The sequence below is a fragment of the Anolis carolinensis genome, unplaced genomic scaffold, assembly GCF_035594765.1.
Source record: "Anolis carolinensis isolate JA03-04 unplaced genomic scaffold, rAnoCar3.1.pri scaffold_13, whole genome shotgun sequence".
Lineage (NCBI taxonomy): Eukaryota > Metazoa > Chordata > Lepidosauria > Squamata > Dactyloidae > Anolis > Anolis carolinensis.
The window spans coordinates 5,235,040-5,379,218 of NW_026943824.1; the positions used below are offsets into that span (position 1 = coordinate 5,235,040).

At 40.9% G+C, this 144,179-nt stretch overlaps 4 protein-coding genes and 1 long non-coding RNA gene across 9 annotated transcripts in view; 3 read left to right on the forward strand and 2 right to left on the reverse strand.

Annotated features, from left to right (window-relative positions):
• Positions 1 to 13,272: 13,272 nt before the first annotated feature.
• med9 (mediator complex subunit 9) lies at positions 13,273 to 17,612 on the forward strand. Its single transcript, XM_003227582.4, has 2 exons — positions 13,273 to 13,749; positions 16,222 to 17,612. The coding sequence occupies exons 1-2, from the start codon at positions 13,442 to 13,444 to the stop codon at positions 16,436 to 16,438; spliced, it is 525 nt and encodes a 174-aa protein (XP_003227630.1). The 5' UTR covers positions 13,273 to 13,441; the 3' UTR covers positions 16,439 to 17,612.
• Positions 17,613 to 24,343: 6,731 nt separating this feature from the next.
• Positions 24,344 to 27,776, reverse strand: rasd1 (ras related dexamethasone induced 1). Its single transcript, XM_003227580.4, has 2 exons — positions 27,476 to 27,776; positions 24,344 to 25,688 (listed from the first exon to the last, which is right to left on the reverse strand). The coding sequence occupies exons 1-2, from the start codon at positions 27,759 to 27,761 to the stop codon at positions 25,141 to 25,143; spliced, it is 834 nt and encodes a 277-aa protein (XP_003227628.1). The 5' UTR covers positions 27,762 to 27,776; the 3' UTR covers positions 24,344 to 25,140.
• A 21,928-nt stretch (positions 27,777 to 49,704) lies between these two features.
• On the reverse strand, positions 49,705 to 108,673 carry pemt (phosphatidylethanolamine N-methyltransferase). 4 transcript variants are annotated; one of them, XM_062964167.1, is made up of 8 exons: positions 106,119 to 106,315; positions 95,759 to 95,866; positions 95,390 to 95,623; positions 78,824 to 78,939; positions 68,866 to 69,011; positions 64,648 to 64,759; positions 54,888 to 54,962; positions 49,705 to 51,661 (listed from the first exon to the last, which is right to left on the reverse strand). In XM_062964167.1, exons 3-8 carry the CDS (start codon positions 95,477 to 95,479, stop codon positions 51,613 to 51,615), a joined length of 588 nt encoding a protein of 195 aa, XP_062820237.1. In that variant the 5' UTR covers positions 95,480 to 95,623; positions 95,759 to 95,866; positions 106,119 to 106,315; the 3' UTR covers positions 49,705 to 51,612. The 4 variants fall into 4 exon arrangements, with proteins under 4 accessions (XP_062820237.1, XP_062820236.1, XP_062820234.1 ...); XM_062964166.1 differs by lacking the exons at positions 95,390 to 95,623; positions 106,119 to 106,315 and adding an exon at positions 108,595 to 108,673; XM_062964164.1 differs by lacking the exon at positions 95,390 to 95,623 and having other exon boundaries at positions 106,119 to 106,316.
• LOC134294148 (uncharacterized) lies at positions 65,194 to 71,638 on the forward strand. The gene is made up of 2 exons (XR_010001119.1): positions 65,194 to 65,794; positions 68,861 to 71,638. It is a non-coding gene; the product is annotated as an uncharacterized LOC134294148 (long non-coding RNA).
• A 21,458-nt stretch (positions 108,674 to 130,131) lies between the features above and the next one.
• The window catches only part of rai1 (retinoic acid induced 1), a 169,541-nt gene continuing 155,493 nt past the window's right edge, over positions 130,132 to 144,179 (forward strand). For both annotated transcript variants that reach the window (XR_010001210.1, XM_062964699.1), the window contains exon 1: positions 130,132 to 130,474. The gene's annotated coding sequence lies outside the window, so the exon portion shown is untranslated. The remainder of the gene's footprint in view (positions 130,475 to 144,179) is intronic.

Sequence of the window (144,179 nt, forward strand, 5' to 3'; positions counted from 1 at the left end):
GTGATATGAAATCCAGCACATCTATCTTGTTTGCTGTGTCATAATAAAACAACAACAACAACAACAACAATAATAATAATAATAATAATAATAACAACTTTATTTTCATATCCCGCCCCATCTCCCCGGAGGGACTCGGAGCGGCTTACATGGGGCCATGCCCGACAACAATACAATAACAGCAATAAAACAATAAAACAAGATCAGCAATAAAACAATGTCCTATCAATAAAAACATAACATCAATGAACAGTTATAAAAGTCAGCGCACGGCATAAAATGGTTAAAAACAGGGCTAAAAACACGGAGTTGGGCCCAGAGGAAAAACTTCAGTGTGGTAGAGGTAGTTACACAATTTAAAATCAATAAAGTGCTAAAATCAATAAAGTTGTAGTTTAGCAAGAGCAATCCATGGCAGAGAACTTTATTAAAATCAATAAAGTTGTAGTTTAGCAAGAGCAATCCATGGCAGAGAAGGCTTAAGACAGTGGTTTTTAACCTATGGGTCCATAGGTGTTTTGGCCTACAACTCCCAAAAACAATTGGCAATCCCAGCCAGTTTACAACTCCCAGGACCCCATAGCATTCAGCCATGACATTTAAACTGATACCAAATTTCATTCATGTTACAATGCAGCTTTCGAAATCCATCTTTCTCCATTTAGCACAACAAATATGGGCAAATGTGTGGGCATGTTGTAATATTTATTACTGTAGTAATTGGATTTTTTTTAAAGTATTCCGGTGACGTTTCTGTTGTCCTGAACTATTTATTCCCTGTTTAAAAAAACACAACTATTTACTCCCTGATTTTTTAAAGTATTACAGCTACTCAAGATGGTACAAATGTATCACGGAAGTGGCAGTATTTGTAGCGATAGTTCTTCTTCCTCCCCAAATATTTATCCACATGACGTGTTCGTTGTCCCCAACTGTGTTCTGGCAATTACTCAGCCAAAGCACTTGATGCTCACTTTGAGATTTCTTTTAAATTCCAGCATACAGCGGAACAATACGTTTTCTTCTCTTGGCTTCTTTTACATAATAAAAAAGGGAATTATAGTGCGAAATCTTTCCTGCCACATATTGGGTGTATCTACACTGTAGAATATAGCTTGACACCACTTTCACTGCAATCAAATGTTGTAGTTTGCACTCTTTGGTAACAAAGGTTATAGATATTATTATTATTATTTATCATGTCAGAAGTGACTTGAGAACATGCTGCAAGTCACTTCTGGTGTGAGAGAATTGGCCATCCACAGAGACGTTGCCCAAGAGACTGCGGGATGTGTTAGCTGGAAGGCTTCTCCCATGTCCCCACAAGCTAGAGCTGACAGACGGGAGCTCACCCCATCTTGTGGATTCTAATTGCCAACCTTCAGGTCAGCAGTTTGGCCGGCGCAAGGATTTAACCTTGAGTCCCCTATGGGTGAGAAGGGTGGGATATAAGTATTGTAATAAATAAATTAATTATTTATAATAAATTATAAATTATTTATAATAAATGATAAATTAATTATTTATAATAAATTAATGCGCCACCACGGCTCTGAGATCTTATGAAACTACAGGATTCTACAGCAAGGAGCCATGGCAGTGAAAGTGGTATCAAACTGCATTAATTCTACGACATAGATGCATCCAATGTTCCATCGAAATGAAACCAACTGGTAACAGCGGCCCCATCTACATTGCCACATAATGCAGTTTCAGAATGCTGTTTAATGCCATAAAATGCAGCACAACTGCATTACTCAGCAGTGTAGACTGGGCCTTAGAAGACCAATTTAATACCTAGTTTTAAATTGATTTTCAGACTCGGTTTGGGTTTTATCGGATTGGCATCATGTGCCCTCTTTCTGCATTTATGTCCATTCCCCCCTCGAGCCCAGTTTGTTGGGCAGCAACCCAAGAAATGAGTAAATAAATAAATCAACACAGTACAACACCCCTTTGGCTTGGTTCCCATCTGGTTTCTGCAGCGAGCTTTGTTCCGGCCGTGAGCTGGCAGCACAAAATGATGTCCAGCGCTACAGACTCACAGAGGCCCCTCTTTCTGGCCTAAAACGGAAATCAAAAGCCGCGGGCGCTGAAAGACGTCATCCCAGTTCTTTGGCCCCAAATGCCAAGCCTGACCTGACGTACCCAAGTTGTCTTGTTGTCCGCATTCTTCCAGCCCCAGGAGAGTTAAAGGGGAGGACAACAAAAACCTTCTTTCCGAACCAAGACTCTTGGCAAAGCCATCTTTTCCAGCTCCTTATATGGACCACTTCCTTGGAGTTTTCCTTTCCTCCCCTCCAAAAAAGCAAAAGCCAGGACTCTGGGATCATAAAAGGAGCCGTTCAAAGCCAGGAAATGCAAAATAGACATCGTGTGCCGGGACAAACTGGACTCAATGGAACAAGACTGGACCTATGCTGGTATATAATGCATTGGAGACCCATATGTGGCAGTACAATGGAGTTAAATGGCATCATATGGGTCTGCACTGACCATATAACACATTATATGGCAATGTATTATCGAAGGTTTTCATGGCCAGAATCACTAGGTTGCTGTGAGTTTTCCAGGATGTATGGCCATGTTCCAGAAGCATTCTCATTAGGGCCCGGGCTGTGGCGCAGGCTGGTGAGCAGCCAACCAGCTGCAACAAATCACTCTGACCAAGAAGTCATGAGTTCGAGGCCAGCTTGGAGCCTATGTTTGTCTTGTCTTTGTTCTATGTTAAAGGCATTGAATGTTTGCCTGATACGTGTAATGTGATCCGCCCTGAGTCCCCTTCGGGGTGAGAAGGGCAGAATATAAATACTGTAAATAAATAAATAAAATAATTAATTCTCTCCTGACGTTTCGCCCACATCTATGGCAGTGCAGATCCAGCCTAAGAGGAGGAAGTGGAGAGGCTCAAATTGCCATTCCTATGGACTTATGGTGACCACATACATTTACAAGGTTTTCTTCAGCAACGTTTTGAAAGATCCTTCCTCGTAAATAGAGCCATGGACTGCCACTCCCAGCATCCTGGCTGGGAGATGCTAGGAGTGACAGTCCAAATAAGTCTCCTTTCCCCATCCTCTGAAAGTTCTAGCTGCCATCATTTGGGGAAAGCAGACTGAGGTCAGATCTTGTGCATTTATGTGCCTTCAAATCCCCTATTGACTTATGGAGACCCTGCAAGTTTATGGGTTCTCTTTGGCAAGACAGACCCAGTGCTTGCTTTGTCAGATCCTTATTCCAAAATCGAAACTTAAAACACTTGCTATTCGTGGGTAGTCTCCCATCTAAGTGCTAACCAGGGTTGATCCTGCTTAGCTTCCAAGATCATTTCTGGGAGTTGAAGTCCAAAACACCTGATGGACCAAAGTTTGCCCATACCTAATGTAGATGTCCCCTGTGGCACCTTTGGAAAAAAGTTGAGGAAGGAGACATAGTTCATATAAAGTCCATATGAAATCCCAGAGGGAATTCTAGGCCCAGATAGTTTGGTTCTTGATCTGCCTCTTGTCCATCTTCTTTTAAAACAAAGTAAATGAGAATTAATTTTTTTCTGAGTTTTTTGGTTTTGTTTTTTTTGTGCTCCTCATCAAATGACTGTTTTGATGGCTTCGTTTCTCCTTGAGGAGCACCAGTTCGGGCCACTTTTGCCTAACCTGGAGCCGGAGGACTGAAAATAGCAACTTAGCAATGCTTCTGTCAAGCCAAAGAGGCTCATTATCCAGAAGGAACAATTAGACAGAAGCAATTACCTTGCAGAGAGAGACAGCGCCGGAACGGACCAGCTAGTGCCTAGGCATAATCCGGCCGAGCGCAATGTTCCCGGCTTTGCCATGATCTGTGTTTATCATTTAAAAAGTACCTTTTGACCATGATGAAGCCTTTATTTGTCCCAGCAATGCTGAATTTGGAGATGGAAAAAATGTGTTTTCATCCTTCCATTTGCATGTTCCATTATCCTTCCTTATATGTAACCCAAAACTAGGCTTATTCATTGCTTACGGATTGTATAATATTATGATGTAATGGTTTGAGTGTTGAATACTTTTTGGCACCACTTTTGCTCAATGTCATAGGATCCTGGGTGTTGTAGTTTAACGAGGTCTTTCGCCTTTCCGGTGCTTCACTAAACTACAAGTCCTGGGATTCCATAACACTGAGCCATGGCGGTTAAAGTTGTATCAAACTGAATTAATTCAATGGTACGGATGATCCCTAGGACTCAAGGAGATCAGGGTTCGAATCCCTGATCAACCATGGCAATAAAAGTGATCTACATTGTACATTCTACAATGTAGATGCACCTTGAAAAGCATCCCAAAACAAAATCACGTTAATTATTATATCCATAGTCACAAGATAGTATTGTTACTCCATTCAAGAAGGAAAGAAACAATTGGAAAGCGTCATTCTGAGAGCTGAAGGAATTCCAAGAAAAGCCTGACTCAGGAATGCATCGCAAGTCAGCCCCAGGGGTCGAAGCACAGCCGAGTTTTCCCTCTCCAAAGCATGTTTTCTTGGTAGGCTGCTAATTATTAATCTCCTTTAAGAAAAAAACATGATCATATGTGGCTTATGGGGGCATTTTATGGTTTCTCAACGGCTCAAGTGCACGAGACTTTGTGTTTCTTGTGCATTGTTGGCAAAAATGCCATGTGTGAATTCTGCAGAGAGCGGACCCCAAATGGCAGAAGGTCTTCAAAACCTTGCAAAAACTTTTCATCAGTGGGAAAAATGGCTGAAAATGGGTTCTTGTGAGAATGAAATTAGCCAAGAATCCCATCTGTAGTACTTGCTGAGTCTGAGTTGAGCAACTGCATTCCATATATCTTATTTATTGGGTTCTGCTAACCATAGATACAGTAGAGTCTCACTTATCCAACACTTGCTTATCCAACGTTCTGGATTATCCAATACATTTTTGAAGTCAATGTTTTCAATATATTGTAATATTATGGTGCTACATTCGTAAATACAGTAATTACTACATAGCATTACTGCATATTGAACTACTTTTTCTGTCAAATTTGTTGTATAACATGATGTTTTGGTGCTTAATTTGTAAAATCATAACCTATTTTGATGTTTAATATGCTTTTTCTTAATCTCTCCTTATTATCCAACATGTTCGCTTATCCAACGTTCAGCCGGCCCATTTATGATGGATAAGTGAGACTCTACTGTACCTATATTCACCTATTGACTATTTCCCTTAATTGGGTCAATAAGAGATATGGAACAGTTTGCACATAAAAATACATAAGGAAGGGAGAAATAAAAAATGCAATGCCTTCCTCTGAGACTGCGAGAGTGACTTCTCCAATGTTATCCAGTGTGTTTTTTGGCCAAGGAAGGATTCGAATCCTGGGCTTCAGAGTGAAAGAGATAGACTCGGATCAAAGAAGCCACAGATCTGAGATGACATGCTCAGAGCATCTACATTGTAAAATTAATGCAGTTTGGCGCAACTTGAACAGCTATGGGGCAATGATATGGGATCCTGGGAGTTGTAGTTTGACAAGGTATTGAGCTTTCTTTGCTAGAAAGGTTTCTTTACCAAGCCTAGAATAAAAACTATGTCTGCACTTTGAACTCAGTTTACAGCAATGGAAACAAGATTGAAGACAAGAGAAAGTGGGGCAAGCAGGAAGAAATTAGGACATTTCCAAAACAACTAAAAGAAGGGACAGATTATGATTTATTGGGACGTTCTTTGTCAAACTGGGACACTTGGAAGGTATTCCATTGCCCTCGTTTTTGCTGCAGACAGCAAACAAGTGGCCCAAACTAGATCCTTGACCCTCTGCTCTCCCTGTGTTTGGACGTCATGGCTCTCCATCAGTTTGAGTGTTTTCTTGAGGTAGTTTGCCTGCCGCGCTTGCAAAGAAAAAGAGAGCTAATGCATGCATGGTCACGCTCCCATTCCTATATTTCTGTCCCACTTTCAAAAATACACACAAGAGCATCTCTTGAAAATAAAGAACTGCTTCTTTCTCCTTTTCCACTTTTCCCAAATGCCATGGTTTAACATTTGTACATTGGATATATAATGAGAGAGCCATCTTTACTTCTAGGTCAGTTGTGTAGATGTTTATTGGGTCAAAATGCCTCTTTTTATGTGTCTTTGGGAATCACAAACTGCCCAAAGTTGGCACCAAGAACTGGCAAATTGGAGATTTCCTAGTTGAATAATAATAATAATAATAATAATAATAATAATAATAATTATTATTATTATTATTATTATTATTTACCTGCAAAAGTTTTGGAAAATGAGCACGCAAAGATACTGTGGGACTTCCGAATCCAGACTGACAAAGTTCTGGAACACAACACACCAGACATCACAGTTGTGGAAAAGAAAAAGGTTTGGATCATTGACGTCGCCATCCCAGGTGACAGTCGCATTGACGAAAAACAACAGTAAAAACTCAGCCGCTCTCAGGACCTCAAGATTGAACTTCAAAGACTCTGACCAGTGCAGGTGGTCCCGGTGGTGATCGGCACATTGGGTGCCATGCCAAAAGATCTCAGCCGGCATTTAGAAACAATAGACATTGACAAAATCACGATCTGCCAACTGCAAAAGGCCACCCTACTGGGATCTGCACGCATCATCCGAAAATACATCACACAGTCCTAGACACTTGGGAAGTGTTCGACTTGTGATTTTGTGATATGAAATACAGCATATTTATCTTGTTTGCCATGTCATAATAAAATAAAATAATAATAATAATAATAATAATAATAATAATAATAATAATAATAATAAAACTTTATTTATACCCCGCCACCATCTCCCCAACGGGGACTCAGGGCGGCTTACATGGGGCCATGCCCAGAACAATACAATATAACAAAATATAAAAACAACACATCATAACACAATTAAACAATACAATAGATAATAATATACATTACAACACAAAATCAGAAAAGCAATAAAAACCAGGGCGGGCCACATGAACACTAAGTTAAAACTCGGGGTGAGAAAGAAATAAGAATAAAAACCATGGGGAACAGGGACATAAGATAGTGGTACAGTCTCGAGGATAGATATTGGAGGGGAGCAACAAAAAGAAGTATATGACAGTTACTCTCCAAAAGCACAACGAAAGAGCCATGTTTTAAAGTCTAACTTCCTAAACCACAACTCTATACAATCAGTATTCTTTCCAATATTTTGCAGAAGAAAACTGGGATACATGTGGCCAAGCAACATCAGGGTTCAATAAATAAAACCAAAGTTGTTAATGTGGGAAGAAAACACAAATTGGGAGCGGATGCAGCAGTTTGCTTTCGCCTGAGCCGATTTGGAAATACAGCACTTCCAAGCATAACAAGATCTTTGCGGACTGAAATTCACAAACGCTCGTGCCATAATAAACTATTGAATCTCAAAAGTTCTGCTAGGCACAGTATAACTGAGTAAGAGAAAGTCAACCCTCTTGTTTCGTCTCAGACAAGGCAAAAACCTTTGGCTATCGGGACTCTGTGTGCCTCTGAATGGTGTATATTCAGATTGGAGGTTGCATGACAAGGCTCTTTGCTTTGAGAGCCAAGGAGAGGAATAAATAAGAGGGTTCTTAATCTTTCCTAGGCTGTTCGGATGTGCTGAAGCCTCACTAAATATTGAAAGAGGAAGCTGGAACACTATTATCTCTTCTCAAGGTCCACAGGAAGACCAGAAAAGGTTATCTGACCAGAGAGGTGTCTGGGGCAAGAGGTGTCAAGGATTCCTCGCAGTGTTTAGTCTCAACATCACAACATGCAAAGGGCAATTTCTCTTGTTAGAGATGGATGGCTCCTTGAAATGTGTCAAATTTGTCAGTCCCAATTAATCGTCTGAATTTTGCCCAATAGGCTAAGGCAAAAGCACACCACTGCAGCATCTCCCATCTTATGTCTACTCCTTCTTCGTTAATCACCATACGCTGATGTTGTTTGGCCACATGTTGCAATATTATTATTATTATTATTATTATTATTTTATTATGACACAGCAAACAAGGTAGGTATGCTGGATTTCGTATCACAAAATCACAAGTCAAACACTTCCCAAGTGTCTAGGACTGTGTGATGTATTTCCGGATGATGCGTGCAGATTTTGTCAATTTTGTCAATGCCTATTGTTTCCAAATGCCGGCTGAGATCTTTTGGCACGGCACCCAATGTGCCCATCACCACCGGGACCACCTGCACTGGTTTCTGCCAGTCTTTGAAGTTCAATCTTGAGGTCCTGATAGCGGTTGAGTTTTTCCTGTTGTTTTTCGTCAATGCGACTGTCACCTGGGATGGCAACATCAATGATCCAAACCTTTTTCTTTTCCACAACTGTGATGTCTGGTGTGTTGTGTTCCAGAACTTTGTCAGTCTGGATTCGGAAGTCCCACAGTATCTTTGCGTGCTCATTTTCCAATACTTTTGCAGGTTTGTGATCCCACCAGTTCTTTGCTGCTGGGAGGTGGGACTTGAGGCATAAGTTCCAATGAATCATTTGGGCCACATAGTTGTGCCTCTATTTGTAGTCTGTCTGTGCAGCAGCTGAGGATGTGATCAATGGTTTCATCGGTTTCCTTGCACAGTCTGCATTTTGGGTCATCAGCTGATTTTTCGATCTTGGCCTTAATTGCATTTCTTCTGATGTCTTACTCCTGGGCTGCAAGGATCAGACCTTCTGTCTCCTTCTTCAGGGTCCCATTCGTGAGCCAGAGCCAGGTCTTCTCCTTATCAGCTTTTCCTTCAATTTTGTCAAGGAACAACTTCTTCTTCTTCTTCTTCTTCTTCTTCTTATTATTATTATTATTATTATTATTTACTACATTTATATCCCGCTCTTCTCACCCCGAAGGGGACTCAGAGCGACTTACAAATCAAATGTATATACAATATATTATTAGCATAGCACAATATAAGCATTAAATTACTATATTGCACTATATCATTATATGGTAATATTATTAGTAATACAGTAGAGTCTCACTTATCCAAGCTAAACGGGCCAGCAGAACCTTGGATAAGCGAATATCTGGATAATGAGAGATCAAGGAAAAGCCTATTAAACATCAAATTATGTTATGATTTTACAAATTAAGCACCAAAACATCATGTTATACAACAAATTTGACAGAAAAAGTAGTTCAATACGCAGTCATGTTATGTTGTAATTACTGTATTTACGAATTTAGCACCAAAATATCATGATATATTGAAAACATTGACTGCAAAAATGGCTTCGATAATCTAGAAACTTGGATAAGCAAGGCTTGGATAAGTGAGACTCTACAGTATTACATTTAATATATAATATATAATTAATATTATTATATTGTATTATTAGTATAGTATTGTATAACATTATATTATTATCAATATTATATGTATATACAATATATTAGATATTGATAAATTATATATACACACACACACACACACACACACATATATATATATGTGTGTGTGTGTGTGTGTATAAAATTAGCATAGCATATTGCTATGGCACAGGAGACAAGATGGAACTATCTTCCTGGCTCACCTATGAGAAAGTGTTGCCACTCAGGTTTTGGCCTCTCTGATCCTGCTAGAATTGAATATGATTTTCAAAAAGTTTTTAAAGAGGTTTCACAAGGACTACCAATGCAGTGTATAATTCCAAAGTATGGGGAGGAGATTTTTCAATTTTTGTGGCACTTTAAAAGACTCACAGCTTTATTGTAGCTGAGTTTATTTTCTAAAAAACACTCAAGAACTGGGCCCAAATAGCTTTAGCATCCTGTTTCCCACAGCGATTAGTCATCAAGACCGCTGGGAATTGTGCAAATAGAACACAACAGGACAGCGACTGGCCTCTTTCAAGCTCACTCCACAGCCGGCAGGATTCATATTCTCTTAAATTTGGATCCTCTTGCACAGGGTTTCCTGTACATTTAAAGATTGTGCAGAAGAGCAAAGGCCAGCAAGTATTCTTCTCTCTTGATCTGTGTGGTTTTGTACCTTTGGTTTCAGACCTCAATTCCTGCATGAATAACCATTTGTTAATCTGAGCCTCAGTTGGCATCATTTCCCACTAATTGGAGGCAGCAGTTGATTATCTTTGTTATTTTTAGCCTGTTGATACACTAAATGCAGCCGATTTTCATAACAGAGTTTTTCGTTTGGGGTATAAATAGCACCCTGGGCTTGTTAAGACTGATTTAATACACAAACACACATATGTGAATAGGAGGGAGGGAGGGAGAAGGAAGAGCAGAAGGGAAGGGTAGGGAAGGATGAAAGAGGATGAAAGAGGATGGATGGATGGATGGATGGATGGATGGATAGATGGAAGGAAGAAGAGGAAAGGGAACAAAAGGAAACTAGAGGAAAGGATGGAAGGAAGGTAGAAAGGAAAAAGAAGGGAGGGATGAAAGAGAAAGGAAAGAGAAAGAAGGAAGGATTGAGTTGTTGAAAGCTTTCATGGCTGGAATCACTGGGTTGCTGTGAGTTTTCCAGGCTGTATGGCCATGTTCCAGAAGCATTCTCTCCTGACATTTCACCCACATTGATGTCAGGCATGCTCAGAGGTTGGAAGGTCTGTTGGAAACTAGGCAAGTGGGGTTTATATATCTGTAGAAGATCCAGGGTGGGAGAAAGAACTCTTGTCTGTTGGAGGCAAGTGTGAATGTTTCAATTAATCACATTGATTAGCATCGAAAAGCCTTGCAGTTTCAAAGCCTGGCTGAACCACAACAAATCTTCTCAGCTAGGAAAATAGGTGCTTGCTAAAATTTCAAAGCTTAATTAATTTGTTGGTAAAAATTCTTTGAGAGAGAAATCTGAGTATTTGTTTCTTCCGTTCCTTGCAGCCATTGTGGCACCAGGGCTCACCCTCCACTCTATTTAGTCTAGATTTCTTTGGCTAGAAGCAAGAAAGGCTGGACTGAGATGTTCCTTATCTCCTTAAGTGATCAGGGGGGAAAAACCCTCATTTCACTCTGATGTGGGGAGGTTTCTGCCTTTATTTCCTATGTGTTCTATGTGTATACAAGTCTGGATGACAAACCGTGAGCCACTGTGGTTGGTATTCAAACCACAGCACTTAGTAACATCACCAGAGCTTGCCTCTAAAACTTCCACATCTGCGGCGATCCTGAAATGGCAACCTCAATTTAGTTTTAACTCACCACCTTTGGGACTGAATTTGAGATGAAATCATTTTGAAGAGAATAAAAAAGAATAGAGGAACCCAGCTGTGGTTGATCTGAAATGCATCCCCCCCAACCTTTCTACTGCTGGAAATAAATCCAATTTACTTTGTTTCATTAAACATGAGTCTGACAAATGCTGAGATCAGCCGCAGTGTCATTTCTCCTCGGAGCAAAGTTATTTTTCCTTTGCTCATTTCCATCTTGCTGGTGGCAAAGAAGTCGTGAGGCTCATAATGGAGTTAAGAGAACTATTATTCATACACTGCCAGCCACACACTGTTTTGCGGAAGAGGAGAAAGCAATGAGCCATTGGCAGGATCCAATCTTGAGTCTCAGGCGTGGAAACCCATTAAGATCAATGGGATTTCCAGAAAGGGTGACTAACCACTCCTGTTCCTTTCAACCTGGGGATCACAACCAGACACAGCGAATACATCTGCCCTTGCGCTTTGCTTTGCGTTCTGCTGCTGAATGTACATGCCCAGTGTGGAAAACATCTCACCATGTTAAAACAGTGGATGTAGCTCTTAATGACACATGCCGCATTATCACAGGATGTCTATGCCCAACATCACTGGAGAAATTGTACTGCTTAGCCAGTATTGCACCACCTGACATCCGTCGGGATGTATTTTTTATTTATTTATCTTATTTATTTCCTGCCATTCTCTACCTGAGGGGGACTCAAGGTGGCTTGCAAACGGCACTTATACACTGCCTTGAACATTAAAAAAAACCTTAAGATAAAATTAGGTTAAAATTGATACATATATAAAAGCATAGTTAAAACACATTCAATGATAAGACATGTCATCCAAAAACAAGGTCTAAGCCGTTCCATAGCAATTTCACAATTTCTGGTAAAAATTATTGCACTGTGCTATTTTTCAAAGGCCTGCTCCCAAAGCCAGGTCTTCACACTTCTTCTAAAGGCTAGAAAGGAGGGGGTCGATCTAATATCGCTAATATCCTTCCAACAGACTGTCCTCTGGCACCACGAGATGTAGACTGGACAGCTTCACTGGAATACTTACGTGAAGTGTTGTCAAATTATACATCTTTATGTTAGGAGCTATATAAATCCATTTGAATAACAACAATATATCTATATGATACCAACACTAGAATATATGTTGTTTTTTTGAACAATTACTGCAAATAGATTACTATTATTTGTTGGTTATACAACAGGAATGGGGCTATGGTCTAACACCGACTTTAGTTAAATCCGGTTCAGACCTAAGTAGGTGCGACACCACAATTCCTTTACTATACAGTCTGGAAAATATTTGTTGTTACATTTTGTATATATTTAAGACTATATATTATAATAATATATAATAATATTATATTAGTATAGTATAATATTATTATAGTAGAGTCTCACTTATCCATTATAAACGGGCCTGCAGAATGTTGGATAAGGGAATATGTTGGATAATAAGGAGGCATTAAGGAAAAGCCTATTAAACATCTAATTAGGTTATGATTTTACAAATTAAGCACCCAAACATCAGGTTATACAACAAATTTGGCAGAAAAAGTAGTTCAATACGAAGTAATGTTATGTTGTAATTACTGTATTTACGAGTTTAGCACCAAAACATCACGATGTTTTGAAAACATTGACTACAAAAATGCGTTGGATAATCCAGAACGCTGGATAAGCGAGTGTTGGATAAGTGAGACTCTACTGTATATATTATTATATCATTAAATTTATACAGTAGACATGGTGGAAAGACCTTATTATATTATACCATATTATATACCATACTTTTTCCTTTTTTACGTTCTACCATGAGATGTAGAGCCAACCTGAATAAATGGGGCCTCAAAGTGGAGTCCAGGCCCTGTGGAGAAGAGCAGGCCCCTCACACAGGGCAGCCTGGGCCTTGCCACATGCACAAGTGACAGCAGAGGCGCTCCAAGTGGCCAGCTTCTAGTCAAATGGACACTTAGTATAATGCCAAGTATTTTTTAACTTTGTGTTTTTAAATTTATTACAACTTTACCCTCGGTTTCGCTTCCAGCAGAGCAGGCCCATCCTCCTGACGCCTAAACCCCGCGACAGCTCCTACGGTAGAGGAGAGCGAGATGCCGCGGCGTGACGTCATGTCCCCGCGACTCCTGAGAGACAGAGAGAGAAAGAGAGGCCTCCCTGCCTAGCAACGCGAAGAAAGGGGTCCTTAGCAACCAAACGCGGCCTAGTCAGGGAGGCTTCAGAGAGAGAGGAAGGAAGGAAGGGGCGGTGAATGGCGGCGCCGGGCCCGGCCCCGAGGCCCGAGGAGCCTGCCCAGGCCTCGCTGCCTCCGCAGGGGCCTTCTCAAGGCGAGCCGGCGGGGCCTCCTCCGCTCCCGGCGCCTCCACAGCAACAGCAGGCCCAGCAGCCGACTTCCCAGCCTCCGCAGCAGCAGCAGCAGCCTTCCCCGGCCGAGGCCAAGTTCCAGGCGCCGGCCCAGCCTCCGGCCCAGTCCTCGGCCCCGCAGGCCTCGCCCACCGCGGCGCCCCCGAGCCACGAGCAGGCCTCCTTCCTGCCCCTCGTCCACGACGTCATCAAATGGTAAGCAATCATTTCTATATTTCTATATTTTTGTACAGGTCTTAATAATAATAACTTTATTTTTATACCCCGCCTCTATCTCCCCAAAGGGGACTCAGGGCGGCTTACAATGAGCCAAGCCCGAATAAAAACAATCTCTATATATAAAAGAGTGATGGCATCACGGCGACCCACAAAACAACAAAACTACAGGCCCCCCAACCTCGAAATTTGACGACACAACCCATCATCCACAGCTCTAGGTTGATACAACAAAAAGAAAAGAAAAATAAAGTCCTAATTAGAGAGGGAGGAATAATTGCTTTTATCCAATTGCTGCCAGTTAGAAGGCTAAGCTTGGTCTCCTAGCAACCCAATAAAAAATAATAAAAAAACACTAAAAAATAATAATAAAAACACTAAAAAATTAATACAATAAAATACCATAATAACAAAAAATAACTAAAAATTATACAAGAAAATAATAAAATATAATAAATAAAAAGATAACTTACAATAAAATTAATTTAAAAATACAAATAACGTCAAATAAAATTTACACAACAATTTTTAACCAATACCATCACCACTTTGCCACAGCAATGCGTGGCCGGGCACAGCTAGTAGCAATATAAAACACAACAATAGACAAAAGACATGAACTATTATAAAAATTTAAACATTAGCCAATAAAAACAAATGACAAGAACTAATAAAAACATGGATTAAAACGGAGAGGTTGTAAAAGTAGACTAGGTAAGGTGCACCATATAAATACAGTAGAGTCTCACTTATCCAGCACTCGCTTATCCAACGTTCTGGATTATCCAATGCATTTTTGTAGTCAATGTTTTCAATACATTGTGATATTTTGGTGGTAATTCATAAATACAGTAATTACTACATAGCATTATTTCTTATTGAACTACTTTTTCTGTCAAATTTGTTGTATAACATGATGTTTTCGTGCTTAATTTGTAAAATCATAACCTACTGTGATGTTTAATAGGCTTTTCCTTAATCCCTCCTTATTATCCAACATATTCGCTTATCCAACATTCTGCCGGCCCGTTTATGTTGTATAAGTGAGACTCTACTGTACCAATACACAATAAACATACTTTGATAAAATCCTGAGATGGCTCCTAAAAGGGGAAGTGGGCCAGAAAAGTGCGAATAGTTTTGTACGATGCAATTAGGAGAGAGGGACTATTATCCCATTAAACTGCTGGAGAAGGCATACACCAAAAGACTATGTATGGCTGAGGAGTAAAAATACTATAAAAGTAGAATAAACAACAGGGCGATCCCAAACTAAGGGGATCAGTCGCCAAAAGCCTGTTGGAAGAGCCAAGTTTTCAGGCCACCTGGAGGGCCGAAGTTGGCCCATTTTTCTTCTAGAAGCATTCCCTCCTGACGTTTCGCCCACAACTATGGCAGGCATCCATATGGTGGCGCAGTGTGTTAAAGCGCTTAGCTGCTGAACTTGCAGGCCGAAAGGTCCCAGGTTCAAATCCCGAGAGCGGAATGAGCGCCCAATGTTAGCCCCAGCTCCTGCCAACCTAGCAGTTCAAAAACATGCAAATGTGAGTAAATCAATAGGTACCGCTCTGGCGGGAAGGTAACGGCGCTCCATGCAGTCATGCCGGCCACATGACCTTGGAGGTGTCTACGGACAACGCCGGCTCCTCGGCTTAGAAATGGAGATGAGCACCAACCCCCAGAGTTGGTCACGACTGGACTTAACGTCAGGGGAAACCTTTACCTTAGACTTAATTTCAGGGGAAATCCTAAGGATTCCAGGCAATCCTAAGGTAACGGCGATTCCACTTGAACTGCCATGGCTCCATGCAATGGGATCGTGGAAATTGTGCCAGACTGCATTCATTCTACAGTGTAGGTGTACTATGGGACTTATATTGTTTTTTTCAATGTTATGAGCTGCTTTGCATCTTAGTCAAGAGGCTTTTTTATCATGTCAGAAGCGACTTGAGAACATACTTCAAGTTGCTTCTGGTGTGAGAGAATTGGCCCTTTACAGAGATGTTGCCTGGATGTGTTATCATCCTGCTGGGTGGCTTCTCTCATGTCCCTGCAAGAGTCAAGAGGTAAAGGCAGGATATAAATATAACAACAACAATAATAGTCACTATCAGAGATTTGTTAACCAAGGAATTTGGTTTCTTACACTCCGTACAAGTGCTGAGTTTTTCAGAAAGGAGCTAGGCTACCAAAATGTTAGCTGGAAAAACAGACAAGGAACGATAAGCCAAAAAATGAGAGGCAGCTGTTTAAGAAATCATCCTATAAACACCACAAGGAATTTAAAAGTCCCCAGGGTATTGTGCTTTCCCAGGGAAACTGTCCTATGGAGCAGCTTCCTCTTAAGTCTCAGTCCAGTTCCCACTGAGAACCTTTTAGGCATTTTGCCAGCGTTTGTGGTCAATAAGTGCAACGATGGCTTCTTTCTCTTTCCTCCTTTTGTGTTCCCAGTATGGACAAAGACAGCCAGGATGTCCACCAGATGCTGAACGAACTGAGGACCAAATTTGTGGAGATGCGGAAGCTGATCAAGTCCATGCAGGGCATTGGCATGAGCCCCGAACAGCAGCAGGTGCAGCTCCAAAACCTCCGGGAGCAAGTGAAAACCAAGAGCGAGTTGCTGCAGAAGTACAAGAGCCTTTGCATGTTTGAGATCCCCAAGGAATAAGAAAGGAAGTGAATCTGCCCCTTCTTTTCTAGGGCACAGAATGAGGATGTGTCTACGCTGTAATGTAGTTCGACACCACTTTAATTGCCGTGGCTAATGCTATGGGATCATGGGAGATGTAGTTTGACAAAATGTTGGTGCCTCACCAAATTATGACTCTCTAAGATTCCATTGCACTGAATCATGGCAATTCAAGTGGCATCAAGCTGCATCAGTTCTGCACTCTGGGCCATGTACAGTTCTTAATAGGGTCTTTGCCTGGTATATCACTTATTCCTGGGACTCTTGTGTTTTGATGGACTCTCATCGGTGGAACCCACGGTTGGTTTTATATTTTGCAATGTTCTTCAGGACCATTTTTTGGGTACTCTTCCTATATAATGTGTAATTTATACGTGAAAAGTCAGTGCTGCAAACATGTTCATAAACAAATAGAAATGGATGGGGGAACTACATGTTAGAACACAACCAAATTCAGGAAAATAATATGCACTCCTTGCCTGACCTTTCTCTTGAGATACTATATTTTAGATGCATTTTTTGCAATGCTCCTCAGGGTCAGTTTTTGGGGGGTTCCGCCTATGATTTCATATTAAATGCTGGTGTGGGATAGAGTTCCATACTTGAAAAACTACCTATACTTTTTTTAAATCCTTGCTCCTAAAAAGCGATAGTGTCAGGGAGCCTGACTTTCCTCTTGAGAGGTTATATCGCTAGCTGCAAAGAGTGCAGTATTTTTCAGAAGGTGTTTTTGTTCTGACTGCCACCTTTTTCATTTGTAGTGTGAACATCTGATTGTAGCAATGATTTTTCCTGTAGAAAAATCAATGAGAAGCAGAAAGGAGGGCGGGAAACATTTTTTCTAATACATCCCACTCTCAGCTCCATTAGAAAACAATTATCCTGTTCCTTCTGTGAAGGACACCAGCGGGAGGAAGCAGCAGGGATGCCGAGGTTATGTTTATTCGAAATCTGCAGAACTAGAACAGAGAGTGATTCATGGAAGCTTATGGGATAGTTGGGATCGGGTCAATGTTGTGTCCTGATTTTTATGGGATTCTGTCAAAATTTGTAACCAGGGCCTCAGCATACACATATGTTGTCTGTGTGTACATATCTTTTTCAAATATTATTTTTTGTGTTGTTTATTTTGAATAAATGCTTGTTTCTTTAATTGCTTCTTTAAGAGTTTTGTTCAAGGGGAGGGAAATCTGGAAAGATTAGGGCTGCAAAATATATAACTGCTGTTCCACCAAGTCAGATTATGGAATAGTGTCTTATCTAAGTATTACTGCTTTTTTTCTTTTTATTCATTCTATAAGATTTATTTCCTTCTTCTTTTTTCTTCTTCTTTCCCCCCCCGAAATATCCCCCTTTACCTATTTTTGGATTTGTTTGGTTACCACATTTATTGATTTTAGTCACCATTATTATTATTATTAGATTTTTTCTCTTTTATCATCTTTTTTTTCTTTATCTTGCATATACACACATACATATTACTACTTTTTATTTTTACTATCTTCATTTACCTATTTTTGGAAGGAAATACCCTCGTTTCACTCTCTCTATATATATATTCTGTTCATATGTATGTATGCATGTATGCATGTATGGATACAGAAACAAATTCAAACATTTATAGCAATAAGTGTATATTTAGAAATACAGTAGTTTCACTTATCCAACATAAACGGGCCGGCAGAATGTTGGATAAGCGAATATGCTGGATAATAAGGAGGGATTAATGAAAAGCCTATTAAACATCAAATTAGGTTATGATTTTACAAATTAAGCACCAAAACATCACGTTATACAACAAATTTGACAGAAAAAGTAGTTCAATATGCAGTAATGCTATGTAGTAATTACTGTATTTACGAATTTAGCACCAAAATATCACGATGTATTGAAAACATTTTTTTTACAATTTTTTTTTAAAACACAAAAAATACATACCGTAGACATACAAAACATTTACAGTTCCCACCACCAACACGAGGATTGTTTTCTTTTTACATATTCGTTTCTTTGTGAGACAATCTTTATATCTTTATCCATTTTACGATGTATTGAAAACATTGACTACAAAAATGTGTTGCATAATCCAGAACGTTGGATAAGCGGGTGTTGGATAAGTGAGACTCTACTGTAGTATGAAATAGACCATTTAAAACCTTTGACTGAAAGATTTAAATAATCTGGACTAGTTTGAAGGGAATTGAAACCACGTTCAAGGGAGGGTTCTGGCAAAAACATGTTGGCCTTAAAAATGGCCATATACAGTAGAGTCTCACTTATCCAACATAAACGGGCCAGCAGAACGTTGGATAAGTGAATATGTTGGATAATGAGAGATTATGGAGAAGCCTATTAAACATCAAATTAGGTTATGATTTTACAAATTAAGCACCAAAACATCATGTTATACAACAAATTTGACAGAAAAAGTAGTTCAATATGCAGTAATGCTATGTAGTAACTACTGTATTTACTAATTTAGCACCAAAATAGCATGATGTATTGAAAACATTGACTACAAAAATGCGTTGGATAATCCAGAACGTTGGATAAGCGAATGTTGGATAAGTGAGACTCTACTGTATCACTATATCTTTACTTAGTGGCCAAACAGCAGTAACGTTGGTGCCAATCAAGCCTCCACGAAAGAGGGATGGCCATCTATTGGGAAGGCTTGAATGGTGTCCAGCATGGTAGAACGGAGGCTGGATGGCCATCTGTCGGGGGTGCTTTGAATGCGATTTCCTGCTTCTTGGCAGGGGGTTGGACTTGATGGCCCATGAGGTCTCTTCCAACTCTATTCTATGATTATGTGGTTGGGCTGGATGATTATGTGGTTTGGGGTCTCTTGCAGCTCAATGATTCTAAGTGGTGTGGCAGAACAAAGGGGTGACTCGGATCCGTTCCCGCCTTCCCGTCAATGATGCAAACGGCATTGTTGCCTCGCAAGGGCTACGTCGGTTGCCCTGCTCTCTGTACGGTTCCAGGTGCCTGAGTACAACGCTTTGGCCCCCGTCCCAAAGTCACAAGGGAAGGGCCCATTGTTGTTTTGTACTCAAACCCGGAGAGTACAATGTGGTGGATTGTCGGAGCGTGGAGGGAAGGTATGTACCTGGATGAGACAAGTAAGGAAGGCGTGGGGTCAGCGAGGTCTGAATTCCCTGCAGTTCACCCTTGGTACATTTCATGAGTGCTGTCAGGCTGCCAAGGCACACCAATGTTTACCTTTTGGGTACCTGCAAATTTTCCAGCGGTAAATGAAAGACACCTGGCCGATTGCAGCAGAAGGTGCGGAAGTGACTAAGGGCAAGAGAAACCAAACACATAACCGTTTATGTACTAAACCAACACCATTTGCAGGTACAGTAGAGCAGAGGTCCCCAAACTAAGGCCCGGGGGCCGGATGCGGCCCATCGAAGCTATTTATCCAGCCCCCACGGCACAAAGGCAGAAGGAGGTTGGGCTAAATGACTCAAATGGTCTCTTCTTCTCTTACAACCCTTATTATTATTATTATTATTATTATTATTATTATTATTATTATTATTAATAACATTGAGGCTGGGTGGCCATCTGTCAGGGGTGCTTTGCTTGTGCTTTTGGTGCATAAAGGCAGAAGGAGTTGGACTCTATGGCCCAAGGGGTCTCTTCCAACCCTCATTATTATTATTATTATTATTATTATTATTATTATTATTATTATTATTATTAACATTGATGCTGGGTGGCCATCTGTCAGGGGTGCTTTGCTTGTGCTTTTGGTGCATAAAGGCAGAAGGAGTTGGACTCTATGGCCCAAGGGGTCTCTTCCAACCCTCGTTATTATTATTATTATTATTATTATTATTATTATTATTATTATTATTATTATTAACATTGATGCTGGGTGGCCATCTGTCAGGGGTGCTTTGCTTGTGCTTTTGGTGCATAAAGGCAGAAGGAGTTGGACTCTATGGCCCAAGGGGTCTCTTCCAACCCTCGTTGAGGCTGGGTCTCTTTCAACCCACTTTTTTATTGTTGTTGTTGTTATTATTATTATTAATTATTATTGCTCAGTGGCCAACTATAGTCCGGCCCTCCAACGGTCCGAAGGATCGTGAACTGGCCCCCTGTTTAAAAAGTTTGAGGACCCCTGCAGTAGAGTCTCACTTATCCAAGCCTCGTTTATCCAAGCTTCTGGATTATCCAAGCCATTTTTGTAGTCAATGTTTTCAATATATCGTGATATTTTGGTGCTAAACCCGTAATTACAGTAATTACAACATAACATTACTGCATATTGAACTACTTTTTCTGTCAAATTTGTTGTATAACATGATGTTTTGGTGCTTAATTTGTAAAATCATAACCTAATTTGATGTTTAATAGGCTTTTCCTTAATCCCTCCTTATTATCCAAGATATTCGCTTATCCAAGCTTCTGCCGGCCCATTTAGCTTGGATAAGTGAGACTCTACTGTATCTGTGAGACCGGTGCCGATGTATTGATGTATCCCACAAAACATACCTACTCTTAAGTATTTTCTTCATCCTCTAAACACCTCTTGGCCCAGAGGTTTTTCATCTCAATATCATCCTCTGTTTTGCATATCCAGATGAAATTTAGGAATGTATCTCATGTATATCTGGAGATTCTGGAGCAGGAAGGTATCTGGAACATAAAGGGTTGAAGGAAAAAACTTCCCAAGAGAGGCAAAACATTGGTCACCTGGAGTTAAATTGCTGATCAGATTTACACACCAGATCCCAGTGGGACTATTCATATGAAAAGACATAGAAGGGAAGGGAAAATTCCCGAATGAAAAAAAAAAATAATTTCAGGGGGAAAGAAGACATATGGCATACAAAGAGCTTTTCACTAAATTTGGCCCTGGCATCCTATAAATGCCAGGAAGTTACTGTCAACAGAGAAAAGGCGATTGAATAGTTCCTTTCTGTATTACTTTCTATCTTTTTCTCAGACGAGGAACTTCAATACTTCCTTGTGCCTGTTTTTCATTTTGAACCATTTATTTGGACTAGGACCAGAGTCCAAATAAATGGCCTTCTCTGGAGATTTTATAACAGAAGCTATACTTGATTGTTTTATCAGGCTAGGCCCCATGTAAGCCGCCCCGAGTCCCTTCGGGGAGATGGGGCGGGGTATAAAAATAAAATAATAATAATAATTATTATTATTATTGACACAACGATGTTGTATGACACAGCAAACAAGATAGACATGCTGGATTTCGTTTCACAAAACCACAAGTCGAACACTTCCCAAGTGTCTAGGACTGTGTGATGTATTTTCAGATGATGCATGCAGATCCCAGCAGGGTGGCCTTTTGCAGTTGGCAGATCGTAATTTTGTCATTGCCTATTGTTTCCAAATGCCGGCTGAGATCTTTTGGCACGGCACCCAGTGTGCCCATCACCACCGGGACCACCTGCACTGGTTTCTGCCAGAGTCTTTGAAGTTCAATCTTGAGGTCCTGATAACGGCTGAGTTTTTCCTGTTGTTTTTCGTCAATGCGACTGTCACCTGGGATGGCAACATCAATGATCCAAACCTTGTTCTTTTCCACAACTGTGATGTCTGGTGTGTTGTGTTCCAGAACTTTGTCAGTCTGGATTCGGAAGTCCCACAGTATCTTTGCGTGTTCATTTTCCACGACCTTTGCTGGTTTGTGATCCCACCAGTTCTTTGCTGCTGGCAGGTGGTACTTGAGGCATAAATTCCAGTGGATCATTTGGGCCACACAGTTGTACCTCTGTTTGTAGTCTGTCTGTACAATTTTCTTACAGCAGCTGAGGATATGATCAATTATTATTATTATTATTATTATTATTATTATTATTATTATTAGAAGCTGGATGGCCATCCATTGGGAGGGCTTGGTTGGTGTTTTGCTGATTGGCAGAAGGAAATTGGACTGGGTGGCCTTTGGGGATATCTCTCAATTTTATGATTCTGTGATATTCAGGAAAGAACTTAGAAATGGTAGTAGTCTTGGATTGCACTTTCCAGAACCTCCGATTGGGATTCTGGAAACCATCCCCACCTGAGCTTTACTTTGGTGCGGCTTTAAGGAGCTTATGCCCACCTTTCCCAACTATTTTTCCAGTTGACATCAAAAGCTTGAAACTACATAAGTTCACTAGGCAGCCACTTTGGATAGATTAATAAAATTTATCAAGAACCAGAGACAGTGCAGCTTTTTGGCTGATGGGAGTCGGGAGTCCAGCTTTCCTCTCGGCGGGAGAAAAGATGCTTTGTTTACCGATGAGGTGTGGTCACTGTTTGGACCTCAGAGATTCGACTTTTCATGATTTGCTCTGGTCAAACAAACATGGGCACAGGGCCAGGGAGGAGAAAACAGAATTACATAACTTAGAAGGAAACTTGTGGGTGTGAGTCGGATGCCAAAACCTCTTTACGATGTTTAATCTTGACAAACTTGTGCAACAGAGACAACTTTCAACTCCCCTTGGATAGATTTCCTCTTTATATGGGGGATATGTGAGGTTGAGGGGCAATGTAACCCCTAAAATGTTAAGTAACGAAGGCAAAGGTAGTCAATATGATGTAGTAGTTTGAGCATTGGACTATGACTCTGAAGACTCTGATTTGAATTCCTGCTTGGCTATGGAAACCCATTGGGTGAGCCACACTCTCTCAGACTCAAGGGCAAACTTCTTTTGGAGAAATATTCCCAAGAAATACTAGTGATGGGATCTCAATAAGTTGGAAATGACTTGTACTGGAGATTCTGGAGGGGGGAATTCTGGACATTGGAGTACACAAACTTTTAAAGTTTTCTCCAACTTTTGATTTTGGAGTGTGGGTGAGTTTTCCATTGACAATCCCACATATTCCCACCATTTTTCATTTGCATGTGTGTGTGTGTGTGTATGTGTGTGTGTGTGTGTGTATATATATATTAGCTGTGCCCGGCCACGCGTTGCTGTGGCGTAGTATGGTGCTATGGGAAATAAAGTACAGTAAAGTCTCACTTATCCAACGTTCTGGATTATCCAACGCATTTTTGTAGTCAGTGTTTTCAATACATCGTGATATTTTGGTGCTAAATTCGTAAATATAGTAATTACTACATAGCATTACTGCGTATTGAACTACTTTTTCTGTCAAATTTGTTGTATAACATGATGTTTTGGATCGTAATTTGTAAAATCATAACCTAATTTGATGTTTAATAGGCTTTTCCTTAATCCCTCCTTATTATCCAACATATTCGCTTATCCAACGTTCTGCCGGCCCGTTTATGTTGGATAAGTGAGACTCTACTGTATTGAGGAATTGGTGGTAGTTAAGGTAAAGGGTCCACCTGGCCGATTGCAGCAGAAGGTGCAGCAGAAGGTTTTCTTCTGACATTAAGTCCATTATAAATGGGTTATATAGCTGTGTGGAAGAGCCTTGAGTCTACACTGCCATATAATCCAGTTAAAATCAGACAATCTGTATTTTATAGGCAGTGTGGAAGAGGCCTAAGTGAGGCCTAACTCTGCCTGTCCCCTGGGCTGAGTGGGTTGCTAGGAGACCAAGTGGGCAGAGTTTAGCCTTCTAACTGGCAGCAATTGGATAAAAACAATTATTCCTCTCCCTCTAATTAGTACTATTTTTCTTTTCTTTTTGTTGTATGAACGTAGAGGCATGGATGAGGGGTTGTGCTACCAAGTTTAGTGTTTCTGGGGTGTGTAGTTTTGTTGTTTTGTCCTAGGTCGAAATTTCATTACCCTTTTATATATATAGATTGCACTCCATGACTTTTGGAGCAGGAAGGTTCTCTGTCTTGATCCCATCCGCTTCCCATAGCCATTCTCCTTTTAACCCTTCCCTCTAAAATATTATTGAGGAACACATCAAGAGCCGGAAACATTCAACTTTCTTTTCAATGTTTTATTTTCTATAAAAAATATAACAAAACGACAGAACCAGTGTGTCACATGTCGTAAAACACTGAGCCAAGACTTTGTTCATCTCGTCTATCTGGACTGAGTAGTTTGACATATAAAGTGCCTGTTTGCTTGAATGCAATATTGTTTTCCCCTTCTTCTTTTTTACAAGAAAAGACACAGAAGGAGATCATGTAAACAGGAAAACATTTTCCCCAAACACACACATGTGCAACATGTGCACATAAACATACACCAGTCACTTGTGTTCCCTGAAGTGGGTCAAGCGGAGGATCGTTTCCTCGCATTATCAGCAGCCAATGTCCGTTTATCTTCTTGGTTTGCGACATTGCAACAGGCACAAACATCACAAGTAGGCACAGCTGAAAAGTTCGTTGAATGCTGTTTTCTTCAACCCGCAACCCTATCCAACACTTGTCCACACACACACAATTATTTTAAGACAACGCACAATGGCGAAAGACTGGCCGGAGATACCTCTCCGTCACAAAGTTCGTTTTCTAAAACTGTCCCTTCTCCGCTCCAAAGTCCTCCCTTTTTGGCTCTTCTCCACGGAGCTCCCCATGGCAATCTCACTCCTCCAAGTATGTATAAAATAACCAAGGGGAGTTTGGTTGGTAAAAAAAAAGTCTCCCCCAATGACTAGGAGGCCATGAGCGATGCCACTTTGGGCATGTGGGCACCGTGCCACCGCAAAAGGCAGAGTTTTGGTAGAAACAATCGCCTCTTCCCCATCTTTGGCTGGGCAAGTGAGAAGGCCATCTTTTAGCTGATCACGCAGCGCTCTTTGTCTTTGGCCTGACCACCTCGGATGGTCTTCTCTCGGATGTACATGAGGTCACTGTGGACGCTGGGCCGGCGGGCAAAGGGCGCCACGATGCCATACGCCTCTCCGCCGCCACCGTCGGCATCCTTCATCAGCTTCTTGTTCTTCAGAGTCTTTTTGTGCAAGAGGTCGCAGTACTGGATGGAGACCTTGCGGTGGAGGTCGGGGCTCATTTCGCTGGGCAGTTTGGCCATGACGAAGAGGGCTTGGAACATCTGGTCCAGGCTGCTGTTCTTCTTGGCAGAGATCTCAAAGTAGGCGCACTTCTTGGGGTCCGGCCCCACCAGCTGCTCGATCTCCCTGGGCTCCACCTCGCGGTAGAAGTCGCGGTCACCCTTGTTGCCACAGATGACCAAAGGGACATCAGTGTTCTCCTTGGTCTTGTTTTTCAGGCAGGACTTGGTCTCCAAGATCTGCTGCTTCAGGCGCTGGACTTCCTCAAAGGAGTCCCGGTTGTCAAGGCTAAATACCAGAATGAACACATCGCCTGCAGGAGAGGGAGAGAAGAGAGAAGGAACACGGTTAGGTATTGCTTGGTGTTAGGCTGCTTGGTGTAGAAGCAAAAACAAGGCATTGACATTTTGTGTAAGACCCTTCTGCCTAAGCTCCATGTTCTAAGCTACATTTTTCCTCAATGTATATATACTTATTTTGGCGGAATGCGAATCTGACAACTATAATTTACTACTAGGAGTATGAGAAGTGGAAATGAAACATAGTACACAAAAAATATTAGGGGAGATTTAGGAAATCTCTCCTGTCATGGAATTCATCTCCTTGCAGTAAAATTCCTTCTGCTTTCTCAAAAATTGCAATCTTTTTGTCTTCTCATTTTTACGGCTTCAGAATCATTATACTGAACAGCCAGCAAGGCAATCCGTGCCAAGAGTTAAAGCAATCAGTGCCAATGCCACTGTTAGAAAAGGGTCATAAAAATCCAGAAAGATTTACAGCCCCGAGTTATATGGCTCCGTTTTCAAGGAAGCCGAAAGCACCGTTTGCCAAAGGAATTTGGAGTCGGTGGCTGGAACAGCCGTAAACTTTGTTGTTGTGTGCCTTCAAATCCTTTCCGACTTATGCGCCCCATAAAATAAATTATGGCAGGTCATTTGAGTGGCTGGTATCTGATAGACCTTCACCCGGAGATAAGTCCTACACTGACAACAGCGGGGCTCTAGATCCTGACATTCAAGCATAACACTTGGGCTCAATCAGTTTCAATTGGGAAAAGAGAGTTTGCTCAGTGCATGCCAAGAAAAAAAATTGGGAATGGGGAAGACAATCAGCAGCCGAGGGGGAAAAGGAAGGGGCCTGAGGCTGTTAGGAATGGTGGGATTTGGAGTCCAAAACACCTAGAGACCCCAAGTTTCCCCAAGTTTGTCCAATGAATACATTTTGTCACCACTTGAGCACAATACTGTGAAATCATAGGAGTTGCAGTTTTGCCAGCTTTTGGCAGGTTTGGAGACTTTTGCTGCCTCTCTCCTGCTTTGGAGTCTTGTAGTTTTACAAGTTCCTTAACCTGCTGCTGCTTCACCACTGCAACTCCCAGGATTTCCTAGCAATAGGGTCAAACTGCATCAGTGAGATTACTCAAGTTTAGCCATGGTTTTTAAAGCTAGCCCCCAAAAGCTACAGGTTGTCATCATAATCGTTTATTTTTTTCCTTTTTATTATTTAAGAATTATATAAACATATTCTATACATTTCCCCCTCTTTTATTTACATTCACCCTGTGCTCCCCTTCCTCTTCTTCTGAAGTCCCACCAAAAGTTCAATTCTTCATTTGGAGGTAAATTCCCATCTTCTTTTTCCAATAATTTTTCTATACATTTTCTCCAAATACTTTCATTTTTTCCATATTCCCTTCTTTACTTTTAAGTTTGACGTTAGCTTGTCATTCGGTGCCATTCGCCAAACTTCTTTATACCATTCATTAATTTGTATTTTCATTTCTCCTTTCCAATATTTTGCAATTAGTAATCTAGCCGCAGTTAATGGCATGTCTATTAAATTTTTTCTCCTCTTATCTTTCTCATTTTCTTTTTTTAATTAAAAGTAATATTTCCACTGGATTCCTTTTCTAATTTTTATATTCATAATGTTTTCTATTTCCCTTATGACCAATTCCCAAAAACCTTTGACATGTTTACAGTCCCACCACATATGCAAGTAGGTCCCAATTTCCTGGCACCCCCGCCAGCATTTTTCATTATTATTCTTATTTATCATATTTAACCTGTCATCATAAGAGTTTATTATTAGGAATCTCACCGGTGAGGATGGAGAGGCGCCTCATGGCTGGGAAAGGGTGGTTGCCCGAGGTGTCGAGGATGTCCAGCCGGTAGACCTCGCCTCGGATGCTGTAAAACTTGCGGTGGAAGTCCTCGATGGTGGGCGTGTATTGGTCCTCGAAGCGGCCGGTGAGGAAGCGGGAGACGATGGCCGTCTTGCCCACCTTGGAGGAGCCCAGGATCACCATCCGGTAGCAGTTCTTGGCCGGGATGTTGAGCTCCGACTCGGAGGGACCCATCTTCTTGATCATCTCCGCCAGGCGCATTTGGAGGAGGAGGAGGAGGAGGCGAGGACTCGGAGAGGCGGCTTGAAACTCGACACGAAGCTCTCTCGGCTTGAGCTGGAAAGATGAGCCTCTGCTGGGGTTTATATAGAGCCTGAGCCCTGCCAGGTCCGCCCCTTCGGGAGGAGGATCGGGAAAAAATGCAAAGAGAGCGGGCGCGCTTTCTTGGCCGGCCGCTTGGTGCGTAAAAGCGCACGGCTTTGGAGACTGGGTTCGCCTTGACTAGTTTCTCCCTTCTCTTGGCTACCTCTCTCGGGCTTATTTTCATGTTTTGTGTTCATTTTTGTGTGTTGTGACCCAGCTCTCTCTAAAGTCAAGAGTGGGCTGCTTACAGATTGAGGTGTAGTGTCAATACGAGCGCGCTTTCTTGGCCAGCCACTTGGTGCGTAAAAGCGCACGGCTTTGGAGAGGCTGGCTGCGTCCTTCTCTTGGTGCGCCTTGGCTAATTTCTTCCTTCTTTTGGTTACCTCTCTCCGGTTTACTTTCACGTTTTGTGTTCATTTTCGTGTGTTGTGACCCAGCTCTCTCTAAAGACAAGAGTGGGCTGCTTACAGATTGAGATGTAGTGTCAATACAAGCGCGCTTTCCTGGCCGGCCGCTTGGTGCGTAAAAGCGCACAGCTTTGGCTGCGCCTTGGCTAGTTTCTCCCTTCTCTTGGCTACCTCTCTCGGGTTTATTTTCATGTTTTGTGTTCATTTTTGTGTGTTGTGACCCAGCTCTTTCTAAAGACAAGAGTGGGCTGCTTACAGATTGAGATGTAGTGTCATTACAAGAGCGCTTTCTTGGCCAGCCGCTTGGTGCGTAAAAGCGCACGGCTTTGGCTGCGCCTTGGCTAGTTTCTCCCTTCTCTTGGCTACCTCTCTCGGGCTTATTTTCATGTTTTGTGTTCATTTTTGTGTGTTGTGACCCAGCTCTTTCTAAAGACAAGAGTGGGCTGCTTACAGATTGAGATGTAGTGTCATTACAAGAGCGCTTTCTTGACCAGCCGCTTGGTGCGTAAAAGCGCACGGCTTTGGCTGCGCCTTGGCTAGTTTCTCCCTTCTCTTGGCTACCTCTCTCGGGCTTATTTTCATGTTTTGTGTTCATTTTTGTGTGTTGTGACCCAGCTCTTTCTAAAGACAAGAGTGGGCTGCTTACAGATTGAGATGTAGTGTCATTACAAGAGCGCTTTCTTGGCCAGCCGCTTGGTGCGTAAAAGCGCACGGCTTTGGCTGCGCCTTGGCTAGTTTCTCCCTTCTCTTGGCTACCTCTCTCGGGCTTATTTTCATGTTTTGTGTTCATTTTTGTGTGTTGTGACCCAGCTCTTTCTAAAGACAAGAGTGGGCTGCTTACAGATTGAGATGTAGTGTCATTACAAGAGCGCTTTCTTGACCAGCCGCTTGGTGCGTAAAAGCGCACGGCTTTGGAGGCTGGGTTCGCCTTGGCTAGTTTCTCCCTTCTCTTGGCTACTTCTCTCGGGTTTATTTTCATGTTTTGTGTTCATTTTCGTGTGTTGTGACCCAGCTCTCTCTAAAGACAAGAGTGGGCTGCTTACAAATTGAAGTGTGGTGTCAATACGAGCGCGCTTTCTTGGCCAGCCGCTTGGTGCGTAAAAGCGCACAGCTTTGGCTGCGCCTTGGCTAGTTTCTCCCTTCTCTTGGCTACATCTCTCCGGTTTATTTTCATGTTTTGTGTTCAGTTTCGTGTGTTGTGACCCAGCTCTCTCTAAAATCAAGAGTGGGCTGCTTACAGATTGAGGTGTAGTGTCAATACGAGCGCGCTTTCTTGGTCAGCCGCTTGGTGCGTAAAAGCGCACAGCTTTGGCTGCGCCTTGGCTAACCTCTTCCTTCTCTTGGCTACTTCTCTCGGGTTTATTTTCATGCTTTGTGTTCATTTTTGTGTGTTGTGACCCAGCTCTTTCTAAAGACAAGAGTGGGCTGCTTACAGATTGAGATGTAGTGTCAATACAAGCGCGCTTTCCTGGCCGGCCGCTTGGTGCGTAAAAGCGCACAGCTTTGGCTGCGCCTTGGCTAGCTTCTCCCTTCTCTTGGCTACTTCTCTCGAGTTTATTTTCATGTTTTGTGTTCATTTTCGTGTGTTGTGACCCAGCTCTCTCTAAAGCCAAGAATGGGCTCCTTAAGGATTGAGGTGTAGTGTCAATAGAGAGAAGACAAGACACAGACCCACTCTCTTCTTGTTTTGGCCAGACCTCAACTGGAATCACTCTGTGTCCAGTTCTGGGCAAAGCAGTCCAAGAAGATGGACCATTTTGGACCTCATCACACTAGAGCTTGGATCCACTTTAAATCCACTTTATGGAGGAGGTTTTAAAGAGCTCAGACAGAAGGGTCCTGAGCCTCACCAAACTGCAAACCCCAGAATTCTGCAGGAGAAAGATGACTGAGAGAAGGAGCCATGAGAGCCATGTTTAAATATTGGAAAAGATGTCACATTGAGGAAGGAGCAAACTTGTTTCCTGCAGCTCCAGAGACAAGGGAATGAAGCCATGGATTCAGAGGACAGGGAAAGAGATTCCACCCAACATTAGGTATAATTAGGTTGTTGTGAGTTTTCTGGGCTGTGTGGCCACGTCCCAGAAGCATTCTCTCCTGACATTTCGCCCACTTCTATGGCAGGCATCCTCAGGGGTTGTGAGGTTTGTTGGAAACTAGGCAAGTGGGGTTTATTTATTTATTTACAGTATTTATATTCCGCCCTTCTCACCCCGAAGGGGACTCAGGGCGGATCACATTATATACATATAGGCAAACATTCAATGCCTTTTAACATAGAACAAAGACAAGACAAACATAGGCTCCGAGCGGGCCTCGAACTCATGACCTCCTGGTCAGAGTGATTCATTGCAGCTGATTGCAGCTGGTTTACTCCTGCCTGCGCCACATGGAATGTCTAGAGTGGGAAACAGAACTCTTGGCTATTTGAGGCAAGTGTGAATGTTGCCATTGGCCACCTTGATTGACACTGAATGGCCTTGCAGCTTCAAAGCCTGGCTGCTTCCTGCCTGGGGGAATCCTTTGTTGGGAGGTGTTAGCTGGCTCTGTCTAGAATTTTCCTGCAGGAAAAGAGATTCCACCTAATTACAACATTCACACTGGCCTCCAACAGACAAAGAGTTCTTTCTCCCACCATGGACCTTCCACAGATATATAAACCCGAGGCATATATCTCTATATATAAAAGAGTGATGGCATCAGGGCAGCGGACAAAACAACAAAACTACAGGCCCCCCAACCTCGAAATTTGACAACACAACCCATCATTCGCGGCTCTAGGTTGATACAACAAAAAGAAAAGAAAAATAAAGTCCTAATTACAGGAAGAGGAATAATAGTTTTTATCCAATTGCTGCCGGTTTGAAGGCTAAGCTCTGCCCACTTGGTCTCCTAGCAACCTACTCAGCCCAGGGGACAGGCACAGTTAGGCCTCACTTAGGCCTCTTCCACAGATTATCAGATTTTAACTGGATTATATGGCAGTGTAGACCCAAGGCCCTTCCATACAGCTATATAACCCATTTAGAATCTTATATTATCTGCTTTGAACTGGATTATCTTGACTCCACACTGCCATATAATCCACTTCAGTGTGCATACTAAACATAAAGACAACCATACAACAGACATTCAATACCACCACTACCTCAACAATTTCTCACCAACACCACCAGAAAATGCCACAGCAACGCCGGGCACAGCTAGTATATATATATATCTGTAGGGGCCTGAGGCTGTTAGGAATGGTGGGAGTTGAAGTCCAAAGCACCCGGAAGGCCGAAGTTTGTCCATGCCTGCCATAGAGGCTTCTCATCACATTTTGCTGCCTAAAATAGAGCAGCCAACGTTACTACCCAGTCGGGCCATTCGTATACATTTTCCCACCCGAGACAATAATTGACTTTATTTCTCCATCGTCCAATACGCTTGATGTGCTTTTATGTTCCTTTTGTGTTTGGATCCCAGCAATAAATCACATGCAGGTAAAGCTCTTAAAAGAGGCTTTTGTACGGCCAGGAAAATTCTAAGAAACCGTCGTTCCTTTTAAAAGGGGAAACTAAATGACCTAGAGAAGCTTTCCATAACCAAGCAATGCTAAACATTGCTCTGGAACCCAGAGCATCATCCTAGCCCAGCCGGCCCTATTATATATATTTATTCTTTGCTGACGCCATGCCCTATTTTTCTGCAGCTGGCCGGCTTAGTCTTCTTCTGGGCAACACAATAACATTTCCTTTGACTTCTATTCTTTGTATTGTGCCTTTGCTTCAATGCTGGAGGGAAACAGGGCTCTTGAACCTGGAACCCAAGGAAAGTGACCAAACTTAGGAGGAAGAAACTATTTTTGGAGTTTGGGATCTGGAAGCTGCATTCCAAAAAAAGCTTTCTTCTACTGTACTAATTCATCAGAAGGGTTAGTCAGAAGATGAGAGGCAGAAGGCATAAGCAAATGCTGGAATACTTTCTGGGAACCTATTTTAACTATCCTTCTGGGAAACCCAAACTGGTTTTGGACACAAATTATCCCAAAAGACACCAGAATCACACCAAATCAAAGTCATAACAAGACACAAAGTCATGGCACCCAGAACTGGACTTCTGATATTTGATCCCAAAACATGACAAGATTCCCTTTTTGGATCACAATATCCCTACATCTACAGACCTGAGGATACTGGGAGTTGTAGTTTCCAAGGTCTGGAGCTCATTGGTAGCCATTGCCGACCATTATCCAAGATATTTCCAACCTAGAGTAAACAACTAGCTATGCATCCTTGTGAATTTCCATTGTTTAGTCCAATTGGATATCAATATTCTAATGCTTCTGGTGCCACAGCGTATTAAAGCGCTGAGCTGCTGAACTTGCAGACCAAAGAGGTCACCGGTTCGAATCCTGGGGATACTGGGAGTTGTAGTTTCCAAGGTCTGGAGCTCATTGGTAACCATTGAAAACCATTAGCCAAGATATTTCCCATCTAGAATAAACAACTAGCTATGCATCCTTGTGAATTTCCATTGTTTAGTCCTATTGGATATCAATATTCTAATGCTTCCGGTGCCGCAGCATGTTAAAGCGCTGAGCTGTTGAACTTGCAGACCAAAGAGGTCACAGGTTCGAATCCGGGGAGTGGAGTGAGCTCCCGCTGTTAGCCCCAGCTTCTGCTAACCAGTTCGAAACATGCCAATGTGAGTAGATGAATAGGTACTGCTCTGGCAGGAAGGTAACGGGGCTCCATGCAGTTATGCCGGCCACACGGCCTTGGAGGTGTCTATGGACAACACCTGCTCCAGAGTCAGACCCAACTTAATGTCAGAGGACATTATCCTTTGCCTTTATCCTAAGATATTTCCCATCTAGAGTAAACAACTAGCCACGCAGCCTTGTGAATTTCCATTGTTTGGATGTAAATATTCTAATATTATGACTGTTAATGTCACAGGGTTATAATATTATGCAAAAGGGGAAAAGGAAAATTTATCTGTTGACAACTTGAGTATTATATGACTCCAATATCTGCATTTTAATTTATATCTTCTAGGCCTTTTCTAGGTATTCTCGAACTGCAAATCCTTCATTTCAATGAAGAAAGAAATGCCCCAAACCTTGGAGACTTCATGGAGTCGTATCAGACCTTTGCTCATTTCGGTTGCCCTTTCCTGCAGATTTAATATATCTGTTTTCCTGCCAAGACATGCAGCTCGGTACACAATATTCCATTTTGAGGCTGCGTTGTACATTTGTGCACGGCAGTGTAATAGAAGAACAATAAGGCGATGCCAGAACGGTGTTTCTTTGCCGGCTGATTGATATATATATATATAAATGCCATAAATTTATCCCTGGCATCTGGTGTGTGCTTTCAAGAGATAATGACTCTTGTTCAGAATAAATAAAGGTCAGCCAGATAGAAATAAAGGACAATTCTGATGTTAATTGAATCAAAGATAGTTGTTGCAATGCATCGCTCCACCACTACGGAGCACTAAAGGGCACATGTCTGAATTTTCCAAGTGTTTTTCTTGCAAAATGTGTATTTGTTTATTTATGGGTATATATTGAGAAGGCAAAACCAAATCTCAAAAGGCCAGAAGTGCAGCAAAGGAAATATTAGGAAGAGCCGCTTTGAATCTCCTTGTGGAGAGAACAAGCAGAATATGTAAAGCAAAGTGAAGAACCTGCTTTGATTGAAGTCAAAAATCAGAAAAACCAGTACAAGAAAACCGCACTACAAACTAGAGCTGACAGCTGGCACAACAAAACATTGCATGGGAAGTTCCTTGACAAAATTGAAGGAAAAGCTGATAAGGAGAAGACCTGGCTCTGGCTCACGAATGGGACCCTGAAGAAGGAGACAGAAGGCCTGATCCTTGCAGCCCAGGAGCAAGACATCAGGACAAAGGCAATTAAGGCCAAGATTGAAAAATCAGCTGATGACCCAAATTGCAGACTGTGCAAGGAAACCAACGAAACCATGGATCATATCCTCAGCTGCTGTAAGAAAATCGCACAGACAGACTACAAACAGAGGCACAACCATGTGGCCCAAATGATTCATTGGAACTTATGCCTCAAGTACCACCTCCCAGCAGCAAAGAACTGGTGGGATCACAAACCTGCAAAAGTATTGGAAAATGAGCACGCAAAGATATTGTGGGACTTCCGAATCCAGACTGACAAAGTTCTGGAACACAACACACCAGACATCACAGTTGCGGAAAAGAAAAAGGTTTGGATCATTGATGTCGCCATCCCAGGTGACAGTCGCATTGACGAAAAACAACAGGAAAAACTCAGCCGCTATCAGGACCTCAAGACTGAACTTCAAAGACTCTGGCAGAAACCAGTACAGGTGGTCCCAGTGGTGATGGGCACATTAGGTCCATGCCAAAAGATCTCAGCCGGCATTTGGAAACAATAGACATTGACAAAATCACGACCTGCCAACTGCAAAAGGCCACTTTGCTGGGATCTCAATCCAAAAATACATCACACAGTCCTAGACACTTGGGAAGTGTTCGACTTGTGATTTTGTGAAACGAAATCCAGCATATCTATCTTGTTTGCTGTGTCATACAACGTCCTTGTGTCAATAATAATAATAATAATAATAATAATAATAATAATAATAATAATACATCACACAGTCCTAAACAAAATCCAGTATGTCTATCTTGTTTGCTGTGTAATAAAATAAAATAATAATAATAATAATAATAATAATAATAATAATAAAAAAATATATTTCTAACCAAGATCAGGAAAAAAGGGAACCAATGTTATCACACGACTCGATAATGCACAGTAATGGTTTGTGAGGAAGGCAGAAGGAAGCCAAATGGGGATCCGAACCCAAGACTCACTCTGACATCGGTTCTTAAGGTAGATAGAAGGAGGCCAAAGGGAAATTCGAACCCATGTTCCAGTCTGATACTGCTATAGAATCATGGGAGAGGTAGTTTTCAAAGGTCTTGAGCCTTCACTGCCACAAGAGTAATGCTGCTTTTCCAAACTGCAACTTCCATTAGTCCATAGTTTTGAGAAATCACAGTTAAAGTGGTGCCAAACTGCATTCATTCTGCAGTGTAGATGCTTGGTGCTTTGGAGCAAGGAAACAACATCCAATTACCAGAATGCTTTGCCATTATTATTATTATTATTATTATTATTATTATTATTATTATTATTATTATTATTGGAGCCCCCAATGGTATAGCGGGTTAAACCACTGAGCTGCTGAACTTGCTGACCGAAAAGTTGGAGGTTCGAATCCTGGGAGACGGTGAGCTCCCGCAGTTAGCCCTAGCTTCTGCCAACCTAACAGTTTGAAAACATGCAAATATGAGTAAATCAATAGGGGGGGTAATGGGACTGACTATTAATTTCTCTCCCAGGCTTAACTAGTATTGAAGGGTGCATCTACACTGTCAAACTAATGCAGTTTGGCACCATTTGTACTGCGCTGGCTCAGTGTTATGGCATCTCAGGAGTTGTAGTATGGCAATGTTTGGAGCCTGCTTTGCCAAACAACAACTCCCAGGAATCAAGGCAGTGTAGATGTTTTCAATCTGCATTAATTCGACAGTGTAGTCTCTTTGGTTATATATCTGGATCAATTCATCTCTTGTTGTTTCAAATGGGAACGATCATCATATGAATTTGGGAACGCCTTGTCTCTTTCATTTACGGCTCCGGGCCTTTATGAAAAACCGTTTGGAGGCGGCAAACATTTTTCATCCAGAGAGAGAGCGAAATTGGCTCAGGAATTCATCACGCCGCCGATCATAAACTTGTCAGAAAGCAATTATCATCTTGTGATTTGAGAGTGTCAGCAGGGAAGCAGGCAGACCGAGCCGCGATGTAATATTATATTATATGATGCATTATTGATCTAGACCAAGTTGGTCTCCAAACACCACTATTTCAGCGCTCCTAATATAAACCGGAATGCATTGCTCACTCTGTGCAGGATCCAAAGGAAATGAAAATAGTAGTGCGTGAAGTGACTCAGGATCGGTCTTTTATGCGGGGGAGATTTGGCCCAAAGTGGAGCCATTTGGCATGCTGGCACCCGAACAGATGTCCATGGCCAACCCACAGATGTGTGCGTGTGATTCATTGTTATCGACCTGCAAGAAGAACCCAAAGGCCTTGAGGGAAAGCCCAGCGGTCAGGGCACCCACTAGGAATGCGGCCCGGTCAAAAGGCTTTCGTGTTTGGTTTGGTGCAACGGCACACGTAATCCGCCCCGATGGCGTCACTCCACGGCTTCCTTTGTGATGGGATTCCAGGGATGGCTCTCGGAAAAGGGAGAGCGTGACCTTTGGGATCCTCTCTTTCAGAGTGGGAGAGCATTTGGCATCACAGCCCCAACCTTGGAAGAAGCACTCCGTGTTTGCAAGCGAGGTCACCGAGGCTTTGGAGCCACAGGTTTAGTTTCACTACCAGGTCTCAGTGTGCGATGGCACAAGGGACAGGGATCATCAGATGTGCCATTTAATAATAATAATAATAATAATAAAACTTTATTTATACCCCGCCACCATCTCCCCAACGGGGACTCGGGGCGGCTTACATGGGGCCATGCCCAGACACCATACAATATAACAAAATAAAACAACATATCATAACACAATATAACAGTGCAAAAATAATCAGATACATTACAGCACAAATCAGAGAAAACAGTAAAAAACAGGGCGGGCCACATGAACACTTAATTAAAAACTCGGGGGAGAGAGGTATACGAATAAAGGGAACAGGGATATAAAATGGTGGAGCAGTCTAAAGGATAGAATCCAAGGGGAATAACCAAAGAGGTATATAACATTTACTCCCCAAAGGCACATCGGAAAAGCCATGTTTTTAGATCCTTCTTAAAGGCTAACAAGGTGGGGGCTTGCCTGATCTCAGTGGGTAGTGAGTTCCACAGTCGGGGGGCCACAGCAGAAAAGGCCCTCTCCCTCGTTCCCACAAGACGGGCCTGGGACAAAGGCAGTGGCGAAAGGAGGGCCTCCCCGGATGAACGAAGGGATCGGGCAGGTTTATGGTAGGAGATACGGTCACGAAGGTAGGCGGGTCCCAAACCGTTTAGGGCTTTATAGATGATGGTCTGCACCTTGAATTGGGACCGGAAAGTGAACGGCAGCCAGTGGAGCTCCTTAAACAGGGGAGTAGATCGTTCCCTGTAGCTCGCCCCTGTTATTAATCTGGCCGCCGAACGCTGAACCAATTGTAGTTTCCGGGCCGTCTTCAAGGGAAGCCCCACGTAGAGCGCATTACAGTAGTCCAGTCTAGAGCATTTGGGAGCATGGAGGGAGGAAGGAAGGAAGGAATAGAAGGAAGATGGAAAGAAGGAAGGAAGGAAAGAAGGGGAGACAGAGGGAAGGAAGGAGGAAAGGAAAGAAGGAAGGAAAGATGGAAGGGAGGGAAGAAAGGAAGGAAGGAAGATGGAAAGAAGGAATAGAAGGAAGGAAGGAAGAATGGAAGGAGAGAATCATAGAATCATAGAATACTAGAGTTGGAAGAGACCTCATGGGCCATCCAGTCCAACCCCCCGCTAAGAAGCAGGAAAAGAAGAAAGGAAAGAAGGGAAGACAGAGAGAAGGAAGGAGGAAAGGAAAGAAGGAAGGAAAGAAGGGAGGAAAGAAGGAAGGAAATAAGGGAGGAAAGAAGGAAGGAAGATGGAAAGAAGGCATAGAAGGAAGGAAGAATGGAAGGAGAGAAGAAAGGAAAGAAGGGGAGACAGAGAGAAGGAAGGAGGAAAAGAAGGAAGGAAGGAAAGATGGAAAGAAGGAATAGAAGGAAGAATGGAAGGAGAGAATAAAGGAAAGAAGGGAGAGACAGAGAGAAGGAAGGAGGAAAGGAAAGAAGAAAAGATGGAAGAGAGAAAAGGAAGGTGAGATTGAGGGAAAGAAGGAAGGAAAGAAAGGAAGACAGAGGGAAGGAAGGAGGAAAGAAAAGGAAGGAAAAATGGAAAGAAGGAATAGAAGGAAGGAAGGAAGAATGGAAGGAGAGAAGGAAGGAAAGAAGGGAGAGACAGATGGAAGGAAGGAAGAAAAGAAAGAAGGAAGGAAATATGGAAGGGGGGAAGAGAGGAAGGTGAGATTGAGGGGAGGAAGTAAGTAAGGAGAAATTGTGTTGTCGAAAGCTTTCATGGCCAGAATCACTGGGTTGCTGTGAGTCTTCTGGGCTGTCTGGCCATGTTCCAGAAGCATTCTCTTCTGACGTTTTGCCTGCATCTATGGCAGTCATCCTCAAAGGTTGTGAGGTCTGCTGGAAAATAGTCAAGTGAGGTTGATATATCTGTGGAGTGATGTCCAGGCTAGGAGAAAGAACTCTTGTCTGCTTGAGGCGAGTGTGAATGTTGCCACTGGCCACCTTGATTGGCACTGAATGGCCTTGCAGCTTCAAGGCCTGGCTGCTTTCTGCATGAGGGAAGCCTTTGTTGCGAGACTACATGTCAGACTACTGAGAGAGGCCAATGAAATCTACAAGCATGTGGACCATTTCGAAAGGGAAAAAAACCCATGGAAATGAACAAAATCTGGCTATAAGTACAGTAGAGTCTCACGTATCCAACACTCGCTTATCCAACATTCTGGATTATCCAACGCATTTTTGTAGTCAATGTTTTCAATACATCGTGATGTTTTGGTGCTAAATTCATAAATACAGAAATTACTATGTAGCATTGCTGTGTATTGAACTACTTTTTCTGTCAAATTTGTTGAATAACCTGATGTTTGGGTGCTTAATTTGTAAAATCATAACCTAATTTGGTGTTTAATAGGCTTCTCCTTAATCTCTCCTTATTATCCAACATATTCATTTATCCAACGTTCTGCCGGCGAGTTTATGTTGGATAAGTGAGATTCTACTGTATTTAAAAACTCTAAAATCAGTACAGTAAATAAAGAACAAACTCTGAAAACAGGGGAAATCCAGACAATCCATGGGAATGATGCACGTTACATTTATATATATATAATATCATTCTGTTATTATTCTATTATTATTGTAGTATACAGTAGAGTCTCACTTATCCAACACTCGCTTATCCAACGTTCTGGATTATCCAACGCATTTTTGTAGTCAATGTTTTCAATACATCATGATATTTTTGTGCTAAATTCATAAATATAGTAATTACTACGTAGCATTACTGTATATTGAACTACTTTTTCTATCAAATTTGTTGTATAACATGATGTTTTGGTGCTTAATTTGTAAAAACATAACCTATTTTGAGGTTTAATAGGCTTTTTCTTAATCTCTTCTTATTATCCAACATATTCGCTTATCCAACATTCTGCCGGCCCGTTTATGTTGGATAAGTGAGACTCTACTGTATTATTATATTATTACTATTATATTATTATTATATTATTCATTATTCATGACTACATTGAAACTAGAATAGAGAGAAATCAGCGTGGAAACTGCAAGAGGTTCCATAGATCGTTGTGCATGGAAATAATGGTAGTAAATAGTTTTTGATTTATTGAATACAGTTATATATTACAATTATATATTTTTGTTATTTAAACTATATATATTGTGAAATTATGGTGACACACCACCCAAGTCATGCTAGGTTTTTTGGTGAATTTTGACACACCAAGCGCAAAAGGTTGCCCATCATTGTTCTAAGAAAAGCTATTTCCAAGTGCCAAAAGGGAACCGGGCTGAAGGAAAGGACATCCGTGTTGATGTTTTGGGCGCTGGGCCTTGTGGTCCTCACGGCACGTGGCTCTGTCTCGGGGCGCACATGTTCTCCGGCTCTTTGTTTTGTAACTCCAGGGTCGTCTGTGGCGCTCCTGGGCCCGGCTGCCGAAGAGATGCACTGGATGTTCTGAGCCCATCCGCGGTTCACATTCTTGTCACCTAGCGAGACGGCGGCTGGGACGCCCGTCGGTTGGGAACATCGTGTGTAGAAACAGGACCCCGGTGGGTTGGGAGACGAGAGGGAAAATGAAAGAGGACGGTTTGGTGTTTGTCCGCTGATGAGGAGAAAGCATTAACATGTCCTGGTGCTGTACCTGGAGAGGCGGCACCTTACTAACACCTTTAAAAGAAGCCGGGATTAGAGGGAAAATGTCAGCGGTAACCAGAGACAGCTTCTGCTTCTGCACATATCGCTGTGAAATGTAGGCCAGAGGTGACCATTGAGACCCAGACACTGTCCTTTGGTGGCCCATTGGCTTCTATGGACCACCAAGGTCTAGGTCAATGATGGGCAACCTTTTGCACTTGGTGTGTCAAAATTCACCAAAAAACCTAGCATGACTCGGGTGGTGTGTCACTTCAAGAGAGAGAAAACCATAATTTCACAATATATATAGTTTAAATAACAAAAATATATAATTGTAATATATAACTTTATTTAATAAATCAAAAACTATTTACTACCCTTATTTCCATGTACAACAATCTATGGCACCTCTTGCAGTTTCCACGCTGATTTCTCTCTATTGTAGTTTCAATGTACAGTAGAGTCTCACTTATCCAACGTTCTGGATTATCCAACGCATTTTTGTAGTCAATGTTTTCAATACATCATGATATTTTTGTGCTAAATTCATAAATATAGTAATTACTACGTAGCATTACTGTATATTGAACTACTTTTTCTATCAAATTTGTTGTATAACATGATGTTTTGGTGCTTAATTTGTAAAAAACATAACCTATTTTGATGTTTAATAGGCTTTTTCTTAATCTCTTCTTATTATCCAACATATTCGCTTATCCAACATTCTGCCGGCCCGTTTATGTTGGATAAGTGAGACTCTACTGTAGTTATGAATCATAGAATCATAGAATAGTAGAGTTGGATGAGACCTCATGGGCCATCCAGTCCAACCCCCTGCTAAGAAGCAGGAAATCGCATTCAAAGCACCCCCGACAGATGGCCATACAACCTCTGCTTAAAAGCCTCTGCTTAAAAAATACAATGTACTCAGGCTGTGGCGCAGGCTGGAGAGCAGCTGCAATGAATCACTGCAATGAATCACTCTGACCAGGAGGTCATGAGTTCGAGGCCTGCTAGGAGCCTATGTTTGTCTGTCTTTGTTCTATGTTAAAAGGCACTGAATGTTTGTCTATATGTGTAATGTGATCCGCCCTGAGTCCCCTTCGGGGTGAGAAGAGCGGAATATAAATGCTGTAAATAAATAAATAAAGAAATAAATAATAGTAATAATATAATAATATACTACAATAATAATAGAATAATAATAGAATGATTATATATATATGTGTGTGTGTGTGTGTGTAATGTGCATAATTCCCATGGACCCACTGGACCAAATCACACTAAATTTGGCCACAAAAGGCATTAGTCATCCAATCAATCTGCATGCGGCAGCGTGTCAGCAAAAATGGCTAGGCGTGTCAGTGCTGACACGCGTGTCATAGGTTGGCCATCACTGCTCTAGATTTTCCAACTAGTGACATCTTTGCGGTTCTAAGCAAACCTCAGTCCCAAGGATGGCTGGATTGTCCTTTGTGATTGGGATTTCTGTCAAGGTAGTGCTTCTTAACCTGGGATCCCCAGATGTTTTGGCCTTCAACTCCCAGAAATCCTAATACAGGGACCATAAGCCAGAAAAATAGTAAACTATTGCCTATGTAGCTTTGCCTGTGCTGTCCTGTGAGCTGGTGCCTTTCTCCAGGAAGTTCCAAAGTGAGAAGAAAGCTCAGAATAAACAAGTTAGGTCATTGGCATCACTTGTGCCAAGTAGGTGTGGAAGGTGAGGAAGACCCTCAGCCATTGGTCAATTGTAGATAAGTCGAGATATAAATTCTTTGTTTGCTATGCACATGTTGTGATGGCCATTTGCATGGTACGGACCCACTGTTTTGCCTTATCATCAACTGTGATAACAATAAAAGGCTTGCTTTATTGCTTTCCTGGAATTCTCTCCTTGACTTCACCTCCGGGCTAGTCTCCAACACTAACATCTGGTAAACTGGCTGGGATTTCTGGGAGTTGTAGGCCAAAACACCTGGGGACCCACAGGTTGAGAACCACTGTGTTAAGGGATGGAGTGCCACCACCAAGAAAGTCATGATACAGACACATCCTGCTGTCCTTCATCTGCTCCTCTTCGTCTTACATGGTCATCATCATCTTCATATTCTTCTCTTCCATCTTCATCATCACCAACTTCATTATCAGCTTCCTCTTCCTCCTCTTCCCTCATAATCATCACTTTCATCGTCATCATCTTCCTCCTTCTTCTCCCCTTCCATCATCATCTTCTTCTTCGTACTCCTTCTCTTCCATGATCATCATCATCACATTCATTATCATCATCATCATCATCAACAACATCACTTTCATGGTCGTCTTCCTCCTTTTCCTCCTCTTTCATCGGTTCTTCTGTTCCATCATAATCACTTTCATGATCAGCTTCTTCCTCCTTTTCTTCTACGACCATCATCATCATCATGTTCATTATCACCATCATGGTCATCATCATCATCATCATCACTTTCATTGTCGCCTTCCTCCTTTTCCTCCTCTTTCATCGGTCCTCCTGTTCCATCATTATCACTTTCATGATCAGCTTCTTCTTCCAAGATCATCATCATCATGTTCATTATCACCATCATGGTGGTCATCATCATCATCAACATCATCATAATTATCAGCTTCTTCTTCCTCTTCCATGATCATTATCATCATGTTCATTGTCACCATTTTCACTGTCTTCCTGTGCCAGCTGAACTGCTGCCAGTTCGAAGCTGCAAGACGGGGTGAGCTCCCATCTGTCAGCCCTAGCTTCCCATGCGGGGACATGAGAGAAACTTGCAGTGGAGGAGAATTTGAACTCGGTTTCCCACTTCCATTGGAGCAATCTTTCCACTCAACTCTCTCTTTTCTCCTCTGTCAACTCAGCTTTGTTTTCACACGTGGTTTTAGTCTATTTGCAGTGTTGGGGGAGGTGGGTTCCTTTCGTTATGGCAGCTCTTGGTTTACATGGAAAAGCAAACACATTTGAGGCCCAAATGCCAATTAGAAGAAAGAGAGAGAAAGGCCAGGAGCAGGTAAACACAAACTATCTGCAGAATATGAACTGCATATTGAATGGTGCGTTCAAAATTCGGACTAAAAAACGGAGCGGATGCATTGGCTTACATTAGAGAAGCCTTAAATATCCGAATGACCATGATTGGTGTCTCCTTTTGCTCACCTTTGCTTTGCACACAAATTATTCCTCAAAGCTGGACTTTATTGCCCAGGAGGCAATAAAATATTTATATCCAAATCTCCAAAAGTGAAATCTCTGGGTGACTCATAACCTTTCTTTATAAACACGCCGAGGAAATAAAGCAGCATTTTAAAGTTCCAGGAAAGGAATACCGGGAATATTGTGGCAGCAATAAATACGACATTGGGTAAACAAAGGCACGGGGCAGAACCATCCTCACGTGCTGCTTGATGCTAACTAACCAAGGCCTGTTTCCAATGGCATGGCCACAAGAAATATTATTATTATTATTATTATTATTATTATTATTATTATTATTATTATTATTATTGGACAATTTGGACAGAAAAACAAGAAAACTTATGACCATTCATCATTCCCTGCACCCTGGCAGTGATGTTGACTGGCTATATCTGCCTAGAAGATCAGGGGGCAGAGGACTCTTGCAAGTCAAACAAGCAGTCAGAGAAGAAGAACATGCCCTGGCAGAATATGTAAAGCAAAGTGAAGAACCTGCTTTGATTGAAGTGAAAAATCAGAAACTCCTCAAAGCACAGCAGACAAAAAACCAGTACAAGAAAACCGCACTACAAACTAGAGCTGACAGCTGGCACAACAAAACATTGCATGGAAAGTTCCTTGACAAAATTGAAGGAAAAGCTGATAAGGAGAAGACTTGGCTATGGTTCACTGAAGAATGGGACACTGAAGAAGGAGACAGAAGGCCTGATGCTTGCAGCCCAGGAGCAAGACATCAGGACAAAGGCCATTCAGGCCAAGATCGAAAAATCAGCTCATGACCCAAAATGCAGACTCTGCAAGGAAACCGACGAAACTATTGATCATATCCCCAGCTGCTGTAAGAAAATTGCACAGACAGACTACAAACAGAAGCACAACTATGTGGCCCAAATGATTCATTGGAACTTATGCCTCAAGTACCACCTCCCAGCAGCAAAGAACTGGTGGGATCACAAACCTGCAAAAGTACTGGAAAACGAGCACGCAAAGATACTGTGGGACTTCCGAATCCAGACTGACAAAGTTCTGGAACACAACACACCAGATATCACAGTTGTGGAAAAGAAAAAGGTTTGGATCATTGATGTCGCCATCCCAGGTGACAGTCGCATTGACGAAAAACAACAGGAAAAACTCAGCCGCTCTCAGGACCTCAAGACTGAACGTCAAAGACTCTGGTCCTGGTGGTGATGGGCACACTGGGTGCCGTGCCAAAAGATCTCAGCCGGCATTTGGAAACAATAGACATTGACAAAATTACGATCTGCCAACTGCAAAAGGCCACCCGACTGGGATCTGCACACATCATCCGAAAATACATCACAGTCCTAGACACTTGGGAAGTGTTCGACTTGTGATTTTGTGATACGAAATCCAGCATATCTGTCTTGTTTGCTGTGTCATACAATGTCATTGTGTCAATAATAATAATAATAATAATAATAATAATAATAATAATAATAATAAACATAACAGTCCTAAATGCTTGGGAAGTGTTCGACTTACGATTTTGTGATACGAAATCCAGCATATCTATCTTGTTTGCTGTGTCATACAATGTCGTTATGTCAATAATAATAATAATAATAATATACATCACACAATCCTAGACACTTGGGAAGTGTTCGACTTGTGGTTTTGTGAAACGAAATCAAGCATGTCTATCCTGTTTGCTGGGTCAATAATAATAATAATAATAATAATAATAATAATAATAATAATAATAATAATAATAATAAATACATCACACAGTCCTAGATACTTGGGAAATGTTCAACTTGTGATTTTGTGATACGAAATCCAGCATATCTATCTTGTTTGCTGTGTCAATAATAATAATAATAATAATAATAATAATAATAATAATAATAATAATACATCACACAGCACTACACTTGGGAAGTGTTCGACTTGTGATTTTGTGATACGAAATCCAGCATGTCTATCTTGTTTGCTGTGTCATACAATGTTGTCGTGTCAATATTGTCCTTTATAGTTTCCATATTTGAAAGATACATTGTGCTTTTTCCTGATGCTCCAGCTCTTGGACATTTTCAAAGCATCCTCCGTTGCTGCCTTCTCCATCTCTCTCGCAGCCGTGAGCTTGTGTTTACTTTTCCTTTTGCTGTTTTCATTCCACAGAACCCTTGGGATGCCCTCTGATATTTGCCAAAGATGGCACTAGATAGCCTTTCCTTTCTGCCCAATTGGGCACCTCCCTAAATAAGGACTCGATGCCCGTTTGGGACGGAGCCACGGATGTGACTTGGGGTTCTTTTGGAGCAAAACAAACGCCAAACACGTGGCCCACGCAAGACACACAGGTGGAAACGTTTCTGAGCACAGGTGAGGGAGGAGCCACCTGGGGATGTTTACGGTCTGGGCTCTCCATGGGAAATATATAAGGGTTGATTCCCTCGAATTTGTACCACGGTCCGAGCCATGTGGCTCTTTCTCGAGAAACTACAGAAAAGCCAATGTGAACAGAAACTGAGCGTAAAGCTAAAGTAGGAGAAAAAAATGAAATGCCTAGATGTGGAAAAAGTGACACTTAGCTTGAAAACAGAGATGTGGGCCGTTTAGTGGAGCATGAGCCAACAGTGTGATGCAGCAGCGAAAAAGGCCAATGTGATTCTAGGTTGCATCGAAACAATATGAGTTTGGTTGGTTCTGGTGAAGGTGGCACAAAATAAGGGGAAGGGAAGAGGGGGAAAAGATATAACAATAATAACGATAACGATAATAATAATAATAATAATAACAATAATAATAATAATAACAAATGCAATTAAGGCCAAGATCGAAAAATCAGCTGTTGACCCAAAATGCAGACTGTGCAAGGAAACCGACGAAACCATTGATCATATCCTCAGCTGCTGTAAGAAAATTGCACAGACAGACTACAAACAGAGGCACAACTATGTGGCCCAAATGATTCATTGGAACTTATGCCTCAAGTACCACCTCCCAGCAGCAAAGCACTGGTGGGATCACAAACCTGCAAAAGTCTTGGAAAATGAGCATGCAAAGATACTGTGGGACTTCCGAATCCAGACTGACAAAGTTCTGGAACACAACACACCAGACATCACAGTCATGGAAAAGAAAAAGGTTTGGATCATTGATGTTGCCATCCCAGGTGACAGTCGCATTGACGAAAAACAACAGGAAAAACTCAGCCGCTATCAGGACCTCAAGATTGAACTTCAAAGACTCTGGCAGAAACCAGTGCAGGTGGTCCCGGTGGTGATGGGCACACTGGGTGCCGTGCCAAAAGATCTCAGCCAGCATTTGGAAACAATAGACATTGACAAAATTACGATCTGCCAACTGCAAAAGGCCACCCTGCTGGGATCTGCACACATCATCCGAAAATACATCACACAGTCCTAGACACTTGGGAAGTGTTCGACTTGTGATTTTGTGATATGAAATCCAGCATATCTATCTTGTTTGCTGTGTCATAATAAAATAATAATAATAATAATAATAATAAATAAAACATGTATAAGTAGATAAAAGGGTGTAGTAGAGAGATATGTAGTAAAGTTGTAATGGATAACTCTAAAACTAATAAGAAATATGCATAAAGATGTTTTGATTCTGATTTTTCTTTTTTGTTGGGTTGCATACAATGTGATATGTCTGGGATACTGTAAAATGAGGAAAGAATGTATTCTTATACATTTTGAATTATAAATTAATAATAGTAATATTGATAATAATAAAACATGTATAGGTAGATGAAGGGTGTGTAGTGGAGAGATGTATAGTGAAGTTGTAATGGAAAAGTTAAAAGACTGATGGGAAATATGCTTGGGGATGTTCTTGATTTTATTTTATTTTATTGCTGTTGGATTGTATGCAACGTGATATGTTTGAGATATTGTAGAATGAGGAAAATGTGAGCTTGTACATTTAGATTGATAAATTAATAAAAACATTTTTTTTAAAAAAAGGAATGGTGGGAGTTGGAGTCCAAAACACCCGGAGAGACCCAACTTTGCCCATACCTGGTTTAACTCATAGCATGGCTCTTCCTTGTGTTTCTCTCTCGCATGATCTCATTGTTTAGCTGGTTGCTCAATCCTTTTTGTTTCCCACTCCTTGCATAATCCATCCATCGGCTAAATTGTGTAAGGAGATGAACAGCAGCGCTGTCAATCATCCAGAGATGCCAAGGTAGAGCCGGGCCGGTCTTGTTCTGGGCAGTTTGCCGCTCGCTCGGCCGCCTCGCGGGCATCTTTCTTCTCTCCGGATTGAAGCCTTTTCCCGGACCTGTGGCTGCCCGAGATTAAATTGCCATCGACCCTTCGCTGTAAAGAAGTCGTCATTAATTACCTGGCCAATTTCTAAGAACACAAACAGGCTCACTCCGCTGCTTTTGCAAGCCATTGCCCGGCTAGAACTGGCGAGAGGCGGTTCGGATCTTGACTTGCCTTCATTCAAAAACAAATTGGGCAAAAGGGAGTTTTTAGGAAGCTCAAAACAACAATTAGAATCTCATTAATAGAGGAAAAATCATAATAATAGAAAAATGGGTAAATAATAATAATAATAATAATAATAATAATACTTTTGGGTGCCGTGCCAAAAGATCTCAGCTGGCATTTGGAAACAATAGACATTGACAAAATCACGATCTGCCAACTGCAAAAGGCCACCCTACTGGGATCTGCAAGCATCATCCAAAAATACATCACACAGTCCTAGACACTTGGGAAGGGTTCGACTTGTGATTTTGTGAAATGAAATCCAGCATATCTATCTTGTTTGCTGTGTCATACAATAATAATAATAATAATAATAATAATAATAATAATAATAATAATATACATCACAGAGTCCTAGACACTTGGGAAGTGTTCAACTTGTGATTTTGTGATACAAAATCCAGCATATCTATCTTGTTTGCTGTGTCATACAATAAAATAATAATAATATCACAAAATCACAAGTCGAACACTTCCCAAGTGTATAGGACTGTGTGATGTATATTATTATTATTATTATTATTATTATTGACACAATGACATTGTATGACACAGCAAACAAGATAGATATGCTGGATTTCGTATCACAAAATCACAAGTCGAACACTTTCCAGGTGTTGAGGACTATGTGATGTATATTATTATTATTATTATTAATTATTATTATTATTTTATGACACAGCAAACAAGATGGATATGCTGGATTTCGTATCACAAAATCACAAGTCGAACAGTTCCCAAGTGTCTAGGACTGTGAGATATATATATATATATATATATATATATATATATATATATATATATATAATATTATTATTATTATTTTTGACACAATGACATTGTATGACACAGCGAACAAGATAGACATGCTGGATTTCGTATCACAAAATCACAAGTCGAACACTTCCCAAGTGTCTAGGACTGTGTGATGTATATTATTATTATTATTATTATTATTATTGATACAATGACATTGTATGACACAGCAAACAAGATAGATATGTTGGATTTCGTTTCACAAAATCACAAGTCGAACACTTCCCAAGTGTTGAGGACTATGTGATGTATATTATTATTACTATTAATTATTATTATTATTATTATTATTATTTTATGACACAGCAAACAAGATGGATATGCTGGATTTCGTATCACAAAATCACAAGTCAAACACTTCCCAAGTTTTCTTGCCACCTGGTACTTTTGTTGAGCCAACGCTGGGTTAATTTGGAAATTTAACTTCTGTCAAGCGAGGCAGTGGAAGGAATTTGGGTCAATTGGGATGAGTTTGGAAACAATGAGCCTGGGGAGGAATTTAAAATATTTTCACGACAGCGGTGTAACCAAACTATTGTTTGCAAAAAGTAAACATAGGAAAGAATTTATAGCACCGCCAGACACAGAAGCAAAAAGGCCTTGGCTTTCTGATAATGGTTCTTCCGTTCTTCCATCATCAAAATGTGTCCACCTTTCGCCCAAAAAACAACGCTATACGAAAAATGCAAGGGCACCTTGCAATGAAACTACATTATTATTATTATTATGTGCCAGTTGTCAGCTCTAGTTTGTAGTGCGGTTTTCTTGTACTGATTATTTGTCTGTTGTACATTATTATTATTGACACGACTACGTTGTATGACACAGCAAACAAGATAGATATGCTTGATTTCGTATCACAAAATCACAAGTCGAACACTTCCCAAGTGTCTAGGACTGTATTATTATTATTATTATTAATTATTATTATTATGTTCATATATACACATTGGTGCAAGAGATCATTCGCATACAAATCATGGATTATTCTTACCCCATTCTCCTTTTTCTTGAGATGCTCAACTATTAGGTTGCTGTGAGTTTTCCGGGCTGTGCGGCCATGTTCCAGAAGCATTCTCTCCTGAAGTTCTGCCCACATCTATCTTCAGAGGTTGTGAGGTCTGTTGGAAACTAGGCAAGTGGGGTTTATATATACAGTAGAGTTTCGCTTATCCAACATAAACGTTGGATAAGCGAATATGTTGGATAATAAGGAGAGATTAAGGAAAAGCCTATGAAACATTAAATTAGGTTATGATTTTACAAATTAAGCACCAAAACATCATGTTATACAACAAATTTGACAGAAAAAGTAGGTCACTACACAGTAATGCTATGTAGTAATTACTGTATTTACGAATTTAGCACCAAAATATCAAGATGTATTGAAAACATTGACTACAAAAATACCTTGGATAATCCAGAACCTTGGATAAGCGATGCTTGGATAAGTGAGACTCTACTGTACATTATTTGTCCATATCTTGGTGCAAGAGATCATTCGCATACAAATCATGTATTATTCTTGCCCCATTCTCCTTTTTCTTGAGACGCTCATGTATTGGGTTGCTGTGAGTTTTCCGGGCTGTATGGCTATGTTCCAGAAGCATTCTCTCCTGACGTTTCGCCCACATCTATCTTCAGAGGTTGTGAGGTCTGTTGGAAACTAGGCAAGTGGGGTTTATATATCTCTGTGGAGTAATATCCAGGGTGGGAGAAAGAACTCTTGTCTGTGAATGTTGCAATTGATCACCTTGGTTAGCATGGAATGGCCTTGCAGATTCAAAGCCTGGCTGCTTCCTGCATGGGGGAATCCTTTTTTGGCAGATGTTAGCTCGCCCTAGGAGCCTCCGGTGGCGCAGTGGGTTAAACCACTGATTTAAGGATGAAGCATGAGGATCTCGGACGAATGGAATTAATTATATATATATATGTTTTTAAGGTTTTTATAATGTATTTTAACCATGTTATTAATGGATTTGTATGTATTGTTTTGCTTTTATGATTGCATTTTTGGGCATGAAATTTTCGACAATTTTTGTAGGCCGCCCTGAGTCCCCTCGGGTGAGAAGGGCGGAGTATAAATGTTGTAAATAACATGCACTTTTAATCTTGTACCCATTACTCTGGCCCGGCCCAGTTCTATTGTGTTTTAGCGTATTGTTATTGCTTGTTGTTTATACTGTTTTAATTGTTTTTAATTTGCTTTTTGTTTTGTATTGTTATATTGTGTGTTGAGGCCTTGGCCTTTGTAAGCCGCATCGAGTCCTTTGGGAGATGCTAACGGGGTACAAATAAAGTTTAATAATAATAATAATAATAATAATAATAATAATAATAATAAACCCTTGTGCCGGCAGGACTGCTGACCTGAAAGCTGGGTTGCTGACCTGAAGGTTGACGGTCTGAATCCAACGCGGGGAGAGGGCGGATGAGCTCCCTCTATCAGCTCCAGCTCCATGCGGGGACATGAGAGAAGCCTTCCACAAGGATGGTAACTTTACAACCTCTGCCATAGATGTGGGTGAAATGTCAGGAGAGAATGCTTCTGGAACAGAATGCTTCGACAACACAAGCTCAAGTATGTTTTCCACCCATTCAGGCTCATGAGGATATAATGGGAGCTGCTGGAAACTGCTGGAAACTGCTGGAAAGAAACTTTGGAAGAGTTTTGGGGAAGCCTAATGAAAGAGTCCGGCTGGATTTTGTTTCTTTCCCCGTTCATTTTGCAGCACGGTTTGCAAAGGCAGGCTGGACGTTTGCTTAGAGTCTCCTCCGCAGAAGAGTTTGATGCTATTTGCTCTTCCTTGCCTTTTGGCGATAGATTTCTTCCGTAAAAGGCCTGGGAAAGAGAAGGAAGGAAAGAATATATTTCTTTTTTCTTACAGCATTTCTACCCCGCCCTTCTCACCCCAGAGCAGGCAAATGGAGAGAAAGACGGTCGGGAGAATCAAGGCACAATGAGTGGATAGATAGGTTGGGTTTCTTCTGTAGACTGCACGAGTCTGTGCATCATGAAGTTTCTAGTCCTCAGTGAGGAGCTAGGCTAGAGACAGGGCTTTCCCCAGATTCTGTCAAACAAAACAGGAACAAATACAGCCTCAATGTTAATAATAATCATCATCATTATCATAATAAAAAATAATAAAGGTTGGAAGAGACCTCTTGGGCCATTTAGACCAACCCCCCCTCTGACTTTGTGCACTGAAAGCACAAGCAAAGCACCCCTGACAGATGGCCACCCGGCCTCAATGTTGATCATATCCTCAGCTGCTGTAAGAAAATTGCACAGACAGAGGCACAACCGTGTGGCCCAAATAATTCATTGGAACTTATGCCTCAAGTACCACCTCCCTGCAGTAAAGAACTGGTGGGATCACAAACCTACAAACGTTGTGGAAAATGAACACGCAAAGATACTGTGGGACTTCCGAATCCAGACTGACAAAGTTCTGGAACACAACACACCAGACATCACAGTTGTAGAAAAGAACAAGGTTTGGATCATTGATGTTGCCATCCCAGGTGACAGTCGCATTGACGAAAAACAACAGGAAAAACTCAGCCGCTATCAGGACCTCAAGATTGAACTGCAAAGACTCTGGCAGAAACCAGTGCAGGTGGTCCCGGTGGTGATGGGCATACTGGGTGCCGTGCCAAAAGATCTCAGCCGGCATTTGGAAACAATAGACATTGACAAAATCACGATCTGCCAACTGCAAAAGGCCACCCAACTGGGATCTGCACGCATCATCCGAAAATACATCACACAGTCCTAGACACTTGGGAAGTGTTCGACTTGTGATTTTGTGAAACGAAATCCAGCATATCTATCTTGTTTGCTGTGTCATACAACGTCATTGTGTCAATAATAATAATAATAATAATAATAATAATAATAATAATAATAATACATCACACAGTCCTAAACATTTTGGAAGTGTTTGACTTGTCATTTTATTATATGAAATCCAGCATATATCTCGTTTGCTGTGTTATACTGTGTCTTTGTATCAGTAATAATAATAATAATAATTATTATTATTATCAGGACCTCAAGATTGAACTTCAAAGACTCTGGCAGAAACCAGTGCAGGTGGTCCCGGTGGTGATCGGCACATGGGTTGCCATGCCAAAAGATCTCAGCCGGCATTTGGAAACAATAGACATTGACAAAATCACGACTACCAACTGCAAAAGGCCACCCAACTGGGATCTGCAGCATCATCCGAAAATACATCACACAGTCCTAGACACTTGGGAACTATTCGACTTGTGATTTTGTGATACGAAATCCAGCATATCTATCTTTTTTGCTGTGTCATACAATATAATAATAATAATAATAATAATAATAATAATAATACATCACACAGTCCTAGCCACTAGCTACTTAGAGAGGAGACCTTTTAAATTTTGTTTTTCTTCTTTCTTCTTGTTTGTTTTTGATGGTAATATATATATGACAGAAGCTGAGATGTTTAAAAGAACAATAACACGTTTATTCTGGCACAAAGCTTAATGGTTACAGTAACTTTCTCTTTAGTTTTCTCTTTAGTTAACTTTGGTTAACAGTTGCAAGGCTAGAATGAGGTGTTTCAAACTTCTTAAAATGTCACTTCTTTCTTTACTGCTCTAAACTGCAGTCACTCTGTGAATTACAATCACAGATGATCTGTTCCTCATCAGGAGACAGACTACCTTAAAATAAGTCACCAAACTTATTTTAACTTGACTCAAAATTAAGCACTTGAGCCTCCCTGATCCCTTCAACTGAGGGTCAGTCTTCACCGTACCTCATCAGGGCACAGACTACCTTAAAATAAGTCACCAAACTTATTTTAAATTGACTCAAAATTAAGCATTTGAGTCTCCCTGATCCCTTCAACTGAAGATCAGTCTTCACTGTACCTCATCAGGGCACAGACTACCTTAAAATAAGTCACCAAACTTATTTTAAATTGACTCAGAAATAATCAGTTGAGTCTTCCTGATCCCTTCAACTGAGGGTCAGTCTTCATTGTACTTCATCAGGGCACAGACTACCTTAAAATAAGTCACCAAACTTATTTTAAATTGACTCAAAAATAATCATTTGACTCTCCCTGATCCCTTCAACTGAGGGTCAGTCTTCACTGTACCTCATCAGGGCACAGACTACCTTAAAATAAGTCACCAAACTTATTTTAAATTGACTCAAAAATAATCATTTGTGTCTCCCTGATCCCTTCAACTGAGGGTCAGTCTTCACTGTACCTCATCAGGGCACAGACTCCCTTAAAATAAGTCACCAAACTTATTTTAAATTGACTCAAAAATAATCATTTGAGTCTCCCTGATCCCTTCAACTGAGGGTCAGTCTTCACTGTACCTCATCAGGGCACAGACTCACTGCTTCTTTTTCAAACCTGCACTTCTCCACCAAAATGGCCACTTCTCCATGGCAACCAACTCATGAGTGCAGAGTAACTGAAATATTGACCCTTTTAAAACGCAATTAAACATCTGTAAACTAAAAAAATCACACTTTGTTACAGGCCCCAACTAAAATGTGCCCTATAGACACACACTTAAAACAGACAGGAAAGAACTTTGCTGACCCTTGTGGCAATACAGCGGGTGGCAGAAGACAGAGGAGTGGGCGCAATCACGGTGGCACAACGTCTCCGCTCTGCAGCCTCCCAGTGGGGTCTTTGCCCGATCTGTGGGTCTCATTTCTCGTTCCCACTTCTTAGAGTGACAGGTCCTTTTAAATCAAAGCCATCAAACCCGAACCGCCCCGGGCTCGGATGAAAAACTCCCCTTTTCCCATTGAACATTGTGCCGAAACGGGGACGATGTGGCGTTGCCAACCTGCCATTAACCCAGTTTGAAGCCGATGTGTGGGCACCGGAGAGCAACACGTACTTTGCAAAAGTAGAACATGTTTCTTTCTTGGAATGAGAGATGGCATTGGGCCTTAGTTGAGTTGCTTCTAAACATTTGGTCTGTGGGTTTAATGTTTCTTTCCTCTAATTCTTTGACACTAAGGAATGATTTCTAATTACTTCCTTGCCCAAGAGACTCACCCTTCATAGAGCAAAGCAATGGCATAGCACAAGGCCACCACCGCCGTCAGGACCAGGCCAGCCGGACTTGCATGTCTAGTTGGGGAAAAAACAAGAAAAATATCATCATCATCATCATCATCATCATCATCATCATCAGAAGCTGAATGTCTATCTGTCGGGCGGGCTTGGGTGGCGTCTTCCTGCTATTATTATTATTATTATTATTATTATTATTATTATTATTATTAGCAGAAGCTGAATGTGTATCTGTCGGGAGGGCTTGGGTGGTGTCTTCCTGCGATGATGATGATGATTATGATTATTATTTTAAGCAGAGGCTGGAATCTATCTGTCAGGAGGGCTTGGATGGTGTTTTCTATTCTTCTTCTTCTTCTTCTTCTTCTTATTATTATTATTATTATTATTATTATTATATTATGACACAGCAAACAAGATAGATATGCTGGTGTCCTCCTGCCATTATTATTATTATTATTATTATTATTATTATTATTATTATTATTATTATTATTTTAAGCAGAGGCTGGATGTCCATCTGACGGGAGGGCTTGGGTGGTGTCTTCCTGCTATTATTATTATTACTATTATTATTATTATTATTATTATTATTATTATTATTATTAGAAGCTGAATGTCTATCTGTCGGGAGGGCTTGGGTGGTGTCTTCTATTCTTCTTCTTCTTCTTCTTCTTCTTCTTATTATTATTATTATATTATGACATAGCAAACAAGATAGATATGCTGGTGTCCTCCTGCTATTATTCTTATTATTCTTATTATTCTTATTATTTTAAGCAGAGACTGGATGTCCATCTGACGGGAGGGCTTGGGTGGTGTCTTTCTGCTATTATTATTATTCTTATTATTCTTATTATTCTTATTATTTTAAGCAGAGACTGGATGTCCATCTGACGGGAGGGTTTGGGTGGTGTCTTTCTGCTATTATTATTATTATTATTATTATTATTATTATTCTTATTAGCAGAAGCTGAATGTCTATCTGTCGGGAGGGCTTGGGTGGTGTCTTCCTGAGATGATGATGATGATTATGATTATTATTTTAAGCAGTGGCTGGAATCTATCTGTCAGGAGGGCTTGGATGGTGTTTTCTATTCTTCTTCTTCTTCTTCTTCTTATTATTATTATTATTATTATTATTATTATTATTATATTATGACACAGCAAACAAGATAGATATGCTGGTGTCCTCCTGCTATTATTATTATTATTATTATTATTATTATTATTATTATTATTATTATTATTATTATTTTAAGCAGAGGCTAGATGTCCATCTGACGGGAGGGCTTGGGTGGTGTCTTTCTGCTATTATTATTATTATTATTAGCAGAAGCTGAATGTCTATCTGTTGGGAGGGCTTGGGTGGTGTCTTCCTGCGATGATGATATTATTATGATTATTATTTTAAGCAGAGGCTGGAATCTATCTGTCAGGAGGGCTTGGATGGTGTTTTCTATTCTTCTTCTTCTTCTTCTTCTTCTTATTATTATTATTATTATTATTATTATTATTATATTATGACACAGCAAACAAGATAGATATGCTGGTGTCCTCCTGCTATTATTATTATTATTATTATTATTATTATTATTATTATTATTATTATTATTAGAGGCTGGATGTCTATCTGTTGGGAGGGCTTGGGTGGTGTCTTCCTGCTATTATTATTATTATTATTATTATTATTATTATTATTATTATTATTATTATTATTATTAGCAGAGGCTGGATGTCTATCTGTCGGGAGGGCTTGGGTGGTATCTTCCTGCTATTATTATTATTATTATTATTATTATTATTATTATTATTATTATTTTAAGCAGAGGCTGGATGTCTATCTGTCGGGAGGGCTTGGATGGTGTCTTCCTGCTGCTATTATTATTATTATTATTATTATTATTATTATTATTATTATTATTATTATTCTCTTAAGGGCCATAGTTATGCAATAAATGCATAAGTTTCATATGAAAATGGCACACTCCAGTTTTATAATAATAATAGCAATAATAATAATAATAATAATAATAATATCGTATTGATTATAGGATAGGAATTTTTGCTTTTTGGGGTGGGCACAAGGGGCCACCCCCGAGAAGACCCCATCTCATGCGTTCCTGCAAGATAAGGGACCCAATCACTTTGGGATGTATAGTTTTCCAGATGGTCAACCTCCAAGCTCTGCATGACGGTAACATCCGTGAGCCTCTGGACCTAACTGGGTCACCGGCCTTTTTCTTTCTTTCCTGAACAATGAGATTTCCCTGCCGAAGAGGGAGATTATGTAGGTGACTTAGGAGCTGAAAAGATGGTTATATAAGACCGGGATGAGAGCGGTGATGAAGCTGCAGAAATGTAGGCCAGGCTGCAAGACGGAGAGGGGATTTGTAGCGTCACCAAGGCTGCCCTGGTTCTCTGGGTCCATCTCTATACAACAGCCATGGGCAAACTTCAGCCCTCCGGGTGTTTTGGACTTCAGCTCCCACCGGCTGTTAGGAATTGTGGGACTTGGAGTCCAAAACACCTGGAGGTTAGCCCATGGCTGCTATAGAGTCTTCCCAGTGTGAACCCCTTCCGATGAAATTATCCAAAGGTACTCCTAATAATTAAGATTATTTAATTATTATACAACCAAGTCTTACCTAGAAATGGCTAATTTATGGACACCAAATAGCCACTTCACCTAGCAACAACCAACCCTCACCTAGAAACGGCCAATTTATTGACACCAGAAGGCAACTTTACCTAGCGACAACCAAGCCTCACCTAGCAATGGCTAATTTACTAACAACGGGGGCCACTTCACCTAGCAACAACCAAGCATCACTTAGAAATGGCTAATATACTAATTCCAGAGGCCACTTCACCTAGCAACAAGCCTCACCTAGAAATGGCTAATATACTAACTCCAGAGGCCACTTCACCTAGCAACAACCAAGTCTCACCTAGTAATAGCTAATTTATTAACATCAGGGGGCACTTCACCTAGCAACAACCAAGTCTCATCTAAAAATGGCTAATTTACTGACACTAGTGGGCCACTTCACCTAGCAACAACCAAGTCTCATCTAGCAATGGCTAATTTACTGATACCAGAGGGCTATTTCACCTAGCAACAAACAAGCCTCACCTAGAAATGACTAATTTACTAACACCAGGGGGCCACTTCACCTAGCAACAACCAAGTCTCACCTAGAAACTACTAATTTATTAACACCAGGGGGCCACTTCACCTAGCAACAACCAAGCTTAATTTAGAAACGGCTTATTTACTGACACCAGGGGCCACTTCACCTAGCAACAACCAATCCTAATCTAGAAACGGCTAATTTACTGACACCAGTGGGCCACTTCACCTAGCAACAGTCCTTGTGGTACAAACAGACAAACAGACATACTTCAACTTGATAGAGATAGATAGATAGATAGATAGATAGATAGATAGATAGATAGATAGATAGATATGGTCAAAAGTGACTAATCAATAAAGAATTGTATTGTATTGATAGATAGAAAGATGATAGATACCCTGTTTCCCCTAAAATAAGACATCCCCAGAAAATAAGACCTAGTAGAGGTTTTGCTGAATTGCTAAATATAAGGCCTCCCCTGAAAGTAAGACCCAGCAAAGTTTTTGTTTGGAAGCATGTCCACCGAACAGAACACCAGAGCATGCAGGATCGGCAAATGTACGTACCATAAAGTGTTGTACATGGAAATATTGGTAGTAACAAGAAATCCTTGATAGGATTCACACTTTGTCTGATTATGCTGGTTTGTGATGACAACTACTGTACAGTATATAATAAATGTTCATTTTTTGTTCAACAATAAATATGAATTCTTCTTCATGGAAAAATAAGACATCCCCTAAAAATAAGACCTAGAGCATCTTTGGGAGCAAAAATTAATATAAGACACTGTCTTATTTTATAGATGGATGGAAGTTAGGAATTGTGGGAGTTGGAGTCCAAAACACCTGGAGGGCTGAAGTTTGTCGGTGCCTGTCATACAAACTGGCAAAAATCAAGGTTTATGCTGTCAATCCCCATTGAAGAATAGGGTGTGTCATATTTAAAAGGTTGTATCTAATAGAGCTTGATTGTTGCCCTTTTACATAAAGGATGCCATTTGATTACGCCATATATGACGAGACCTGGATGTCATATATAATGGGACCCGGTGTAATCTTTCTGGCGAAACCGGCCAATTTGGAGAGGTGACACAACCGTGGAACGAACCGTTCTCCCCATCTGTCTTGTAATATTATTATTATTTTCATTTCGATGCGATCTTGCTCGGATCGAAGGCTGGCCGAGTATTGTTCCGATCGGACAAAAAAGCACTTTGGGAAAGTGGGTCACAAATGGAAACGAGGGCGACTCGGAAGAGGCCGGGGGACCGTCTATATGACTCAAGTGCCGGCATCATGCCAGGCGTGTGTGACAAAACATGTAAACACCGGAGACGAATAATAAGGCCAAGCTGCAGAAGTAAACACTTCAGGCTGGAATTGAGTGCGGACTCCGTGGCGTTACGATGACAAGAGAATCACCCTGCGGACTATTGTGCCAAGGCAAACAAAAGGCAAAAGTAGGCTAAAGACAAATCACTAAAGGCAAATCACAGGGTCACAGCATTGGAAAGGGACCCCAAAAGGCCACCCAGCCCAACCCCTTCCAGCCAGGCCTTTTGAGGTCCAGATGGATTGTGTGTGTGATTGACACCTTCGAATGCATGCCATTTGATAACATTTTCTCATGTAAGGGATGGAAGTTGGGTAATAATAATCATAATACATCATTTTTTCATTTAAGAGATGAAAGTTGTGTAATATTAAGAAAAAGAATAATAATACACAATTTTTTCATTTAAGAGATGGAAGTTGTGTAATAATAATAATAATAAGAAGAAGAAGAATACACATTTTTTTTCATTTAAGAGATGGAAGTTGTGTAATAATAATAGTAGTTGGGCAATAATAATAATAATACACATTTTTTCATTTAAGGGATGGAAGTTGTGTAATAATAATAATAATACACCATTTTTTCATTTGAGATATGGAAGTTGTGTAATCATAGTAGTAGTAGTAGTAGTAGTAGTTGGGCAATATTAATAATAATACAGCATTTTTTCATTTAAGAGTTGGAAGTTGTGTAATAATAATAGTAGTAGTTGAGCAATAATAATAATAATAATAATAATACACCATTTTTTCATTTAAGAGATGGAAGTTGTGTAATAATAATAGTAGTAGTCGGGCAATATTAATAATAATACACATTTTTTCATTTAAGGGATGGAAGTTGTATAATAATAATAGCAATGGTTGGGCAATATTAATAATAATACAGCATTTTTTCATTTAAGAGATGGAAGTTGTGTAATAATAATAATAATAATACACCATTTTTTCATTTAAGTGATGGAAGTTGTGTAATAATAATAATAATACACATTTTTTCATTTAAGATATGGAAGTTGTGTAATAATAGTAGTAGTAGTCAGGCAATAATAATAATAATAATACACCATTTTTTCATTTGAGAGATGGAAGTTGTGTAATAATAAGAATAAGAATGATAATACACATTTTTCATTTAAGAGATGGAAGTTGTGTAATAATAATAGTAGGGCAATAGTAATAATAATAATATTAAGAAGAAGAAGACATCATTTCCTCATTTAAGAGATGAAAGTTGGGTGATAATAATAATAATTTGGTAAGGTGGATAACTATGATAATAATAGTAATAATAATAATAATAATAATAATAATAATAATAATAATAATAATAATAGGAATACAGCTTCACTATTATTATGGACTGCTAAGAGTTTTCCTGGCTGCATAGCATTGTTCCAGAAGCATTCTCTTCTGCTGTTTCACCCACATCTATGGCAGGCACCCTCAGAGGTTGTGAGGTCTGTTGGAAACTAGGCAAGTGGTGTCCAAAACACCTGGAGGGCCGAAGTTTACCCATGCCTGGTGTAGATAGATGCACCCTTGGAGACTTAAAAAAAATATTATTTCCCCGCAAAAATGGACATTATGGTACCCAAAACGGCAGGATGCATTAGAGTCTATAGGTTGTCATTCCGGCTCGTCTTTTCCCCATTTATCCTGCCTTTTCCCTTGCATTTAAAAAGGAAATCGGATACGTTCCCCGAGTGCCTTTGGTGAGGTCACCCAGAACATGTTCTTGTCGGGATGGAAGGAAACAGCCTTGATTTGCGGGCGTCATGGAGACCGTGATGGAGCCGGGTCGCTACGGAGACCGGCCAGAGATGCATTAATTGTCCGGAATGGCACCGACAATTAGGAGAAATGTGCAGAAAATAATGGAGAAAATATGCATTCAATGCAAAAAAATTAAATGCACATCAAGGGTAAAATTTTTTGCACATTATTTTCTTTGTTCGTTGTGCCGAACATAGGATCGCCGGGAAGAATATTTGGAAATAATTTCCAAAATTTGAGAAATTATATAATACTATTTAGAATATATACTGTATATACTCGAGTATAAGCCTAGTTTTTCAGCCCTTTTTTGAAGACCGAAAAAGCCCCCTCGGCTTATACTCGGGTGAGGGTCCTGGTTGGCTTATTTTTGGGTCAGCTTATACTCGAGAATATATGGTACATTTATTATTTTTCTCTATTATTATTGGTATTATTACATTTATTATTTTTCTCTATTATTGTTGCTACTATTACATTTATTTTACTCTATTGTCATTATTATTATTATTAATAATAATAATAATACATTTATTATTTCACTCTGATCTTATTATTATTATTAATAATACATTTATTATTTCACTCTGATCTTATTATTAAAGTAGAGTCTCACTTATGCAAACTAAATGGGCCGGCAGAACGTTGGATAAGCGAATATGTTGGATAATAAGGAGGGATTAAGGAAAAGCCTATTAAACATCAAATTAGGTTATGATTTTACAAATTAAGCACCAAAACATCATGTTAGACAACAAATTTGGCAGAAAAGGTAGTTCAATACGCAGTAATGCTATGTAGTAATTACTGTATTTATGAATTTAGCACCAAAATATCACGATATATTGAAAGCATTGACTACAAAAATGGCTTGGATAATCCAGAAGCTTGGATAAGCGAGGCTTGGATAAGTGGGACTCTACTGTATTATTATTATTATTATTGCATTTATTATTTCATGCTACTATTATTATTGGTATTATTACATTTATTATTTTTCTCTATTGTTGCTACTATTACATTTATTTTACTCTATTTTTATTATTAATAAATTTATTATTTCACTTTGATCTTATTATTATTATTGCATTTATTATTTTACTCTATTTATTATTGCATGTATGATTTTCCTGTATTTATTATTATTATTATTACATGTATTATTTTACTCTATTATTATTAAAAGGATACATAAGCACATTTACATGGAAGAAGATGAGAATAATGTTTTGATCGGAGTTGGACAGTCTTATCTTAAATTTGAGCTTGATGTAAATATTCAAAAATATTTCACCTACGGATGCCTCAATTAATGTAATTTTATTGGTATCTCTTTTTATTTCTGAAATTTCCCACCCTCGGCTTATACTGGAGTCAATGTTTTCCCAGTTTTTTTGTGGTAAAATTAGGTGCCTTGGCTTATATTTGGGTCGGCTTATACTCAAGTATATACAGTATATATATATATATATATATATCCTTGTCCCACACCTGCATCTGCAGAAAAACCACGTCCTCAATCCCGTCTTGGAAACGCGGCGAACGCGACAGAAAGTCCTGTTCCGAACTCAAGTCCGAGAGGATTAAGCGGCTTTCCTTTTCCCCCCCATTATTACATAAGATCCTTCTTCGAAAAGATCAAAGGCAAATCAGTATTAACCAGCTGCCCAAGTAAACTGGAGAAGAGAAGCATCGGGAGGGGAAGAAAGGGCTCACGAGGTCAATGGAAGAAAGAAGGGGATGATGGTGGTGGCATTTATGTTTTGCTCCATTTCCAGGAACTTGGGGTGCATCGACACTGTAGAAATTATGTAGTTTTGATACCACTGAACTCTCCTTAGCAGAGAAGATGACTGAACTAAAGAGATAGATAGATAGATGGATGGATAGGTAGGTAGGTATGTAGGGAAGTGGATGATTGGATGGATGGATAGATGGGTGGATGGATGGATAGATAGATTATTGGATGGATGGGTAGGTAGGTAGATAGGTAGATGGATGCTTGGATGGACTGATGGTTGGATGGATTGATTATTATTGAATGGATGGATGGATGGATGGATGGATAGATAGGTAGATAGGTAGATGGATGATTGGATAGATGGATAGATGGATGGATTATTGGAAAGATAGATAGGTAAGTAGGTAGATGGATGCTTGGATGGATGGATGGATAGTTAGATTATTGGATGGATGGATGAATAGGTAGGTAGGTAGGTGGATTCTTGGATGGATAGGTAGATTATTGGAAGGATGGATGGATGGATTATTATTATTATTATTATTATTATTATTATTATTATTATTGGATGGATGGATAGATGGGTAGATAGATAGGTAGATGGATGACTGGATGGATGGATGGATTATTGGAAGGATAGATAGGTAGGTAGGTAGATGGATGTTTGGATGGATGGATGGATGGATAGGTAGATTATTGGATGGATGGATGGATGGATGGATGGATGGATGAGTAGATAGGTAGGCGGATGGATAGATGGATGGACGGACAGACAGACAGACAGATTATTGGATGGATGGATGGATGAATAGGCAGTTAGGTAGGTAGGTAGGTGGATGCTTGGATGGATTGATAGGTAGATTATTGGATGGATGGATGGATGGATGAGTAGGTAGGTAGGCAGATGGATGGATGGATGGACAGACAGATTAGACAGATTATTGGATGGATGGATGGATAGGTAGGTAGGTAAGTAGCTAGCTAGCTAGCTAGCTAGCTAGATGACTGGATGGATGAATGGATGGATGGATGGACAGACAGACAGATCGATCATTGGATAGATTTTTTTTTCCGTGTCAGGAGCAACTTGAGTCGCTTCTGGAGTGATTGAATTGGCCGTCTGCAAGGACGTTGCCCAGGGGATATTGCCTGGATGTTTTTATGTTTTTACCATCCTTGTGGGAGGCTTCTCTCATGTCTCTGCATGGAGCTGGAGCTGATAGAGGGAGCTCATCCGCACTCTCCCCGGGTGGGATTCGAACCTGGCAACTTTCAGGTCAGCAACCCAACCTTCAAGTCACGAGGCTTTAGTCCACTACGCCATTGGGGGCTCCATTGGATAGATGAATGGATAGACAGATAAATAGAGGATAAGAGGACCAAATATTTAGCTTCCCAAAGCACAGGACAAAATGGTACCCAAGTCCTGGCCTATTATTATTATTATTATTATCATTCCCCATTTTCATCTTAAACAAGACTTGGCAACGCGGAGCTGCTCCCGTATTATAAAGGACACAAGAATGCAATGGACGTGGCACCTTCTGCAATTCTCCTGCATTATTTAGAAGCCCTTGGCGATGGCAAAGAGTCTGAGACGGTTACTCATTCATCCTCAGCAGCTAGGATTTCGATTGGGTCACCTTGGAAATAATGATCCTGCCAGATCTACCAGGATTTGGGATATGTTGTGGTGACATTAACTAATGACATCAGAGAGACAGAGGACGCAAAGTATAACCAAGACTCACATCAGTGACCATCCAAGGTAGACGGTGGTGCTTCCCCAGTACATGGGATTGTCCAAGACGCTGAAGGGGAAGCCGGTCACCTTTGCTTCCATCAGGATGCCAAAATAGTCCCCTAGAAGCCAGAAAGACAAATATTTTAGATAAGGAATTGAAACATCAAATGCCAGAGAAGACCAAAGATCCATCCAGTTGCACTTGAGATTCAACCCCCCAATTTTGTATTTGTAGTTGAACCCCACAATTGAATGCTACCGAACCCCACAACTGAATGAATTGCATATTGACCAAAACAAGAATTTTGCACTTGCACATCCATTTGCAATCTTGGGGTTCAATTTCATGCAACTGTATGAATTGCACATTGGTAAAAACAAGAATTTTGCACTTGCACATCCATTTGCAATCTTGGGGTTGAAATTCATGCAATGAAACCCTGCAATTGAACGAACCCCCCAGTTTTGCCCTTCTAATTGAACCCCAAGATTTTCATTCTCAAATCCCTAATATGTTTCTGCATACTGGAGGAAAAAAAACAAGCCTTGTCATTGTGCGGCAATCTCAAGCCAATGTTCAAACTCCGACATTTGTAAGGCTGACTCAGCAGGTTGTCAACGCCGTCGCCAAGCAACCGGCGAAGAACGATTCCCAAAGTTTTCTGCTGTGTCATTATCCCACTTGGCCGGTTTTCGGGGACAGAAAAACAATGGGATGAGGGCCATTCATTCCGAGAGCTTCATGCTGGGTGGCCTTTTTCTGCCGCCGCGTGGGTCCAAAGCGATTGCCGATCTGGCCCTGGGTAGTAATGCGCGTAAATTATAGCCTGCTGCACTTTGTGCAAATGTCAATCCCGAATCATGTCAACTTCATGCCGATCGAGGCGGGGGTGGCGGAACGTTAAAACAATGGGGGCCGTGCCATAAGCGCCCATTGTAATTTCAGCACAAAGCGCTTCTCCGAATCTAAGGCACTTTGGAACACATTCATTCATTTCGGTCTGAATAGCGCACCGCCTCTTTAATTTGACTTAAAAGGGTTTGATAAGCCGCCCTTTCCCCTCAAAGCAAAGCAGGGAGAAAAAACGAGAAAAACAAGAAGTGGAAACTGATATTTCTAAGCTATGCAACGGAATTTAGGAAGCTCGGAAAAGGTAAGGCCATTGACTGTGCCGAATAAAGGACGCCAATCCAAAACAAGCAAATATAATTGTATTCTATCAATTGACTTCTTAATTGGATATAGAAAGTACTGGGTTAAGGGAATTAATGGATCACTGTCAGAAAACAGAATCGGTTGAAAAGTGGAAGTTAATATTTATATCTTGTAATTACAAGACTCAGCTCTGGATGGCGCTGGGTTGACCGGAGGTAGAATGAATGTACTGTGAGTTTTCCGGGCTGTCTGGCCATGTTCCAGAAGCATTCTCTCCTGATGTTTCGCCCACATCTATGGCAAATGTTGGAGTTTGAACATTGGCTTGAGATTGCTGCACAATGACAAGGCTTGTTTTTTTTTTCTTTCCAGTATGCAGAAACATATTAGGGATTTGAGGTTCTGAGGTCTGTTGGAAACTAAGCAATCCAAAACAAGCAAATACAACTGTATTCTATCCCAATTGACTTTTTAATTGGATATAGGAAGCACCGTGTTAAGAGAATGAATGGATCACTGTCAGAAAACAGAATCGGTTGAAAAGTGGAAGTTAATATTCATATCTTGTAATTACAAGACTGAGCTCTAGATGGTGCTGGGTTGACCAGAGGTAGAATGAATGTACTGTGAGTTTTCCGGGCTGTCTGGCCATTTTCCAGAAGCATTATCTCCTCACGTTTCGCCCACATCTATGGCAAGCATCCTCGGAGGTCAGTTGGAAGCTAAGCAAGCAGGGTTTATGTATCTGTGGAAGGTTCAGGGTGGGAGAAAGAACTCTTGTCTGTTGGAGGCAAGCGTGAATGTTGCCATTGGCCACCTTGATTAGCATTGAATAGCCTTGCAAAATAGCTTCTGGACCATGTATATTGCCCGGAAAAATCACAGCAACCCAATGATAATAATGGTTCTCCAACTTGTTGTCGAAGGCTTTCATGGCCGGGATCACAGGGTTGTTGTATGTTTTCTGGGCTGTATGGCCATGTTCTAGAAGCATTCTCTCCTGACGCTTTGCCCACATCTATGGCAGGCATCCTCAGAAGTTCTGAGGTATGGAGAAACTAAGTAATGAAGGTTTATACATATCTGTGGAAAGTCCAGGGTGAGAGAACTCTTTGTCAGTTGGAGGACTGTGTGAATGTTGTAGTTAATCACCTCAATTAGCATTGAATAGCATCATCTCCTGGCTTCTTCCTGCCTGGGGGAATCCTTTGTTCAGAGTCGTTAGCTGCCCTTAGTTCCCATAGTCTGGAACTGCTCTGTTTTCACACTGTTTTCACATTCACACTAGCCTCCAACTAACAAAGAGTTCTTCTCTCACCCTGGACTTTCCAAAGATATATATAAACCTTCCTTGCTTAGTTTCTCCATACCTCACAACCTCTGAGAATGCCTGCCATAGATGTGGGCGAAACGTCAGGAGAGAATGCTTCTGGAACATGGCCATACAGCCCGGAAAACATACAACAACCCTGTTCTCCAACTTGATGGTAACTTCCAAGGGAAACATTTGGAGGACCTAGAAAATTGCTATCGAGACTATAAGCCGCCCCGAGTCCCCACGGGGAGATGGTGGCGGGGTATAAATAAAGTTTTTAAATTATTATTATTATAAGAAAGTATGGATATGGGTTACATGGTTGTGGGAGTCTTATTGTACTTTCAAGTTGCCTCTTGACTTATGACAATCCCATCATATGGTCTTCAGATCCTCCCAATAATTCATTTCCTTGAATTGGAACTGGGATGGGAGCTTGCATGGTTTAGCATTCCCGTTAAGGAAAAACAGCCGCAAAGAAGGCCCGGGCATCCTTCTTTTCTCCAAAACCCTTCTGACGCCAAACCAGCCCATCATTCGAGGCAACCTTTGCAGTCCAAGACCTTTCGTTCTCGGCGGAGGTATCATTATTCCATCTCTCGGCAAGAAAATTGCCTGTCTCTCTCTGAAATATTACCTTCCTCCTCCTGCTTTTTCTGCAAAATTGTGTATCAGGCGCCTCTTACGAATTCCTATACCCTCGCTTGGATGTCAGATGGGGGAGATAACGGGGCAAATGCATCTGGCCTTGGGAAGTTTTGTCATTTCCAAAAATGGCAGAAAACGGTGAGGATTTGGAGCCCAAATTGGGAGCAAGAACAGAAAGACCCAAGCAAGCTTTCGGACTGCTCTAATTCTCCAGCCCAACAAACATAAAAACCGACAGGGAGAGAGAAACAAGATGTTTTTACAATACCTGGAAAAGCATAAGTCGGGCATTTGTGCTAATCTTCCTTAAGAGCACATTAAACAAAGCTCTGTGAATGGTTCGGTTTCTAAATCCGAATAAACCGCAGCTCGAGGAGGAGTTGTTTCTCTCAATGAAAATCATTCCTATCTATCTCTAGTGTCGGTATCTTCTTACAATCAATCTATAATAGCAAATCTTATCCTTAAATTAACACCTTCAGTTGCTCTTCTTAAAAATAGTTTTTAAAAAAATCAAATCCCAGTTTGTTTGTTTTTTCGGTCTGCCATCATTATTTTTTAAATAAACACGTCAACTTATCCATATTCACTATTTCCAACACCTTATTTATCCAACAATTTATCTCAGGAGTTTCTTTCTTTTTCCAATATTTGGCATATGTCATTCTTGCTAGTTAGATAGTTAAATAACATTTCTTTATTTTTTTTCTTTATCAATATTAGGCATCCCTAAAAGAAAGTATTTTGGGATATAGATATAGAAAGATAAGAAAAGGTAATGAAAAACTTTCTAAAGTAACCATGTAGATTCTTGCCCCAAACTCTCTCCAAAAGGCAACCATTTGCTCCCCAGAATCTTGGCTCTCAACACCTTTGGAATCCCAAAAATCAGCCAGGCTTTGAAGCTGAAAGGCCATTCGATGCTAATCAAGCTGGCCAACGGCAACATTAACACTTGCTTCCAAGAGACAAGAGTTCTTTCTCCCACCCTGGATATATAAATCTCACTTGCCTAGTTTCCAACAGACCTCACAATCCCCTTGGGGAGATGGGGCGGTATACAATAATATAGTTGTTATTGTTGTTGTTGTTGTTTTGAAGCTCACCCAAGAATGTCCCGAAGAAACCTAAGGCGAGGAAGCTGGAGATGACAAAGAGGGAGCCCACGGCCACGAAGGCCATGCCGACGTAGTAGCCAAGGAGACCATCCAGAACCTCCAGCTTGGGCTGGCTCTTCATGGCTTCTGTGAAACTGCGGAGGAAAGGGAAGACGGAAGGAATTCAGAATTCAAAAAGTGTGGCGGAGTGGTAGTGGCAGTGAACCCGCTGGGTGACTTCAGGCATGTCACACTCTCTCAGCCCTGAGCCTGAAACAACTTGAAGGCACGCAACAGGAACAAACTGTTGTCTGTCCCACCAACAGTCTGGGAAGGTCCCTGTATTTAAAAAGTGTGAGGACCGGATATAATGCCTTATATGGAGCCCCGGTGGCACAGTGTGCTAAAGCGCTGACCTGCTGAACTTGCAGACCGAAAGGTCACAGGTTCGAATCCGGGAAGCGGAGTGAGCGCCCGCTGTCAGCTCCAGCTTCCGCCAACCTAGCAGTTTGAAAATGTATTTATTTATTTACAGTATTTATATTCTGCCTTTCTTTCTCACCCCTTAGGGGACTCAGGGCGGATTACAATGAACATATGTGGCAAACATTCAATGCCATCAGACAAACAACATACAGACACACACAGAGGAATTTAACATTTCCAGCTTCACGATTCCGGCCACAGGGGGAGCTGTTGCTTCACCCTCCACTAGTGACTGTACTTCCTCATTCCTTTCTGGCATGTTGCTGGCGGATCTGATTTATATATTGTAATTTTATATTGTATTTAATAGTTTAAAGCACTGAGCTGGAGACCGAAAGGTCCCAGGTTCAAATCCCGGGAGCGGCGTGAGCGGCCACTGTTAGCTCCAGCTCCTGCCAACCTAGCAGTTCGAAAACATGCCAATGTGAGTAGATCAATAGGTACCGCTCCGGCGGGAAGGTAACGGCGCTCCAGGCAGTTATGCCAGTGGCCACATGACCTTGGAGGTGTCTACGGACAACGCCGGCTCTTCGGCTTAGAAATGGAGATGAGCACCAACCCCCAGAGTCAGACACGACTGGACTTAACGTCAGGGGAAACCTTTACTTTACCTTTATTTAATAGTTTTAATGGATTTTATGTATTGTTTGATATTGTTTTTGTATGGGCATCAAATTGTTGCCATTGTTGTAAGTCGCCCCGAGTCCCTTCAGGTGAGAAGGGCGGGATATAAATGTTGGAATTAAATAATTTTATGGTGGTGTAAATTAGTTAAATTAGCCTCCCGCATAAAGCGTACCTAAATTTTCTACTTGACAGATGCAACTGTCTTTCGGGCTGCATAGGTCAACAGCAAGCTGGGTTATTTAATGGTCGGGTGCTAACCCGATCCGGGCTTCGAACTCATGACCTCTCGGTCAGTAGTGATTTATTGCAGCTGGTTACTAGCCAGCTGCACCACATCCTGCCACAAACATGCAAATGTGAGTAGATCAATAGGTACCGCTCTGGCGGGAAGGTAACGGCGCTCCATGCCGTCATGCCGGTCACATGACCTTGGAGGTGTCTATGGACAATGCCGGCTCTTCAGCTTAGAAATGGAGATGGGCACCAACCCCCAGAGTCGTGCACGACTGGACTTACCTTTTCCATTGACCTATGGCAGTGTAGATGTGATGTTAGGGTGCCTCTGCACTGTAGAATGAATGCAGTTTGACAACACTTGGACCATTATGGCTCAATGTTATGAAGCCATAAGAGTTGTAATTTTATAAAACTTTCAAAGCGTACAAACTACAACTTCCAGGATTCCACCGCACCGAGCCGTGGCAGTTCAAATGGTGTCAAACTGCACTAATTTAACAGTGCAGATGCACCCATGGTTGATTAAATGGAGATCTGAAATGAGTTTGCAACTTTGCTGTTGGCACCTTCTCGCTCACTCTTATTTTCTTTGCGCCTCGACACTTGTGCAAATAAGGCATTCAATCCCTTTGCCGCCCGAATTTCAGTTACTCGGAAGAATAAAATTGTTTGCTGATGGTAATGGACCATGGAAATGGGCCTTTTTCTCCCTGGAGAGAGTGGCAACGCTTATGTTGCAGACACCATAGTTTCCAACATAGCATTTCTATTTGTATAATGCACGAACTCAAGTCACCTTTGCTAGCGTTTGCAGCTCTGGGACATAACAAAGAGGATTGATTTCTTTGGATGACATAACTCCAATATCTGTATTTTTTTTAAAAAAAAGGTTCGCCATCATTTATCACACCCATCAACACCCATCTTGTCTTGTTCCAAGTATTTTCTATTTACAGTAAATTGGGTCCTTTGGATGGATTTTAGGAATTGCAAAGAGTTTTGCAACAGGCTAAAGAAACTCAAGGCCACACATTCAGTTGCATGTCCTTTATTTCTAACACAAAAGTAATATCTGTGACACAAAGCACTGTGCCCGGATAAAATTCAGGATAGCAATGTGTTGTATGCATTGGGTGGCCCTTGAAGACTGTACAGGAATTCGAATAGAAATGGCCGGGATGCATCTACAACGCAGAATTAAAGACTATATTTTGTATTTTATTTTATTTTTACCTACTTTATGTTTTAATGGGCTTTTATGCTTAATGTAATGTATTGTTTGCATAATGTGATTTTACTGTGTTTTATTCTTTGTAATATGTTTTAATTGTTGTACTTGTTTACTGTTTTCGGGCCGTTGTCCCGTGTTAGCCGCCCCGAGTGCCTGCAGGGAGATGGTGGCGGGGTAGAAAAATAAAGGTACTTACTGTAACGAAGTGTGAATTTTTTAGTTTACAGATGTCATGTTTAATTGCGTTTTAAAAGGGTCAATATTTCGGTTACTCTGCACTCATGAGTTGGTTGCCATGAAGAAGTGGGCGGAGCCAACTGCCGTTTTGGTGGAGAAGTGCAGGTTTGAGAAAGAAGCAGTGAGTCTGTGCCCAGCTGAGGTACAGTGAAGACTGACTCTCAGTTGAAGGGATCAAGAAGACTCAAATGATTATTTTTGAGTCAATTTAAAGTAAGTTTGGTGACTTATTTTAAGGTGTCTGTGCCCTGATGAGGTACAGTGAAGACTGACCCTCAGTTGAAGAGATCAGGGAGGCTCAAATGCTTAATTTTGAGTCAATTTAAAATAAGTTTGGTGACTTATTTTAAGGTAGTCTGTCTCCTGATGAGGAACAGATCATCTGTGATTGTAATTCATAGGGTGACTGCAGTTTAGAGCAGTAAAGAAAGAAGTGACATTTTAAAAAGTTTGAAACACCTCATTCTAGCTTTGCAACTGTTAACCAAAGTCCCTCTAAAGAGAAAGTTACTATAACCATTAAGCTTTGTGCCAGAATAAACGTGTTATTGTTCTTTTAAACATCTCAGTTTCTGTCATATATATATTACCATCAAAAACAAACAAGAAGAAAGAAGAAAAAGCAAAAAATTAAAAGGTCTCCTCTCTAAGTAGTTAGTGGCTATATCTTCCCATAGTGGTGGCAAGTGTGGATAATCCCCTTTACATCTGGTGGCCGCATTATAAACATCTTTACATAGTGGTGGCAGTGGTTATAATATAATAATATAAATTTAAATAAACATTCCGACATCTCTTCTCTGCACTTACTTACTTACTATTGAAAAGTTATAACTGCCAGAAATGTCACAGCATCGAGACATGGTAATTAAAGAGGTATAGATCTGCATTAATTCTATAGTGCAGATACGCTCCTTGTGATCCCAAGGAAAGCAGAGTCCAACATCTTCTGAATCAAAAAGACCCACAAACTCTGGAAACTTTCAACTCTGGAACCACTAGTTACATCATTCACCGAAAACCGAGGTTTGCCAGGGCGGTCTGGTCTCCTAGCCATAAATTGGACCAAGAAAAAGGATCGGAAGGACCCCAGATTTGGGTAGATTTGGTGTTGATTTTCCCTTGACCATTCTCTGCTGGGAAGCATCCTGCCAGTCCTTTTGTAAGCCTGGAACAGATTGCTCCATTTAGCAAAACCAATCTCTCTCCTGCCAGGCCCCCTTGCCATGCTGTTCTTTCCCTTCGCAGCATCTTCTGACTGATTATAACCTTCTTTACCTCCTCCCAAGGCAATTTGGTGTGTTATGCCTGCTATTTGGGTCAGTATGTAAGTGTTATCTCAAGCAGCCTCTTTTTTTTCCCCGGGCCCTGGATCCTCCTTTTGACCCGATTTGTTCTGCCCGACTGTGGTTACACCCAAATGGCATTATATGATTTGATTTTTTTGCTCCCAGAGTTGAGCTGGAGGACTCAGAGATTCCTAGAGAGGTACCCTCTGTAAAGCTGCATTGGAAGACCTAGAGCAATGATGGGCAACCTTTTGCACTTGGTGTGTCAAAATTCACCAAAAAACCTAGCATGACTTGGGTGGTATGTCACTTCGAGAGAAAAAACCATTAATTTCACAATATATATATATAGTTTAAATAACAAAAATATATAATTGTAATATATAACTGTATTTAATAAATCAAAAACTATTTACTACCATTATTTCCATGTACAACAATCTATGGTACCTCTTGCAGTTTCCACACTGATTTCTCTCCATTGTAGTTTCAATGTAGTCATGAAAAATGATTAATATAATAATAATATAATAGTAATAATATAATAATATACTACAATAATAATAGAAGAATAATAGAATGAATATATATATATAAATATATAAATGTAACGTGCATAATTCCCATGGAGTAAACAACAAAACCACTGGACCAAATCACACCGAATTTGGCCACAAAAGACTTTAGTCATCCAATCAATCTGCATGCGGCAGCGTGTCAGCAAAAATGGCTAGGCGTGTCAGTGCTGACACACGTGTCATAGGTTGGCCATCACTGACCTAGAGATTCCAAAATACGTGGCTACTCTAGAATTGCGCTCGAGGACCTAGAGACTTGGTAGCACTGCACTGGAGGACCTAGAGTTTCCTAAAGACCTTCCTTCTCCTGAATTATGTTGGAGGACCTAGAGACTTGATAGCATTGCACTGGAGGACCTAGAGATTCCAAAATACGTGCCTTCTCTATAATTGCATTGGAGGATCTAAAGACTTGGTAGTATTGCACTGGAGGACATAGAGATTCCTAAAGACGTGCCTTCTCTAGAATTGCATTGGAGGATCTAAAGACTTGGTGGTATTGCACTGGAGGACCTAGAGATTCCAAAATACGTGCCTTCGCTAGAATTGCATTGGAGGATCTAAAGACTTGGTGGTATTACACTGGAGGACCTAGAGATTCCTAAAGACGTGCTTCTCTAGAATTGCATTGGAAGACCAAGAGACTTGGTAGCATTGCACTGGAGGACCTAGAGATTCCAAAATACGTGCCTTCTCTAGAATTGCATTGGAGGACCTAGAGACTTGGTAGCATTGCACTGGAGGATCTAGAGATTCCTAAAGACGTGCTTCTCTAGAACTGCATTGGAAGACCAAGAGACTTGGTAGTATTGCACTGGAGGACCTAGAGATTCCAAAAGACGTGACTTCTCTAGAATTGCATTGGAGGATCTAAAGACTTGGTGGTATTGCATTAAGGACCTAGAGATTCCTAAAGAGATATCTTCTCTGGAGTTGCATTGGAAGACTCCAAGATCCCTAGGATTCCAAAATACGTGCCTTCTCTAGAATTGCACTGGAGGACCTAGAGACTTGGTAGCATTGCACTGGAGGACCTAGAGATTCCAAAAGACGTGCATTGTCTAGAATTGCACTGGAGGACCTAGAGACTTGGTAGCATTGCACTGGAGGACCTAGAGATTCCAAAAGACGTGCATTGTCTAGAATTGCACTGGAGGACCTAGAGACTTGGTAGCATTGCACTGGAGGACCTAGAGATTCCAAAAGACGTGCATTCTCTAGAATTGCACTGGAGGATCTAGAGACTTGGTAGTATTGCACTGGAGGATCTAGAGATTCCTAAAGATGTGCCTTCTCTAGAATTGCATTGGAGGACCTAGAGACTTGGTAGTATTGCATTAAGGACCTAGAGATTCCTAAAGAGATATCTTCTCTGGAGTTGCATTGGAAGACTCCAAGATCCCTAGGGAAGCATCCTCTCTAAGTTGTGTCAGAGGATCTTAGATTTCTAAATAAGTATTCTCTTTAAGATTTTGCTTGGTCAGACCATGGCCCGAGCCTCCTTCCACATTACGGATAAAAATGCAGCTGTATCCACCAAAACAACTTGGAGATCCCTACTGAATGAGGCAGAAAGCATCAGAAGAAAGACAAGATAGCACCATTCTGCAATTTGGGATGCCTTGGCACAGCCAACTTGGCTTCTTTTTGCCTTGTGGAACTATCAGACTGAATCTGAGTCTCCTTCCAGGCTTGAAAACCCTAGTCTTGAGTCCTAGGTATTGAAAACCCTAGTCTTATCCATTGTTTTTTGACAAGAGATCTCTCATGGGCAAAGACAGACAAGGTTGTCCTTTTCCCTCGGTCACTCAAAGCTAGAGTTTGGAAAGAGCAGCCAGTGACGTAAATTCGCTATAGAGCTTAATGCACGGCCGGCTTTTTCTTTGGATGGAGTGATGAGGAGGGCGAAGAGTGATTGTATTTCAATTGGGAAAGCATTTGGTGAGTCAGAAAAAAATAAAATGGGAAAGAGACGGGCAAAGGGAGAGAAAAGGCAGGCTGGGCTGCTCTGACGTAACCTGAACCTCCGACGATGAGCCATTTGAGACTCCCACCTTTCTTTCGTCTGTGCAAAAGGGCACCCAAAGATGTGTCACGGAACCTCTCCGAAGCATACAAAGATGATCACAGAAAAAGGCTTGCTCACTCCATCGATGCCGGATCCCTAGGGGTGCATCTACACTGCAGTTTGACACCACTTTAACTACCATGGCTCCATGCGATAGGAATCTGGAACTTGGCTACTATTCTGGCTGTATATATTTCTTTTCCGCCCTGGTTTGGTTCCGGAAACAGTCTGGAGATGGAGAAACCAGAGTCTGCCAAAGGCGGTGAAAACTCAAACACACTTATCTCGCTCTTACATAAGTCAAGCAAAGGCTGAGCTGGCAATTACCTTGGGAATCAATTCCGATCCATTTGCAACCTTTTACTACACAAGTTCCTGGAAAAAGGCATCACGACCACTTTGAATAATCGTCGCCATAATAATAAAAAGGAAGCAGCGGTGGCTGTAGTTGCTCCTGCTGTTTTGGAGGAAATCTGACCCATCCAGGAATCAGTGTTATTAGGTTGCTGTGAGTCTTCCAGGATGTATGGCCATGTTCCAGAAGCATTCTCTCCTGGCGTTTTGCCCACATCTGTGGCAGGCATCCTCAGAGGTTGTGAGGTCTATTGGAAACTAGGCAAGTGGAGTTTATATATGTACAGTAGAGTCTCACTTATCCAACATAAACGGGCCGGCAGAATGTTGGATAAGTGAATATGTTGGATAATAAGGAGGCAGTAAACATTAAATTAGGTTATGATTTTACAAATTAAGCACCAAAACATCCATGTTATACAACAAATCTGGCAGAAAAAGTAGTTCAATACGCAGTAATGCTATGTAGTAATTACTGTATTTACGAATTTAGCACCAAAATATGTATTGAAAACGTTGACTACAAAAATGTGTTGGATAATCCATTACGTTGGATAAGTGAGACTCTATTGTATATAAAAACATGGGCTTGGCCCCATGTTAGCCATCCTGAGACTGGGGAGATGGAGGTGGGATACAAAAATAAAGTTATTAAAGAATATTAATATCAATATTAATAATAATAATAATTCTCTCACACCAGAAGCGACTTGCAGTTTCTCAAGTCGCTCCTGACATGAATTTATTATTATTATTATTGACACAATGACATTGTATGACAAGGTAAACAAGATAGATATGCTGGATTATAATAATAATAATAATAATAATAATAATAATAATAATAATAATAATAATAATAATATATCTGTGGATATATAGAACTCTTGTCTGTGTGAGGCAAGTGTGAATGTTGCCATGGCCACCCTGATTAGCATTGAATAGCCTTGCAGCTTCAAAGCTTGGCTGCTTCCTGCCTGGAGGAATCTTTTGTTGTGAGATGATTAGCTGGCCCTGATCTTTTCTTGCCTGGAATCCACAATCATGTGGACAATTTCAACCATGAAATTGAACAAAATCTGGCTACCAGTATTTTTTTTAAAAAAACCTCTAATATCAGGAGAGTAAATAAAGAACAACACTCATAAAACAGGGGAATTCCAGACAGGAAACAATCAGGGCCAGCTAATCACCTGCATGCATTTAGCCATGGAAGTCAAACCGCATTCGTTCTCCAGTATAGATTGTTATAGCCACTACGAATCTCCTTTGGCAGAGATAATAATAATAATAATAATAATAATAATAATAATAATAATAATAATAATTGATCATATCCTCAGCTGCTGTAAGAAAATCGCACAGACAGACTACAAACAGAGGCACAACTATGTGGCCCAAATGATTCATTGGAACTTATGCCTCAAGTCCCACCTGCCAGCAGTAAATAACTGGTGGGATCACAAACCTGCAAAAGTCTTGGAAAATGAGCACGCAAAGATACTGTGGGACTTCCGAATCCAGACTGACAAAGTTCTAGAACACAACACACCAGACATCACAGTTGTGGGGGGGAAAAAAGGATTTGGATCATTGATGTCGCCATCCCAGGTGACAGTCGCATTGACGAAAAACAACAGGAAAAACTCAGCCGCTATCAGGACCTCAAGATGGAACTTCAAAGACTCTGGCAGAAACCAGTGCAGGTGGTCCTGGTGGTGATCGGCACACTGGGTGCCGTGCCAAAAGATCTCAGCCGGCATTTGGAAACAATAGACATTGACAAAATTACGATCTGCCAACTGCAAAAGGCCACCCTACTGGGATCTCAATCCAAAAATACATCACACAGTCCTAGACACTTGGGAAGTGTTCGACTTGTGATTTTGTGATACGAAATCCAGCATGTCTATCTTGTTTGCTGTGTCATACTTAATAATAATAATAATAATAATAATAATAATAGTAATACCCTTGGATATGGGACAAGGTTTGGAAAGGGTGATCAAAGACCTTAAAGCGATCCTCCTGAATGAATGCACTAATGGAAATATATATATATATATAGGATGAAAGGGGTTCTCAATTTCTCTATTTTTTCCCCTTCCAGGATTAGCTCTGTGTGTTTTTCTTGCTGGCAGGTTGCTTTGACTCTCTTATCTTTGATATGACATAAAGGTTTCGCTTCCCTCCTCCTCCTCCTCTTCCATGCGCTCGTAATCCCTTGGGAGTGATGTACTGTACATTATGGTAATGTGTCCTTAGATGTTCCCGGCGCAGCGAAGGTAATCCAAGGCAGGGGAGGTGAGCTTGCAGGGGCCTCTGCAAGGCATTTCGCTCTCTTCTGTATTTTACATTGCTCTCAAGGGCATGTCTACACTGTCAAATTGATGCAGATTGCAACCACTTTAAGAGCTCTCAAAGGCATGTCTACACTGTCAAACTGATGCAGATTGGGACCATTTTAACTATGATGTCTCAATGTGGATGTACTTTCATTCACGGGACCAAATTTGGCACAAAGACCTAATACGCCCAAATTTGAATATTGGTGGGGTCGGACGGGGACTTATTTATTTATTTAGTGTCAAAAGCATTGCATAACAAATATATTTTAAAAATGATGAAAAAAAAATAGAGGAAATCACAAAACAACTAAATAGTTTTAGACCAATCCCAGAAACGACAACTCCCAAATGGCAAAAATCAGTCCCCATCCATTCATTGGATGAATGGACGGGGACTGATTTTTGCCATTTGGGAGTTGTCGTTTCTGGGACTTATAGTTCACTTACAGTCAAACAACATTTTGAAAGCCAGCAAGGATGGAACTGAATCAAACTTGGCACACAGAACTTACCAGTGACTCCGTAGGAAATTGAGGAATAGGATGGTGGCTCCCAAGCAGTAGCAAGCCACATACGGAGACCGGAAGAGGCGGGTGAGCGACTGAGTCCTGTGCTCCCATCTGGCCATCTAAAAAGGGATGATGACAATGATGATGATAATAATAATAATAATAATAATAATAATAATAGTAATACTGTGTAGTGCAGTTTTTTTTCTTGGAGCAGACAAAAAAACAGTACAAGAAAACCGCACTACAAACTAGAGCTGACAGCTGGCACAACAAAACACTGCATGGAAAGTTCCTTGACAAAATTGAAGGAAAAGCTGATAAGGAGAAGACCTGGGACCCTGAAGAAGGAGACAGAAGGCCTGATCCTTGCAGCCCATGAGCAAGCCATCAGAACAAAGGCAATTCAGGCCAAGATTGAAAAATCAGCTGATGACCCAAATTGCAGACTGTGCAAGGAAACCTATGAAACCATTGATCATATCCTCAGCTGCTAATAATAATAATAAATACAGGAAAATAATACAGGTAATAATAAATAGAGTAAAATAATAAATATAATAATAATAAGATCAGAGTGAAATAATAAATGTATTAATAATAATAATAAAAAATAGAGTAAATGTAATAGTAGCAACAATAATAGAGAAAATAATAAATGTAATAATACCAATAATAATAGAGAAAAATAATAAATGCACCATGTATTCTCGAGTATAAGCTGACCCAAATATAAGCCAACCAGGACCCTCACCCGAGTATAAGCGGAGGAGGGCTTTTTCAGTCTTAAAAAGAGGGCAGAAAAACTAGGCTTATACTCGAGTATATATAGTATATGTTGGATTATTATTATTATTATTATTATTATTATTATTATTATTATTACAGCTGCTGTAAGAAAATCGCACAGACAGACTACAAACAGAGGCACAACTATGTGGCCCAAATGATTCATTGGAACTTATGCCTCAAGTACCACCTCCCAGTAGTAAAGATTTTATTTTATTAAAAAGGGCTGAAAAACTAGGCTTATACTCAAGTATATACAATATATGTTGGATTATTAATATTATTATTATTATTACAGCCCCCACCTTTCCGTCCATCGTGGAAGTTTCTGATTGGCTGGGGAGCGGCAGCCATGTTAGGCTGCGCTAAGCTCCCATTCTAGGTAGGTTGCAGAAACAAAATTTTTTAAAAAAATATTATAAAAAATATATTTAAAAAAAGTTTTGGGGAAAAAAATTAACGAAACATTAAGAAACAATTAGAGAATGGGCCAACAATGGTTCGAATTACATTGCTGGTTGCGCTGTGAGACAATGTCTCGGAATGCGTATCAAAAAGCGAGAACAATCCGAAATAATTCCGATATACGATTCAAAACGATTTTTTGGACATGTCTAGTAAATATGCATCCTGAGACGTAGGATTACAAACAATGTTTTCTCTCCCGACAGCTATGTAAAAAAGAGACAACTTAGAAGACAAAGCATCATTTCCAGAGTGCGTGAAAATACTCTTGTGTTTGATACAGGGCATCCGAAAATTGCAATTTCAATACACGTCAACGAAAGCCGCGACGGAGCGGCAATAACTGGAAATGGATCGTACTCCACGGAGAACGCAACCCAGAAAGCGTTCCGCCGTGATTTCTTCTTTTATTTCCTGCCAGCCCACCGATGCCTCTCCCTGTCTATTTCTCCTTTGATATAAATAGCTTGCGGTAGAGTAAATTCAATTTGGGAGCAAGGCAAACGCTCAAAACAACCTTCTGCGGCAAATGCGTCAGCCGGCTGCTATAATGGGAGCCGTGGCAAAAAATAAAAAATAAAGGGGTCTGGGGGTGAAGGCATGAGTCGCAGCCGCTTTATTGAATGACGCCAGGATTCGAACCTGAGTCATGGAGAAAATGGGAAGTGGATGGCGCTCGCATGCTGATCACAGGCAGAGTCCGCCTGCAAACCTGGACACAACTACTCTGGATAAGTCCACATATTGTGTCTTCAAGGGTGCAATTATAATGCAGTTTACACTGCTTTCACCACCGTGGATCAAGGCTATGAGATCCTGGGAGTTGTAGTTTGTAGTTAGCACTCTTGCTTTGGCACAGCAGTATATTAATGCACTGTCTCAAAGCTATGGGATCTTGGGAGTGGTAGTTTGCACAGTTTTGTCAGAGAAGGCGCCAAGCCTTGTCAAACTACAACTCCCAGAGCTCCATAGCCTTGAGCCATAGCAGTCCAAGGAGAGGCACAGCAGTACATTAATACACTGGCTCAAGGTTATGGGATCCTGGAAGTTGTAGTTTGCACTCTTTTTTGCCAGAGAAACTACCAAGCCTTGTCAAACTACAACTCCCGGAGCTCCATAGCCTTGAATCATAGCAGCCCAAGGAGTGTCACAGCACTATATTAATGCACTGGCTCAAGGCTATGGGATCCTGGGAGTTGTAGTTTGTAGTCTGCACTCTTGTTTTGTTAGAGAAGGTGCCAGGCCTTGTCAAACTACAATTCTCAGGGTTCCATAGTCTTCAATCGTAGCAGCCCAAGGAGTGGGCTTGAGCCATAGAGTATTACAGCTGTATATTAATGCACTGTCTCAAAGTTTGCACAGTTTTGTCAGAGAAGGTGCAAGGCCTTGTCAAACTACATCTCCCAGGGTTTCATAGCCTTGAGCCATAGCAGTCCAAGGAGTGGCACAGCAGTACATTAATGCACTAGATGAAAGCTAAGGGATCCTGGCCAGGCCTTGTCAAACTACAACTCCCAGGGTTTTGTAGCCTTGAGCCATAGAGTGTCACAGCAGTACATTAATGCACTGGCGCACGGCTATGGGATCCTGGGAGTTGTAGTTTGTCGTCTGCACTCTTGCTTTGTCAGAGAAGCCGCCAGGCCTTGTCAAACTACAACTCCCAGGGTTTCATAGCCTTGAGCCATAGCATGTCACAGCAGTACATTAATACACTGGCTCACGGCTATGGGATCCCGGGAGTTGTAGTTTGTAGTTAGCACTCTTGCTTTGGCCAAGAAGGCGCCAGGCCTTGTCAAACTACAACTCCCAGGGTTTCGTAGCCTTGAGCCATAGAGTGTTACAGCAGGACATTAATGCACTGGTGCACGGCTATGGGATCCCGGGAGTTGTAGTTTGTAGTCTGCACTCAGCCTTGAGCCATAGAGTGCCACAGCAGTATATTAATGCACTTTGACTTCTATGGCTCAAGAGTAAACTACAAATCCCAGGACTCCACAGCTTTGAGCCATGGTAGCTAAAGTGGTGTCAAACTGTATTAATTCCACAGTGGAGACACACTGTTTGTTGACCCAAGTATGCCCTGATGACTGTGAGCTTTCTGCAAGGGGCAAGGTTGGCGATAGAGACCCCAAAAGCTCACGGTTTTGAACGGCGTGTGCGTTTTGCATTCGAAACGTGCCACGGCTTACCCATGTATGACATGCATGGCCCTGTCTCCCACCTTTTCTTCCCTTTCTTTTTTTGTGCAAAAGCCTCTTCAGTTTAATCAGCTGCAAAGGCCACGGGGCACGCTCGATGCCGACTCTCCGCTCCATTCATATTAAGTGTTTGTTCCAGGGAGACGGGGATACGGTTTCGCCCGCATCCAAGACCGTCCTGTTGCATTTTCATTAACTTCGGCTTCTATTTTGCGCCGTTCCATTTTTATCTCCGGCTTACCGCAAACAGAAGGCGCTGTGCCAAATACGGAGCCACCTGTCGAGGTCCTGATATGGCCCCGTGGCATTTGGGACCCTTCACGGAGGATTATGACTTCCCTCCCTAGAATCGTATTGGGCTTTTGAGCCGCTGCATCACACCCTTCACTCAGGTCTAAACTGCAGTTTACTTAGACTCCGAGATCTCTTTCACGTAGTCTGTTTTCAAGCCAGATGTCACTCATCAATGTATTATTTCCTTCCATCTAGACTAGATTTTTACTGATGTAGTCTATAATCGCATTGGCCTTTTCTGCTGCTGCATCACACTCTTGACTCATGATTTGATTACGGTTTAATAAGACCCCTAGATCCCTTTTCACGTGGTCCGTTTTCAAGCCAGTGGTCGTTCATTGATGTATTATTTACTTTCATCTAGACTAGACTTTTACTGATGTAGTCTATAATCACATTGACCTTTTCTGCTGCTGCATCACACTCTTGACTCAGGTTCAGATTGCTGTTTGCTAAGACCCCCTAGATCTCTTTCACATGGTCACGCATCGATGTATTATTTCCATCGACGTAGACTACACTATTACTGATGTAGTCTATAATTGTATTGGGCTTTTCTGCTGCTGCATCACACTCTTGACTCAGGTTCAGATGGTGGTTTACTAAGACCCCTAGATCCCTTTTCACGTGGTCTGTTTTCAAGCCAGTGGTCACTCATAGATGTATTATTTCCATCGACGCAGACTAGGCTATTACTGATGTAGTCTATAATCGTATTGGGCTTTTCTGCTGCTGCATCACACTCTTGACTCGGATTCAGATTGCTGTTTGCTAAGACCCCCTAGATCTCTTTCACAGGGGCACTCATCGATGTATTATTTCCTTCCATGTAGACTAGACTTTTCTGATATAGCCTATAATCGTATTAGCCTTTTTAGCTGCTGCATCACCCTCTTGACTCATGCTCAGCTTGTGGTCTACCAAGACACCCTGGGATCCCTTTTTGCATGGGCTAATTTCAAATTTATAGCAAAGCATTTCATTTTCCATGGCGCCATTTCTCCCCATTGGTATTCTCATAGCTCGGTGACACATGATACTGTCCCACACAACCAGACTGATGCACATTGATTTCCTTTGCACAAGGACTATGTCGAAGTGGAATTGATTCTCCGCGCCTCCTGGAGTCCTAAGCATTTGCCAACCTGACATGTGGCTCTCTCATGTGCCTTCGAGGCATCCGTTGCAAAATTGCCCACATGTCCTTGGGTTGCAAAACATTCCCCAGCAATAACTCTCTATTCAAGGGAACCCACCCATCGAACATGGCAAGAAAACCATAATAATGGAAGAAGAGCCATAGAATCCTAGAGTTGGAAGAGACCCCCAAAGATCATCCAGTCCACCCCCTTTCTGCCAAGAAGGAAGACACTATCCAAGCTGTGGACTGTTTTCCGTTGAGTTTGATGTATGCTTTACTTTATATGTTACTCAATAAGGTTGTATAATTGTATATATACCATAATTGTGGACTGTTTTCAGTTGGAGGTTTATGTGTGTTTTGCTTTATATGTTTCACAATAAGTTAGTACCCGGTTGGGACTGTAAAGAAAATACTCTATATAGTAGCATACCACAATACACACGCAAAAACCTACACGAGAGTATATACATTTAAGTTGTTGTTTTTCTAATATATATATATATATATATATATACCATTCTTATAGCATTTTATATAGATATCTGTGCCCTATCGACTATCCAAGCCCTCCCAAGCCCTCCCAGCCAGTGCATAATAATAATAATAATAATAATAATAATAATAATAATAATAATAATTACAAGCAGTCAAAGAACATGCCCTGGCAGAATATGTAAAGCAAAGTGAAGAACCTGCTTTGATTCAAGTCAAAAATCAGAAACTCCTCAAAGCACAGCAGACAAAAAACCAGTACAAGAAAACCGCACTACAAACTAGAGCTGACAGCTGGCACAACAAAACATTGCATGGAAAGTTCCTTGACAAAATTGAAGGAAAAGCTGATAAGGAGAAGGCCTGGCTCTGGCTCACGAATGGGACCCTGAAGAAGGAGACAGAAGGCCTGATCCTTGCAGCCCAGGAGCAAGACATCAGGACAAAGGCAATCCAGGCCAAGATCGAAAAATCAGCTGATGACCCAAAATGCAGACTGTGCAAGGAAACCGACGAAACCATTGATCATATCCTCAGCTGCTGTAAGAAAATCACCAGACAGACTACAAACAGAGGCACAACTACGTGGCCCAAATGATCCATTGGAACTTATGCCTCAAGTACCACCTCCCAGCAGTAAAGAACTGGTGGGATCACAAACCTGCAAAAGTATTGGAAAATGAGCACGCAAAGATACTGTGGGACTTCCGAATCCAGACTGACAAAGTTCTGGAACACAACACACCAGACATCACAGTTGTGGAAAAGAAAAAGGTTTGGATCATTGATGTTGCCATCCCAGGTGACAGTCGCATTGACGAAAAACAACAGGAAAAACTCAGCTGCTATCAGGACCTCAAGATTGAACTTCAAAGACTCTGGCAGAAACCAGTGCAGGTGGTCCATGTTGGGTGCCGTGCCAAAAGATCTCAGCCGGCATTTGGAAACAATAGACATTGACAAAATTACGATCTGCCAACTGCAAAAGGCCACCCGACTGGGATCTGCGCACATCATCCGAAAATACATCACACAGTCCTAGACACTTGGGAAGTGTTCAGCTTGTGATTTTGTGAAATGAAATCCAGCATATCTATCTTGTTTGCTGTGTCATACTTATAATAATAATAATAATAATAATAATAATAATAATAATAATAATAATAATAATTATTATTATTATTATTATTATTATTATTATTATTATTATTATTATTTGTCCATCTTCTCCATGAATTGCATTACCAAGAAGCGTACACAGAGTAATTCTAGGCAACTTCTTTGCAAAAAGGAGCTTCTTTTTCAGAGGTTTTGTTACAATGGGGCAAAAGGACACAGACCTGGCGTTTATTTGCAGAACCAAATTAAATGGAACATGAGCACAAAGTCCCTGGTACCTTCTTTGGCCCAACGATTCTTAGAAAGACTTTCATCTCCAAAGCTGGAGGGAACACATTGCGCAATTGGATAACAAGGTTATGTTACATCTTGACAACATTGTGATTTGTAGAGCGACAAGGCCGCAGTGAGGATGGATGGACTCTGGCTAACCCCCCATCATGACCAAGGGTGCATCTGCACCGTGGAATTAATGCAGTTTAACCGCCATGGCTTAAGGCTATGGACTCTTGAGACCAGTAGTTTTGCAAAGTCTTAAAATAATAGTAATAATAATAGTAATAATAGAGTTGGAAGAGACTCCAAGGGCCATCCAGTCCAACCCTTTTTTGCCAGGTAGGAAGACACTATCCAAGCCCTTCGGCTCAATAATATCAATAATAGTAAGACTATAGAACAATTAGTAAATATACTAATTATTATTATTATTATTATTATTATTAATAATAATAATAATAATAATAATAATACCCATATATATTCGAGTATAAGCTGACCCGAATATAATCCGAAGCACCTAGTTTTAGCATCTACACCAGGCATGGGCAAACTGTGGCCGTCCAGGTGTTTTGGACTTCGACTCCCAGAATTCCTAACAGTCTCAGAGCCTTCCTTGATCTACACTGTAAAATGAATTCAGTTTGATGCCACCTTGAACGGCTCAATGCAACAAAATCCTGGGAGTTGTAGTTCGACAAGGCCTTGCACCTTTGGGCCTCAATGGCTTTGTCTGTATCACCACCTGAAATAAGGAACAGCGAGACGGCAAACTTAACTGCTGGTGGAACAGAACACCCCTCCCCTCCGCCGCTAATTAATTTGTACAAGCAGGCAATTAAGAGGAGACGCTATTTGCATGCAAACCCGCTAATGAGCGCCTCCGAAGAGATGTTCCTACGTGAAGACCGGATCAGAGGAACGTTCAAGGTGTCTCTCCCAAGGAGGGAACGCCGAGACGCCTCCAACGAGCCCAGGGCCAATTAGGCGACGCTAATGAGGCCGCTTATCGAGTACGCAACCCGTCGCGAAACAATTATGGGCAACCGCGCCGCAATCGTATTCTTCCCCATCCGCGTGCAATTGGGGATGTTGTTGCACTCCGAAAACATGTGTCTGTTTGGGGAGAGAAAGTGCAGAGTCCTAGTGGTTCGAGGTTCCGGAGACTCGAACTCATATCCCGACTTGGCCTTGGAAACGCACTGGGTGAGTCACACTCTCTCAGCCTCTCAACTCTGGAGATCTGGGTTCGAATTCCCATTCAGTCATGGAAACCCATTGGATCACCTTGAGGAAGTCACACTCTCTCGGTCTCGTAGGAAGGTAGTTGGACTCTAGAGACCCGCGTTCGAATTCCCAACGGTCATGGAAACCCATTGGATTTCCTTGAGGAAGTCACACTCTCTCAGCCTCGGAGGAAGGAAATCGGACTCTGCAGACTTGGGTTTCAATCCCCGCTCAGCCATAAAAAGCCACATTCTTTCAGCCTCGGAAAAAGCCAGTTCGACTCTGGAGACCCAGGTTCGAATCCCAATTCAGTCATGAAAACCCACTGGATTATGGACCGGGCTCATGATAGTTAAAGGCGAAATCCAACGTTGAGCGAGGAGACCTTGCTTTCACCCCAAACCCGTAAACACTATTAAAGAGATGAAATCCTTATCAGGTTGTCATATCATGCGAGGCTTTGATGGAGACGTAATCCCCGCAAACGGGTGCAGAAGCAAAACAGCCCCTCCGACCTCATGAAACCTGCAGCTCTTTCTCGGTGTTTTTCTGCCCGTCTTCCTTGAAGATAAGGAAGTCAATCCAGTTGAATGGATTCCCTGCCTGGATAAGCCAAAGCCCTTGCGTATTCATGGACACCAAATCCAAACAAACCGCCACACCGAAAAGCAAACAAACAAAGGCCGGTGTTTTGCCGGAAAGGGAATGAAGCCACCCAAAGTGACCCTTGGGCTCCCTTGGGTCGCTCCTGTTTTTGTTCCATATTCGTGGAGTCATGGCTACTAGCCAATGGCAGGTTGTGGCCCTAACTCTCTACGGATCCATCCAATCCATCTTCGAAAGCAGATGCAAAAATGAGCACGTTGTTTGGGGTTGAACCCGCTCTTTGAGGGTTCAGTGCCAATCCATTCAGATCATCCATTTGGTCACCAGTTGCGGTTTTCTAGAAGAGCTTGGAAACGTGGCCCTTTTGGGGAATGCTCCTCCCAGTATCCACTGGATGAGGATACTGGGAAGGATGGGCACTGGGACTCCACTTCTCAGTCGAAGTTTGGGAGGCAGTTTCTTAGAAGAGCTCAGAAAAATAGACACTTTTGCGGGACTATGAGTCTATTTTCAAGATGAAGAATGGGAGGTAGTTTCTTTGAAATGGGATTGTTTATGGACTATCTCTCCCAGTATCCACTGGCCACATTGGCTGGAGAAGGATGCTCACTATGCAACACCATTTCCCAGTTGAAGTTTGAGAGCCAATTTCTTGGGAAAGCTTGGAAATGGGACTGGCTTAATAATAATAATGATAATGATAATAATAATAATAGTCAATAATAATAGTCAATAATAATAATAATCATAATTGCGTGGCTATATCTGCCTAGAAGATCAGGGGGCAGAGGACTCTTACGAGTAAAACAAGCAGTCAAAGAAGAAGAACATGCCCTGGCAGAATATGTAAAGCAAAGTGAAGAACCTGCTTTGATTGAAGTCAAAAATCAGAAACTCCTCAAAGCACAGCAGACAAAAAAACTAGTACAAGAAAACCGCACTACAAACTAGAGCTGACAGCTGGCACAACAAAACAAAGTAAAGTCCAAATAAAGTCCCAAGTCTACAGGGGTTCCCGGGTATTTTTGTACCGTTTCGGGTAGAAAATCCTCTTCTTCCCTTGCAGTTGAAATCACCACAAGCAGAGCGACTCCTTATATAAGTTCTTTGTTGCTGAGTATACCAACTCCTAAAGAAGGGGATTTTCTCCCCGAAATGGTACAAAATACCCCGGAACCCCCATAGACTTGGGACTTTATTTGGACTTTACTTGCGAAGAGTTTCTTGAGAGCGGTGCTCCATCATTATTTTCTTCATTCCAGTATACAGCAACATGACCAACCATCTGTTTACTTTGTTTGGAAGATATTTTCATTGACTTTGTATCCCTGAAGCCTATATACATTGGAACCAATATCAGACTTGGATAACTTTTGTGTTAGAGCTGTTGCTCCTTTGTCTGGTACTACCAAATTGAGCTTTGTACGGGGAATTTTAATAATACTATATGTTATTTGGACATATTTTCTTTGTACATAATACCATTTTTGGCCAACTAGATGCTACGTCTTTCCCAACCAGAAGCGAAGAAGCTGAGACACGTCTAGAGGTGCATCTACAGTGTAGAATTAATCCACTTTGATTACACTTTCACCACCATGGCTTAATGCTATTGAATCCTGGGAGCTGTATTTTTGTATCTTCAGCCTTCTCTGCCAAAGAGGGCAAGCTAAATGGTCTCACACTTTGAGTATAGACTCAAAGTCAAAGCAGACTTAACGACAGCTTCGTAAACCCAGCCACCATTTCTCGACGACCAAAACGTTCTCCCTTTTTAGTCCTGCTTAATTGGGCAGCTTAGATTCTGGCACGGCTGTTGTCATTAAGGCCAGAGGCTAAATCAGGACCATCCACTAATGCAAAACAAAGTCACGCTGGGATTGTTTTCCTCCTTGGCCCATCTCTACAAGTGGCGATTAATGAACTCTTGTATAAAGATCCAGCTGCATCTTGAACGGATCGGAGAAGTGTCAATACAACGGGTGGCTCTATATGCGCCAGTCCATAGAGCCTTGGGCACTATGGAGCCAACATGGGGTGCCTGCCACCCACCTTCTAAAGTCTCCAGTTGCTTTGAGTCTGTTTGGGGAGAGATCTCTATACTCAAGGCAGCATCTGCTAAGATTGGAAAGGGATACGTGGTGTGTTGTCGTGGTGCTCCTACAGTGCTCCCTATTGGCCACTTTTCAAACTGGCACGAAGATCAATCCCAATTAGGAGAAACCGAGGCTGGAAAATTAGGACTTTCTTTATTTGGGACGATCGGATGATTTGGTGTTTGAAAGCACCGGATTTCTGATTATAGAGGTGCTATTTACTTTGCCTTGACTTCACAACTTTTCAGACTACAACTCTCATCAGCTCCAGCAGGTCAAAACATGCCATCATAAACTCCTCGAATGGTCAACCGAAACAGAACAAATTAATAATTCAATGATAAAATGGGCAAGAAACATAGGAAGGCCAATACGAATTGAAGAATGGGAAGTAATTTTGTTAAGGAAATTAAAGTACACATATGCCACTGATTTAAAAGAAAACTACAGTAGAGTCTCACTTATCCAACACTCGCTTATCCAACGTTCTGGATTATCCAATGCATTTTTGTAGTCAATGTTTTCAATATATTGTGATTTTTGGGTGCTAAATTCATAAATACAGTAATTACTAGGTAGCATTACTGCATATTGAACTACCTTTTCTGTCAAATTTGTTGTATAACATGATGTTTTGGTGCTTGATTTGTAAAATCATAACCTAATTTGATGTTTAATAGGCTTCTCCTTAATCTCTCCTTATTATCCAACATATTTGCTTATCCAACGTTTTGCCGGCCCGTTTATCTTGGATAAGTGAGACTCTACTGTATCTAAAAATGATGCATCGCTGGTACATGACTCCAGCAAAACTTGGAAGAATGTACAAGAATATGGACAATAGATGTTAGAAGTGTAAGGTAAATGAAGGTACAGTAGAGTCTCACTTATCCAAGCTAAACGGGCCTGCAGAAGCTTGGCTAAGTGAATATCTTGGATAATAAGGAGGGATTAAGGAAAAGCCTATTAAACATCAAGTTAGGTTATGATTTTACAAATTAAGCACCAAAACTTCATGTTATACAACAAATTTGACAGAAAAAGTAGTTCAATACGCGGTAATGTTATGTTGTAATTACTGTAATTACGAATTTAGCATCAAAATATCACGATATATTGAAAACATTGACTACAAAAATGGCTTGGATTATCCAGAGGCTTGGATAAGTGAGGCTTGGATAAATGAGACTCTACTGTACATTCTTCCATCTATGGTGGACATACAAAGAGTCATCAAATTATTGGAAATCTATCCATGCCAAATGCCAAAAAAACACATTTAAAAACTTTTCCAATGAAACTGGAATATTACCTTCTCGGTATGTTCGATTTGGACCTATATCCATGCCGAATGCCAAAAAATATTTTTAAAAACTTTTCCAATGAAACCGGAATATTACCTTCTCGGTATGTTCGATTTGGACCTATATCCATGCCGAATGCCAAAAAATATTTTTAAAAACTTTTCCAATGAAACCGGAATATTACCTTCTCGGTATGTTCGATTTGGACCTATTTGCAGATCAAAATGTGGACAAACTGTTTACTTTCTTTACAACAGCGGCGAGGATAGTCTTCGCCAAAAAATGGAAACAGGATACTACTCCTGATACAAAAGACTGGATTATTAAAATTATGGAAATAAAAGATATGGACAAATTAACATTTCTATTAAAAGAGAATAATGGTAGTGGATTGAAGAAGACGGACTGGTCACTTTTAGAAAAATATCTTACGAAAAATTAAAACTTGATTGGGAAAGAATTTTTATTTCTATGGACAGTTTTAAGTCATTACAAAATTAAACTTAGAGGAGGAGGAAGAATGGAAGCAACCAAACACCTTTTTTTCCTTCTTTCCCTCTCTCTTCTTTTTTTCCTACTTTCCTATACTTATATTGTTCCCCTACTTTTATGTATACAAAATACTCTTTTCTTTCAGTAAAATTTATTATTAAAAAACATGGCATCCCGACTGACGCTCATTTTCCAAAGGTCCTGAAAACAGGTTCCAAATTCGCACTCGGAGACTGCAAAGCGGGCAGCAAACCTGGGGCATGTCTACACTGCAGAACGGATGCGGTACGGCACCTCTTTCACTGCCATGGCTCAGTGTTATGGAATGCTGGGATATGTAGTCCTGTGAGGCCACAGAAAAGGGCGAAGATGTTGTGAAGTGGCAACTCCACAGCACTGAGCCGTGGCAGTTTCAAGTGGCGCCGAACTGTATTCGTTCCACAATGTGGATGCACCCCGCTACAAATGACGCAAGACGCGCTCCCACACTTTGCAGAGCCATCGATGCTCTCCTGACCCAGTTTTGTTGCCGCCTTTGTTCCCGGCGGGCTAAATTTAGCCGTTCACACTGTTTTCCCTCTGTCATCGCCTCTCCCCAGGTGTTGGGAGTTATATGTTAGCCCACTTAAGCCTTTTGTCGCTTCACCGTCAGACGGATGAGAAACTCGGGAGCAGGGATCGATGCTCGCTCACTTGGGTTGACAACAACCATCCCTTTGGTTCCGATGCCCTCCCTTCCAGTCAATCCTCTTTCCAACATCTCAATTCACTAAATGGGACCATGCAAGAGAAAAAGCCATTGTCACCAGAGATTAGGGCAGTCGGTCACCAGAAATATCCATTTTTTCCTCCTCACCCATATCCAAAACAAGGTCAAAAGACACCCACAATTGCAAAGAATTAGAACTCTCTGATCAAGGCATCTTAGTTCCACCTTGAAATATCTCAATCCAGAGTAGGAAGCACGACTCTATAGAGATGCTGTTTTTTAAAATATATATACTGTACTAGCTGTGCCCGGCCACGCGTTGCTGTGGCTAGGACTTTATTTTTCTTTTCTTTTTGTTGTATGAACATAGAGGCATGGATGAGTGGTTGTGCTGTCAATTTTCGAGGTTGTGGGCCATTTAGTTTAGTTGTTTTGTCCGATGCCGTGATTCCATTACCCTTTTATATATATAGATATACTCGAGTATAAGCCTAATTTTTCAGCCGTTTTTTTAATACTGAAAAAGCCCCCCTTGGCTTATACTCGGGTGAGGGTCCTGGTTGGTTTATATTTGGGTCAGCTTATACTTGAGAATATATAGTACATTTATTATTTTTCTCTATTATTATTGGTATTACTACATTTATTATTTTTCTCTATTATTATTGGTATTACTACATTTATTATTTTTCTCTATTATTATTGGTATTACTACATTTATTATTTTTCTCTATTATTATTGGTATTACTACATTTATTATTTTTCTCTATTATTATTGGTATTACTACATTTATTATTTTTCTCTATTATTATTGGTATTACTACATTTATTATTTTTCTCTATTATTATTGGTATTACTACATTTATTATTTTTCTCTATTATTATTGGTATTATTACATTTATTATTTTTCTCTATTATTGTTGCTGCCATTAAAGTAGAGTCTCACTTATCCAACACTCACTTATCCAACATTGTGGATTATCCAATGCATTTTTGTAGTCAATGTTTTCAATATATCATGATATTTTGGTGCTAAATTCGTAAATACAGTAATTACTACATAGCATTACTGCATAATGAACTACTTTTTCTTTCAAATGTGTTGTATAACATGATGTTTTGGTTCATAATTTGTAAAACCATAACCTAATTTGATGTTTAATAGGCTTTCCCTTAATGCCTCCTTATTATCCAACATATTCGCTTATCCAACGTTCTGCTGGCCCGTTTATGTTGGATAAGTGAGACTCTATTGTATTTGGGTTAGCTTATACTTGAGAATATATAGTACATTTATTATTTTTCTCTATTATTATTGGTATTATTACATTTATTATTTTTGTCTATTATTGTTACTGCTCTTACATTTATTTTACTCTATTTTTATTATTATTAATTCATTTATTATTTCACTCTGATCTTATTGTTATTATTACATGTATTATTTTCCTGTATTTATTATTACATGTACTATTTTCCTGTATTTATTATTACAGTAGAGTCTCACTTAATGCAAAAATAAACATAAGGGGAGAAAGGGGACAGCCTTGTCTGGTCCCTTTACTTATTGTGAAATTTCCTGTTGTTTGTCCATTAACCCTGATTTTAATACCATTTTGAAACTGCCACCCCACATCTAGTTCCTGCAAGAATACTTTGAAAAAATCCCAATTTAATTTATCAAAAGCCTTCTCGGCATCTAATGTTAGTAGTCCCAATTCTTTTTGGTGATTGGCTTTATAATATTCTATTGTGATTCCGGCTATGAAAGCCTTCAACAATACACAGATAGGTTTGTTTTAGGGTCACCAAAAGTTAGACATGATTTGAAAGCACACAACAAGAACAAAAAAATACTGCTGAATGATGGTCCAGCACATCTGAAGGACATTCTCATCGCCTGCTTGAGCACAGTCTCGCTTTTGCAAGTCAGACCAGCTCCATTCTGTGTTGTTTTGCCCTTGGAAGCTAATCTGATATAGAGGGTTGTGTTGATGTATGGCTGTTTTGCTAATGAGTGAATTATTTGCGGTTGAAGGCTATGTCTGGTGGCTTTTTCTCCTCCTAGAGCCTCCTTCAAGCCTACAAAAAACATGGTGGAGTTGCATGGAGGACAACGGCAGACGAACACTGGGGAGAAAACTGACCTGGTTACCTCTACCATTTAGAGGTAGAAATAAACCACTGGAAATTGTTATGTGTCTGTATGTACACATATACAAATATATAATCATATGGAGCCCCCGGTGGCACAGTGTGTTAAAGCACTGAGCTTCTGAATTTGCGGACCGAAAGGTTCCAGGTTCGAATCCGAGGAGCGGAGTGAGCGCCCACTGTTAGCTCCAGCTCCTGCCAACCTAGCAGTTCAAAAACCTATATTTTAAACATTTGTATGTTGCAGATTATAAATCACATTATTTCTTAATGTTGGCAGTGGCAGTGGATTTCAACCACAAGATAAAAGTGGGATTGTTGTTGTTGATTTCAGAGTTTATTGATACTGGCAGCCAGATTTTGTTCATTTCATGATATCCTTTTTTCTGTTGAAATTGTCTACATGATTGTGGATTTCAATGGCTTCTCTGCGTAGTCTGATACGGTGGTTGTTAAAGAACAACACTCAGAAAAAAAAGGGAAATCCAGACAGGAAACCATCAGGGTCAGCTAACACCTCCCAACAAAAGATTTCCCCCAGGCAGGAAGCAGCCAGGCTTTGAAGCTGCAAGGCTATTCAATGCTAACGAATGTGCAGCACTTTATCTGTGATCTTGAGTTTACAACTTTTATAATGTGCACTTTACCTAGTCTATTATCATAACCTCGCTGTTTTTAATTCCATATTTTATTAAGGGTGTTTTTTAGTTCTATAGGTTAACGTTTAAAATTTTATAATGGGTGTATGTTTTTGTTTATTGATGTATTGTATATTGTATGTTATTGCTTTTATCAGGTATTATCTGTAAGCCGCCGCAGGTCCCCTTCGGAGGAGATGGAGGTGGGGTATAAATAAACACTATTATTATTATTATTATTATTATTATTATTATTAATAATAATAATAATCAAGGTGGCCAACTGCAACATTCACACTTGCCTCCAACAGACAAGAGTTCTTTCTTTCTCCCATCCTGGACATCATTCCATATATATATATATAAACCCCACTTGCCTAGTTTCCAACAGACCTCACAACCTCGGAGGATGCCTGCCACAGATGTGGGCAAAACGTCAGGAGAGAATGCTTCTGGAACATGGTCATACAGCCTGGAAAGCTCACAGCAACCTATTTATTTATTATTAGTATTATTAGTATTATCATTATTATTATGAGAGATCTATATAAACCCCACTTGCCTCGTTTCCAACAGACCTCACAACCTCTGAGGATGGCTGCCATAGATGTGGGCGAAACGTCAGGAGAGAATGCTTCTGGACCAGACTCATACAGCCTGGAAAACTCACAGCAACTCTTTGTTGTTGTTGTTGGCTCACTCCTTGTCATAGCACCCATTCATGCTTCCCAAAGCCATAAAATTGGTGCCTTTGGTGTCAGAAACGGAAGTCGAAATTGCTGCCACAATGAAATTGCTAAGGAACGAGAAACACTCATAAGAAACTAGGCCATGCTGGGCAGCTTTTGTCATAAAACCGAGAAATAAAACAGAAGTCGATAAGAGGCACACATACACAAAAACAACAAAAACAGAGGATATGGTACATTACCAGATTCCAAAAAAGTGGGTTAAAGGCGATGCAAAGGACAGCGGACACAAAACTGGAGTCAGTCAGATCCACGGAATCGAAGAGGAGAGTCATGACTGAGAAGTCCACCTATTAAAAACATTATTATTATGATTATTATTATTATTATTATTTTATGACACAGCAAACAGGATAGATATGCTGGATTTTGTATCACAAAATCACAAGTTATTATTATTATTATTATTATTATTATTATTATTATTATTATTTTATTATGACACAGCAAACAAGATAGATATGCTGGATTTCGCATCACAAAATCACAAGTCAAACACTTCCCAAGTGTCTAGGACTGTGTGATGTATTTTCGGATGATGCGTTCAGATCCCAGTAGGGTGGCCTTTTGCAGTTGGCAGATCATGATTTTGTCAATGTCTATTGTTTCCAAATGTCGGCTGAGATCTTTTGGCATGACACCCAATTATTATTATTATTATTATTATTATTATTATTATTGTTGTTGTTACACAGCAAACAAGATAGATATGCTGGATTTCGCATCACAAAATCACAAGTCGAACACTTCCCAAGTGTCTAGGACTGTGTGATATTATTATTATTATTATTATTATTATTATTATTATTATTACAGTAGTCTCACTTATCCAACGTTCTCGATTATCCAATGCATTTTTGTAGTCAATGTTTTCAATACATCATGATATTTTGGTGCTAAATTCGTAAATACAGTAATTACAACATAGCATTAATGCTTAATGAACTACTTTTTCTGTCCAATTTGTTGTATAACATGATGTTTTGGTGCTTAATTTGTAAATCATAACCTATTTTGATGTTTAATAGGCTTTTCATTAATCCCTCCTTATTATCCAACATATTCGCTTATCCAACATTCTGCTGGCCCGTTTATGTTGGATAAGTGAAACTCTACTGTAATTACTGTATTTATGAATTTAGCACCAAAATATCACGATGTATTGAAAACATTGACTACAGAAATGCGTTGGATAATCCAGAACGTTGGATAAGTGAGACTCTACTGTATTATTATTATTATTTTCTACAATTGTCTCAAAAGGAGGAAAGACTTGTGTTTTGTTCGGAGACTTTTCGCACAAACAGGAAACAGAGAAGCCACTTTGGGGGAGAAATCGGGTTTCATATTACCTTAAGGATTTGAACTCTTCCAATATTCGAACCAGTATTTTTTTTAAATGTTCCATAAGTACGAAGGCCCAGCTCTATCTTTCGAACCAGTATTATTATTATGATTATTTTAAATGTTCCATAAGTACGAAGGCACAGCTCTATCTTTCGAACCAGTATTATTATTATTATTATTTTAAATGTTCCATAAGTACGAAGGCACAGCTCTATCTTTCGAACCAGTATTATTATTATTATGATTATTTTAAATGTTCCATAAGTACGAAAGCACCGCTCTATCTTTCTGCCCACTGATGTTTTTGGCATTTGTGGGAACTAAACCCCATGGAGTGGCGTAGGAGTTCGGAATGAGCTTGAAAACCAGAAATTGCGACAGGTTGGAACATTTCGTGGCTTGAAACAACTCCACTTGATGTCCTCAGGAGATTTATAATGGAATGGATCTATTTCCTTCCATCACTTAACACAGCGGTGAAGCGTAATGCCTTTTGTGGCTCAACAGGGAGAGTAGTTGCTGTTCTATCGTTTCTTCTGATGCTTTGACTCAAAATGACAGGTTTTCTGCATTTTCGGAGAAACGGGCGACTAATTTGCAACCCATTTGAAGCTCCGTTTAGAAATATTAATGGTCGAGCACTAAACTTGGCAAATGAGGGAAGAAAATCATTCCTACATTCCCCTTCCTCCACTCCAAAATGTCAATCAAATCAATGAGTTTTTAATGCTCCATGTCCCCCATATACTAGGGACTACAACTCCCAGAATCCATAAAGTTTTCCGGCCATACAGCCCGGAAAACTCACAGCAACCTAATAATAATGTTACCATATACAGTACAGTCTCACTTATCCAACATAAATGGGCCGGCAGAATGTTGGATAAGTGAATATAAATAATAAATAAATAATAATGAAACTTTGTTTATATACCGCCCTATCTCCCAGATGGGACTCAGGGTGGTATACAGTCATAAAAGCAAACACAAACATTACATAACAACATAATACACATGATTAAACAATGTAAAATAATACAATTCTAACAAATCACACTTACATGACCAGATCAAGGGGACGGGAAACATAATACGTTGGATAATAAGGAGGGATTAAGGAAAAGCCTATTAAACATTAAATTAGGTTATGATTTTACAAATTAAAGCCTGTTTTTTAGCCAAATTATAAACAAATACAGTGGAGTCTCGCTTATCAGACGTAAACAGGCCGGCAGAACATTGGATAAGTGAATATGTTGGATAATAAGGAGGGATTAAGGAAAAGCCTATTAAACATCAAATTAGGTTATGATTTTACAAATTAAAGCCTGTTTTTATACCCAAATTATAACCAAATACAGTAGAGTCTTGCTTATCCAACGTAAACGGGCCGGCAGAATGTTGGATAAGCAAATATGTTGGATAATAAGGAGGGATTAAGGAAAAGCCTATTAAACATCAAATTAGGTATGATTTTACAAATTAAGCACCCAAACAGTGTTTTACAACAAATTTAACAGAAATACGCAGTAATGTTGTGTTGTAATTAATGTATTTACAAATTTAGCACCAAAATATCACGATGTATTGAAAACCTTGGTTACAAAAATGGCTTGGTTAATCCAGAAGCTTGGATAAGTGAGACTATATACAGTAGTCTCACTTATCCAACATAAACGGGCCGGCAGAACGTTGGATAAGCGAATATGTTGGATAATAAGGAGGGATTAAGGAAAAGCCTATTACACATTAAATTAGGTTATGGTTTTACAAATTAAGCACCAAAACATCATGTTAGACAACAAATTTGATAGAAAAAGTAGTTCAATACGTAGTAATGTTATGTAGTAATTACTGTATTTACTATTTAGCACCAAAATATCACAATTTATTAAAAACATTGACTACAAAAATGCATTGGATAAACCAGAATGTTGGATAAGTGAGTGTTGGATAAGTGAGATTCTACTGTGTGTATATATATATATACACAGTAGAGTCTCACTTATCCAAGCTTCTATCCAACTCACTTGCCTAGCTTCCAATAGACCTCACAATCTCTGAGGATGCCTGTGATAGATGTGGGTGTTAACGTCAGGAGAGAATGCTTCTGGATAATGGCCATACAGCCCGGAAAACTCACAGCAACATAATAATAATAATAATAATAATAATAATAATAATAATAATAATAATACATCACACAGTCCTAGAAACTTGGGAAGTGTTCAACTTGTGATTTTGTGATATGAAATCCAGCATATCTATCTTGTTTGCTGTGTCATAATAAAATAATAATAATAATAATAATAATAATAATAATAATAATACATCACACAGTCCTAGAAACTTGGGAAGTGTTCAACTTGTGATTTTGTGATACGAAATCCAGCATATCTATCTTGTTTGCTGTGTCATAATAAAATAATAATAATAATAATAATAATAATAATAATAATAATAATAATACATCACACAGTCCTAGAAACTTGGGAAGTGTTCAACTTGTGATTTTGTGATACGAAATCCAGCATATCTATCTTGTTTGCTGTGTCATAATAAAATAATAATAATAATAATAATCATCATCATCATCATACATCACACAGTCCTAGAAACTTGGGAAGTGTTCAACTTGTGATTTTGTGATACGAAATCCAGCATATCTATCTTGTTAGCTGTGTTATTATTAATAAGGTTACCATAAAGTTCTAATTGACTTCAAAGCACAAGAAAGAAGGCAGAAGGAGGAGAGAGAAACCAGGACATTGTAAAATCAGCTGAAAACATAGGAAGGCATTGGAGTAAATACAAAATTGAGATAGTTGGGTACGTAATATGAAATTGAAGCCTTTTGAGGTCCCATGTTCTCTTATATCTGTTTTTAGTTCCTCAAAAAAAGCCGGAGAGATTTGTTTTGATGGCAAAGCGAGGGCTTGTTGAAGTGGTCCTCACTGTTGCCATGACTTTCGGAATCGATTTCTGACTCTTAAAACCCCCGGCTAAGAGGTCGGAATTATTCAGAAAAGAGTTTTTGTACTTTCCAGGTGCAAAGAAAGAAAAACAAATGGTTATGCTTATGTAAGGCCTCATTTCCCCTTTTAAGATGCCGTGCATCAAGTGGGTTTCGTGGAGAACTTTTTGGAGTTCAACCGGGATCGCAGGAGGATACTGGCTTTATTATTACCGTATATACTCGAGTATAAGCCGACCTGAATATAAGCCAAGGCACCTAATTTTACCACCGAAAAAATGGGAAAATATTGGCTCCAGTATAAGCCAAGGGTGGTAAATGTCAGAAATAAAAATAGATACCAATAAAATTACATTAATTACAAGCCTAGTTTTTCAGCCCTTTTTTAAAGACTGAAAAAGCCCCCCTCGGCTTATACTCGGGTCAGGGTCCTGGTTGGCTTATATTTGGGTCAGCTTATACTCGAAAATATATAGTACATTTATTATTTTTCTCTATTATTATTGGTATTATTACATTTATTATTTTTCTCTATTATTATTGGTATTTTTACATTTATTATTTTTCTCTATTATTGTTGCTACTATTACATTTATTTTACTCTATTTTTATTACAGTAGAGTCTCACTTATCCAACACTCACTTATCCAACGTTCTGGATTATCCAACACATTTTTGTAGTCAATGTTTTCAATACATCATGATATTTTGGTGCTAAATTTGTAAATACAGTAGAATCTCACTTATCCAACATAAAGGGGCCGGCAGAATGTTGGATAAGCAAATATGTTGGATTATAAGGAGGCATTAAGGAAAAGCCTATTAAACATCAAAATAAGTTATGATTTTACAAATTAAGCACCAAGACACCATGTTTAACAACAAATTTGACAGAAAAAGTAGTTCGATAGGTAGTAATGCTATGTAGTAATTACTGTATGTATGAATTTAGCACCAAAATATCACGATGTATTGAAAACATTGACTCCAAAAATGCATTGGATAATCCAGAATGTTGGATAAGTGAGACTCCACTGTATTACATTTATTTTACTCTATTTTTATTATTATTAATACATTTATTATTTCACTCTGATCTTCTTCTTCTTCTTCTTATTATTATTATTGTTGTTGCATTTATTATTTTACTCTATTATTACATGTATTATTTTCCTGTATTTATTATTATTATTATTATTATTATTATTATTATTATTATTACATATATTATTTTGGTCTATTATTATTAAAAGGATCCATAAGCACATTTACATTGAAGAAGATGAGAATAATGATTCGATCAGAGTTGGACAGTCTTATCCTAAAATTGAGCTTTATATAGATATTCAAAAACATTTAACCTACTGATGCCGCGATTAATGTAATTTTATTGGTACAGTAGAGTCTCACTTATCCAACATAAACGGGCCGGCAGAAGCTTGGATAAGCGAATATGTTGGATAATAAGGAGGGATTAAAGAAAACCTAATAGGTATGATTTTACAAATTAAGCACCAAAGCATCATGTTATACAACACATTTGACAGAAAAAGTAGTTCAATACACAGTAATGCTATGTAGTCATTACTGTATTTACGAATTTAGCACCAAAATATCACGATGTATTGAAAACATTAACTGCAAAAATGCGTTGGATAATGCAGAACGTTGGATAAGCGAATGTTGGATAAGTGAGACTCTACTGTAGTTATTATACCTCATAGTTTACCTCATAGCTTATGTACTTACCTCATAGTCATTATAGATAGTTCACCATAGCTGGTCATAGTTTACCTCAGAGATAGAAAAGCTCATAGTTTACCTCATAGCCTTGTACAGTAGAGTCTCACTTATCCAACATTCTGGATTATCCAACGCATATTTGTAGTCAATGTTTTCAATACATCGTGATATTTTGGTGCTAAATTCGTAAATACAGTAATTACTACATAGCATTACTGCGTACTGAACTACTTTTTCTGTCAAATTTGTTGTCTAACATGATGTTTTGGTGCTTAATTTGTAAAATCATAACCTAATTTGATGTTTAATAGGCTTCTCCTTAATCCCTCCTTATTATCCAACATATTCGCTTATCCAACATTCTGCTAGCCCATTTATGTTGGATAAGCGAGACTCTACTGTATAAGGTAAGGACTATAGGGTACGTACAAGGCTATGAGGTAAACTATGAGCTTTTCTATCTCTGAGGTAAACTATGACCAGCTATGGTGAACTATCTATAATGACTATGAGGTAAGTACATAAGCTATGAGGTAAACTATGAGGTATAATAACTACAGTAGAGTCTCACTTATCCAACACTCGCTTATCCAACGTTCTGCATTATCCAATGCATTTTAACATTACTGCGTCTTGAACTACTTTTTCTGTCAAATTTGTTGTATAACATGATGCTTTGGTGCTTAATTTGTAAAATCATAACCTAATAGGCTTTCCTTAATCCCTCCTTATTATCCAAGATATTCACTTATCCAAGCTTCTGCCGGCCCATTTAGCTTGGATAAGTGAGACTCTACTGTATGTCGTTTTGCTTTCCTGGAGGTTGAAACAAATTGACCCAAAGAGGCAAAACATTAAAAAGTTTGGTTCTTCTGTATCATCAACATTTGGGGTTTGCAACTACATTAGAGTCTCACTTATCCAACATAAACGGGCCAGCAGAACGTTGGATAAGCGAATATGTTGGATAATAAGGAGGGATTAAGGAAAAGCCTATTAAACATCAAAATAGGTTATGAGTTTGGAAATGAAGCACCAAAACATCATGTTATACAACAAATTTGACTGAAAAAGTAGTTCAAGACACATTAATGCTATGTAGTAATTTCTGTACAGTAGAGTCTCACTTATCCAACATAAACGGGCCAGCAGAATGTTGGATAAGCAAATATGTTGGATAATAAGGAGGGATTAAGGAAAAGCCTATGAAACATCAAATTAGGTTATGATTTAACAAATTAAGCACCAAAACATCATGTTAGACAACAAAGTTGACAGAAAAAGTCATTCAGTACGCAGTAATGTTATGTTGTAATTACTGTATTTACAAATTTAGCACCAAAATATCACGCTGTATTGAAAACATTGACTACAAAAATGCGTTGGATAATCCAGAACGTGGGATAAGTGAGTGTTGAATAAGTGAGACTCTACTGTATATAACTATTTAATAAATCAAAAACTATTTACTACCATTATTTCCATGTACAATAATCTATGGGACCTCTTGCAGTTTCCACGCTGATTTCTCTCTATTGTAGTTTCAATGTAGTCATGAATAATGAATAATATAATAATAATATAATAGCAATTACAGTAGAGTCTCACTTATCCAACATAAACGGGCCGGCAGAACGTTGGATAAGCGAATATGTTGGATAATAAGGAGAGATTAAGGAGAAGCCTATTAAACATCAAATTAGGTTATGATTTTACAAATTAAGCACCAAAACATCATGTTAGACAACAAATTTGACAGAAAAAGTCATTCAGTACGCAGTAATGTTATGTTGTAATTACTGTATTTACAAATTTAGCACCAAAATATCACGATGTATTGAAAACATTGACTACAAAAATGCGTTGGATAATCCAGAACGTTGGATAAGCGAGTGTTGGATAAGTGAGACTCTACTGTATATAATAATATACTACAATAATATATATATGAAATGTAATGTGCATAATTCCCATGGAGTAAACAACAAAACCACTGGACCAAATCACACCAAATTTGAATATTTTTATTTCTGAAATTTACCACCCTTCGTTTATACTGGAGTCAATATTTTCTCAGTTTTTTTGTGGTAAAATTAGGTGCCTCGGCTTATAATCGGGTTGGCTTATACTCGAGTATATACGGTAACTTTGTGGGAAAGTGAAAGTGGCAAGAACAAGGGAATGGAGGGAGGAGGAAATGGGAAAGTTACAAGATTTGGCGACATAGTTGCAAACCCCAAATGTTGATGATACAGAAGAACCAAACTTTTTAATGTTTTGCCTCTTTCGGTGAATTTGTTTCAACCTCCAGGAAAGCAAAACGACATACAGTAGAGTCTCACTTATCCAACATTCTGGATTATCCAACGCATTTTTGTAGTCAATGTTTTCAATATATGGTGATATTTTGGTGCTAAATTCATAAATACAGTAATTACAACATAACATTACTGCGTATTGAACTACTTTTTCTGTCAAATTTATTGTATAACATGATGTTTTGGTGCTTCATTTGTAAAATCATAACCTAATTTGATGTTTAATAGGCTTTTCCTTAATCTCTCCTTATTATCCAACATATTTGCTTATCCAACGTTCTGCCGGCCAGTTTATGTTGGATAAGTGAGACTCTACTTTATCACGATGTATTGAAAACATTGACTACAAAAATGTGTTGGATGATCCAGAACATTGGATAAGTGAGTGTTGGATAAGTGAGAATCTACTGTAGTTGCAAACCCCAAATGTTGATGATACAGAAGAACCAAACTTTTTAATGTTTTGCCTCTTTGGGTCAATTTGTTTCAACCTCCAGGAAAGCAAAACGACATACAGTAGAGTCTCACTTATCCAAGCCTCGCTTATCCAAGTTTCTGGATTATCCAAGCCATTTTTGTAGTCAATGTTTTCAATATATCATGATATTTTGGTACTAAATTCATAAATACAGTAATTACAGCATAACATTACTTTGTAATGAACTACCTTTTCTGTCAAATTTCTTGTATAACATGATGTTGCTACATACAGAAGAACCAAACTTTTTAATGTTTTGCCTCTTTGGGTCAATTTGTTTCAACCTCCAGGAAAGCAAAACAACAAGAGCAATTTGCGAATTTCTATTTACGAATTTGTTACTCATAATGTGCACCCTGCTTATCCACTATTGCAACCTCATTGTTTTTAATTTGATGTTTTAATTCTGTGTTGTGTCTTTTCGCCTATTGTGTATATTTTATTATTGGTTTTTGTCCTTTGATGTTTCATATTTTATCATTGCTTGTACAGTAGAGTCTCACTTATCCAACATAAACGGGCCGGCAGAATGTTGGATAAGCAAATATGTTGGATAATAAGGAGGGATTACGGAAAAGCCTATTAAACATCAAATTAGGTTATGATTTTACAAATGAAGCACCAAAACATCATGTTAGACAACAAATTTGGCAGAAAGAGTAGTTTAATACGCAGTAATGCTATGTAGTAATTACTATACAGTAGAGTCTCACTTATCCAACACTCGCTTATCCAACGTTCTGGATTATCCAACGCATTTTTGTAGTCAATGTTTTCAATGCATCGTGATATTTTGCTGCTAAATTCATAAATACAGTAATTGCTACATAACATTACTGCGTATTGAACTACTTTTTCTGTCAAACTTGTTGTACAACATGATGTTTTGGTGCTTAATTTGTAAAATCATAACCTAATTTGATGCTTAATAGGCTTTTCCTTAATCCCTCCTTATTATCCAACATATTCGCTTATCCAACGTTCTGCCGGCCCGTTTATGTTGGATAAGTGGGACTCTACTGTAATTACAACATAACCTTACTGCGTATTGAACTACTTTTTTAAATCAAATTTGTTGTGTAACTTGATGTTTTGATGCTTAATTTGTAAAATCATAACCTAATGTGATGTTTAATAGGCTTCTCCTTAATCTCTCCTTGTTATCCAACATATTCGCTTATCCAACGTTCTGCAGGCCCGTTTATGTTGGATAAGTGAACTCTACTGTATTTATGAATTTAGCACCAAAATATCACGATATATTGAAAACATTGACTACAAAAATGTGTTGGATAATCCAGAACGTTGGATAAGTGAGTGTTGGATAAGTGAGACTCTACTGTATTTTGATTTTGTCGGGGGAGATGGAGGCGGGATATAAATAAACATCATCATCATTATTATTATTATTATTATTATTAAATGGTTACATCTGCACTTGGGAATGACTGCACTTCCTCTGCCTTGGCTCAATAACCCTGGGATTTATAGTTTGGCAAAGCACCAGCACTTGTTTGGGCAAGGAGAGTGAAAAGATAGTCCCAAAACTGCAACTCCCAGGCTTCCAATGTTTTGTGCCAATTCTACACCCTACTTTTGGTGCAATGGGCCCCAGCTCTGCCCCAAACCTTTGCAAAAACATTCTTGGAAAAGTCGAATGTGCAAATAAATAAATGCTCTACCTTGCTATAATCCACATTATTCAATCCTTCACAGCACTCCAAAGTGGGGAGCCCAGGACGCATTCCCCAAAGGCACCCCAAAACTGAATCTGTCTTCTCTTTTTCCTGGTTGCAATATATATATATATATATATTTAAAATTTTAAATAGCTTTGCTGAATCGAACTGGGGACAAAAGCGACTCCTTGCTTCCTGGTGAGTCATAGCCTTGCAACCTCCTGCAAAGCTTGCTGGGAAATGTAGTTTCCTGGCCCTTGAGGCTCCTGCCTCCTTTCACGTGTACAGAGAGGGTGGGTTCACACGTTAGGCGTTTTCTGGAAGCTGAACTTCGAATTGCCCCGGGGTGCATCATTCTACACTGTCGAATTAACACAGTTTCAAATCACTTCCACTGCCATGGGACCCTGGGAGCTGTAGTTGGACAAGGTCTTTGCCCAATATAGTAGAGTCTCACTTATCCAACATAAACGGGCTGGCAGATAAGCGAATGTTGGATAATAAGGAGAGATTAAGGAAAAGTCTATTAAACATCAAATTAGGTTATGATTTTACAAATTAAAGCCTGTTTTCATAGCCAAATTATAACCAAATACAGTAGAGTCTCGCTTATTCAACGTAAACAGGCCGGCAGAAGCTTGGATAAGTGAATATGTTGGATAATAAGGAGGGATTAAGGAAAAGCCTATTAAACATCAAATTAGGTTATGATTTTACAAATTAAAGCCTGTTTTCATAGCCAAATTATAACCAAATACAGTAGAGTCTCGCTTATTCAACGTAAACAGGCCGGCAGAAGCTTGGATAAGTGAATATGTTGGATAATAAGGAGGGATTAAGGAAAAGCCTATTAAACATCAAATTAGGTTATGATTTTACAAATTAAAGCCTGTTTTTATAGCCAAATTATAACCAAATACAGTAGAGTCTCGCTTATCCAACGTAAACAGGCCGGAAGAAGCTTGGATAAGTGAATATGTTGGATAATAAGGAGAGATTAAGGAAAAGCCTATTAAACATCAAATTAGGTTATGATTTTACAAATTAAGCACCAAAACATCATGTTTAACAACAAATTTGACAGAAAAAGCAGTTCAATACACAGTAATGCTATGTAGTAATTACTGTATTTACGAATTTAGCAACAAAACATCACAATGTTTTGAAAACATTGACTACAAAAATGTGTTGGATAATCCAGAACGTTGGATAAGCGAGTGTTGGATAAGTGAGACTCTACTGTATTACAGTATAGTGGTATAGTGCAATATATATAATGCTAATATTGTGCTATGCTAATAATATAATATAGTGTATGTACATATATTTTGTTGCATGCAGAACTTGTAAAACTACAACTCCCAGGACCCCATAGCATTGAGCCATGGCAAGTGAGCTCAAACGACATCAATTCTGCAAGTAAGATGCACTCTTGGGGTTGAGACCCAGAAAAACTACAACTCCCAGGACCCCATAGCATTGAGTCAAAGCAAGTGAAGTCAAACATCATCAATTCTGCAAGTAAGATGCACCCTTGGGGTTGAGACCCTGAAAAACTACAACTCCCAGGACCCCATAGCATTGAGCCATGGCAAGTGAGCTCAAACGACATCAATTCTGCAAGTAAGATGCACTCTTGGGGTTGAGACCCAGAAAAACTACAACTCCCAGGACCCCATAGCATTGAGTCAAAGCAAGTGAAGTCAAACATCATCAATTCTGCAAGTAAGATGCACCCTTGGGGTCGAGACCCTGAAAAACTACAACTCCCAGGACCCCATAGCATTGAGCCATGGCAAGTGAGCTCAAACTGCATCAATTCTGCAAATATGAGACCTTGAAAAACTACAACTCCCAGGACCCCATAGCATTGAGTCAAAGCAAGTGAAGTCAAACATCATCAATTCTGCAAGTAAGATGCACCCTTGGGGTTGAGACCCTGAAAAACTACAACTCCCAGGACCCCATAGTATTGAGTCAAGGCAAGTGAACTCAAACAGCATCAATTCTGCAAATATGAGACCTTGAAAAACTACAACTCCCAGGACCCCATAGCATTGAATCAAGGTAAGTGAGCTCAAACCACATCAATTCCGCAAGTAAGATGCACCCTTGGGGTCGAGACCTTGAAAAACTACAACTCCCAGGACCCTATAGTATTGAGCCATGGCAAATGACGTCAAACGGCATCAATTCCTCCACGTAAGATGCATCCCTAAGGTCCAGACCTTGAAAAACTACAACTCCCAGGACCCTATAGTATTGAGCCATGGCAAGTGAACTCAAACCGCATCAATTCTGCAAGTAAGTTGTACCCTTGGGGTCCAGACCTTGAAAAACTAAAACTCCCAGGACCCAGTGAACTCAAACCGCATTCGTTTTAGATGCACCCTGTGCCGAATATAACACAAAAAAATGTCTAAACCCTGGAAGAAATGGAAAAGCTGAATGGGATTGGGATTTCGAGGAAGTCACTGACCTTCTGGGGGTTCCTCGGCCTCCGGATGGAGAAGCTTTGGGTGGTAAAGGGATCGAACCACCGACTGCCACGGGTCCTGGAAAGCCCGGACTTTGCACTGCAAACAGAAGCACGAAACTGGCACCTGGCACCCGTCGAACGTCACTCTGAGGTTGTCTACACTGTCGAAGAAATGCCGTTTAACCCCATTTAAACTGCCATGGCCGAAGGCTATGTAATCCTGGAATGTATAGTTTTACAAACTCTTGGCTCATCTTCTGTTTGGTTTGCTTTTTACTCCCAACATTCATCCAAAGAGTCTCATCAGGCAACATTTTCCTCTAATGAGCCAAATTGCTGTTGGTTCTCTATCACAAAGAGACCCTTTAATTATCTTTAATTTCCCCTCTTTGGATGGATATACTGTATATACTCGAGTATAAGCCCTCTTTTTAAGACTGTAAAAGCCCCTCGGCTTATACTCGGGTGAGGGGCCTGGTTGGCTTATATTTGGGTCAGCTTATACTCGAGAATATATGGTACATTTATTATTTTTCTCTATTATTATTGGTATTATTACATTTATTTTACACTATTATTATTATTATCACATTTATTATTTCACTCTGATATTATTATTGTTATTGCATTTTTATTTTACTCTATTTATTATTACATGTATTACTTTCCAGTACAGTAGAGTCTCACTTATCCAACACTCGCTTATCCAACGTTCTGGATTATCCAACGCAATTTTGTAGTCAATGTTTTCAATATATCGTGATATTTTGGTGCTAAATTCGTAAATACAGTAATTACTATGTAGCATTACTGCATATTGAACTACTTTTTCTGTCAAACTTGTTGTACAACATGATGTTTTGGTGCTTAATTTGTAAAATCATAACCTAATTTGATGTTTAATAGGCTTCTCCTTAATCTCTCCTTATTATCCAACATATTCGCTTATCCAACGTTCTGCCGGCCCGTTTATGTTGAATAAGTGGGACTCTACTGTATTACATTTATTTTACACTATTATTATTATTATTATTACATTTATTATTTTACTCTGATATTATGATTATTATTGCATTTTTATTTTACTCTATTTATTATTACATGTATTATTTTCCTGTATTTATTATTATTATTATTATTATTATTATTATTATTATTACATGTATTATTTTACTCTATTATTATTAAAAGGATGCATAAGCACATTTACATTGAAGAAGATGAGAATCATGATTGGATCAGAGTTGGACAGTCTTATCTTAAATTCGAGTTTTATGTAAATACAGTAGAGTCTCGCTTATCCAACATAAACGGGCCGGCAGAATGTTGGATAAGCGAATATGTTGGATAATAAGGAGGCATTAAGGAAAAGCCTATTAAACATCAAATTAGGTTATGATTTTACAAATGAAGCACCAAAACATCATGTTAGACAACAAATTTGGCAGAAAAAGTAGTTCAATATGCAGTAATGCTATGTAGTAATTACTGTATTTATGAATTTAGCACCAAAATATCACGATGTATTGAAAACATTGACTACAAAAATGGCTTGTATAATCCAGAATGTTGGATAAGTGAGTGTTGGATAAGTGAGACTCTACTGTATTATTATTACATGTATTATTTTACTCTATTATTATTAAAAGGATACATAAGCACATTTACATTGAAGAAGATGAAAATAATGATTCGATCAGAGTTGGATAGTCTTATCTTAAATTTGAGCTTGATGTAAATATTCAAAAACATTTAACCTACCGATGCCTCAATTAATGTAATTTTATTGGTATCTATTTTTATTACTGAAATTTCCCACCCTCAGCTTATACTGGAGTCAATGTTTTCCCAGTTTTTTTTTTTGGTAAAATTAGGTGCCTCGGCTTATATTCGGGTTGGCTTATACTTGAGTATATATGGTATATAAAGTCTGAAACAATTGAACTTTTCCCCCTCGTCTTATTATTTTCCCAAGGGTCATTGCTTGCCCCTATAGCCATGTGCTTTGTTATGAGCATTGTTGGCCAACAAATGCCACCCTGAAAAAAATGCCAAAGCAAGTGATTCCTGAACCGTTCTTGGCCACTGGTTTGCAACCTGGGGTTGCTTTCCTTTCCATGATGCTGGCAAGGAACGTTTCCGTGATCCAAAACGACAGCCGAGGCAAAGGACAACTTACCAGGGAGCTAACTTATTTATTTCATACCTTTCAAGATTTTGCAGACGAATGGCCAAGAAGCGGCATCAACATGTGGCCAAAAGGTCAGTTAACAACAAAACTACTGGGCCAAATCACTTTCCAAGGAGTGACCTTGCAGCTTCAGAGCCTGGCTGCTTCATACCTAGGGGACTCCATTGTTGGTCAACTTGAATACTATTGAATAGCCTTGCAGCTTCAAAGCCTGGCTGCTTCATACCTAGTGGACTCTATTGTTACCCAACTTGAATACCATTGAATAGCCTTGCAGCTTTAAAGCCTGGCTGCTTCATACCTAGGGGACTCCATTGTTACCCAACTTGAATACCACTGAATAGCCTTGCAGCTTCGAAGCCTGGCTGCTTCATACCTAGCGGACTCCATTGTTACCCAACTTGAATACTACTGAATAGCCTTGCAGCTTCAAAGCCTGGCTGCTTCATACCTAGCGGACTCCATTGTTACCCAACTTGAATACTACTGAATAGCCTTGCAGCTTCAAAGCCTGGCTGCTTCATACCTAGGGGACTCCATTGATACCCAACTTGAATACTATTGAATAGCCTTGCAGCTTCAAAGCCTGGTTGCGTCATACCTGTGGACTCCATTATTACCCAACTTGAATACTATTGAATAGCCTTGCAGCTTCGAAGCCTGGCTGCTTCATACCTAGCGGACTCCATTGTTACCCAACTTGAATACCATTGAATAGCCTTGCTGCTTCAAAGCCTGGCTGCTTCATACCTAGGGGATTCCATTGTTGGCCAACTTGAATACCACTGAATAGCCTTGCAGTTTCAAAGCCTGGCTGCTTCATACCTAGGGGACTCCATTGTTGGCCAACTTGAATTCCACTGAACAGCCTTGCAGCTTCAAAGCCTGGTTGCGTCATACCTGTGGACTCCATTATTACCCAGCTTGAATACTATTGAATAGCCTTGCAGCTTCAAAGCCATTCATCCCAAGAGAGTTACAGTTTGACCTTGGATGCAGATTCGAAAAGGATGGCAAACCTATTCAAAATAATAATAAAGCCAGTGTCCTCCTGCGGTCTCTCCTTGATCCCGGTTGAACTCCAAAAAACTCTGCACAAAACCCACTTGATGGACTGCATCTTAAAAGGGGAAATGTGCCCTTACGTAAGCACGGCACTACTCTGTTCGTTTTTCTTTCTTTGCACCTGGAAAGTACAAAAAGCCTTTTCTGAATAGGTCCGACCTCTTCTCCGGGGGCTTTTAAGAGCCAGAAATCGATTCCGAAAGGCATGGCAACAGCAGCCACTTCAACAAGCCCTCGCTTTGCCATCAAAACAAATCTCTCCAGCTTATTTTGAAGAGCAAAAAACAGATATAAGAGAACATGGGACCTCAAAAGGCTTCCGTTTCGTATTACGTACCCAGATCTCTCAATTTGGAAATTACTCCAATGCCTTCCCACTTTTTCAGCTGTTTTTAAAATGTCCCGGTTTCTCTCTCCTCCTTCTTTCTTGTTCTTTCGAGTCATTTCCCAACTTTATGCTAAACTTATTATAGGCCAGGGGTCCCCAAACTTTTTAAGCAGAGGGCCAGTCCACAATCCTTCAGACTGTTAAAGGGCCAAATTATCATTTGAAAAAAAATACAAACAAATTCCGATGCACACTGCAGATGTCTTATTTGTAGTGCAAAAACAACAACGACAAGAACAATGAAAGAACAATGAAAGAGTAATAAAATATTTAAAAATAAAAACAATTTTAACCAACATACATTTATCAGGATTTCAATGGGAATTGTGGGCCTGCTTCAGGCCAATAAGATAGTCAAGTTAATTAGGATTGTTGTTGTTGTGTGCCTTCAAGTCATTTCAGACTATGGGCAAGCCTAAGTCTAAAATTTATTTATTTATTATTTATTTATTTACTATATTTATTTACTACATTTGTATCACACCCTTCTCACCCCAAAGGGGACTCAGAGTGGCTTACAAATTATATGTACATACAATATATTATATTATTAGCATAGCACACTATTAGCATTATATATTACTACTAGCTGTGCCCGGCCACGCGTTGCTGTGGCGAAGTCTGGTGGTATGGGAAATAAAGTATTGAATTGGTGGTAGTTAAGGTAAAGGGTAAAGGTTTTCTCCTGACATTACGTCCAGTTGTGTCCGACTGCACACTGAAGTGGATTATATGGCAGTGTGGAGTCAAGATAATCCAGTTCAAAGCTGATAATATAAGATTATAAATGGGTTATATAGCTGTGTGGAAGGGCCTTGAGTCTACACTGCCATATAATCCAGTGCAAATTAGATAATCTGTATTTTATAGGCCTAAGTGAGGTCTAACTCTGCCTGTCCCCTGGGCTGAGTGGGTTCCTAGGAGACCAAGTGGGTAGAGCTTAGCTTTCTAACTGGCAGCAATTGGAATAAAAACAATTATTCCTCTCCCTCTAATTAGGACTTTATTTTTCTTTTCTTTTTGTTGTATGAACGTAGAGGCATGGATGAGGGGTTGTGCTGCCAAGTTTAGTGTTTCTGGAATGTGTAGTTTTGTTGTTTTGTCCTAGGCCGAAATTTCATTACCCTTTTATATATATAGACTAGCTGTGCCCAGCCACGCATTGCTGTGGCAAAGTATGGTGGTATGAGAAATAAAGTATTGAGGTATTGGTGGTAGTTAAGGTAAAAGGTAAAGGTTTTCCCCTGACAGAGCTTAGCCTTCTAACTGGCAGCAATTGGATAAAAACAATTCTTCCTCTCCCTCTAATTAGGACTTTATTTTTCTTTTCTTTTTGTCGTATGAACATAGAGGCATGGATGAGGGGCTGTGCTGCCAAGTTTAGTGTTTCTGGGATGTGTAGTTTTGTTGTTTTGTCCTAGGCCGAAATTTCATTACCCTTTTATATATATAGATATATATAGATAGATATAATATAGATATAGATAGATATAATTCTATTATTATTGTAGTATATTATCATATTATTACTATTATATTATTATTATATTAGTCATTGCTCATGACTACATTGAAACTAGAATAGAGAGAAATCAGCGTGGAAACTGCAAGAGGTACCATAGATTGTTGTACATGGAAATAATGGTAGTAAATAGTTTTTGATTTATTAAATACAGTTATATATTGCAATTATATATTTTTGTTATTTAAACTATATATATTGTGAAATTATGGTTTTCTCTCTCGAAGGGACACACCACCCAAGTCATGCTAGGTTTTTTTGGTGAATTTTGACACACCAAGTGCAAAAGCTTGCCCATCATTGGACTAACACATACCAACAATGAGTTTTTTAGAGTTGGGAGGAACGAGTCCTTGCCAAAAAAGGAGAGAGAGGAAAATGAACCGCAATAGACGACACGTGAGGCTGGATGCAGAAGGCCTTTTCGGATACAGCCGAGCCACGCTAACCCTTCGGAGCTCATTAAAAGCCGGATATCGTTTGGAAACAAGAGAGGAAAAGGCAGCCCAGCGGGATCGCATTTGCATGCCCCGCTGTCCCAATTGCGCCTTGGATGGTCAGCAGGTTCGGAGCTTGTGATTCTGTGATTCTGTGAACCGAAAAGGCAGGAGGGGAAATCCTCTGCGCATGCTCAGGATGTTCACTCCTGAGAAGAGATTTGAACCCAGGACTCCTAGAAGCCTAGCTTAACATCAGGGCCAGACCTAGGTAATTTTCAAGTGTAGGCGAACAAAATTTTGGCACACCCCCCCAAACCAATCACTGAAAAATAAAAGCGTTGGAACGTTGGATAAGCGAGTGTTGGAGAAGTGAGACTCTACTGTATTTGCGAATTTAGCTCCAAACATTGAACTGGGATATAGGGCAGTGTGGACTCAGATAACCCAGTTCAAAACAGATATTGTGGGTTATTCTGCTTTGATATTCTGGGTTATATGGCTGTGTGGAAGAGCATTGAAGGTCCTTTCACACAGCCATATAACCCAGAATATCAAGGCAGATAATACACAATTAAAAGGCCATTGAAAGGGAATCTGGCCCCTGGTATTAAAAAAAATTCTAAAATCAGGACAGTCAATTAATTAATTAATTAATTACAACATTTAATCCCGCCCTTCTCACCCGAGAGGGGACTCAGGGCGGCTTACAATAAACACACATATAAAAATTATACAGTACACATAAATCGGATTAAAAATTAATAAAGAACACCACTCAGAAAACAGAGGAATTCCAGACAGGAAACAATCAGGGCCAGCTAACACCTCCCAACCATGGATTCCCCTAGACAGGAAGCAGACAGTTGCAAAGCCATTCAATGCTAATCAAGGTGGCCACTTACAACATTCACACTTGCCTCAAGGACTGACATTCCACATACAGTAGAGTCTCACTTATCCAACGTTCTGGATTATCCAACACATTTTTGTAGTCAATGAATGAGTGCAGTTTGGCACCACTGGGGTGTCCATGGCTCAAGGCTATGGAATCATAGGAGTTGTAGTTTGAAACGGTCTTGAGCCTTTTCTGCCAAAGAGCACACACTACAATGCCCAGATTTCCATAGCATTGGGCTATGATGGTTAAAATGTATTAAATCTACAGTGGAAAAACCATTTGAATAAAGCTCATCCCCAAAGCAGTTTGCCCCTTGGCACAAGGCAAGCGTTTGACTCACACAGGAGACCCACAATGGCATGTTGTGCTATATTCGCACACACATTGGATCCTTTGTAGCCGCTAGTACCCAAAACACTGGAAACCCAGGGAGTCATGTGTATGGGATGACTCGCCGGCTCTGGATTCAAAACACAGGCTGCTTTTGTGTTTTGAATCCAGCCGCTTTGATGGATCTCTCCATCTCAGCATCACGTTGGGGCGCATGGATTCTTTCTGAGTTATGGGACATCAAGCTGACGGGACCATAAACCAGAAAATACCGTATAGACTCGAGTATAAGCCGAGCCAAATATAAGCCGAGGCACCTAATTTTATCACAAAAAACTGGGATAACTTATTGACTCGAGTATAAGCCGAGGGTGGGAAATGCAGCAGTTACAGGTAAATTTCAAAATAAAAATAGATACCAATAAAATTTCATTAATTGAGGCACCAGTAGGTTAAATGTTTTTGAATATTTACCGTATTTCAAAGAAAAGCAATAAACTAGCTCTATAAGTGGAAAAGTAGGGGCAACAAAAACAATATGGTATCAACAATAACCTAATAATAATAATAATAATAATAATAATAATAATAATAATAATAATAATAACTTCATTTGGATCCCACCCTATCTCCCCATGGGGACTCAGGCCGGCTTCCAACATAGTAACAGGCAAACATTCAATGCTTATATAAACAATGCAGAGCTAGATATAGATCTATAATTATAGACACTAATTTCACATATGCATTTCCCCCTGAAACGTTTGCAAATCCCTCTGTGTGTGGTGTGTGTGTGTGCATTTCCCCTACAATATTTGCAAACCCTATATATATATGTCTATAGATATTTGGGTATTCATTTCCCCCCTGTAATATTTGCAAGCCCTATATATAGGTAGGTAAGAATATATTCATATCTATCCAGACATCTCTCTTTATATAGATATTTGCAGAGACTTGCAAACATATGAGGGGAAATTCATATATAAAAATAATGTATATGTATGGCTACAGATACACAAGTACATGGATCTATATGTATAAAGGATTTGCAAAGACCTGCAAACATATGAGGGGAAATTCATATATAAAATTAATCTATATAGATACACATATAAAGGTACATAGAGATGGCAAAAGCTTGCAAGGGGTTAATGCCTATATATCTGTAGGAGAGTTTAACAAATATTTCAGGGGAAAATGCGTTCATAAGATTAATAAATATATATTTTTCTTCTTCCTGACTTGCAAGGGTGTCTCTCTTTTCAAAACATTCCCTTGATTAAGAGCGAGGGAGGTGTTGCAAAAGTAAACAGAGAAATAGATCACATATTGCAAGCAATAGCCTGCAGGCTCCATTGCTGGCCTTGACCTTGACCCGATTATAAGCCGGGGAGGCTTTGTCAGCTCATAAATAAGGGCTGAAAAACTAAGCTTATCTTCGAGTATATACGGTAGTAAACTTTTGCCTCTGTGGCTTTGCCTCTGCATATGCCCTTTCTCTAGAAAGTTCCAAGGAGAGAAGAAAGCTCAGAGTAAACAAGTTAGGTCATTGGTATCACTCGTGCCAAAGTAGGTGTGGAAGGTGAGGAAGACCCTCAGTCATTGGTCAATTTTAGATAAGCCAAAGGTATATATTCTTTGTTAACTGTGCACATGTTGCGACTGCCATTAGCATGGTACGGGACCCATTGAAAGTGTCTGTTTGCCTTATCATCAGCTGTGATAACAATAAAAGGCTTGTTTTATTGATCTCATGGAATTCTCTCCTTTACTTCCCTCCCGATTGTGCTGGATAAACAAGCTCAGTTCCCAACAAAGCCATGTGAGAAAACGGCCAATAGAAAACAATAATGTGCATGAGAAAGGACAGGCAAGCGAAGAGAGCCTTCAGCAATTTGATTTTGACTAAATCTATCGGGATTTTTCTGCCCCATTTTCACTTTGAGAGCATGCTGTGGGGACTCTCAAACCCTTAAAGTTCAGACTAAAACCCAGAGTGGATCAATTGTCCTCACTTCATTGGGACCTACTCGACAAGGGAAGGTTTGAAAGTCCCACTGTTCCAAAAACTTATCTCTGAAAAACTGAATTTATTGTCAACAAACTGAAGCTACGGCTAATTGACTGCATTTACATCCTGAGGAGTCCTATAGAATTGCTCCAAGACTTCAGAGATTTTGATTTGTTTTGAATCCAAGCCAGGTTTGAGCCAATTGATTTGTACACTGATATATTTAGTTTCTCACCATATTACATACCAATTTGGAGAGACTGAATGTAAACATATTGTGTCGCTAACAAATTTTAGTTGGAGTCTGTTTGAGATATATATATATATATATATATATATATATATATATATATATATATATATATGTGATGGCATCACAGCAGCAGACAAAACAACAAAAGTAAACACCCCACAACCTCGAAAATTGACAGCATAACCCCTCATCCATGCCTCTAGGTTGATACAACAAAAAGAAAAGAAAAATAAAGTCCTAATTAGAGGGAGAGGAATAATTGCTTTTATCCAATTGCTGCCAGTTAGAAGGCTAAGCTCCGCTCACTTGGTCTCCTAAGCAACCCACTCAGCCCAGGGACCCTTTACCTTAACTTCCTCGATACTTTATTTCCCATACCACCATACTTTGCCACAGCAACGTGTGGCCGGGCACAGCTAGTGTTTGATATATGTTTTATACTGAAAACTGCTCTGTATAGCATTTAAATCTGGATGATTGCAGTCTATAAATCTTTATACTCTGTAAGTTACTACTCTGTAAGTTACGACTGTGTGCCACTACAGCTGACTGAATTTGGTCATCAGTTGTATTATTATTTGTACTATTGTTAACATTATTATGTATATGATGCTCTAATATACATATTGTGTTCTATGCTTTGAACCTTTATCGTGGTGCATATTTCCCAAAAACGTGCAAGTCAAGACTCTCCTAGAAAGTGGATAATAATAAATCCTTGGAAAAGGCAAAGAAATCTTTTTTGTCTGAGAGGAGCCAAGGTCAGCTCCTTGCCTGTCTCCAATAAATCTATGGGCCCTGTGTGTTTGTTCTGGATGTCTCCTTGCTTTTGTACGTTTGTCGGCTGAAGGCTTGTAAAAGCAAAAGAAACATGGAGAGGCAAAGGAGGGCTTCCAAAATAAACTTCCCAAGAAAAAATAATTCAAGCTTCCCACCAGGCAGGAAACGTGGGCCCTTTTGCACAACAACCAAGGCATTTCGGGAGATGATAATACACAGAAAATCCAAACCTCTCTGTTGGGACAAGATTCTTGTACATACCTCTCACCACCCATCATCATGAAGTGAAAACTTCAAAAGCACTTTCGATGGCAATGAATCTCTTTGGGAGACTAGGATTCTTAAAACTCAGAGTGAGTCTGCCGGTTGCTCAAAACACCAGGGCCATCTGCACTGGAGAATTAATGCAGTTTGGTACAACTTTAGCCACCATGGATCAATGCTAGGGGATTGTGGGGGTTGCAGATCTAAAAGTCCCTTTGTTTCCTTGGTTATTATGTCCTCACCTATGTGGTAGATCCCTATTATTATTTTATTATGCCACAGCAAACAAGATAGATATGCCTGGATTTCGTATCACAAAATCACAAGTCGAACACTTCCCAAGTGTCTAGGACTGTGTGATGTATTTTCGGATGATGCGTGCAGATCCCAGTAGGGTGGCCTTTTGCAGTTGGCAGATCGTAATTTTGTCATTGCCTATTGTTTCCAAATGCCGGCTAAGATCTTTTGGCACGGCACCCAATGTGCCCATCACCACTGGGACCACTTGACTGGTTTCTGCCAGAGTCTTTGAAGTTCAATCTTGAGGTCCTGATAGCGGCTGAGTTTTTCCTGTTGTTTTTCGTCAATGCGATTGTCACCTGGGATGGCGACATCCATGATCCAAACCTTTTTCTTTTCCACGACTGTGATGTCTGGTGTGTTGTGTTCCAGAACTTTGTCAGTCTGGATTCGGAAGTCCCACAGTATCTTTGCGTGCTCATTCTCCAATACTTTTGCAGGTTTGTGATCCCACCCGTTCTTTGCTGCTGGGAGGTGGTACTTGAGGCATAAGTTCCAATGAATCATTTGGGCCACATAGTTGTGCCTCTGTTTGTAGTCTGTCTGTGTGATTTCCTTACAGCAGCTGAGGAGATGATCAATGGTTTCGTTGGTTTCCTTGTACAGTCTGCATTTTGGGTCATCAGCTGATTTTTCGATCTTGGCCTGAATTGCCTTTGTCCTGATGTCTTGCTCCTGGGCTGCAAGGATCAGGCCTTCTGTCTCCTTCTTCAGGGTCCCATTCGTGAGCCAGAGCCAGGTCTTCTATTATTATTATTATTATTAATTGCCTTTGTCCTGATGTCTTGCTCCTGGGCTGCAAGGATCAGGCCTTCTGTCTCCTTCTTCAGGGTCCCATTCGTGAGCCAGAGCCAGGTCTTCTCTTTGTCAGCTTTTCCTTCAATTTTGTCAAGGAACTTTCCATGCAATGTTTTGTTGTGCCAGCTGTCAGCTCTAGTTTGTAGTGCGGTTTTCTTGTACTGATGATGATGATGATGATTATTATTATTATTATTATTAATTATTATAATCTTTCTCCATTCTAAGGCATCACCGATTGTAAGACACATACTAATTTCTGTATCATCAACAAATAGATATAGATATAGATTTATTTATTTATTTATTTATTTATTATTTACAACATTTATACCCCGCCCTTCTCACCCGAGGGGACTCAGGGCGGCTTACAAAAAAATGGCAAAATTTAATGCCCAAAATGCAATCATAAAAACAAAACAAAATAAACACATCCATTAATAACATTGTTAAAACACATTATAAAAACCTTAAAAACGTATATATAATTAATTCCATTCGTCCGAGATCCTCATGCTTCATCCTTAAATCAGGCCATGTCAACTTTGTCATTTACTCATCATATTTTTATTTATTTTAGATATAACACTCTCTACTCTAAGATACACCCAATTTTTAGAGATGTTTATATGGGGAGAAATATATGTCTTAGAACCAAAGAAACTGGGAATTATTATTATTACTATCTCTGTTTATCTCCCAATTGAGACCTATGAGTCCTCAACGTGAGAGCCAGCGATGAAGCATGAAATCTGGTCTGCTTTGCATATAGGAACATTGGCCAATATTGTTTAGGATGGAATCCTATATGTATATGTATAAAAAGGTAAAGGTTCTCCCCTGACGTTAAGTCCAGTCGTGACCGACTTTGAGGGTTGGTGCTCATCTCCATTTCTAAGCCGAAGAGTCGGCATTGTCCGTAGACACCTCCAAGGTCATGTGGCCGGCATGACTACATATATGTATATGTATGTATTTGGGGAAGGGATGCAAGGCCTGTGTCCATATTGTGGCTCAACACACGTGCATATCCCTCTCTTCCTGCTTTCCGATACAACCCTCCTCTCTCCTGCTCTTATGTCGGCTGGAGAGCTCTTGACCAATGTACAGACGCGAGCCAGAACATCGAGTATTTTTCGCTCTGTCATGCTGACCTCCACTTGTTCCTTCGAAATGCCTGCAAAAGGGAGATTGCTTTGGCAAATCTCCTCCACAGAATCATTGTTCTGGGTCTGCGGAGGCTGCTTTGCTGAGCATTTTGACATTCGAAGGCTGTTCTTTTTTGCTCCGGAAAAACTGAGTTTTTCTAAATCCCGTGGATAGCAGAGGGATGCCTGGCAAGCTTCGCTAACCGCGAATGTCCCGAATCAGGAACCAGGAATCTCACCACGACAGTGACTCTATTCAATTTGCACAAAAGGTTGTCCATGTCAACCTTGTTAAAGTGAGAATGATTGTATATAGAGTTGTTTAAATGTAATTGAGTCATGGTTGTGCAATGTGTGCTGGAGATTGCATCATACACTGTGTGCTGCTTACTATACCAGTGTGTAAAGGGTTAAACTCGGATTGCATCAGACAGCAGAGTCTGGGATAAATTGCCCTCTGCTTCCTATCTTTTTCTCTCTGTCCCTTCCCGTGTGTGCCTGCGTGAGAGCTGTGTATCGTCTTGTAGATTTCCGTTCGTAAGTAAACTTTTGATAGATAACTGAAGACTGCAGCGTCATTATTTATCCAGAGCTTCCTCGTCAGCGACTTCTGCTGCGTGTGTGCCTAGCAAACCGCTCTGACAAACCTGGGATGGAGAGCACAGAAATTATTGCCAATTCCTTCAAAATAGAAACTGGGTTTGAATTCGGTTTCTCTGAAGGCAAGCCACCTAGGGCATGGTGGACGCTCGACAGGTGCCATCGTATCCACGTGCTGTTATTTAATACATTTCCAAGTGTGGAGTAGCATTGTTTGATGTTTTCAAGTGTGTGGTGGCATTGTTTGGTGCGTAGTACGTCTCCGTGTGCAAATCCCTTTATGGAAATAAAAGCACCCCATTGTTGATGTCTCCTTCGGGTTCTCCGAAACGTTCCCGTCGAAAAGAGAAGGCCGTCCACTCCCTCCACATTGAATAGCTCAACTTGTTCAAGTCTCCCCACAAATTGCCCTCCGGCCTGAAACAGGTTGCGGCTGGATCTGCAAAGCAGTCCTTCGCAGAATTCAGTGTTTGTTTTCAGGCTTCTGCAACGTGTCCTCGTCCCACGAGAAATGTGTAGAGACGAAGGACAACTAAATTAGGTGTTATAATTCAGGACTGTCAGATCTCAAGGCCTCAAATAATGGAGCCTGGTCCTGTTTCTCCATTTTTTTTCATGTCAGGAGCAACTTGAGAAATTGCAAGTTGCTTCTGGTGAGAGAGAATTGGCCATCTGCAAGGAAGTTGCCCAGGGGATGTTGCCCGGATGTTTTGATATTTTTACCTTCCTTGTGGGAGGCTTCTCTCATGTCCCCACATGGAGCTGGAGCTGATAAAAAGAGCTCATCTGCACTCTCCCCGGGTGTTGGATTTGAACCAGCAACCTTCGGGTCAGCAGCCCAACCTTCAAGTCATCATTCCTGCCGGCACAAGAGTTTAATCCACTGCACCATCTGATGCACAATGGGTCCCATGATGCATCTGATGTTTCGATGGCTCCACAATGTAGTATCTATTGCGCCAAATTGCTATATGTGTGTATGTGTAAAGAAATCCTTGCAAAGTTGGTTTGCAAAAGATCTCTGCAAAAGAGTTCAGCCTTTTTGCAGAGGCAAAGCCACGCCTAAAACAATGTATCTGTTTGCTGGCAGATGGCTGAGATTGTCAGTTGGGAATTTGAGCTTCAAGAGAGAGCACAGGAAAGAAAGTATCTCTCTAGCTACGGTCAAGTAGCATTTTGAATATGCTATGCTATATATATTGAATGCTGATTGATTAGTTATTGATCTTATGCAACTACATGGACATTGTACGATTGCAGAACTGTTTTGTATTTCAACTCAACAAGCAAGAGTAAAGTTTCTTTGTTCTTTTCAATTCCTCTGCCTGGTGTGAGTTTTCTTTGCACATGGTGTTAACTGGACGCTACTGGTTCCGCTATACTCTCACCTGGTAACAGTATCACAACCTTTTTTTGGATATAGACGTTGCACGACTGTCCAAGTCCATTTTGAAAAAGATGTGCGGTCCCAAAAGATTTCCACCCAAGATACACTATATACTCGAGTATAAGCCGACCCGAATATAAGGCGAGGCACTTAATTTTACCACAAAAAAACTGGGAAAACATTGATTCAAGTATAAGCCGAGGGTGGTAAATTTCAGAAATAAAAATAGCTACAGTAGAGTCTCACTTATCCAACATAAACGGGCCGGCAGAACGTTGGATAAGCAAATGTGTTGGATAATAAGGAAGAATTAAGGAAAAGCCTATTAAACATCAAATTAGGTTATGATTTTAGAAATTAAGCACCAAAACATCATGTTATACAACAAATTTGACATAAAAAGTAGTTAAATGTTTTGAATATTTACATAAAGCTCAAGTAGTTCAATATGAAATAATGCTACTTAGTAATTACTGTATTTATGAATTTAGCACCAAAAGATCACGATTTATTGAAAACATTGACTACAAAAATGTGTTGGATAATCTAGAACGTCGGATAAGCGAGACTCTACTGTACCAATAAAATTACATTAATTGGGACCGCACTGTACTATATGTGTATGTGTTAACTGGAAAATGGACCAGGGAATTAATTTGCAACTGTTTCTGTTCTGCTGCTGAAGAACTGCTTTGAACAAGTTTTGTTCAGTGTGTGTGCTGGCTGAGTAACTGCCAACGAAGTTGGCTGTTTACTCAGAGAGGCCTTGCTATTTTCAAGGCCTGTTTGCTGCTGGATAAAGAGAGAGAAGAACCAGGACTGTATTCTTCTTTGAAGCAGATTTATGGACTGAGAAAGGACTATTCATGACCATGGACTTCTGTAAGCTTTTAAAATCTTGAAATCATTAAAGTTCCCGTTTTGTTTGTTCTGCAAAGCTGAGTGGTGCGTCTTGCGGTCCAAACTAGCTGACCAAAGCGACAGGCATTTCTTCCTCCCTTGATCGCATTTGCAAAGAAATAATAAATTGCATTGGCTTTAATGGGAACGTTGGCGTGTTTTGGAGAAAGGCGAAGGCGAAATGCGACTTATGATGGGCTTCCCAAGTGTCTGTGCATGTGGACAAGCCTCCCTCCGGCGGAGACACATGGCTCGGATGTGTGAGGAGGACTTCTTGGGAGGAAAAACAGCCCCGGGGTGTTTATTATTTCCTCCGAGGATGTTATTGATCAATCCGCGGTGCCAGCAATGAGCATTCCTGCACTGAAACGTGAGGCGGATTTTTCTTTTTTCTCCAGAAGGCCTTCGGAAAAGGCAAAACGAAGAGAGGGTCAGCGGGAAACTTCAGCTAAAGTTGCGACTTTTAGGGTCCAGCTTGAGCCCACTTGAACTACCAAAGCTGAATGCTACTTGATCCTGGGAGTTGTAGTTCCACAAGGTCTTGAGCCTTCTTTGCCAAAGATTGCTGGGACCTCACCAAACTTAAATCCCAGTCCTTGTAAAACCATAGATCCCAGGATCAGTTTCAAGTGGCTCCAAACTATATTAATTCTGCAGTGCAGATGTATTAGTCCTTGCAAAACTATAACTCCCATGATCCCATTGCACTGAGCCATGGCCATTTCAAGTGGCACCGAATTGCACTAATTCTACAATATAGGTGCATTAATGGGCTGTGGTCCTTGCAAAACTATAACTCCCATGATCCCATTGCATTGAGCCATGGTTGTTTCAAGTGGCGCCGAATTGCACTAATTGCACAATGTGGGTGCATTAATGGGATGTGGTCCTTGCAAAACTATAACTCCCAGGATCCTATTGCATTCAGCCATGGCAGTTTCAAGTGGCTCCAGACTATATCAATTCTAGTGGGCCCTACTCCTTGTAAAACTATAACTCCCATGATCCCATTGTATTGAGCCATGGCAGTTTCAAGTGGTGCCAAATTGCACTAATTCTGCAATGTGGGTGCATTAATGGGCTGTGGTCCTTGCAAAACTATAACTCCCAGGATCCCATTGCATTGAGCCATGGCAGTTCCAAGTGGCACCAAACTATGCAGTGCAGATGTATTAGTGGGCTTCAGTCCTTGCAAAACTATAACTCCCAGGATCCCATTGCATTGAGCCATGGCAGTTCCAAGTGGCACCAAACTATATTAATTCTGCAGTGCATAACTCTACAATGTGGGTGCATTAATGTGCTGTGGTCCTTGCAGAACTATAACTCCCAGGATACTATTGCATTGAGCCATGGCAGTTCCAAGTGGCACCAAACTGGCATCATTCTGCAGTGTGGATGCACCCTAAGGTCCTCAGAAATGCAGAAAAGAATATTGCAACATGTCCAACTGTCCACATGGGTGGATTTTTTTTGGTCCGAACACGTATCAGGGAAGTTAAAGTGCCTGTCATTTCGTAGAACTTGAGAAGGACTTAACAAAAGAGGAGGGCAACGGCACGGAGAGGATTTCTCCGAATATGGATTCCCTAGAACATCTTGACCTGTTGCCTCTCACTCTCCTGGGAATGTGCCTTGGACAAAGCCTTGGAACAGCAAAGGCTTTGCAGCTCTGCAAATGTCACCCAGACCTCCTCCGGGGATGAGTTCTACTCGATTCGAGAGACGTTCTGACTTCTTCTCTCTCAAGAGAGGACGAGAGAAATCATTTCCAAGAAGGAGTTAGAGAACCCCAAGGTATAGCGATATACATCACTGGACAGCATGCAAGGAAATCACAGAATCATAGCATCCTCGAGTTGGAAGGGACCCCGAAGGTCATCAACTCTGGCCCCATTCTGACATACCCATACAGACTTGATTGGCACACAACAACACAATCACAACACAGGCAAGAGCAAATCACAGATAAAAAAGGAAAACATACTTAAAAGTTATGTAAAGATTTTCCCCTGACCTTAAGTCCAGTCGTGTCTGACTCTGTGGGTTGGTGCTCATCTCTAACTTTCTAAGCCAAAGAGCCGGTGTTGTCCATAGACACCTCCAAGGTCATGTGGCCACTGGCATGACTGCATAGAGCGCCATTATCTTCCCACCAAAGCAGTACCTATTGATCTACTCATATGTATAAAGGTAAAGGTTTTCTCCTGACCTTAAGTCTAGTCAAGTCTGACTCTGTGGGTTGGTGCTCATCTCCGTTTCTAAGCCAAAGAGCCGGCATTGTCCGTAGACATCTCCTAGGCCATGTGGCTGGCATGACTGCATAGAGCGCCATTATCTTCCCACCAAAGCAGTACCTATTGATCTACTCACATGTATAAAGGTAAATGTTTTCCCCTGACCTTAAGTCCAGTTGTGTCCAACTCTGGTGACTGGTCCTCATCTCCGTTTCTAAGCCGAAGAGCCGGCATTGTTCATAGACACCTCCAAGGTCACGTGGCCGACATGACTGCATAGAGTGCCATTATCTTTCCACCGAAGCAGTACCTATTGATCTACTCACATGTATAAAGGTAAAGGTTTTCCACTGGCTCTGGGGGTTGGTGCTCATCTCCATTTCGAAGCCAAAGAGCCAGCGTTTTCCGTAGACATCTCCTAGGCCATGTGGCCGGCATGACTGCATGGAGTGCCGTTACCTTTCCACCTATTGATCTACTCACATTGCAGAAGCTGGGGCTAATAGTGGGAGCTCACTCTGCTGCCCGGTTTCCTTTAATATATATTTGTTGAAACATTTGTTATACAGCAGACCCATAGTATTCCCTATTCAATTTTCAATATTCAATACTATAATATTCCATAGTCAATATCCAATACGATGCTACATTTTTGCATCCACTGTTATTTTCACCCATATATAGAGATAGATATAGGTATATATATATATATATATATATATATTTACAGCATTTATATTCCGCCCTTCTTTCTCACCCCAAAGGGGACTCAGGGCGGATCACATTACACATATAGGCAAACATTCAATGCCTTTTTAACATAGAACAAAGACAAACAAACATAGGCTCCGAGCGGGCCTCGAACTCATGACCTCCTGGTCAGAGTGATTCATTGCAGCTGGTTGCAGCTGGCTTGCTCTCCAGCCTGCGCCAGAGCCAGGTATAGATATAGATATAGGTATAGATATAGATATATATATAGGTATAGATATAAGTATAGATATAGGTATAGTTATAGGTATAGATATTAGATACTGTATATGGTTTCCTTGCTTTCCAGCCAAAAGCATTACTCACGTCATTGCCCTCTTTTCCCAATCTTGGCCTACACTGCCACCTGCAGGTGAGAATAGCACATTACATGATGCTATTAAAAAGCAGACTGGTACAGTAGAGTCTCACTTATCCAACACTCGCTTATCCAACGTTCTGGATTATCCAATGCATTTTTGTAGTCAATGTTTTCAATACATCATGATATTTTGGTGCTAAATTAGTAAATACAGTAATTACTGCATGACATTACTGCATATTGAACTACTTTTTCTGTCAAATTTGTTGTTGCAGATCCCAGTCGGGTGGCCTTTTGCAGTTGGCAGATTGTGATTTTGTCAATGTCTATTGTTTCCAAATGCCGGCTGAGATCTTTTGGCACGGCACCCAGTGTGCCCATCACCACCGGGACCACCTGCACTGGTTTCTGCCAGGGTCTTTGAAGTTCGATCTTGAGGTCCTGATAGCGGCTGAGTTTTTCCTGTTGTTTTTCGTCAATGCGACTGTCACCTGGGATGGCGACATCAATGATCCAAACCTTTTTCTTTTCCACAACTGTGATGTCTGGTGTGTTGTGTTCCAGAACTTTGTCAGTCTGGATTATTCGGAAGTCCCACAGTATCTTTGCGTGCTCATTCTCCAATACTTTTGCAGGTTTGTGATCCCACCAGTTCTTTGCTGCTGGGAGGTGTATTTGAGGAAGAAGTTCCAATGAATCATTTGGGCCACACAGTTGTGCCTCTGTTTGTAGTCTGTCTGTGCGATTTTCTTACAGCAGCTGAGGATATGATCAATGGTTTCGTCGGTTTCCTTGCACAGTCTGCATTTTGGGTCATCAGCTGATTTTCCGATCTTGGCCTGAATTGCCTTTGTCCTGATGGCTTGCTCCTGGGCTGCAAGGATCAGGCCTTCTGTCTCCTTCTTCAGGGTCCCATTCGTGAGCCAGAGCCAGGTCTTCTCCTTATCAGCTTTTCCTTCAATTTTGTCAAGGAACTTTCCATGCAATGTTTTGTTGTGCCAGCTGTCAGCTCTAGTTTGTAGTGCGGTTTTCTTGTACTGGTTTTTTGTCTGCTGTGCTTTGAGGAGTTTCTGATTTTTGACTTCAATCAAAGCAGGTTCTTCACTTTGCTTGACATATTCTGCCAGGGCATGTTCTTCTTCTTTGACTGCTTGTTTGACTTGTAAGAGTCCTCTGCCTCCTGATCGTCTAGGCAGATATAGCCGGTCAACATCACTGCGAGGGTGCAGTGAGTGATGAATGGTCATGAGTTTTCTTGTTTTTCTGTTCAAATTGTCCAGTTCCACCTGTGTCCAGTTTATAATGCCAGCAGTGTATATCTTATGACAGGTATGGCCCAGGTGTTTATGGCCTTGATGGTGTTGCCTCCATTGAGCTTGCTTTTGAGAATTTTTCTGACCCTTTGTGAGTATTCTTTACTGACCACAGGCTTCACATGTTCATGCTTGATGTTGTCCAGCTGTAGTATGCCCAGATATTTATAGGCCTCTGGCTGGTGACACTTTATTGTTTGGCCATTGGGCATATTTATGCCCTCACTTTCAATGATTTTCCCCTTCTTCAATGCCACTGTCGAACATTTGTCCAAACCAAACTCCATGCTGATATCAGTGCTAAAAATTCGGACAGTGTTAGTCAGAGGCTGGATTTCAGTTTCCGTTTTCCCATAGAGCTTCAGGTCATCCATGTACATGAGATGCGAAATTTTGTGAGATTTCTTAGATGATATTATTATTATTATTGACACAACGATGTTGTATGACACAGCAAACAAGATAGACATGCTGGATTTCGTTTCACAAAACCACAAGTCGAACACTTCCCAAGTGTCTAGAACTGTGTGATGTATTTTCGGATGATGCACGCAGATCCCAGCAGGGTGGCCTTTTGCAGTTGGCAGATCGTAATTTTGTCAGTGTCTATTGTTTCCAAATGCCGGCTGAGATCTTTTGGCATGGCACCCAATGTGCCCATCACCACCGGGACCACCTGCGCTGGTTTCTGCCAGAGTCTTTGAAGTTCAATCTTGAGGTCCTGATAGCGGCTGAGTTTTTCCTGTTGTTTTTCATCTATGCGACTGTCACCTGGGATGGCGACATCAATTATCCAAACCTTGTTCTTTTCCACAACTGTGATGTCTGGTGTGTTGTGTTCCAGAACTTTGTCAGTCTGGATTCAGAAGTCCCACAGTATCTTTGCGTGTTCATTTTCCACAACCTTTGCAGGTTTGTGATCCCACCAGTTCTTTGCTGCTGGGAGGTGGTACTTGAGGCTAAGTTCCAATGGATCATTTGGGCCACATAGTTGTGCCTCTGTTTGTAGTCTGTCTGTGCAATTTTCTTACAGCAGCTGAGGATATGATCCATGGTTTCGTCGGTTTCCTTGCAGAGTCTGCATTTTGGGTCATCAGCTGATTTTTCGATCTTGGCCTTAATGGCCTTTGTCCTGATGTCTTGCTCCTGGGCTGCAAGGATCAGGCCTTCTGTCTCCTTCCTTCTTCAGGGTCCCATTCGTGAGCCAGAGCCAGGTCTTCTATTATTATTATTATTATTATTATTATTAATTGCCTTTGTTCTGATGTCTTGCTCCTGGGCTGCAAGGATCAGGCCTTCTGTCTCCTTCTTCAGGGTCCCATTCGTGAGCCAGAGCCAGGTCTTCTCCTTATCAGCTTTTCCTTCAATTTTGTCAAGGAACTTCCCATGCAATGTTTTGTTGTGCCAACTGGGTTATTATTATTATTATTATTATTATTATTATTATTATTATTATTATTAGTATTATTAGTATTAGTATTGACACAACGACATTGACAGCAAACAAGATAGATTATTATTATTGTTGTTGTTATTTTACAGCCATTCGTTCCAGTGTAGTAAATGGCCCTCTGGCTGCAATACCACAGGTGTCCATTAGGTGGTGGTGTTGCTCCACTGGGTGGCGCTGCCTGGCTTTGGCTCCTTCCCTCCCTCCTCCGTGTCCGTGCTCCGTGCGTGTGAGTGCGTGTGTCTGTGTGTTTTGCGTGTCTGCCAAGGGGAAAGGAAGCAAAGGGGGCTGGGAACCGGACAGCGGGCTTCCGAGGCTCCCGAGGCTCCCGGGCAAGGCTCCCCACTCCCTTCTTTCCTCTCCTTCCCTCCCTCTTTCTTCCTTTCTTCCTTTCTCCGCCTTGCATTTCCACGCGCGATGGGAGGCTGGGCAAAGCAAAGCCAAGCCCCGGGCTAGAGATTGGATCTCCCGGGACCGATGCGCGTCTAATGGAGGCATCCAGAGGGAGGATCACCGCTTTCCTGGTCGAGGTAAGCCCCGAGGACATTTCCCGTAGAGTAGACCCATCCACCTCAATGCATTTACTCCAGTGTCGAGGCAACAAAGCCTTGCAGTGAGCTTTCTCATTGAGCTGCTTCAGCCTGGAAAACATACAACAATCCTGAGCTGCTTCTGTTTCCCATTAGAGTAGACCCATTGGTTGCAACGGGGTTACTCTTGTGTCGAGACAATAACGGGTAACAATATCGTGTTGGTGAACCGTTTGCTTTCTGCCTCTTTGCTAGAAGACGCGTGTTTCATGCGCCAAAGGGATATGGGTGGATTCCGAGGTTGGAGCCGAGGAAGAGTTGCGTGTCGGTGCGTTCAGACGTTCCTTCCCCTTCCAGGACCCCTTTGACGTCAGTGGGGTTAATTTAGAGATGCGGGTCAGGCGTTCAGACGTTACTTTGCCCTTTCCCAGCCCCTTGAAGGTGCAAAGCTTGCATTGGAGTTGCGTGTCGACACGTTCAGATGTTATTTCCCCTTGCAGGACAGCTTTGATTATCAGGGGGATTAATTTAGAGATGCGTGTCAGGCGTCCGGACGTTACTGTGCCCTTTCCCAGCCCCTTGAAGGTGCAACGCTCGCTTTGGAGTTGCGTGTCGACATGTTCAGATGTTACTTCCCCTTCCAGGACAGCTTTGACGTCAGCGGGGTTAATTTAGAGATGCGTGTCAGGCGTTCAGACGTTACTTTGCCCTTTCCCAGCCCCTTGAAGGTGCAAAGCTCGCTTTGGAGTTGCGTGTCGACACGTTCAGATGTTACTTCCCCTTCCAGGACAGCTTTGACGTCAGCGGGGTTAATTTAGAGATGCGTGTCAGGCGTTCAGACGTTACTTTGCCCTTTCCCAGCCCCTTGAAGGTGCAAAGCTCGCTTTGGAGTTGCGTGTCGACACGTTCAGATGTTACTTCCCCTTCCAGGACAGCTTTGACGTCAGTGGGGGTTAATTTAGAGATGCGTGTCAGGCGTTCAGACGTTACTTTGCCCTTTCCCAGCCCCTTGAAGGTGCAAAGCTTGCATTGGAGTTCCGTGTGGACACATTCAGATGTTACTTGCCCTTCCAGGGCTCCTTTGATGTCAGGGGTGTGGCTTTAGAGTTGAGTGTCAGGCATTCAGACATTACATTGTCCATGTTCAGACGTTTTGATGTTGAGGGTCACATTAGAGTTGCGTGTCAAGCATTCAGACATTACTTTGCCCTTTCTCAGCCCCTTAAAGGTACAAAACTTGCTTTGGAGTTGGGTGTTGACACATTCAGACGTCTTCCAGGACTCCTTTGACATCAAGAGGGTCACTTTAGAGTTGCGTGTCAAGCATTCAGACGTTACTTTGCTCTTTCTCAGCCCCTTAAAGGTGCAAAACTCACATTGCGGTTGCATGTGGACACGTTCAGACATTATTTTCCCTGTTCCCAGCCCTTCTGACGTTGGAGGGCAATAATAATAATAATAATAATAATGCAATTTTTTTCTAATATGTATCCACTTGTAATTCTGGATTATTTTATTATTATTGTTGTTGTTGTTGGGATATGTTTCCAAAAAATGTGTACAATCTAACATAACATGGTTCCCGTCCCCTTGATCAGGTCTTGTAAGTGTTATTTATTGCTATAATTGTATTATTTTACTTTGCTTAATAATGGGTTATTATGTTGCTATGTAATGTTTGTGTTGTTTTTATGCTTGGAAACCGCCCTGAGTCCCATCCGGGAGATAGTGCGGTATATAAATAAAGTGTTATTATTATTATTATTATAACATCTTGGAATTTTGGGTTGTTGTTATGATGGTGGTCGAAGGCTTCCGTGGCCGGAATTTCCCCCAGGCAGGAAGCAGCCAAGCTTTGAAGCTGCAAGGCCATTCGGCGATGGTTGTCGGAGGCTTCTATGGATGGAATTCCCCCCCCCAGGCAGGAAGCAGCCAGGCTTTGAAGCTGCAAGGCCATTCAGCGATGGTTGTCGGAGGCTTCTATGGATGGAATTCCCCCCAGGCAGGAAGTAGCCAGGCTTTGAAGCTGCAAGGCCATTCAGTGATGGCTGTCGGAGGCTTTTCTATGGATGGAATTCCCCCCAGGCAGGAAGCAGCCAGGCTTTGAAGCTGCAAGGCCATTCAGTGATGGTTGTCGGAGGCTTCTATGGATGGAATTCCCCCCAGGCAGGAAGCAGCCACCTTTGCAGCTGCGAGGCCATTCAGTGCTAATCAAGGTGGCCAATGGCAATATTCACACTTACAAGAGCTCATTATTCCACACGTATATAAACCCCATTTGCCTAGTTTCTAACAGACCTCACAACCTCTGAGGATGCCTGCCGTAGATGTGGGTGAAACGTCAGGAGAGAATGCTGCTGGAACATGGCCATGGCAACCCAGCGATTCTGGCCATGAAAGCACTTTGTAATCACTGCTGTAACATTTATCTTTCAGTTTGAATGGGTTTACTGGAAATTATTGCCTGTTAAAGGTTGTTTTTGTTGTTGTTGTTGTTATTTACCTTCAAGTCGTTCTTTGCTTTGCCTCTGAGGCTGAGAGTGTGTGACCCGTCCAATGGCTTTCTATGGTTGAGCGGGCTCTGTGTTTCTCGTTTCCTGTGGGTTTGGAGGCCCCTCCTCTCCGCCAGCATCTGGATGGAGACTGCCATGGCTCAGTGCAATGGGATCCTGGGAGTTATAGTTTTGCAAGGACCATAGCCCATCAATGCACCCACATTGTAGAGTATTGCAAGGACTGGAACCCACTCATACATCTGCACTGCAGAATTAATATAGTTTGGTGCCACTTGGAACCGCCATGGCTCAATGCAGTGGGATCCTGGGAGTTATAGTTTTACAAGGACTGGAGCCCACTAATACATCTGCACTGCAGAATTAATATAAGTTTGGTGCCACTTGGAATTGCCATGGCTTAATGCAATGGAATCCTGGGAGTCATAGTTTTGCAAGTACCACAGCCCATTAATGCACCCACATGGTAAAGTTAGTGCAATTTGGCGTCACTTGAAACTGCCATGGCTCAATGCAATGGAATCCTGGGAGTTATAGTTTTGCAAGGACCACAGCCCATTAACACACCCACATTGTAGAATTAGTGCAATTTGATGCCACTTCAAACTCCCAGGGCTCAATACAATGGGATCATGAGATTTATAGTTTTACAAGGACTGAAGCCCATGAATGTTTCTGCACTGCATAGTTTGGTGCCACTTGAAACTGCCATGGCTCAATGCAGTAGGATCCTGGGAGTTATAGTTTTGCAAGGACCACAGCCCATTAACGCACCCACATTGTAGAATTAGTGCAATTCGGTGCCACTTGAAACTTTCTCCCCAGGAAAGGAAGCCAGGCCGGGCTCTGTGCTTGTCGCTTCCTGTGGGTTCGGAGGCCCCTCCTCTCCGACAGCATCTGGATGTGGCTCTGGCTGTCATGCGCGCCTGCTGTCCCTCGCATCCGCCTCCTCCTCCTCCTCCTCCAGATGAACCCAAGGACCCCAGTGGCGGCTTCCTCTCCCCGCCTTCCTCCTCCTGGACCCACAGCTCCAACAGGACAAAGGACAAACGGAGGAGGGGCAGGAGTTTGAGGGTCCGCAGGCAGCAAGATGTGGCATCAGTTGTTGGGTCAATAAATGGAAAGATATGGCATTTGTGGGGCATTTGTTTTAGGGCCCCCAAGCAGAAAGAAACAGCATTTGTGGGGCATGAGTTTGAGAGTCCCCAAGTGGAAAGATATGGAATTTGTGGAGCATTAGTTGTAGGGTCTCCAAATGGAAAGATATGGCATTTGGGGGGCATTAATTAGAGGGTCTCCAAATGGAAAGAAATGGCATTTGGGGGGCATCAGTTGTAGGGTCTCCAAATGGAAAGAAATGGCATTTGGGGGGCATTTGTTTTAGGGTCCCCAAGTAGAAGGATATGGCATTTGGGGGGCTCAGTTGTAGGGTCTTCAAATGGAAAGAAATGGCATTTGCGGGGCATTAGTTTGAGGGTTTCCAAATGGAAAGATATGGCATTTGGAGGGCATCAGTTTGAGGGTCCCTAAGCAGAAAGATATGGCATTTGAGGGGCATCAGTTTGAGGGTCTCCAAGCAGAAAGAAATTGCATTTGCGGGGCTCAGTTGTAGGGTCTCCAAATGGAAAGAAATGGCATTTGTGGGGCTCAGTTGTAGGGTCTCCAAATGGAAAGAAATGGCATTTGGGGGGCATCAGTTGTAGGGTCTCCAAATGGAAAGATATGGCATTTGGGGGGCTTAGTTGTAAGGTCTCCAAATGGAAAGAAATGGCATTTGGGGGGCATCAGTTTGAGGGTCCCCAACTGGAAAGCTATCTCATTTAAGGGGGCTTAATTGTAGGGTCTCCAAATAGAAAGATATGGCATTTGGGGGGCTCAGTTGTAGGTCTCCAAATGGAAAGAAGGGCATTTGGGGGGCATCAGTTGTAGGGTCTCCAAATGGAAAGAAAGGCATTTGTGGGGCATCAGTTGTAGGGTTTCCAAATGGAAACATTCAACATTTGTGGGGCATTTGTTTGAGGGTCCCCAAGCAGAAAGATATGGCATTTGGGGGGCTCAATTGTAGGGTCTCCAAGCAGAAAGAAATGGCATTTGTGGGGCATCAGTTTCGAAAGATATCGCATTTAAGGGGGCTCAATTGTAGGGTCTCCAAATGGAAAGATATGGTATTTGTGGGGCATTTGTTTTAGGGTCCCCAAGTGGAAAGATATGGCATTTAAGGGGGTTCAATTGTAGGGTCTCCAAATTGAAAGATATGGCATTTGTGGGGCATTTGTTTTAGGGTCCCCAAGCAGAAAGATACAGCATTTGAAGGGCATCAGTTTTAGGGTCCCTAAATGAAAATATATGTCATTTGTGGAGTTTCGGGATCCCCCAATGGAAAGATATTGTATTTGGGGGAATTGATGTGGAATGAAGGCCGTAGGAAGATTAGGATCCCTCGCTTAGGGTGCATCTACATGTAGGCCTAATGCCATTTGATCCCACTTGAACTGCCAAGCATTGGACACCCCACTTTTCTAGAAAACTACAACTCCCAGAATCCCCCAGTCTGGACATTGGAGGATTCTGAGAACTGCAATCACTGCCTACCTAGGATGGTTTGCATTTAGAAATGTTGCTGAATCCATTTGTTATGTGTTTATCCAGCGTTTGCATTGTTTATCCTGACTGCAACTCTGTCTCCAAGAAAGAAAGAAGGGGAAACAGTTTGATTTTTGTCGGAAATACATTTCAAATACAATGAAAACATGCAGCAACAAAGTTTCTTGGCTTCAGTCTCCAATGCAGTGGATCAGCAAGTGATCAGAAAGAGACTGCAAAGCCTAACAATCTCCAGGAATTTTAAGGCAATTCTATGGCCAGCCTCATGCTGGAAGGCTTCTGAAATAGCCACAAAGTCCGCTGGGTTTGTTTGAGCAGGAATTCATATCTGGCTCCCTCAAGGTGCATCTACACTGTGGAATTGATGCACTTTGACACCTTTTGATCTGCACTGGCTCAATACTATCAGATCCTAGGAGTTGTAGTTTAGAGGGTTGGTTTGTTTGGAGTCACAGTTTGGTGGGTTGCTTTGTTTGCAGTTTTGTTTGGTGTGTTCATTAGGAGTCTTAATTTATTTGATTGGTATGTTAGGAGCTGCCGTTCGGTTTGATGGGTTTGTTTGTTTGCTAAGTTGTAGTTTGGCTTGCTGGGTTTGTTTTTTTGTTTTGGAGTTGTTGTTTGGTTTGGTGGGCTAGTGTGTTTGGTAGGAGTTGTCATTTTGTTTGTTAGACTGAGCAGGAGTTCACATTTGAGATCTACACTGTAGAACCAATGTAGTTTGGACACCACTTGAGGGTTAGGTTTCCCCTGACGTTAAGTCCAGTCGTGTCCGACTCTGGGGGTTGGTGCTCATCTCCATTTCTAAGCCGAAGAGCCGGCATTGTCCATAGACACCTCCAAGGTCATGTGGCCATTGGCATGACTGCATGGAGCACCGTTACCTTACCTATTGATCTACTCACATTGGCATGTTTTCGAACTGCTGTTTGGCAGAAGCTGGGCTAACAGTGGGTGCTCACTCCGCTCCCTGGATTTGAACCTGGGACCTTTCGCTCTGCAAGTTCAGCAGCTCAGTGGTTTAACACATTCGCCACTGGGGCTCCTTATATGATCTGATATGATAGATCTTATATAAATAAGATCCTATAAGGAGCCTTTGGTGGCCAAGGGGATAAAAGCCTCCTGACTTGAAGGTTGGGTTGCTGACCTGAAAGCTGCCCGGTTCGAATCCCACCCGGGGAGAGTGCGGACGAGCTCCCTCTATCAGCTCCAGCTCCATGCGGGGACATGAGAGAAGCCTCCCACAAGGATGGTAAAACATCAAAAAACATCTGGCCGTCCCCTGGGCAACGTCCTTGCAGATGGCCAATTCTCTCACTCCAGAAGCAACTGCTCCTGGCACGAAAAACGTCCTTGCAGATGGCCAATTCTCTCACTCCAGAATTGCTCCTGGCACGAAAAAAAAAATGATCACAAAAGCCTGTGTGTCAGGGATGGGTTTTTTTTTTTTGTGTCAGGAGCAACCGGAGTTGCTTCTGGAGTGAGAGAATTGGCCGTCTGCAAGGACATTGCCCAGGGGACACCCGGATGTTTTGATGTTTTTACCATCCTTGTGGGAGGCTTCTCTCATGTCCCCGCATGGAGCTGGAGCTGATAGAGGGAGCTCATCCGCGCTCTCCCCGGGTGGGATTCGAACCTGGCAGCCTTCAGGTCAGCAACCCAACCTTCAAGTCACAAGTCACTTCACAGGGATGGTGAAGTGGCCCAAACCCCAGCCATGCCAGGAACAATGAGAATCCAGACAGACCTCTATGATCCAGGTCACAGTTGTGCCATCTTTTCTATGTACAACTACACAAGCTTTCCAAAACACCAGCATTGGAAAAAGGGTCACTCCAAGATACAAACCCATTTCCCGCTTCCTCTCGCTTTGCTTTTGAGACTCCGTCGCCGCATTTGTATTCCTGTGCAGAAAAATCTGGGGCCGGTTCCAGCCCGGCGTGCAGCTGGAGACGGCAGGTTTTTGTCGATGGCATTTGCTGCCTGACATTGAACCCAGCCAGCCAGAACATCGCGCTGGCAGCAGGATGAGACCCCCCCCTTTGACTTCTCCATAGGGAAATATGGGGAGGGGGAGGCGTCAGAAGCAGAGCGCCAGCCAGTTGAACATCTGCCTCCTTTCCCTTTGCCTTTGCCTTTTCCTCCCTGCTCACACTGGAAATATAAAAAATTACAGGGTGGAGTGTTTTCTCTTTTCTGATTCCTACCCCCTTCCTTCCTTTTTCTTTCTTTCTTTCTTTCATTCTCCCTGGTTTTGTTTGTCAATCAAACCGATTGCCTCTCCCTCCCTGGCTTGCTTCTTACTGCAGGCCAATTGTTTCTGCTCCTGGAAGATAAGGGACTGACGCTGGCGAGATTTAGAGGGCTTAGGAAATCTTGGAACATGATGCAGAAGGCAAGCGTCTCCGGTTTCTGCCTCCATCTTTCTTTCTTTCTCTCTTTCTTTCTCCTTCTCTTCTTCCCTCCTCCAGCCCTGATCTTTGCCTGGAGCAACCTCAGCCTCACAGCTCTCTTGCCATTTAATCTTCTGTCTCTCTGTTCTCGCTCTCTCTTCTTTCTTCTCCCAGAAAGGAATCCTCCTGGCATTTCCTGGGGCTCCAGGGAGACCCTTTCCGCCCCCAATTTGGCTCTCGAATCAGGGATAAAAGGCCCGTTCCAAATCCACGACAGTGTCCAAGTCATGGGACGTGTTTACACTTTGGCACCGCTTCCTGCAACAGAGTCCTGGGAGTTGTAGTTTATTTATTTATTTATTTACATCACTTTTACCCTGCCTTTCTCCCCGAGGGGACTCAAAACGTCTTACAATAAATAAGCAAAAATTCAATGCCTAAAAACAATGTAAAAACAACAATTCATATTAAAAAAAAATCTACAAAACAACAATTCATATAAAACAGATACCATTGCAAAATAAAATCACATTATATAAAATTTTAAGCATGCCCAAGATTAGAATCCATTCATCCAGAATCCTCAATAAATCTTTGTACAGGTCATGTAATAGTCCATGTTCTCATTCATTAAAAGCTTGCGTGCACAAACTCTAGTTCCACAAGAGTCTTCTCTGTTAAGGAGTGCCGGTGCCTCACCAAACTACAACTCCCCTTTTTTATTGTGTCAGAAGCGAATTGAGAAAATACTGCAAGTCGCTTCTGGTGTGAGGGAATCGGCTACAGTAGAGTCTCACTTATCCAAGCTAAACGGGCCAGCAGAAACTTGGATAAGCAAATATCTTGGATAAGAAGGAGGGATTAAGGGATTAATTACTGTACAGTATTTACGAATTTAGCACCAAAATATCATGATATATTGAAAACATCGACTACAAAAATGCGTTGGATAATCCAGAATGTTGGATAAGTGAGACTCTACTGTACTTACATAAAACTGACATTTAAGATAAGATTGTCCAAATCTGATCAAATCATTAGAATCATAGAATAGTAGAGTTGGAAGAGACCTCATGGGCCATCCAGTCCAACCCCTTTCTGCCAAGAAGCAGGAAATCGCATTCAAAGCACCCCCGACAGATGGCCATCCAGCCACTGCTTAAAAGCCTCCAAAGAAGGAGCCTCCACCACAGCAGAGAGTTCCACTGGCGAACAGCCCTTCTCACAGTGAGGAAGTTCTTCCTGATGTTCAGGTGGAATCTCCTTTCCTGTAGTTTGGAGCCATTGTTCAGCGTCCTAGTCTGCAGGACAGCAGAAAACAAGCTTTCTCCCTCCTCCCTAAGGTTAGTCTCATCTTCTTCAATGTAAATGTGCTTATGTATCCCCCCGAAGGGGACTCAGGGCGGATCACATTGTATACAGTAGAGTCTCACTTATCCAACATAAACGGGCCGGCAGAACGTTGGATAAGCGAATATGTTGGATAATAAGGAGAGATGAAGGAGAAGCCTATTAAACATCAAACTAGGTTATGATTTTACAAATTAAGCACCAAAACATCATGTTATACAACAAATTTGACAGAAAAAGTAGTTCAATATGCAGTAATGCTACGTAGTAATTACTGTATTTATGAATTTAGCACCAAAAAATCACGATATATTGAAAACATTGACTACAAAAATGTGTTGGATAATCCAGAACATTGGATAAGCAAATGTTGGATAAGTGAGACTCTACTGTACATATAGGGCAAACATTCAATGCCATATACACATAAAACAAAGACAAAGACAGACGCAGAGACAATTTAACCTTCTCCTGAGGGGATGTTCGATTCCAGCCACAAGGGGAGCAGCTGCTTCATCATCCACTGCGACGGCACTTCCCCATTCCAATGGATGATTTTTATGGAGTCATAAATTAGTTAAATTTGCCTCCCCACTTTATAGCGGTACCTTAATTTCCGACTTGATAGATGCAACTATCTTTTGGGTTGCTAGGTCAGCAACGAGCAGGGGCTATTTTTTATTTTTAATTGTCGGGTGCTCACCCTGACAAAGGCTGGCCTCGAACTCATGACCTCTTGGTCAGTGATTTATTGCAGCTGGCTGCTCACCAGCCTGCACCACAGCCCGGCTTTGAATACCCCTTTCAGGTATTTCAAGATGGGTTGTTGTGCGTTTTCTGGGCTGTCTGGCCATGTTCCAGAAACATTCACTCCTGATGTTTCTCAAGCAGGGTAGGAATGGTAGTGGAAGTGCATTTCTGAGCATTGGCTGTTTGGCTCTGGTGGGTTTTGAGGGTCTGAACGAAGCTTTGGGGGCACGCTTTGCCCTTACATGGGGTCGATACCGCAGCCTTGTCCTCCAGCCTCCCTTTGGCTTCCCCTTCGCATGGAGACTGAGTGCCGAGTCCAAGGCAGCCCGGCTGTGCCAAGAAAACGGGGGCTGGTCTCCCCCTCCCGCGTCCGATTGACAGACGGTCCTTTTCACAGCCTCCCGCTGATGCCCGATAGTCCCTCTCTCCTCCTGCTCTGAGCGATTCCGTTGCCAGCTGCCTTGGCGGCCGTCCGAGCGCCTCCGGATAGCTCTCCTGCGAGCCGCAATCCGCTGCGGGCCCTGGCATGCGTTGCTGGCAGCCTGATCCCAGCTGGGAAAGCAAAGGAGGGGCGGCAAAGAAGCCACAGGGAAGAAAATCCCTAGTTTCTATCAGTGGTGTCGGCACTGGAGCAATGGAGCCCAGAGAGTTCGGATCCCCACTCAGCCTTGGCTGCGTCTACAATGTTGAATGGTGGCCGATTGGACCCCACTTGAACTGCCATTACTCAATGCTTTGGATCTATTGGGAATCCATTGCATTTTGAATCCATTGGGATATGGGATCCTTATGGTATAAGCAATGGGGACCTAATGAAAATAATGTTGGGGCTCCATATTTATTTCAGCATGAACTTTCATGAGTGTAAACCGCTTCTATGGGAGCATCTGTATTGCAGAATAGATGCATTTACTCATCATAGCTCAGTGCTATGGGTCTATTAGGAATCCATTGCATTTTGAATCCATTGGGATATGGGATCCTTATGGTATAAGCAATGGGGACCTAATGAAAATAATGTTGGGGCTCCATATTTATTTCAGCATGAACTTTCATGAGTGTAAACCGCTTCTATGGGAGCATCTGTATTGCAGAATAGATGCATTTACTCATCATAGCTCAGTGCTATGGGTCTATTAGGAATCCATTGCATTTTGAATCCATTGGGATATGGGATCCTTATGGTATAAGCAATGGGGACCTAATGAAAATAATGTTGGGGCTCCATATTTATTTCAGCATGAACTTTCATGAGTGTAAACCGCTTCTATGGGAGCATCTGTATTGCAGAATAGATGCATTTACTCATCATAGCTCAGTGCTATGGGTCTATTAGGAATCCATTGCATTTTGAATCCATTGGGATATGGGAGCCTTCTGGTATAAACAGTGGGGACCTAAATAAAATAATATTGGGGCTCCATATTTATAGAGCGTAAACTGCTTCTTTGGGTGCATCGGTATTACAGGATGAATGTATTTTTTAACCACTTGAACTGCCATGGCTCAGTGCTATGGATAATTTGGGAAATGTTTGCATTTTGAATCCATTGGGATATGGGGGCCTTATGGTACAAACAATGGGGACCTAATGAAAATAATGTTGGGGCTCCATATTTATTTCAGCATGGACTTTCATGAGTGCAAACCGCTTCTTTGGGTGCATCGGTATTACATGGCTCAATGCTATGGATCTGGTGGGAAATGCTAGCATTTTGAATCCATTGCAATATGGGAACCTTATGGTATAAACAGTGGGGACCTAATGAAAATAATGTTGGGACTTCATATTTATTTCAGCATGAATTTTCATGGAGTGCAAACCGCTTGAACTGTCATAGCTCAGTGCTATGGATCTATTGGGAATCCATTGCGTTTTGAATCCATTGGGATATGGGGGCCTTATGGTATCAACAGTGGAGACCTAATGAAAATATTATTGGGGCTTCATATTTATTTCAGCATGGACTTTCGTGGAGTGCAAACTGCTTGAACTGTCATGGCTCAGTGCTATGGATCTATTGGGAAATGTTTGCATTTTGAATCTATTGGGATATGGGAACCTTATGGTATAAACAATGGTGACCTAATGAAAATATTATTGCGGTTCCATATTTATTTCAGCATAGACTTTCATGAGTGCAAACCTATTCTATGGGTGCATCTGTATTGCAAAACAGATGCATTTACTCATCGCTTGAACTGTCATGGCTCAATGCAATGGATTTATTGGGAATCCATTGCATTTTGAATCCATTGGGATATGGGAACCTTATGGTATAAATAGTGGGGACCTAATGAAAATAATGTTGGGGCTCCATATTTATTTCAGCATGAACTTTCATAGAGTGCAAACCGCTTCTTTGGGTGCATCGGTATTACAGGACGAATGTATTTTCTAACCACTTGAACTGCCATGGCTCAGTGCTATGGATCTGTTGAGAAACGCTTGTGTTTTGAATCGTATTGGGATATGGGAACCTTATGGTATAAACAATGGGGACCTAATTAATATAATATTGGGGCTTCATATTTATTTCAGCATGAACTTTCGTGGAGTGCAAACCGCTTCTTTGGGTGCATCGGGTGCATCTGTATTACAGAATGAATGCATTTACTTGTCACTTGAATTGTCATGGCTCAGTGCTATGGATCTATTGGGAAACGCTTGCGTTTTGAATCCATTGGGATACAGGGACCTTATGGTATAAACAGTGGCGATCTAAATAAAATAATATTGGGGCTCTATATTTATTTCAGCATGAACTTTCATGAGTGCAAACCGCTTCTGTGGGTGCATCTGTATTGCAGAACGGATGCATTTACTCATCATAGCTCAGTGCTATGGGTCTATTGGGAATCCATTGCATTTAGAATCCATTGGGATATGGGGACCTTATGGTATAAACAATGGGGACCTAATGAAAATAATGTTGGGGCTCCATATTTATTTCAGCGTGAACTTTCATGAGTGCAAACCGCTTCTATGGGTGCATCTGTATTGCAGAATGGATGCATTTACTCATCGCTTGAACTGCCATGGCTCAATGCTATGGATCTATTGGGAATCCATTGCATTTTGAATCCATTGGGATATGGGAACCTTATGGTATAAACAGTGGAGACCTAATGAAAATATTATTGGGGCTCCATGTTTATTTCAGCATGAACTTTCATGGAGTGCAAATACTTCAACTGTCATGACTCAGTGCTATGGCTCTATTGGGAATCCATTGCATTTAGAATCTATTGGGATATGGAAACGTTATGGTATAAACAGTGGGGACCTCATGAAAATATTATTGGGGCTTCATATTTATTTCAGCATGGACTTTCATGAGTGCAAACCGCTTCTATGGGAGCATCTGTATTGCAGAATAGATGCATTTACTCATCATAGCTCAGTGCTATGGGTCTATTAGGAATCCATTGCATTTTGAATCCATTGGGATATGGGGGCCTTATGGTATAAACAGTGGGGACCTAATGAAAATATTATTAGGGCTCCATATTTATTTCAGCATGGACTTTCGTGGAGTGCAAACACTTCAACTGTCATGACTTAGTGCTATGGGTCTATTGGGAAATGCTTGCGTTTAGAATCTGTTGGGATATGGGGACCTTATGGTATAAACAGTGGAGACCTCATGTAAATATTATCAGGGCTCCATATTTATTTCAGCATGAACTTTCATGAGTGCAAACCGCTTCTTTGGTTGCATCTTTATTGCAGAATGGATGCATTTTCTCACCACTTGACCTGTCATGGCTCAATGCTATGGAGATGTAATTTGCACTCTTTGGCAAAGAAGGCTCATGTCCTTATAGAGCTATATCTCCACAGCCTTTAGCCCTAGCAGTGTCAAACTGGGTTCATTTTACAGTGCAGACACACCCTTAGAGCTGGAAAATATTTTGCATTCTCTTAATCAGGCCTTCCCAGGTATGTTTGTTTTGCCAGTGTGCAAAAGTTTGCTGAAGAATGAACTGGCTTTTTGGGAATGTGTCTCAACTCCTTCTTCTTTTCCATACTGCACCCACGAATCCATGGATTTCTTTGGAGCGCTACCTGTAACTGGTGCGGCGCATTTTCCA

What these genes read in the sequence shown, in the direction of transcription:
- rasd1 (XM_003227580.4), bottom strand. Translation starts at nt 27,761, where the DNA reads ATGCGCCTGGCGGAGATGATCAAGAAGATGGGTCCCTCCGAGTCGGAG. An exon ending in GCGCCTCTCCATCCTCACCG is followed by an intron (nt 25,689 to 27,475) that starts GTGAGATTCCTA and finishes CCTCTCCTGCAG; the next exon opens with GCGATGTGTTCATTCTGGTA.
- pemt (XM_062964164.1), bottom strand. Translation starts at nt 106,181, where the DNA reads ATGCGTCCTGGGCTCCCCACTTTGGAGTGCTGTGAAGGATTGAATAAT. An exon ending in TTTCTTCGGGACATTCTTGG is followed by an intron (nt 64,760 to 68,865) that starts GTGAGCTTCAAA and finishes TCTGGCTTCTAG; the next exon opens with GGGACTATTTTGGCATCCTG. An exon ending in ATTGCTTTGCTCTATGAAGG is followed by an intron (nt 51,662 to 54,887) that starts GTGAGTCTCTTG and finishes TCTCTTTCCCAG; the next exon opens with GCCTTTTACGGAAGAAATCT.
- med9 (XM_003227582.4), top strand. Translation starts at nt 13,442, where the DNA reads ATGGCGGCGCCGGGCCCGGCCCCGAGGCCCGAGGAGCCTGCCCAGGCC. An exon ending in GTCCACGACGTCATCAAATG is followed by an intron (nt 13,750 to 16,221) that starts GTAAGCAATCAT and finishes TTGTGTTCCCAG; the next exon opens with TATGGACAAAGACAGCCAGG.